The sequence below is a fragment of the Copadichromis virginalis genome, linkage group LG5 (genome assembly GCF_057382275.1).
Source record: "Copadichromis virginalis isolate Kocher_CV1m ecotype Utaka linkage group LG5, C_Virginalis_male_GT1.1, whole genome shotgun sequence".
NCBI lineage: Eukaryota > Metazoa > Chordata > Actinopteri > Cichliformes > Cichlidae > Copadichromis > Copadichromis virginalis.
Genome location: NC_140622.1, coordinates 9,045,837 through 9,190,015, shown reverse-complemented (window position 1 = coordinate 9,190,015; position 144,179 = coordinate 9,045,837). Strand labels below are relative to the sequence as shown.

Genomic DNA, 144,179 nt, shown 5'->3' with positions numbered 1-144,179 from the left:
ACTTTGGAGTTCACTGCTGGGACGTCTGGCAGTTCTTTCATCCACAGTGCAGGCTGTGTGGCTCGGCGCTCTACCCGATGCCCTCTCTGTCCTCTCTCCTCTGCTCACGCTCGTGTCTCCGCTCCTGAACAGGTAAGGGATCTGTCAAAGTTATTATGCCACTCAGCAGTGTGCGATCTTTGTGCTGTTCCCTGTGTATCCCGCCTGCACGTTGACTAAATCCTCTGCCTTTCCTTTACCGTGCGTTTGCGCAGTTACCGTGTAACGGTAGGTGAGGAGAAGGTGTGCTTTGCTATATCCTCTTTAAATATTTTTTGTAAGGAAAGTTAACAGTTAACAGTGTGTTCCGTGGATCTCTGCGCATTCCAGTGCGGGTGCAGCTCACTGTTAAAATGAGAGCGGTTTCAGCAGAACGCCGTGTGAAGGAGGCAGGTTCCCCGCTCCTCGTGGGCACCAAGATGCTCACGAGCAGTGGATGCATGCATGCAGGATTGGTGGCAGAGACAGAAGCAAAACGCGCTTTGCAAATTCCAACTATTTAGATCACCAGGTTCGAGCGCAAAATGCACCTGCCAGCGAGGTGTCAGACTGGAAACCGGGGCTTTCTCCGAGAAATACCGCTTTTCTCACTGAAAGCGACTGAATAGAGCCCAACTGTAGTAGCGGAAGTAATGCTTGAAAATGAGTTTTTTTTGCAAACAACTTGTTAATGAATGCTCCCAAAGCCTACACTTACCGTGAAATAATGGTGCGCACCTACAGTCAGTATGCGCTCCTCCTGCAGTTCCCTCAGTTTGGAAGAGCTGTAACCAAAATTTACCTCACCTCTGTCTTTAGACGTCTAAAGCCATTAATGCTGGCATTTGTGCTGTCATACAAGGATGTAGGAAACCCCCCCTCCCCAAGAAAAAAACAAACACACACACTCATACGCACACTTATTCACCCCTCTCCTCCCCAGGAAGGGCACTAAAGCATAATAAAAATGCCATTAGCCATTTTCATTCAGATGCAGCCCTCCCAAATTGTATTCAGTGATCACACTCCTCTGTCACTTAGTCCAGTGAAAATGATGATTAATAAGCCACTTTGCAGCTTAATTTCTTAGCACTGACTTAATAAACCTGCCACGTTCATGTAGCCCTACCGATTACTCTCAGGAGGGTCATCAGGAGAATACATATGGCCCCTTCATGTACTCATCACCACATAATGACAGAGGCAGGCACGGTTTGGCCACCAGGCTGCCCTCATCCAAAACACTGAGGCGACACTGCAGTACATAAAAAAACAAAATTATTTTGCCCTGAGTACAGAGGTGTAGTCTGCATGAAATACAACTGTCTAGATGCACGCTCCATCATCCAGGTAAGAAAATCCCAAAAAGTCTATTCTGTTCATCATCGGTCTCGACTGAAGAAGTCACTTTGATTAGTGACGAAATGTTTCTCCCACTGAAAAGGCTACGTCCAGCTGAACAGAATCAACTTTTTGGGAACTGGACATAAAGTTCAGTACTGCAAAAATATAAATGTATGCAATTTAGGGTCTAGGCAGCTCGAGGTATGTTTTTCTGTTGTTGTGGGAAATCCAAACATGATAATGAATCTTTTAACCTCCCATTAATTTACTCAAAAGGCATGAACACAGTAATAAATAATGTGAAAATACCGGTTTTAATAATGCGATTTTACATGAAGACTGATTAGAGATCGTTGCACACTGCACTTAAGTGGAGGAGAAAGGAAAGGCAAGTATCTTGTACACACTGTGGCGCTTCCTCACATTTCAAAGTATAAACCTTGTTTTTGGGGGGTTATCACCTCGTGTTGTCTGGGCTCTCTGGGTTTTTGCTCAACAGCAGCAGTATGAAGAGGTAGGCAGTGCTGGCTGAAGGCTAATCTTCACAGGGGTGATAGAGATAACAGTGATGTATGGAGCGGATGAGGTGGTTTAACACCCAGAGCTGACTGTTGTCTAGCAGGGTCAGGTCTGTGATACTGGAATACTGCTTCAGCTCCTCTCGTGCCTGGGATTTGGCAGTCTTAATAGCTGCAGGTGGATGCAAGCAGAGGCCGCTTCGGTATTCAGAGCCTGCAGATGCCTTGATGAATGCTATGTTGCTGCTCAGGCATCTGTCAGTCGCTTCTGTTCTCCAAGTCAACTGCTTCCTTGGCCACAAGCCAGACAGGCAGCCAGTGCATACTGTGACATGGTTATGTTGCGTTTTACTGTTGAATTTCGCACTTAAAGGTAATGGCTTATTGCTAAAGGAGAAGCTACACTCTCAAACAACCACAACTCGACTGTTTTTTGAGTGTGAAGTAACTATGTGACCACCTTGTAAATATAAAATTTATGATCTTGCTTGTATAGTAAATGCTTCCCCATACGGTAAAAAAATATATTTTAAAATACATTTTGAAATATATTTCAAAATATACAAAAAATGGCCAAAAAATATATGTGCTAAAATACATTTTAAAATATATTTATATATTTAAAATGTATTTTAGCACATATATTTTTTGGCCATTTTTTGTATATTTTGAAATGTATTTCAAAATGTATTTTAAAATATATTTTGAAATATGTTTATGTATTTTGAAATGTTTTTTAGCACATATATTTTTTGGCCATTTTTTGTATATTTTGAAATATATTAATAAAATATATTTCAAAATACAATTTAAATTTATTTAAAATCATTCAAAAAAATATAAATTTAACCCTTCATATATTTCTAAGAAAACACATTCACATGTAACATCTGAAAGAAATCTTTATTTGATGTTTAAAACATACATATAGCATATCAATCAAGCAAGGAATATTCATTTTATAAGTTTATTCTCATTACATACTCAAACATTCTAAAAGAAACACACACACATATACATATATGTGTGTGTGTGTGTATATATATATATATATATATATATATATACACACACACACACATATGTGTGTGTATGTGTATATGTGTGTGTGATTGTATGAACATAAGTCAGCATACTTAAAATGTAATTTCTTTTCCTTTTCCAGCAGTCTCAGTTCCCCCAGCTTTCACGGCAATCCTCAAAGCCCTTCTGGACACGCTGGGAAACCCCTTCCTTACCGCCACTGTAACAAACAAAAGTCACAGTTCTATTACTTTTATCAGAGTTAAAATAAAAATGTGATTTATGTTAGCTGGCTTCATTTAGCAAACAGATATTTCTGTTTATATAGATACAGATATTAATACAGATATATTTTACGCATAATTTTACCTCTTTTTTTTCCTAGATGGGAAGTCTATCCAGTTCACATTACAGTAATGCTAACACCCCTTTTGGTCGTCTCTCCTTACCTTCCAGCATTCATAAATCTGTTGACCTTCTTTGTCTGAGACCAACCACTACAATGCATCATCACCTATTTGTATTGGTAACTTACTTTACAACCTATTTTAATGGTTGCAAAGTAAGTTACTTGTGCTGTATGCAATTTTAGATACACAGAAAGTCTTCACTTACTATATATGGCTGTCATAGTGTCCTTATCAAGGGCAGTTCTTCACTCTGCGCCGATGTCCGTTTTGCTCTGTCCTCCTATAAAAAGCATGAACATTTGAGTGTTTGACTAGTTTTAGATTTCCAAAAATTTGATATTTGTACAACTAAACATTTGAACTACAATATATGCTATTGAGCGATACTTTTATGGGTAATTTTTGGTAAAGAAACTGGTGACAGAGTTGTAGGCTTTTTAAAGTACTATTAGCTAACCATTTGAACTGACTTTCAAAGCTGATTACCTTTTAAATTGCTGTGGATCAAAACCTCCAGTGGGAAGGCGGCCATTAGAAGAACACGCACCATTGAACCTGAAAATAACAAAAACAAACAAAAAACAGAACAATATATAAGAGTCCGGTAGGGTAATAAATCTCTTCTGAAGCAATATAGTTCATTTTGGGTGAAAAACAAAACATTCCTCTAAAATATATATACTGACATCAGCAATCAACATCATGATTGTAATTATTTCCTTTTTAGTACATCTACTGCTGTTTGCATGTGTCAAGCACTACGACTGTATCTATGCATATAAATTCACCATATATATCCAGCAAAAATGTTTTGTTATAGTCAAAAGGAAAACAAACAAAGGCATTCAATCAGAGGTGAGAAATTAATTGGGAATATGAATTATAGGTGAACTATTCTTTACCTACTAGCAATCAAGCTTCTTTAACCAAGAAGCTTGAAATATTTGAATGTAAAATAAAATAAATAAATAAATAATAATAAAAATAACATGATGTAATTAAAATGCACAACTTACATTAAGGAAATCTGCATTTGTATCCACAGGCTAAAAGTAAAACAGTAAATGTGTTAGTGATAGTACAGGTATTTGTAAAAAAAAAAAAAAAAAAAGAGGCAGTAACTGTGACGCTTCTAGTGGGATGCTAAATGCAGAGATTTATATTTACAGTATAATACTGCATGTACGGGTAACTGTGTTGTGAACTGTAACTGAATATTAGAGAATCTCAGAGAAATTAAATGTATTTATTTTTTGAATTTATCAATCATAAAACCGTCTGTTTTGAAGGCCTGTTACGATAGCGACTTTTTGTTGGTCGGTATATTGCCCCATAAACAATTGCGACAAGTTATGTCATTGTCATTTTAAGACCATTTTATGTCTTTGAATGTATAATCATAATATAACACCATAATAATGCAAGATCTACACACTTTCAATTGACAAACCAACATCTAATTCTTAAAGTATTTAGATCATTGAAATTAGGAATCAAAATATTAGATACCTTAAAAACTTGAATAAATAGTAAATTTTCTAACAAATAGAAAACAATGTTATTTAATGTTATTGTTTTGTTATCATTATATTTTATTTTTGTAAATATAATGGCGGATAAATTACATCATCAACAATTATTGAGGTCATGTACATGTATTGTGTGTTAAGTCGATATATCGATTATTGTGATAGGCCTACTGTTTTGGTATCATAACGAGCTTGTCAAACATGCATGACCACTAAACAATGTCTAAGCAGTAGTATTGGTCTGAATGACAACAAACATAACTAGTGTTTTGGAAAATCTGTTAGAAAACAGTTATTTTAATAATTATGATTAGCATGTGACACAGACACCGCATAAAAAACTACAACAACAAATACTTACTTTAGGAGGATGGGGGAGGGCAGCATGAGGTTGAGACTTTGACATCTGTAAAAAACAAATTCATGTATTACAAACAAGTCACTTAAAAATACATTAATGTGGCAGACTGTTCCCTGTTCAGATGCAGTGTATAAGTACAATCAGGGCTGTCACAACAATGGGGTGGGGCCAAGTGGCTGCAACCCTAGGTACAATGTGCAGGTATATATAATTACATATAATATATGTGAATAAAGCAAGAATCTGTTTAGGTTAGTCACTGTGCTGACTGATGCTTGCTAGGTTTATATGATTGCAAACTGCACAAAAACAACAACAGCAACAACATTAATGACAATGACAAACAAAATTACTTACATTTATGTAAATCTCACATTAGGAAGATCTGCATTCGATTTCATGGGCTGAAATAAATAGGCAGAAACATTACTGCTAAAAAAATAAAAAACAAAAACTCTAAAAAGCCTAAAAATGACTTAAAAAGCAAGGAAATGTGGAACATTGTAATTAGCGAACATTAATAAAGCATAACTGTTCTTTGTTTCTAACCTTGGTAAGTACTCTGTAGCCAGAAGGAGAGGTAGGATTTCTGTGAAAGCCAAATTAAATGTGAATAGGCTTTGATAGTTATTGAGAAGGCAGAATAATAAGAAAAGGCAAAAGTACGTCACAATATAATTAATTAAGTTACATATTTTGATTACCAAATTATGGAAGCGTGGAGCTGCCACCCAGGCAAAAGAAAAATAGAGCTGTATCACGTTATGACGTGAAATGTTTATTGTTCTAACATTATGCTTTTCATGTTTGTATAATATAATATCACGTTATTATAATATACATAATTGTCACGTTCGCACAATATTGTACGGACGTGATAATTATGTACATTTTTCGTACAATGTTGTTCAAACATGTTGTTCAAACATGATAGTATATTGTTAGAACGATAAACTTTTCACGTTATAACGTGATATACTTATATTTCTCTTTTGCCTGGGTGGCAGCTCTACGCTTCCGTTCCAAATACACGAGAATAAAGTAATATTATATGGGAAAAGGCACCTGCTAGCTTGATGATGGAGGCTTCTTAGACTGGCCACCCGCCTTGGCTTCTTGTCGCCACTCCACGAAATAAAGGTCCGTTTCCTCCATGCCGGCTAATTATTCATCCTCATTAAAATCTCGTATATGTTCAGTTGGCAGAATTGAGAATTTTACATCTTCCAACCACTTAATTAACGCGAACATAATCGGCTTGTTTCTTCCCGTCTCCTGTATCCGGCGGTTCCTCTCGCTGTCAGATTTCGCGCCTCAGAGACGTCGTTATTTTTCAAAAAAAAAAAAAAGAAGAAAGAAAGAAACAGTAACAACTACTAAAGAGAGTTTTTGCACGTTCATTGCACATTTGTGGGAATGTTTAAATATTTAATTTTTATTAATTACTTTTCATTATATCTTTATTTTTTAAACCACCGTGGCAATGCGCATGCGCATACACTCCTGCACGCAAAGGGCTTTGGAGTTGACGTAATGTCGCAATGCATTGTGGGAGCGCAGCACCATCTTGGCAGGTCACGAATCAAAACAAGATTGCTACGAACCATTCTGAAACGTAGCTCAAAAGAAAATGACGGTATAGAGACAGATTCTGTCCAGATGCAAAGAGACGGTACTTGATTGTTGAAATGTGGACCCGTATGAAATATAGCCGTGGAGTAGAAACCCTGAAGACCAAACCGCTATTGACTTAGCATGATCTACTCTCATACCTTGTCTGTGGAGTCAGAGCATACACGGCGCACCAATTTCGCAATTATAAATCTCTGGAGGCGCACATCCAATTCACCAAGGACTGGGTACAAGATTTGGCTATTTTTAACCCTCCATGTTGTGAGTACGCCGTCATTCAAGCAAAGGTAAGTCAGCTTGAGTACTGCGAGTAAAATGCGTTTGATTCCCCCCAGCATTCAAATTAGTGCTAGCAAAAATTCATTCGTGAGGGGGAAATTACAGTGAGAACATGTAGAGGCTCTGTTAGAGGGATAACATAGTGAGTTCAGTGCATTGATGTGACATTGTCCTGAAGGATTTAGTTATTCTTTATGGTTAAAGAAATTGCCCTAATTAATTCATATTTATTATAAATAATCCTAATTACACATCTTGCTTCCTTGTTTGTGTCCTGTGTCACTAAAAATACATTCTGTTTTAGTTTTATACATTGATTAATGACCTGCAGAATCTGCTTGTCATATTAGGTGTCCATAGTTGTCACTTAAAGTCGAACTTTATGTTTTCTCCCTCTTGAAAGTGATTACATCCTTGCATTACATACTTTAGGTTCATTTTTTGCTGATAGGTTTCTAAAAAGAAACATGCAGATTTAGAATATAACATGCAGCGTTCTATAGATGGATACATAAAAACACTTTATTTGTTACATTTATGATAAATGGATTTGAAAGTAAATAAAACACATTTGTGTCGGACTTGGCTTATTAAAGTTCTTGTCTTTAAATGAACTTTGTCTGTGTGTGTTTTAGGTCCTGCACTCTTAAAGACTGAATTGCAGCATTGCAGCCACAGGTCATTGTGAGCATCACAGGGAAGGTTGAAGCCGCCCACTGCAGCTGTATGGCTAGAGTCGTGGAGACTTGCAGCCATGTCACTGCTCTTCTGTTTAATGTAGAAGCAACAGTGAGGATCTGTGGCACAAGGACTGTTACAGATGAACCTGCATACTGGGTTTTGCTGGGTAATATGACCAAGATACAGCCAGAGGTTGGCCATAAGATAGACTTCTCCTCTTCAGCTGCCCAAAAAAAAGGTTCTTGATCAAAACATAAACAGACCATTCGTTGTGACAGGTAAAAGAAGCCATCCTCAAAAAAGAAAAGTTCCACCTGCTACTGTGGAGGAGTTGGATCAACTGATGGGACAATATTTTTCCAAGCATAGTTCTGTTCTGAATAACCCATAATGTTTTAATTTAGGGGGCCATGTAAATACTTTGCATTTACTGAATATGTACTTACTAAATACCACTGTTCAAAAGTTGAATAAAGAAACAAAGAAATGTTTGCCTATTTTTAATTAAAAGCACTTTGTTGAACATCACATCAGTTACAATGTAGAAAAAATGTTATGTATAGTTTACAAATGACAAAATGTTCACATAAAATCATGACAGCATTTGTATAATATCACCCACTACTAGCATTCTGTAATTTACTGTCTCTTTTGAAAACTTATCACTACATAAACAGCACAAGACTTAAAAGTATTTAACAAGAGCATTTTTCCCTGGTTTTACTACCACACTGGGGCACATGTTCACCAAAACGCAGCAAACCTTTGCCATCTTATCCAGGAAGGTCACCTTTTTACCCTCACATGGAAGAAGTAATCTGATTGGCATGGTGGTATGTAGCATGTAGTTTGAAGCAGGGATTTCGTAGTGCCCCATGTGTAGTGTTGGAACCCAGTCAGGATTTGTTTCATTCATTTCATAGGCTGGTTTGTTGCAATAATGCCAAATAATTAGCAACTCTATAAATAGAAGGTAGTTCTGCATGTTTGTTCTAAGTTTGTGCTATTGAAAATAAAATTAACAGGCTATAAATAATAATATGAACTTATTTAGAACTTACCTGAATGAAAATACTGGAGCACACCAACAGATATCTGTGGCTGGTAGAGAACTGAATATCAGCTCGTCTCGCAGCTGCTATCCAGGCTAGACGCCTTCTTTTGGTAACATCCAACACATAAGCTCCCTCATGATGTTTCCAGGTGAGGAAACAATGAAAAGAGAGCCTGTTTTCAAGCTTATTCCTTTGTCGGTAGTGCAATCTAACATTACAACCGACCACACAGCAAGCATTTGTTTGGCCTGCTAATATGGCGCCTTGACCAAAAATCCTGGCTACGCCCCATCCCGTAAGATCACGCTCCAGAGCCCTATTAACGTACGGATCTAGAAAGAAGATGCTGCATTTTTAACTCTGAGGGAGATGGAGAATGAGCCTATTTCCAAAACAGTGGAGTGTGTTCCTTTAAGTACTAAATTGTATATATTGTCAAAAACTAAAGTGTACATAGCAGTTTTTGTATCTTGTTTACTGTATCACTGACAGATAATTTCAAAGTCAATGAACGCTACATTATAGTGAGATATTGTGTAATGTGAAATACTGTAAGCAAATGAATAAACAACCTAATTCGTGATAGACCTTTGACTCTGTTTTGTTTGAATCCAACTGTTTTTTGCAGATGTGCATAAAACATGTTACTTTTAGTATTGTTATCATTATCATCATTATTGCACTAAATATATTTTAAATAAAATATACTTTGATATACATTCTACTGTAAGGTTGGAAATGTATTTTCTTCACCCTAAAATATGTTTTGAAATGTATTTTGGTTTGAAAGAAATATATTTTCAATTTCAAAAATATATTTTTTTGGAGCATCACAAATACAAAATATATTTACCATATATTTGAAATATATTTTGGCCAGGAAAAATGTATTTTTTTACCGTATGGGTTCTGCACAGCGCAGGCATTTAAATTCACTCAGGCAAGGGCAGCGGTTATTAAATATAATGATTTTAAAGCTGCCCTCATCAATATTTTTATATCTACTATTTGTAAAATAGCAAAGCGGAATATGAACACTTTTTCTTGTAGAAAAATAATCAGCCAACATTCCATTCCCTACAGCTCTACAGAATGTTGCTAGCATACATTTTAACAGGTCAAATTAACAGTTAGCGAAAGGATTCTCTATATCACTGCTGTTGTTGAGTCATTGTCCTTAAAAATATCTGATAAAACTGCTTCATTAATGAAATGAAAGCGCTTTTTAGCATGTAGGTAGTTGCAGTAGCTGGTGGAGACCAAAATAGAGGTAGAGGAGAGCAATAATAATTGTGAAAGATGCTAATGCTAGCTTGAGCATCTCTATAATGCTAACTGCTCTCTTAGCTCGCAGGTTAATGTCATCAATATCCATGTTAGGAAGTGAAGAAATGTACACATTGCTTTTAGGTTGGCTTCCGTTCATGAAAGAGTATGTTTTTGATACAATTTATGTGTCAGTGTGGCAAATGCATGCTAAATACAATTTAAAACAGTCAATCTAATGTTTACCGCCATGTTCTACTAAACTCCTTACAAGTTTGAAACCAATCACAATTAATAATGATGTAACAAATCATTAATAACAACACTGTATTTTTAATACTATAATATTAAAATGATATATGTGTCCCTCGTGAATATTATGATGTGGTCATAATAATATATTATGACCCCAACAGTCAATGAACAATAATGTTGAAATCTCTAAATTACAAATTTTTTAAAATATGTGGAACTAAATTATAGGTTATCTATATGTCTCCTGACACTCATCAGTAATATAGAAACTATATGCAGCATTATTTATTGATAGTTAAAATTGGAATGTTACCTTAAATATAAATCGGTAGACTCTGCTAATGTATTGATTGTACTCTTTTATGAACAGTGCTATGTGCTAATATGTTGAAAAATCTATATCTTTATGCACATCATGTCTCCCTGAGTTTGTTGTTTGTAGCAACGCTGGTTTGATTTGCGTTACTATAGAAGGGAGGAGTGCACAGACAAATATGGATCATACCTGTGGGGCGTATAAGCCACGAGCTCTGGATTAGAAGTCATTTTTCTTCATTAAAAGTAACCTTTTGGTCAAGATAACAATGCTAATAAAAAGAAAACAAATGCCTGACGCAGTGTTGCTTTTTAATTTGATTGTTGTCAGTTGATTATTGTGATTATTGATTGGCTGGTGTCTATCAGGAGCACATTGTGCTGGTCATGCATCTAATGAATCAATTTCAAGGAATCTACCAGTTTAAAAGCTTAGAATTAAAACGTCAGAAGCAAGCAGTGAATGGGAAAGCCATTTAATAATGCAGAAGGGAAATGAACTGGTTGGTCAGAAGATCAGATAGTTTAAAATTCAGTGTGCTCTTTCTTTCTCTTTTTTACATGGCTAATTTTAGTTCTTGCAGACAGTAAGATGTTCTAAATTTAAAATATGTAATATTCAAGTCCAACTTTTGAGATACTTTGAGGAAGCCTTTTACCCATCCATCTAATTTCTTAACTGCTTAACCAGTTCAGGGACTGAAATAGGCTTAGTGTTTGTGGTCATCAACCACAGCAGTCAGAAGGGATTGAGAGAAGAGGAGGAGGACATGTGGCGGGGGCTGTAGGAGACCAGGTAAGCAGGACAGAGTGATGACCTTCACTCTCTGATAGAAACTGACAGAAGCTTGATGGAGCCTGTGCAGCTGGAATCATGTTGAATTATTCCTGACATGAACCTGCAAGAAGCCTTAAAGCCACTGAGGTGCACTGTGTGTTGTAGCATTAGAATTAATGAAAGAAACCCCACCAACAGCTGTCCAAACAGTCCTGCCTTCAGTTGCTCGATACCAGAGTTTTACTTTCCAACTGTTGAGCCCAGAAGCTGCAGTGCTTGGCTAGCCTGCGCTTTACTGGAGCATCACAGTAAACCGCTCTCACCTTGGTTTGATTTGTTTTGATTTGTAGTTCGCTTTTCTCAGCAGAATTGTTACCTTTGTGTGATCTGCCTTTGTCTAATGCTCCCTGGCAGAAGAAGCATGGCTTATGAATAAATCAGAGACCTCACTTTCACTGCTTTGAAGGATAGCGAGTGAAATTACCATGTACTGTATGGCTGTACTATACAGCACTGGGAGGTACTTTTATCTTTTTCTTTTGCATCCTCTCCCGCTAAAAATAGCCCAAGTGCAGGAAAGTCTATATGGTGCATCTACGAACTTAAATACAATGTCATAAATAATTCCTGCTTCTGTTGTTGATTTCCACGACAATAGCTTTTACAATCAATTATTCATTTAGGCCTGGCTCTGCACTCATCAGTAATTGTATCAGGATTTTGCACACACACTTTAATATCTTGTCTCTTATGGAAAATGGCCATTTTTCGGACATCTCTATGAGTGCTCGCCCATGCAGATTTGAGTTTTACAATGATATCTGAGTCAGAAGATGTACGCCATCCCAGCGTGACCGAGGCAATATAAAAAGAGAACAGCTAAGCGCTCACAAAATAAATGTTATTCACAGTTTAAAGTAACACGTACTCAATATCTGCACAAACACCAGTGAAGTTTGGAAATTTGCAAACAGGCTTCTCAGTCGGACTCTGTGGTGTGGCTGAAAGATGATTGAGGATAATACCACGGAAGGAAGGCGGGAGCCGAGCTCAGTTTCCTCCAACAAATCCTCTGTTGTGCTGGTGTCACGAACGCATTAACGGCAGTGCATGTTTTCAAAAAACAGACTTTGCTTGAAGTCGAGCGAAAGCTGCACTGCGCCGATAGAAAGGCTGTAAGATGAAAGATGAACCCGTCACACAGACAGTTGAATAGCAAACTGCAAACTCTTAAATAGATGATATTCAGGTGGAATATCAGCTCATCATTGAAATGGGAAACCTAAAGCTTGTGGTTTTTTTAGACCACACAAAATTCTTTTCTTTAAATGCATGTTTTCTAAGTGAGGATTTTTGTGAGATTGGCAGCCAGTTGGTCAGATGAAGCATTGACTTGCATAAAGTGCTAGTTTATCCTGACTAAGAACACATTATTGAGCAGTGTATGGATCTTACTATCTGTAATAGGAAACTTCTGTGATAGGAGTCTGTGTTTTATCCCTCGCCTTTACAGCGCTTTCCTCCCAATATATGCAGCTAATAGTTACCCATGCAGAATGTGATTTTAGTCATGTATGCAGAAGCAAACACCTCAAAGCAGCTCGATATTATATTTTACTTTTTTACCCCACGTATGTGAGCACTGAGAAGCCCACTGCATTAAGCAGCGGTGTCACTTCCCTTCACAGTCCACCCTAACTGCAGCCAGGAGCGCTACACTTTTTTTTTAACTCTCAGAAAAGGGGATTTAGCAGAAGTAATTTTCTGTGCCTGCAGGTACCATCTAAACAAATGCACCCCCATAGAGCTAATTAGTGGACTTCAAGGTAATTATGTGTACCTTTTCAAGCACCGAAATGGTATATATGCAGAATGTTCCCGAGCAGCAAAAGCACAGTTGAACTGTGGAGTATCAGGAGACGTCTGTATTCATGCAATACAAAAACAAACAAACAGACAAAGTATAAATTTCCCTCCTTTTTTGCTGTTTTCATAGGTTTTTAAATAAATAAATAATATTTGTCTTCTGGTTGACCCTTGTCACCTAGAAGATTTTGGTGCCTTTTTTTAATAGACTTTGTTCTCCTGGTGTCTGGTGGATTTTTCTCTGTTTCCCACAAAAACATAAATGTTGGTTAAGTGGTTAATCTAAGCAGGCTGTAGGTGTAGATGTGAGATAGATAGAGTTTCAAGTGGACATTGACACAGTTAGCCTGCTTCAACTGTATAAACAAACACCGGTCGAGGCAGATGGCCCCGCCCCTCCCTGAGCCTGATTCTGTCGGAGGTTTCTTCCTGTTAAAAGGGAATTTTTCCTTCCCACTGTTGTGCTTGCTCATAGGGACTCATATGATTGTTGGGTTTTTCTCTGTATGTGTTACTGTAGGGTCTACCTTACAATATAAAGCGCCTTGAGGTGACTGTTGTTGTGATTTGGTGCTGTATAAATAAAATTGAATTAAATTGAATAAAAACACATAAAATAAATGAATGGCTACTTAATTTTTAGGATAATTCCAACGTTTTTTTATAACATTTAATGATATACAAAATTACCACCAGAAGTTCAAGACCTGCTGCTGTGAAGTACAAACCACAAGGGTATAAAGTACATATTATTAGAAGTACAATCTTTTTCCCTTGGAAGTTCCTGTCCCACTGAGAAGCCGCTGTGCCCCTAAAGGTACAATGAGGTACTTTATTATCAGTTGCGTCGGCTGCAGAATCATGCTGGTTAGTGTTTTCCAGTATCCAACTTTGCTGTGCACTTGCAAAAGTGGAGGACAGTCCTCTTGTCCTTGTGCTGTATATATCTAAAGTACAGTACATTGCATCCTGTGTCACTACCTGCTATGTTGCATCCTGTGAACTTCCCATCGCTCCTTCTTATTCACATCAGCTAGGATAAGTTAGCAGAAATGATTTTCCTCCTGGCACCTCCATCCATCAAATCATGTCTGGAGCCTTATCTGATATTGACGAACTATACGTGTGTGTATGTGTGTGATGTTCTATGAATCCATGTGCTTTTTGATGCTTGATGCAACCCCCTTTTTTTTTATTAATATACATGTATTCAGCGCTCAGCCAATGCTTCAATGGATAATGCTGCTTCTGATCAAGTTTGACAATCGCTAAATGATTGTGATCGCTTTTGACAATCAGCTTTTCTTTGTGCACCGCTCGTGATGGAGAGCTATTAATCTAATAAGTAACCATGCGTCGAGGTAGATATGGGTGGCATGCACAGAGTGGCTGCTCTGTGTGCATTTGCGTGCTATTTTTGCAACTGGGTTAATTCATATAACCTTTAGGTAATGCAGTCTTGTGCAGTGGTAACATTACATTAGCGCCAAATATAATGTCAGAACCCCACTCAGCGCAGCTCTACGAGAAGAATGTAATTGAGAGAGCCCACTGGGAGTTTGATGGGAAGATTGAGAATCTCATAATGATATCTATATCTACTGTACAGCAAGCTTTTTCCCCCACAAATGGTCCAGTAATACGCCTTTAAACGCAGTGAATGCAAAGCCTAGCTTCAGAGAGAAGCCAAAACCTCTTTACAGATGTGTTGCACATGCTCTATCACTCCCATGCTTCTCTATCATGCCTGTTTGAGCACGTATGTAAGACCACACGGAGCACTGGGAAAAATGAATGAAAGCAGAGAGAACCTAATGAGAGCTTTCTTGCGATTAAGCAGAATTTCCAACACCCCTCTCTTGTAATCTACAGAGTAGCATAAATGTTGAACCTTGGCAGCCTGCAGCGTGATTAATGCACTGCACACTAAATGGATTTGCAATGAACTGATCATGTGATGAGCCGCTTACACTTTCAATAAACCGGCACCTCGACAGCCGTGTGGCTCTTCCTGGTCTTTTATGGGAGAATTTGCATGTCGAATAGGCACGATGGGCTCATTCACGTGACGTGACCGGGATGAGTCGCACGTCACAAATAGAGGTCTCAGCTTTTAGAACATTTGGTATACACTCCCCCCTCCTCTCCCATCTGCAGCAGGTCACCTGGTCAAAGGCCTGTTTGCTCGCTGTTGGGTGTCTGTCCCGGCAGCCTGGCTGTGTTGATTTTTGTCTCCTGCGGCTCTGTCACTCACCTGGCCCTGTGACCTGCTCCATTTCCCCCCTGAGTTACCCGGGCAGCAGTCCCAGCCCCAGCTTTGCTCTCAGCGTGGCTCCTCAAGACATATTTCCAAGACAACTCATATCCTGTGTGCAGTGAAAAATAGCTTCTGACATCTGTGATTATTCTAAACCTTTAAACTCTTTTTCTGTGACACTTACTGAGGTGTGATAGATTAAGCTTTATCTTCGTGGCCAGCTTGCAACCTCCTTTTTTCTTATTGTTTATGTTTGTGCCCTGAAAAAAGAAAGCCTCCACTAGCAGGAATTCATCAATGCGCTTTATCCTAATAACGGGGCAACATAAAAACTAGGCTGCGAGGTCTAATGGATAAAGTCCGTGGCCATCCTTCAACCCCACCTCTCATTGCGCATTGTGATTTCATAACCCACAGGAATGTTCGTAGACTTTTGTCTCTGAGTAAAATTGTGTTACCTGAAATAGCCACTTTCTCTTAATAGAAAACATGTCCTGAAGATACCGGGGTATAACTGTGTATCTACAGGGCTGACATACCTTTATCAACAAATATAGATCTTCACCAGGCCAAACTGCACCTCGGCTTGTACAGTTTGCGGTTGTATTTAATCCTCAAGTGAATAAGCACCCAAAATGGAAAGATCATAATACCTCTTATAGGTATGCGCTTGCTGGGTTCGACCTGTTTGGCTGTGATTGGATTAAGCGTGAGCTCCCTGCCAGGTGCTGTCGTCGGTGAGGTCGGATGACGGTGCGCTGTGTCTTTGATGAGTGAAGCCGGAGCCCACCGTGGTGGTGGAGGATGGCCTCAAAGTGCAAGGTTCAGGAGAAATGTACCCACTGTGCCGTTTGGGGATAGCGAGGAGATGATTCATTTTCAGCATCACTTCACCCAGGATGATCTCATTACTTTGTGTGAGTGGACATTCCCGGCGATGAGAACTCGGCAGGTCCACAGAGTCTCCACGCTGAGAGGCGTGTCGTATCAGGCGTTGCACAGCACTCTGCTGCTGTTTGGATATTGATTATAAAATGCAATGGGAGGATAAAGTGACCACAGATTTATTCATGTCGCTCCTTCAGATGATTTTGTTCAGACTAAATTGGATACTTTTGATAGCTTTCCTGCTCCAGAATCAAAAAATATATAAGAACTTTGCATCTCTTGTTTTTTTTCCAAGAGCATTTTGGCTGAGATTACTCATAACCAATTTCATAAATATAAAAGAGATGCTATTCACAATCTATTCACTGAGACACACCTGTGCTTGCTCTGGAATTTCAATTGTATTCCAGACAGTGGTGACAGCTGCTTTGTTTTCAGAGAGCTTATTATTTATTACTCAGATTGTTTACATGCATATTTAACAGGTGCTTAATGCGTTATTTTGATCAACAATACAAGATAGAGATGATTGTCGGTTTGACCTCAGCGTTTTTTCCTCCTTCACAGTTATTACAAGAGGAGACAACATATGTTGTTAGTAATTATATAAATTGAAGATTAAATACCAATCAGCAAATTTGGAGCCATCAGTTCTCGAGGCTTTGAACGTAGTAGTTTGAAGTAGCTTATCACACCTTCTCGGTGCACTAATTAAAATGAAGCACAACTTCACGTCTGAGCGGCACAGTGGAGCTCCTCGTACTTTAGTGACAGGCAGTGTAGCACAGATCTCACTGAGCTTTGATCAAGCGTAAGATTAAACACATGTTGCGTAGAAGTTTAATGATAAACACAGACACTGTAGTCTGAAAGGAAATTGCAGTTCGGTGAAGGATGCCGAGTTAGGTGAGGAAAAAGCAGAACTGAAGTATGCTATCATCAGTGTTTCCTGCAGATTTATAGTCTTCTTTTTGTGCGTGTTATTGTGGAGCTCTAATCAGCTGCCTCTGAACCAGTCTTGATATCGTGGATGGACTCCAACTGCAGCAAGTAGTCTTTGTTCTGCTCCGCAGCCTTGTTGAGTACAGCGTAGTGGCACACGAACCAGTTCTGAACCTGTTGTGGGTTCTGGTCACGGTGACTGTCCAGCTCACAAAACAGAACCAGGACTGCTGTTGGCAGCAGCAGGCTAAGACGTTGGAGCCAGCAGACTGAAGCAGCTGAATGATATCAAAGACAACCGCAACAAGCAGACAGCCAGCCAAGCCAGCTGGGACACACAGAAAAGGATGCTGGTTAGTAGCGACTGTTTTTTCAAAATAAGAGCATGGAGACTGTCTATCAGAATATTATTTGTCCATAAAGATGTAGAAATGCTGAAATGAGTCATCAGGGTAGTCCACACTAGTAAAGTCATTGGCCCACACTTCAACATAAGTGTCACAGTGGGGTACGCCAATGTGTTGTGAACAAGACCCAGAAGCAGATGCAGAGAGAGGAGTTGCAGTTTTTTTTTGATGGTTTCATTTTTCAGCTACGGCCATATAATTTTGAATAAACTCCAGACATATTTGTTTAAATAAAAGGCTACATTTTTGTGGTCAAAATTATTATCGCTGTATATCACAGCTACCAAGCGCCAAATAGCAGCACTTAGGACTGCCTCCAGCAACCTTCAGTTCCCAGTCTTATAAACGTCTTCTCCCAACGCATTTCTCACATAGAGATAATGGTGTTTCAGCACCGCCTGTGTGCCTTCACGATATGGGTTTAGGTGCAGTATTGCGTGCAGGACACACATGTTTTGGCAGTGCTCAGAACTCAGCACGGTGGAAAGGGTGGGAAGTCGTTAGAAAAATCAGTAATTAGAGCCATTCATTTTTATAAATAACTTCTAGGTAACAAATTCAATACAAATTCAGCCTACTTCTACAGCCAAGGCGCATTAAGTTAATATTACAGTCTGCACACCACCTGGAATGACTTTTAGCAGAACGCATGTGATAAGTGTGGCCAGCGCTAACAAGATCAAATTTCCTCATTAGTTTTGGTTTTACTGAGAAATCCCAAAGAACAGATGCCAGTCAGCTAAGTGATGAGCCTCATAAGCTGAAACCTGACCACTCTTTTTTCTGCTTCAGGAACAGAAATATCTCTTTCTGGAGTTTTGTGTGCAGCGTTAGTGCACTGGCTTTATTGTGTTTCCTGCTGCTCAGTGGTCATACCGTGAAGCTTTAGTTGCGTTTGAATATTAATTTGCTAATTTAACATTGTTCAGCTTTTGGCTGTTTACCATACGCTCTCCTATTTTTGAATACATTGCATTTCATAGGTTTAATTGTCAGTGTGCACTTACTGTACATTGTGCCTGTTCTTGTATAGTGTTGTTTTGCTTATGTAAAACTCACCGCATACATTCCAGGACTGTAAGCCCTAAAACATTCTTGGGGTCGCTGCAACATCTCTGATCTGGTTCAATAGACTCATCCTGAATTAATGAGAGAGGGTGATTGTAAACCTATCCACTAATTCACAGGATGATTTAATGAAAAATCTCCTCTTCAGTTCATAATCATAATCATCTTCATCAGAAAGCTGGTTCATATTAGTTGTTAGTTAGTTTTACTCCATTGTCTTCTCTCAGAATCGAAATCAATCCAGCTGTTATATGAGACTAAAGACTAATATTGTTTATGTTTGATGTCAAATTGACCCCAGGAATCAAACGTCTGCCATTTAATTTAGATAAATTAGTAAAACAAAATAATATTAGTATTATTATAGTAGCAGATACTTAATATGCAAAAATAGCTAAAGTTGATCAAACATGATAAGTTAAACTAACTTAAATGAAAGAAAATGATAGATAAACTTAAGCTTTTTTAATTAGTAGGGCTGTTTTAAAAAATTAACTTTACATTATTTCATTTAAGTACTTTATTGATTTACATAGCACTTTTCACAGGATAAAAACCACAAAGTGATTCACAACAATATAAAACAGATGAACATAAAACAGCACAATCAAACAGCACAAATCTAGTTAAAAGCTAATTTAAATAAATGAGTCAAATGAGCATTTGAGTTTACAGTGTGTAGACACATACATGCATCTGAAAAAAAGGTTTGTGTAATATAGCACTTTAAATTAAATTGAGTTAGCAAGTGAAAGGTTTGTTTTTGACGTGCATCACTGTGGCATTAGTGCAAAGTTGGAGATTTCTGTGAATGAGAGAAACTCTTAAAACAAACAGTTATGAAAGTGACGGGGTTTTTTGCCTTTGTGACACAGCTTCATATTTTTTAGCATTATATGCCAAGCCTGAGTGATTATTACAATTTGATCTGAGGTCAAGCGAGAATAGGGATTTAAATGACCTTGTAGATTAGACCAGGCAGATGGTGAAGTGAATCAAAATACACCGGGTCAGAACATTTTTTGACCTCAGCCACATGGTGCAGTGTGTACTCTGACGCAGGAATAATGTGTGAAAAGACAGCAAATTTGAATTCATGATAGAAACATGCACTGCACTCAGTAAGAGCGTAATGAAAATGTCACGTTATAAAAACAAGTGTCATCTGTACAAGAGTCTCACATTGAAGACAGCTATGCATCTTTTTATGCATTTAATAAACATCCTTGACACTGAAAACCCCATCTTTACTGCGTGTTATTCCATAACTGCTGTCTCATTTCATAAATTTATTTGCTTGGTGTAGTGCGGTGGGAGCAAACTGAGCAGAGGCAGAAAGTCTCAGTCAGCTCTTGTTGGGGGGGTTGGAGCAGTTGAGTAGCTGAAGGATGCTGACTTTGTCAAAGTTGACCTTAATGCATGTAAGGCTTGATAGGGATGACATGCTCTCTGCTGACATCACCTTTGATGTCTTTAAAGTGGCATGAACTAGAAGGTGAGACTCAGCAGCTGCCATGCTGATTGTGTTTAGGTAAGCCTGTGCTTCCTTAAAGGAACACTTTACTGTGTTGTGTCCTTGGTCTTCTGGTGGTACTATCAAGGTTTATCAGTGAATACCCTCACATGTCATGACAAAAGCACACGTGGACATAGCAGTTATGATGAAAAGATCCACTGGCAAATTCTAATGAACTCTAATGAAAAGTGTTGTTCATAGTTACACCTGCTTCAACGTAAGGCATTAGAATGACACCTTTTAACCACAGGACACATGGTTTAGATAAAATATAAAACGGACAAGATTTAAGATTCATATTGACAGTGTTGGGTGTAATGCGTTACTAAGTAAAGCGTTAATGTAATTAAATTACTTTTCCACTGAAAAAGTAGAGTAACTAAATACTGTTCATTTTTAGGTATTTTAATTACAGTTACTTACAATGTACTTGCGTTACATTGTAAAATAATTAAACTCGCTGAATATCATTATTTAATTTCAATAATTTGTCTTCTAAACGTAGAAGTAAACTCTGCCCGCCAGGTGCACGTCATTTCACGCCAGTTTGCTGCATAGTCGTATTCTAAAGCGGAAGATGTCGGCTGTTTTTTGAAATGGACATATTCCCGTCTCTTCACTTTTCTGAAACAAGCAGAGAAGAACATTACAGTAATATGTAAACTATGTCCTGGGGAGAAGAAACTATCGGCTGCTGTTAATAGCACGAGTAATCTACTGAAGCGCTTGACACGAGAGCATAGACGAACACTTCTGAGTGATTCTTGTTCATCATCCATGGAGAACACCGTGGCAACTCCTGCTAAGCAGGCAAAACGTGATTTTACGTCAGCAGCACAGAAAGCATCTGAAGGTGAGCTTAAAAAATGATTGCAGGCCACATTGTGGAAGAGATGCTACCGCTGCGTACTGTAGAGTCTCCGTCTTTAAAAAAATGTATTTATTATTTAACGAGTTTAATTTCTATTGTTTGTCCATTCAAGCTTTATAGGGATTTTAAAAAGTATTTACTTAAATTACTTATTGAGTAATTAAGTTACTTTTCTGACACAGTAATTAGATAAGCATTTTAAATACAATATTGACTAAGTAATTAGTAATTAGTAATTAATTACTTTTTTAACACTGCATATTGAGTATAAGAAAAATATAAAAAGGACTAAAAACAGTAAAAGCAAAAAAGGAGACAAACATGAACTTTCAAGTTTAATCCCACCAAAGACAAATGTATTTGTTACCTTGACAAAAATTATCTACATATTTTCTCCATATTTTTTTAATATATTTTATATTTTTATATTTTTTTATCTGTAGAATTTTGAAAAACAGGATTTCAGGTTTCCAGGATTCAGCCAAAATTCAAAATATTAAAAAAGTGAGAAAAAATGCAAATATTTTACATGTGCTTAAATAAATGGCCTCTAAAGGTTGCTCAAAGGATTGCAGCTTGCTCCCACAAGCTTGTCTACAACAAATGATTTATTTATAATATTATTGGATTCCTGTTGCTGTGAATGTGATTCTCTACTTACAAAGGTTTGAGGAAGCTTGGAAGTTAAGAGGACAGAAGTAGTTCATGATTATAAAATATTTCCTGATTGACACTGGCTCGTCTTATCAACCTGCAGAGACAGTAAAAGCTGCTTATTATACTGACAGTCGTGTTTGCTCAGCTACGTGTTCTAAATTGGTTCGTATTTGCAGTCTTAAACTTGCAGACTGAGGACAACATATGCTGGTTTCAGTTGAATGCATTTGTATTTAGTCTGGTGAAATCCTTTTCATCTGAGCACTGGAATTGGCAGAGGTTGCAATGCTAATAATGCTACCTGTCATACTGTAGCAAATTGTTTCTTTGTTTTGTGCTTGTGCTGCTCACAGTCTGAAGTTTGTCCAGTGCTAAACCAATAAAGTCACTCAGCAGCGTACATCTGTCATATATGAAACTTCTGTAGAGTACTTTTGCGTATGCATCGATTGTAGGTCATCTTGTTCTTCTAGTTTGGACAAAACAAATTCTGATATATTGATATATTCTGTATTTCCTCAAGAGAGTATATCTGTTAAGGAAATATAGAAAGCACAGATGAGATTGCAGAAGTCCACTTCAGATTTGAATATGCACATGCTGAACTTTATATGCCAGATGGCACGAGATGGGATGATATCAAATGAGAAATTGTTGAACTGGGTAAGCTCTCCCACGATGTGACCACATTTCCGTAAACTGCGATCAGTACAGCATATTGAGATTAAAAATAAATCTACCAAACATGTTAGAAAGCCAAGCCGATGAAGTTGATCATCCCAGTGTTTTCAATGTGCCTCGCTTTAGGCATGCTTCCAGGAGAGACCACAATATAGTTTCACATTATCTCAAAAGTCTCAAATCTTCATTTAGAATTGCTCCGAGGTCCCGTAAATCTGGTAGCTCCTGGTCGTGTAATTTCTAGATACTGATGCTTTCCCCTCACTGTTATCAAATAGACTATTATGGTTCAATTCCAAGAAATTATTCAAAATGTGAAATCAGGAGCAATCAACCAAACATTTGTCGAAGAAAAATGATCATTTGGCTGCTTTGCCGGCTGTAGTAACTGCAGTGTAACATCAACCATACTGATATCATCATTCAAAAACTCTGTTGACTGAATGGGCTGTTAGAGATTTCCCATAGATTTAATACACGGCTGAAAAAAATGAAGTGCACTAGAGCGGCAAGAATGAGACAACCCTCAGGCTGAGGGCCTGACGTCCTTCAATGGGCCCACCCTGGACCCTGACTGGCATTTGCCGTAAAATATCAGAATTGGCAAGACCACCACTGGCTGTCTTGTGCTTTTCACAGATTAGAGCAGTTTCACTCTGAGCACATGTGACAGATGTAAAAGGTTTTGGAGAAACTGTGGAAGGCTGCACAAACCTCTACATCTAGACAACAGCACCCTGACTGCCATTAGTTATCAGGATGAAATCCTTGAACCCAGTGTCAGACCCTACTCTGATGCTGTGGGTCCTGGGTTCTTCCTGGTGCATGACGATGCCCAGCCTCGTATGACGATGCAGGCAGCTTGATGAAGGAAGGATGAAGGACTTGATATCACTGACTGGCCCCCACACTCACCTCACCAATCCAATAGAACTCCTCTAGGACATTATGTTTCAGTGTATCCGATGCCACCATGTTGCACCTCAGACTGTACAGGAGCTTAGCGATGACCTGATCCAGATCTGGGAGGAAATTCCCCAGGACACCATGCAGGACACCATCCATTGTCTCATTAGGAGCATAGCCCAGTGTTGTCAGGCATGAATACAATCAGGGGGGACCACTGTGTGTCATTTTGAGTTGCTGTACTGAAATTTCACTGAAATGGACTAGCCTGCTGCACCATTTTTCACTTAGATTCTTGGAGTATAATTTCCATCAAACAATGATGCATTCTTTTGTTCCTAACGTATTACCCATGCATGATTTTTCACATTGAAATTTGAAGTGTTGGTTTAAGTTTTTGGAGCAGTGTATTGTAGTTCGAGGTCTTCTCATACATGTTAACCACACTTCACCAGAAAGCTGCACAGCAGAATTTAGAGCTTTCTTGGCAAATGTGCAATGCTGTAAATTTATCAATATAACTTAACTTCTTATGGATAGTTTGGGGTTTAAAGTTGCTATAAGTTAGGTTGTGTTTATACATCTTCATGCAAGTTACCATACAAATGTGGCTCTAGACACAGTACAATCCCATGTTTTGTTTTATTCTGAGTATTTCAGTCCAAGGTTTTTCCTTTTGCTCAGTTTTTCATTTTAATCATGGTGGTGTGACCAACCAGCATGGAAAGTGCAACAAAAAAGCTGAAACAAACATGCCAGCAGAACAACAACATATAGTGAAAGTGAGAGCGGCTGCATCTCCATCTGTAGTATCAATTTAGCCTTTTCCAATAAACTTGTGATGGACTAGAATAACACCTGTAGCCAGAAACAGAGACTATCTACAACATCAAAATAGTTGAAATATCTAAGAATTAGCAAACACAGAGAACCCAAAATATCATGGTTGAAACCTAGACTAAATATCTTTAGTTTTCATTGACAGATAGTGGAGATAGTACTGTGAATATCATGTAACCATTAGTTTTACTCCTTCCATTTGTGTGTGTGTAAAAAAAAAACCCCAAAACAATCAATAACCAAAAGACTCTTCTTTTTACACCAGAGAAGAAAGAGTTTAGAGGGATTTTCCAGAAAAAAACAATCTGGTGATTGTGATGTGATATTAAAATGGACATGGACACATGAGGTTCAGTATGTTTTTCCTTAAAAACCCATCAGGAGACATTACTGGAATACTTCCTGACCACCTACCATTTGGTTCACATTTAAGACCGCATGACTATAGTGTATTCTCCGTGTGTCGGAATAAAGAACTGGTATAATTCAGAGTGTTTTTCTCTCCTTGCTATGTGATGTGATTGGTGTTTGGTGGTCTTAATTCCGCTCATACTTCCAATATAATTTTATGCTTTTAGGCAACATCTCCTGTTCTTATCGTGTTGTTTTGTTTTTGTTTTCTCTGTAAAACAATTAAAGCCTTCCAAAAACAGCAGAATGTTTTAGATCAAAATGATCTCTTATTGGCTGAGATGTCGTGATGCTGAATTCCAGTCCAGTTGGCCAGGCAGACCGCCTGTAACCCTTTCTGTTGTGATCTAGGCTTAGACGGCACCCAGACGTCTCCCCCTCCTGAGCTCTGGGCACAAACAGACGGCGAGTTTGAGCCGTGATAGCAGAAGCAACTTTGAGTGGTAGCCTATCAGGGAGAGGCTGACTGCAGGAGCTGGATGGGATTTGAAGACCTGGCCCTCCATTAATCATATTCAAATCAGCATCCCACTGAATGCCTCCCCTAAGCCTCTCACTTCTCACTCAAGCTTATCTTAATATGGACAGATGAAGCCACAGCCTTGTTTGTCATTTTTATGGTCATTGTAATCATACTTCCATCACTCATTACTGCTGATGTCAAAATTCTCGATGGCCTGAAGACGTGTCGTCAGTTTGTTTACAAGCAGTTCATCAAACTTAACAGGCAGCAACGTGACTTTTAAATGTGGGACTATAATTGTTGTTTCTTATTCTGAGTCGTTTGTACTGTCAAATTATCTAAATTAATAAAAAGAAATGAGAGGCTTTAGTTTACTAACAAGTCCAAGTGAAGCTTTGCTGTTAGGTTTTCCTCACACGCTGATCTGGATGCAGTGCCGTAGATCTATCTCAAATGTACAGCTGGCCAAAGGACTCTTATTTCTGGTGAGAGCTTAGTGAGATCTATGCATGTTTAGAAAGATAAGAATTTCATTATACTCTCAAGGACCATAAATGTTGAATGGGAATTTGTCTCCAACGGTTTGTCTCTGTCTGCATCTCAATGATATTCAGGACAACACAGAGATTTAAAAGAGGTGTTTTCCTCCTGCGTCCGTTCCAACAATTGTTCTGAATGAAAAATAATATTCAGAACACCACTGCAGATCATATTCAACCTTCACTGCTTTGAAGAACAAATCCTGTACAGACAGATAGCTCTAACAAAGCAACTTTGTTTGCATGCATGTAATCTATAGTCTTAATGGAGCGTGACGAAGTCAAGTCTGAACCCATTAGCGGCTATAATCCGCCACTGTTCGCTGATAAATCTGTCTGTTGTTAGTTCACAGAATCGTCTGCACTTTTATTTATTTATTTATTTTGGATAATGTACAATAAGATGCATTATATCCTTTTATTGTGCATGAATATGATGCAGTCGTATTGCTTCATACTCAATTATGTTCGTATGCAAGCAATAATATAATTAGTTTTTTCTTTCCCTCTGTGTATCATTGTCATTTGGTTAAGCTGTTTATGTTTGTTGCAGAAATTCTAATTGGTATAATATTCCCATTTTCATGCAATGCTTCATGCCGTAATTACTGACAGAACACGTGAACTCTTTCTCACCTTGCATGCTCGAAGAGCGGTCTGTAAACCGTCTTCTGACACTGTGCTTTTGCAATTTCACTCCCGCCTTTTGATGTTATTGTTACAAGTCAGACTGTGTGTTAAAAGTAGATTACTCTGCAGAATTTGGCAATGCGCTAAATGTCCACCGGGCAAATTTGATGAATTCGGAGACCTTTAATGAGTAGGCCCTTGGATTGTGGCTATTTCACCACTCTTTAAGCCGCACCAAGCAACTCCACCCTCCCATGTTTCTTAAGCAGCCTGGACAAACAGCAAAAGGGAATAAAATGCAAATTTCAGGAAGCTGAAATCCTGTAAGATGTTGTCAGAAAACTGCACACGGCACACTTATTTTCTCAGGCTGCTCTGCGATGCCTTACAGCAAAGAGAAGCAAAAGATGTTAATGAGTCCATGCAGCTTTCTCTGGACAAAGTGTTACTCCAGAACACGGGTGCTGCTAGCGTGCAGTGTTGTTTCTATGGCAGGTTTTCACTTACTTTCTTTGGGGGAAGAATCCATGTGCTTGCCCTCTGTGAACAAGATAAAGCTGTGCGTGAGTTGCTCTACCACGTATAGCCATTCTATATCTTTTTCAGCACCTTGGCCTTCCTCTCCTTCCACCGTCTACCTTGCTCTGATTGACAAAGCAGAATGTTGAAGGATTTGTCAGGTGACACATTTTTGTGAAAGAAAATTGTGGGTTTCCAGTGAAAACAATCTGAATGAAGGAGATCCTCAGTTAAACACTAACTCCAGGATTGCCATTACACAACTAGGAGCAGAATGGAGGACGAGTAACTTACCAGTAAACACAAACAGTCCCCTCCTGCAAGCAACATAGAAAAAAAGTCTAAAAATACAGTACAGTGTAGCATTTTAAAATGAAGGATTTTTTTCCACATGCTTTTAACCACACATTAAATATCAATATTTACGGAAACCTGGGTTAAAAAACGTAAAAATTTTTTGCAGGGTTGGAAACATAAGATTATTATTCCAACTCTCTGGTCATCTGTCACAGCAGGCATAAGATTGGAATTTGTCACAGATGTTGAAGATATTAGGTGAAGATCTGTGCATTTCAAGTGCATATTCAAAAGGGCTCTTCAAAAGTATTTTTAATTAGACAGGGCCTATCCTTGCACATGATTTCTTCTCTGGTATCATTCAAACCTAATTCCAAGTCTTACTATAATCATTGGTCCTACAGTTATGTGATGTAGCTTTGGGGCAGATCTAAAACCTGAAGAACACTTGCAGAGGACGGTGACTCAATGGGAAATAAATAAAACATGTTTGAACAAGGTTGGTGGTTTGAACCCCAGCTCCTTCAGTCTGCATGCTGAGATGTCCCTTAACAAGAAACACCAACATCTGTGATATAGTGTTGACATGTCATCCCCTTTTAAGTTAATATAGCAAACAGATGCTTTTACAGAGCGATCCATTAATTATGGAGCAAATATTTGACACAAACCCAAACTTCCACTCAGTTGTGTTTTTGGTTTCAGCTAACTCTGCAACAAGGTAAAGTAGGGCTGCTCAATTAATCGAATTTTAATCATGATTACGATCTGGGCTTTCAACGATCATTAAAAATGACTGAGCCGATTATTAGCCCCTCCCTAATTTATCCGCGACACCTTAAAGGCCGGTCCGTGAAAATATTGTCGGGCATAAACCGGTCCGTGGCGCAAAAAAGGTTGGAGACCGCTGATTAAGAGGACCCGAGGGAAGCTCGGAAAGCTAAGCAGAAGTTATTTGGAGAGTGACTGCCGTTGGTTGAAAAGAGAGTTTAAAAAAAAACTTCAGTGGTGTTGCACACTATTTTATATTATTTTTTTAAAGTCATTGTTAACCCTTTAAAGCCGGTCAGAGCAGCACGCTCCGTTTTGGGTAACTATTTTTAAATCCCTGTAGAACCTGAACCGTGTAAGCTAGCGCAATAATTTGTTTTGCATATGAAACCAGAGGAGTTGTACTTACATCTGATGCCATCAGCTTGTCCTCGGTCACGGTTTCGTTCCACATATAGCTTTGCAAAAATTGCATAAAAAGCGCTTGCAGGAACAAAAACATAATATTCCAGAAACAGGCTTTGCCGTTCCTATCAGCTGTTCGTAACACTTCCCACAGTGAAATGATGCACCTGCTGTTTTCTTTGCAAATTTGCATCATAGGATTGTTTTTTGTTTTTCCTGCAATATATAAAAATTGCTGTATCTCCAAAATAAAACTATGAAGACACTCAAAATAAATTTCCTGTTGTTGTAAACTATTTTTTGCAACTTTATTGTATTTAAAGTTTTGAGGGATAAACCTCTTAAATTTCTCCAAGTAGAAATATATGTAAAAACAAAACAAAAACGATTTTCAATTTTTTTTGTAGTTTATTGCACTTTTTTGCAATTAATGTAGTTACTATGGACTTAATGCATACATATTAGTAAAATATGGGCTATAACAGTTGTATAGCAACTTGAAATGCTCCCACAAATGGCACTACAGCATGTATAAAAAATAATATAAGCTCTGGTGGACTTGGTTCTATAGTAGGTCTTAAAGGGTTAAATAAATATCGTCAAATAATCGTGATCTCAATTTCAGTGAAAATAATCGTGATTATCATTTTTGCCATAATTGAGCAGCCCTAAGGTAAAGTGGAGGAAAACAAGCAGAACTGCATATCCAGTCACTACAGTTTAAATAGGACTGTTATTTCATTTGTTTGGTGATGGATTATTCACACAGTGGAACTGTTGTCAGTGAATCTGGGATCAGAAGTGGGATTGTAAAGTGGCTTGCATGGTGTTTTTGACTACTACTACTAATAATACTTTTGGCTTCTTATTTAAATCTTATTTAATCTATACATCTGTTTAAAACTTTTTACCTTCATTATGCTACTGATGTTTTAGACGAGACCTAGATTTTGCTTGCATTTTATTACCTATGACTAAATCAGCAAAATAAGAAAGCCTGCCTCACTGATCGCCCCAGATCACTGTCAAACAGCGACCAATTCATATAACACCTCTGTGTTGTTTTGCCAGACACACAATGCAGAGCAGCTGTGTCACTTTAGGACATCTACTAGGTGATGGGTCTAACACTGCAGGGTGGGTAACCTTTTCAAAAGGCTACAGGGTACATAACCTTTTGAAACATTTAAACATTCATGTGGTGGCCATTAACTGTGATGCATGTTAAATACTCCTGGGCTGAGAGAGGGTATCTGAGACTATTTGTAGCCGCTGGACAGCCTTTAATAATTAATTTTCAGAATAGCCCCAGAAATCCCTCAATGCATATTCAGTTTGAAATGAGAAACCTCTGAACACAAATCTAATTTACTCCATAAGTTCACAATCCTGCACAACAAATTAAGCTTTGATTTGAAGTGCAACAAAGAGTAAACCAAATATCTTGAACTGTGATTGTGGTATTGATTAGTATTGCGTGGATATTGTGAGTTTTAAATCTCGAAGGTTCTGTCATAAAACCGCGTAGTCAGTTATTTGGTGTACAAATTACGGATCAGCTCAAAGGAGCTGTTACCTTGGCTTTCATCTTACGTGACAACTTAAAGATGTCAAGGGTTACAAGGTCGCTTTTTAAACAAGCTGGCTCAGAGAAAAGGTTACTGACAATCCAGTGCTATCAAATCAAATTACAGGTCTGGACTAGCAATGGACTTATAAACAATCTGTGTCTCTTTTTAAAAACACTCACACGCTGTGTTGAAAGAACAGGATAATTGCCAGGGGAGGCTATATCCACTGATTGCTCAAAAAAAGGTTTCTTTGTTTTTTTCATCTCTGTATATCTTCTTTAACATATTGTCTAAAATTATGTTATATATATATACATATATACATATATATATATACATATATACATATATATATACATATATATATATATATACATATATACATATATACATATACATATATACATATATACATATATACATATATACATATATATATATATATATATATACATATATATATATACATATACATATACATATATACATATATACATATATATATACATATATATATATATATATACATATATACATATATACATATATATATACATATATACATATATACATATACATATATACATATATACATATATATATATACATATACATATATATATACATATATATATACATATACATATATATATACATATACATATACATATATATACATATACATATATATATATACATATACATATATACATATACATATATATATATATACATATACATATACATATACACATATATATATATACATATATATACATATACATATATATATATATATATATATATATATATATATATATATATATATATATATATATATATATATATATATATATATATATATATATATATATATCTACAGAAAGCTTGTTTTTCAAGTGAAGACAGACCTAGCCAGTGCACTCCATATAGCTTTTTTTTCAGGGTAGTAAAGTTTTGAAGTCCTCCAGTGAGATTAGTGTTCAATGCTGAAAGCACTATTAAAGAAGAAAAATAGTCCCTAAACAGTATTTCCTTTTTTTTAATTGTAGACTTTGTATATCTGTGATTTCACCTCATAAACTGCATACTCTATTTTATTAAAAAACAAACAAAAAAATGACAGCTTGAAAGCATAACAAAATTCTTGGTGCACATCATAACGTGATCAAACAAGTACAAGCCTAAGACAATAAAAGTAAAAAAAACATTGGTCTGCAGTATGTTAAATTAGCTTGCACAGGGACAATTTGTGTTCCCAGATTATCAAATTATATTCAGGATCGATGCCAGTGGGAGAATTTTAATTTTTTTCATATTTGTGCTGATGTGCTAATGAGGCAAATATGACAAGAAAAAAATAAAATAATACCACACAGACCATTTCTCTGTGGTACGAGTCGCCTCACATGATAAAAAAAACCCAACAACAACAGATCTCTGTGGAGAGTTTTTATACAACAAAGGTTTCAACTAAAGAGATTGGAATGTGGATTTTATCAGTCCGAATTAATTAAAATTATGAAGACTCCACCATAAGCGGGTTGTAGTTTTTCATGATTGCCACTGCTTAAATATGAGAGATTTCAATTCTTTGCAATACTTTCATATTATTTAATTTTCTTTAAACTTCTTTAAGTTTAAAAGAGATCATAAGTTAAAAAGTGAATAAAACAAGTCTCTATCCTGAGGTAAAACCAAGAAAATAATTGCTTCTGAGCTCTACTGAGTAATCCCAGGTTGTTCCTAACTTAATTGGTGTAAAAAGATTTTCAAAATGTAAACAAATGCAGTCTAAAAACAATTATGCCCAATGCCCAGCTAATGGTAACTCACGATATAAGGAGATTATACCAGAGTGGTGTAATACAAAGCAAGCTCAACACTTCCTTTCTTTGCATTAGTTTGCTCAACAAAACTCAAATCCCGTCAAAAATCACAGGTCTCTGTTCAGCCTGACTTTCTACTTCAGGCACGCCCACATAAAACAGGGCTTTTTTCATGTCTTATATGACTCTTCCCACCAAAATATACCCTACGTGTACAACACAGCTGTTATAAGTAAGACGATAGAACATTGTTAATCTTGGGATTATGCACACAGAGCAGTAAAATAAACATTTCAATTCAAGTAAAACATTTTTAACCTTGAGTGCATTCTTGGTGCTGCTGTTTATTTCTAAGGTGACAGCTGCATATTACAGTTCTGAATCTCTAAATTCCATATATTTAAACATTAAAAGTTACTGTCATGACAGGGAAGACATAGAAGGTTACTTAGTCACTTTGGCCGATCAAAACTTTTACTGATTGAATAAGTATTCTTAGTATTTGTATGCTATGTATCTGTGTATGTATGTATTCTATGTGTTATGTGTTCTCGTAGCTGCAATTCCAGAATGCAAAAGAGACTTAGCCGCACATTAGAAACAACTATAAAAACATTCATACATTTTTCACCAAATAAATACATGAACTAATTAACATACACATTCTAGCGAGAATGCAATGCACAGTTTGTGCTGGTGTAATTTCATGGTCCAGCTTCATTACTTATATAAGTACAGAACAGCTTAACAAGCTGCACTCATAAAACATACAGTTTTCGCCCAGCAGAGAATCTCTGTTGCAATTAAAACATGCTGCAGAAAAAAGTTTTACCTATGATGTCATCATGTTGCCTGGCAACGGCTCACGTTGTATAATGGCGTTTCATAATTCTTATTTCACAACAACATCTAAGTTTTGTATACCAACCGCAGTTATGCATGGCATAATACGATGGTGTCAGGTTGCCTAGCAGCCAACTAGCAACAGATACTATCTTCTTCCTAAATGGCCTGTTTTTAGCATTTATGGACCTATAACACCTTATCAAAGCATCATGCTGTTTTAGTTTCATTAAAATAAAATCTCATTTATATCCACAAAAGCTGAAATATACATAATATGTTATAATGTTGTCATGTTCCCCAGCAGCCACCTAGCAATGGGCTAAAATGGCCCATTTTTTAAAGCATTTATGCACCTACAAAACCATGTAGAAGCATCAAATCATTTTCATTTCATGGCCGACAGCATGACAAAATCAAGCAATACTGTACTGTGGGCGTGATCTAGTATAAATAAGCTACAAGGTCATAATTGCTAGATTAAATCAGGTATCACAGTCTTACGTATTCTCTCAATTATAATAGGGATTGATAAACAGCTTGACCTTTTCTTTGTAATTATCTGCTCTTGATTTTGATCTTCTTGAGAATGCAGTGCACCCACATGGTTTCTTGTAGTATATTAAAAAACCAGCAGACTCATGGCCAAAGATGCATTACTGCTGAATCACAGTTTTTTTTTTTTAATACAAAAGTTAAAACTTTGTCATATTAGACAACTGCTGCATGTAGCTGTTTTATATATAACAGCAAAAGAAAAAAAAAAGGGGGGGGGGGGGGGGATAAAGAACCAGGTAGAAATTATGATTTAAAGCTGTTTTACTTGTTCAGCCTTGGTCCCATGATCATGGATGGTTGTAGGCTGGATCATTTGTTTCACCATATGTGAATGACATTAACTGTGATTCTGTGCTCCTTCACTGCTCTTAGCTGTCAGAATACACTGCTATCTCTCTTTCTTCCCTGTCACCCACTATGTGTGCAGAGTGCCTGGCTTCCAGGGCTAACAACTTTCCTGGTGGAATCCCTGCTTCTGTTTTAAGATAAGATAAGATAACCTTTATTAGTCCCACACGTGGGAAATTTGTTTTGTCACAGCAGGAAGTGGACAGTGCAAAAGTTATGACGCAAAAATTAGAATACAATAAGAATAAATACAGTACACAGCTGTACAGAATAGAATAAAATAATATACTATATACAGTAGAATAAAATAGAATAAAAATATACAATAAGATAAAAATAGAATACGAATGCTATATACAACTGAGTAAAAATACAACGATGCCAGAAAAGATTATTGCACTTAGTATTATTGCACATGTGTGGATGTGTGTGTTTGTTCAGTTAAAGTCTTTGTTGTGGAGTCTGACAGCAGTGGGGAGGAAAGACCTGTGAAATCTCTCCGTCCCACACCGTGGGTGCCGCAGTCTCCCACTGCTCAGTGCTGTCACAGTCTGCTGCATGGGGTGGGAGACGTTGTCCAACAGGGATGACAGCTTAGCCGCCATTCTCCTGTCACTCACCACCTCCACTGGGTCCAGAGGGCATCCTAGAACAGAGCTGGCCCTTTGGATCACCCTGTTCAGTCTCTTCCTGTCCCCAGCAGAGATGCTGCCGCCCCAGCAGACCACACCATAAAAGATAGCAGAAGCCACCACAGAGTCATAGAAGGTCTTCAGGAGTGGGCCCTCCACCCCAAACGACCTGAGTCTCCGCAGCAGGTACAGCCTGCTCTGCCCTTTCCTGTAGAGGGCGTCTGAGTTATGAGTCCAGTCCAGTCTGTTGTTCAGCTGAACACCAAGGTACCTGTAGCTGTCCACAGCCTCAATGTCCATACCTTGGATGTTCAGTGGTTGCAGTGGAGAATGCTTGTGCCTGCGGAAGTCTACCACCAGCTCCTTGGTTTTACTGACATTATTCTATTATTTGTTATAACGACACACCAGCAATCATTTATGCATTTACATGCCTGCTGACGTCAACAAAAAATTGTAATATGGTAGCAGTATCGGTAACCCTGGTTACAAACAGAAACAGCGCTAATGTCACTGTGCGCTGATGTCACTGTGCTCACTTCATATTAAATAACAAACATGTTTTTATTGTCATATTACCTCTCAGCATCGCTGGTGTGCTACAAAGAGAGAGAGAGCATTTAGCAATAAAGTGCTGGGAGTAACACTGTTGTGAGGCAGCAGTGTGAATCAACCTTTTTTCACTTCTTTCCTGACACCATGCGACATGCATTTGATTGACTTTCCTTTTTAACCAGAAAATACTTTGGTTCTTGTTCTGCATCACGGCTGTTCCATTCCACTAAGTCCTGCCACCAAACTAATTGGGCTTGGTGTGAAACCTCAAATTGTTCAACAGGCTTTGACAGGCGAGAGAAAACAGTGACTGCTACAGTTGCATGTGCTTTAATAAAAAACCTGTGTGGAGTGTCAAAAAGAATGGGGGGGGAAAAAGACTCTTTGCTGCTCTGTTTTAGACAAGCAGGAAATGACAGGTTTAAGTGTTTTCTTCTTCCAAACGTTTTCTTTCTTCTTTGACAACTGCAAGGTCACTGACTGTACCGTTTTAGCTTACAGGCTAACAATAGGTAGGTACCATATTACACCTGCTGTTTACACTCCAAAGATATATTAGCATCATTCAATACTGTATTTTTGCACTCATTTGATAACCGCTTGATCTATTCCTTGTTGCTGCTCTGCTTGGCTGTATACAACAGACTCCTTCAACCTGTTCACTGTCTTCATATTGTGGATCATATCTCGTTTTCTCTGCCGTGCAATTGATCTTAGACTGTGAAAGGGAAACCTGCCAGCTTTACATAATTGGATTTCAAAAGATTGCTTCTCTCTTTGAGACTTACATCAATCTCTGTACCTATTAGAAGGAATGAAGTAAATCTTATTGTCATTTCAATTGTCTTTTATTGAAGGTATGCATCAGAGGTATGTATTGTATATGTCATGCTCTCTAAGATTACAGCCTCTTCCTAAAGTGAGCAACCGAGATTGTGTGTAGCACAGAGGCAGCATCTCCTGTCTAATTTCTGCAGCTGCAGTCTTAAATATGTTAAATTAGAATATTGCTTGCTATATAACTAGGGTGGATGCTTTACATTCATTTTGAGAATAATCCGAGAACAGTAAATGTGTGAGGACACGAACAGCACGCGCACAAAACAATGCCTAGCAGCTCTAAGCCTCTCTCCCTTTTGCAGTAGTTTCGCTTCACTTTCCATCACAGCAGAGTGTTGCGATCATTCCTAGTTTCTGTGCGGTTGATAAGACCCCGCTCAGTTCATTGCTGTTTGTCACAGGCTGCAAACACCATGTGCGGTGGACAAAGGCTTTGCATACTAATTTCAGCCTGTTTAAATGTTTCAAGCAGCAGCAGTAGCAGCAGCAGCCAGGTGTGGTCATGTCCTGGAGAGACTTTTAACAAGCTATCCCCCCAGTCACTCCGCTTGCTGCTGCTCCCTATTATCAAATGCTAAATGTTTGTCCTCACGCGGAGATGAAGCGCAGCATTTAATTGGCTACTATGATCGATCAGGACAGCTTGTATTAAAGCGCATGAGCGGGGGGTTGGCAGAGCGCTTGTGATCTGCTCCTGTCAGGATTGAGCACCAAATTGCCAGGGAGGTGTTTTTGTGAGGAGGGAGGGGGAAAGAAAAGTTTTGCACATTTAATTGAAATTACAGTTTATCACAGCTTGGATCCTGTTTTGGTCCCCCCTCACTTTTAGTTAGTTATTGTGTTCACTGAGGTATTTGCTGAGACCTCGAAACAACGGGAGATTACCAAGCTAACATTTGGAGGCAAAAACCAAAAGTGAAGAGTCATTGTTCTCAAACTGTGGCTATTAATCTCATACTGCAGAGGGAAATAAAGTGGGTTAAAAATAAGTGGCCAGTCTATAAACTATTACGATTGTTTGCATTGGACAGTCATGATGGTACTGTTGCCTTTGGCTTCACCATTTCCACTGGCCTCGCTCCTGTCAGCGTCTTTGTAACTTTGTCACCAAGATTTCAGTGATTACCTCCTACTCCAGTGTTACTGACAGAAAGGATCCAGCTGCCTGTGTACTAGGAAATAAACATAAGCAATCCTATTTTAATTTACTCTAATATTGAACAAAGGGAAGGAAAAAGGTTTTGGTTTTCCTGTTTGGTATAGAGTCTACTTTTGCCATTGGAAATACTGCATCATACTACTTCACTGAGATGGTAAGGTATCCAATTAGTGCTTGTTTGTTTGCTGTTTGTTTGGATTTGCACACCAAAGGGTCAAATTGCTCTGTGAAATTTTACTTCTGCCATCTCAGAGAGTAATTATCTACTGAATTATAGGTCTTGTGAGATATAAGCAAATTAAGTCATTATCAGAACCTCTGAAATTAAAAATCTACTTTGCTAGCAATACATTTAATATGCAGGTGACTATATCATGAGCCAGAGCTGTCTAAATATGATGAATGAACTGTGTTAATCATATAAAGGAAAACACTGGCCATCAGGTACTTTCACCCATCCTGTATGAGCCACATAGAGCCATCATCCATGGAGGTAGAGCAGGTCACCTACTAATCGATCCCCGTCCACTCCAGTGTGCATGCTAAATATCCTTGGGCAAGATACTAACCTCAAGTCTCTGCATCCATCGAAGTATGAATGTTTGTGAATGTTTGATAGAAAGCACTTACATAGGAAAGAACAGAAAAAGTGTTTGTATGAATGGGTGTGAATGGGTGAATGAGGCAAGATGTGTAAAAAGTGCTTTGAGTGTTCAGTTAGAGTAGAAAAGTACTATAAAAGAACCGGTCGATTTACCATCGTCCTGTGGGTCCAGCACCTGCAGGAGGAGCCACTGAGTTCCAGCACTGAATTGCAGGTAAAGACGCAGGCCTTGACCGCTGCCAAAACTTTGTTTGAAAAGTCTGAAAGACACTGGCTAGACATAGTCAGGTTCATCTTCACGGCCTCACGGTGACAGGTGAAGAGCAAGGATGATTGTACTTGCAGCTCATATGAGGAGGGTGCTTCCTTGTGCCTTCATGTTGTGGAATGGGTGCTGGCTATTGTTTATCCTTCTATGGCAAACAGAGTATCTAACCTCTGAGCCCTCAGCTCCTACTCAAGGACTTCAGCACTACAAGCAAGGTCCTTTCAGGTGGTGCAGGTGGTGACCGGGGTAAGAACTTTGTGAACACTGGTGCAGAGAATGCCACATGTGTGGATGGATAAAAGTTCTTAAGAAACGTAAAGCATCTTTGCAGGTGCTGATGCTAATGAATGTGGGACTTAAAATACCCCCAATCCCATATAGACCCAGGAGCCATGGATTCAACATGATGTTAAAAACATTACTGTGACACTGTGGTTCATTCTAAAGGGTTTGTATCACAACATTTCTGCAGATTTGTCAGCTGCACAGTCGGAGGTGTTCAGATGGATTAGCATGTGGTGACTACGGAGGCCACTGAACTCATTGTCATGTTCACGAAATCAGTTTGAGAAAACTTTTGCTTTGTGACATGGTGAACCATCATGCTGGAATCATCTGGCTTCTCTCCCTTGACCTTTCTCATCAGCAAAATCTGTTCCCTAGAACTGACGCACACACTGATGAATTGCTTGTTTTTTCACAATTCTGAGGAAACTGAAAATCCCAGGACATATGCATTTCCTGAAATACACAGACCAGCCTGTCTCGTCAGTTATGCCACTGAGAAAGTCACCATTTAGATATTGACAAGAAAATAAACTGAAGCTCCCGATTTTATGCATCATACCGCTGCTACGTGATTGGCCAATTGAATTATTTTTGTATCTACTTGATGGTGCACCGCCAAACAAGTATCCAATGGATACTTATGAGCTGCCGCTAAGATTTGACAGAGTCATGATGAAACTTAAACAGACTTGTGCGCTCATTGTCAGTGATATCCTGGCTTATGCTGGAGTGATGCAGAGGTTTCTGCTCATATGCCTCACTCTCTTAGCTGCTCTTGTAAGGAGAAACTGTGATGATTTGTAATCTTGACAACAAATCACTCACAGCAGGGGGTTTACAGTGTTTGCACATTACATGTCTGAAGTCTAGGTATTTTTTGTTCCATTTGATTTATTTGCCCGCATGAGAACAATGCTATTTGACTTTACATGGCACTAAATCTCACATGCCATGCTCCAGGTGATCTGCTAGGAGGTTCATTAAGAATACAGACAGAATCAGGCCAACTACTTTGCAGCCAGTGACCAAAAAAAGTCTTCAGGCAGAAGGAATCCTACTGGACTAATAATGATGTTTGATGTTTATTCATGCGTACTACCAACAAGTGTGCAGTGGAAAATATTTTGGGCATCCTACTTTTAAATTTTCTTTGAATTATGGATTAAAAAACTACCAAGGAAGTCAGTCTATGATATAAGCAGTTTGCCCCATGTGATTATTCTCTTATAAATGATCTGCTGTAAAATAAAGAAAATAAGACAAAGTTGGAAAGCAAACTTTATCCCTCTGTGAGAAGACTTGCAGGGTCGGCCCATGACTCCAAGCAGTGAGAGGTGTTGCTTTCAGAGGAAACTAGCTTACAATCACATGTACTAAAACTCATCTCCTCAAAATAGATTTAACTGCTCTCTACAATTGACTTTGCTCTGGTTCAGGTTATGTCTGCTGAAGTCTATCTGTCCACTTGCAAGGTTCATTTTTGTTCCCACAGCTGGAGTTCCTGCTGTGTTGTTGGAAACCCTGCATGCGCTCAAGCTTTGGCTTGTGAGCTCAGCAGCCCTCTGCCTCTCAGAACATTTGCCTCTGAAATGCAAAATAGCCTTTGTGGTATTTTGAAGAAGTTTGTAGTGCACTTTAAATTACCTTTTTGGAATGTTTTTCAAATGATTTTTGAGTTATTTTGTGCACAATTCGTACTACTTTGGATATCTTTGCCAATCTTAATAGCGAATATTCAGGGTTAAATGGAGCACAGTGTTAAATAGAAAACTCAGGTTGTATTGGTATCAGCTACTTCCTTCATGCTTCACAGTTACTTGATCATTCACCAGCTAATTGGCAATCAGGTGACTAGGAACATGCAAGTGTGTTCGTGTAACTATCTAATTGTGACAAGTATGAGGTTTTTGAGAGCTTCTTCAAAGAGCAGAGTTTTCTGCTTTTCCTCACTAAGGAGACATCAATTGGAAGACTTGAACTTCAGCTATAGAAGCTATAGAACTCAATTAATAAGCTATTTGACTTTGTTGATCCATCATAGCAGAATAGAGTCCCATCCGTCCATCCATACTCTTCCGCTTATCCCAGTTGTCATAGGGCAAGAGGCAGGGTACATCCTGGACAGGTCACCAGTCTGTCGCAGGACTGACACACAGAGACAGATAGCCATTCACACTCACTTTCACACCTTTGGGCAATGAATCACAAATCGACCTGACCCCACCAACTTGCATGTATCTGGACTGTGGGGAAAGCCAGAGTACCTGGAGACAACCCACGCAAACATGGGCAGAACATGCAAACTCCGCACAGAAAAGCCAGATGGTGAACCCAGCAATACTATGAATTTTGACAGGATGCCCGCGAGTTCAGACACTAGTGGTGGTGAAGATGAATATGGAGGGCTCTGAGAGACCAGGCTGAGGTGGAGCTACAGAGTTAGATAGAAGATAATTACACATAAAAGAGGCTGATTGGCTCACAGAAGAAACAACTTCGCCAGAGTCATGACGACAGGCTTGAGTTTGGCTGGGTTAGATAATATTCTAAATATAATTTTCTTACCATAGAAAAAAACAGAGGTTATTTTGAAACACTAAATCATTTATCAAACAATATTCTAAAAGTGGGTAACAATAGTAATAATAATGTATTTCCTCTTACTGGAATGATTACAACACTGGTTCCGCTTCTGCAGCACAGAAAGAAATTCAACAATAATCATATAATTGCCTTTATTAATTTCAGGTGGAATAACGTTCTCTGTTATGTTAATGGTTGTTGTGAAAATTTTCAAAGTACTTGTTTTTCTCTATTGCTGTAGTTACTACAGGTACCATAGATGCAGTAGGTGCTAGATAGTGGTGGTAGCAATTGTACATGCACTGTATATTTTTTGTAAAAGTCCATTGACCAAAAGGTTGTACACAAATGTTGTCAAACTCAACTAGGAAATGCATCAAACGTATCTACCAGCTCAGACACAGACATCTGGATCAGTACACAGAATTCAAAGTGAAAAAGTCAACGTGTTTGTCTTCTTTGGTGACTGCAGTCAGTGCAGCTCCCTCCACACAAAGCTCACATAGGTTAATGTCATCTTGGTTAAGCTAATTTAGCCATAGCTTTTAACAGGAGCATGTAATGTTTGTGGGGCACCATCATAACTGTGTCTATCAAAAGACATGAGTGCATGTGTTAGAATGCTGGGTGTTTGGGATGTGATATGCCTTTTATGTCAAAAGTTATGGAAATTCTTTAAATCTGGTCCATACTTCAGTTTTATACCCCCAGTGTCTCTTTAGGTGCAATGAAACAATAAAACTTGAAACAGGGGGGCGGATACTTTTACTTTCTGCTACATAGTCTAGGATTTTTTCTTACATACTTAGACCTCAGAGGATTGTAGAAGCCTCCCACCAAAACAAACCCAACACAGCTGTTATCTGAAACAACTGTAGTTTATACATCAACAAACAAGATTAATACTCCTGTTGCTAGGGGGAAATAGAAATCCAGACTGCATATTTTATTTACTTCCACTTTGACACAGAGGGGGACTTGGCTGGGTGATGTTCAGCTGCTCATTCAGTGTTGCTTTGAAGCCACTCAATGCCTCGGAGAAGTGTGTGGCCTGCGTGACCTGACATCGCCCTGTGTGTTGCACTGGCTGTAAAAGCAGAAGACAGCACCGAAACACTGGAACTCACATGTTTCACTGTGCCAGCCAAAAGAGTCTGAATCCCCACACCCACCCCACTCAGTAGGGTTGAGTCCAAGTGGACTCACAGTCAAACAGGTCTGTAGAGGAGAAGGATTCAAAATCATGGTATTGAACTTGCCTGAGCATCGTTAAATCATGTGGATGAAATCACTTTTTAGCCTCGTTTAGAGCAGGGGTCACCGACCTTTTTTCTTCTGTGAGCTACTTTTACACAGCAAAGTATCAGACCTACTCATGCTTAACAAAATATTACTTGTATAGCCATTTTCAAGAGCGCATATAGTGTATAAGAAGTTTCATTCACAAGTATCTGACCGTTGTATATGTTGTACTTCAAAATGGTGGAAATGATCATGAACATATAGAGATCATGCACAAAGAAATTAAGGCAAGTTTGGCAAGTTTATTTGTATAGCACAATTCAACAACAAGGTGATTCAAAGTGCTTTACAGAGACAGAAACAAGAACAAATAAAAAGCATGATTTAAAATTGATTAAAACAAGCAAATAAACTAACTAACTAATTAACAAACAAACAAACAAACAAACAACAGTATATAAAATCAAAACAGATAAAATCAGAACAGTAGATAAAATCAGTAGTTAAATGTAAGTTTTGAAATTTAAGCTTAAAGTGTGGATTTGGTGCTTTATTCAAATGCAGCTGAGAACAGGTGAGTCTTCAACCTGGATTTAAATAAATTAAATAGCATAGATATGCTGTACTCCTGAAGAACACCTCAAAAAATGTGTAAAAGTCAGATAATCCAAACTAATTCAACAGCATGTGATCCAGCATATCTGAAGGACTTGAACTTCTCTAAATTCACAGTTTGTCAAAGAAATAAAGAACAAAAGATGCACATTTCTGAGCTCATAAATTCACCGTCTTTTTATAGCGTGCATGAGTTGCACAGTTTCTGTCAGTGAGAAGACTGGCACTGCATAGATTCAACCAGAGAGCTGTATGCAGCCACTGAGGTTCACTCTGATGGAGTCATTTAAATGTTCATCTGTCAGTCTGTTTCTGTGCTTTAATTTATAACATTCATGTCAAAAAAGGCAGATTCACACAGATATGTCGACCCAAACAAAGCCGCTACTTTTAGACCAGCCTGATGAAGAATTGTATAGTTGTCTGGGTCTCCAGAAATGTTGGGAATGTTGCTCAGATTTAAGCTGGACATCATTTTGGAGATTTATTATCTCCATCTCCGTCTCCACAGGATCAACACTGCAAAGCTCAGCCATCTGTCCTGACAACTCACTGATGTCAACATCTAGGAAGGGGTTAACAATGCTGTCACAGAGGGCTCCGGTTTCTCAAAGTCACAGAATCAGTCTGACAACTTCTGTCCCAGCTTGGACAGCAGGTCACAGACCCTGTGTCCGTTAAACACCTTTTCTGCCCCTGAATGGGACTGTAGCATCTTTGCAACTTAGGTGCAGCGCTGAAAGTCTTTTATTTTGTGTCTGCTGGATATAAAATGAGAGCTTAGTTGTGAACGCCTTCAGAACACTGTTCATTTCACACACTGTTTTGTCTCTACCCTGCAACTGCTGGTTAATTTTTTTCAATCACATCCACTAGGAAAGTCAGATCCAAGAGCCACTCAGCATCACTTAGTATTGTGGTATCCTCTCCTCTCATTTCCATGATCTCACACAGCAAGGAAAAAAAGCATTCCAGTATCTTACCTCTGCTCAGCCACCCAAGGAAATATCCATATTCTGCAGAATATTCCTCTGGGAAAAGCCTGAAGCCCCAGTGTTGCTTGGCCTTTGCATGAATGGAGTTAATGATTTTAACAGCAGGTGTCACAACATGATCAAACCCCATGACTTTTGCACAAATAGCCTGCTGATAGATGATGCAGTGATAGTTCAAAAATTTTGGAAAGTCTGGGTCGACTTTGCAATGTGCAAATAATCCCGAGTGATGTCCTGTCATGGCTGGTGCTCCATCAGCTTTAACAGAAACCAGTTTTTCAATGGGAATCTTTTTTTCCCAACAAGTACCACTCCACTGCATTGTAAATGTCAACTCCCTTGGTGGCGGTTTTCAGTGGCAGTAATGTCAAAAACTCCTCTTTTGTAGAAAATTCATCGAACACCATGCATGTGAAAACAGCTAGCTGTGCTGTATCACTGTAGTCCACAATCTCATCACACTGAAGTGAATACCAGGAACATCTGTTCAGGTCCAAATCCAGCTGTCTGTCTGCATCCGCTGACAGTGCGCAAACCTTTCGTGCTACAGTGTTTGAGACAAGCTGGACATTAACTATGGCAGAAAGAATCTTTATGCTCCCGGAACAATGATTCTGCCACAGCAGTCATTGCTTTTTTAATGATCCCACCATCAGTGAAGAGTTTTTTGTGCTTGCAGGATGTGCGCCACTTTAAATGATGCCTCGGTTGATGCGCTAGCCTTCTTCATCTGTTAAGTGATTGTTGTTTTTGAAGGATAGTTTTCAGCTCTTTTACCTTTTCTTTGCAGAGGTTGCTTCCCGCAGGAAAGTCCTGGGAAAAGTTACTGTGGTGAAATGCAACTCCACATTGCATTTTTTTCCCAAGAGCAAGGTTCGCGCCATAGATCAAACATACTTGTTGTTCACATTTGTGAAAAAAAAGTCAGTTTCTCACTCCTCATTGAAATAATACTTTTTTTGCCTCTCACTTGCATGACCTATGCTGCTTTCATTGTTGCCTTGTCTGCCTGCTAATTCTGCATGGCATCTAATCTCAATGACTCCGTCTTCCCCGCTCCAGTTGCAGACAGCAGCCCCGCTGAAGCCCTACAGCAGAGGTATTGAAAAGAAGACCTTAGAGCCTTTTTAGTTCACTTAGTTTGTCACTTTGGGTCAAACTATCTAAATACTGGATAGATTACTAACCTCCTGAAAGTAAAACTCTGGGGTCTTTTGAAGGAACAGCAACTAGCCACTGGTACAGATACACAGATGAAACCTGGGTCAAAATCAAAGCAAAAGAAGTGGAAGCCTTCACCTCTTCAACTCAGTGGTTAGAAACATAAAGTTTACCAGGGAAGATACAACGGATAATAGTTTGCAGTTTCTGGACTGTGTTGTGCACATTGAGGAGAAATCCACACATGCTGACCAGTACATACTCTTTGACTACCACCACCTCTGGAACACAAACTTGGAGTAATCAGGACCCTGCAACACCGAGTGGAAAATGTTCCCTATAAGCCAGAAAGGAAAGGAAAGGAACACACACATGTAAAGAAAGCGCTTAAAACATGTGGTTATTCCAACTAGGGTTTCATAAAATCAAGATGCACAGTAAACAAGGTCAGACACCAACTTGGAGAAACAGAGTGACAAACGGGACAACAGTGTCATCCCTTGTGTAGCAGGTTTATTAGAGAAACTCACGAGAGTTTTCTCCAAACATGACATCCCAGTTCACTTGAGACCCAGCCACACTCTCAGAAAAAAAACTGGTTCATCCCAAGGACAAAACTCCCAAACACAAGATAAACAACATAGTGTATGCTGTGCAGTGCAGCGAGGAGTGCTCAGATGGAGAAACCAAACAGCCACTCCATAAATGCATGGCACAACCTGGAAGAGCCACCACGACAGGACAAGACTCCATCTGTCCATCTGCATCTGAGGGATAAAAGTCACTCTCATATTTTGGACTGAGAAGACAGATGGTTTGAAAGAGGAGTGAAAGAGCCCGTCTATGTTCACTGTGAACAAACATCTTTGAACAGAGGGGATGGCTTACAACACCAACTGTCTGCCACCTGCAATGCAGGTTTGCATCTCAACCCCCACTCACAGCTTGCATCAAATGATATCAGTAGATCACATGATAGGGTGTAGCAAGGTCTCCCAATGGTTTCACCCAAAACCACTGCTGACAATGACCCACACCTTTTTTCACACCTTGGCTCAGTGATGAGGCACATGATCAATAGCAGGTCAGCAGCCCTCTTAAGGAACAACTCCCACTAAAATACTTAAATACCTGGGACTCTGAACCATTTGGTTTTAGAACTGAAGAAGCTTCTTGGATGAGAGTTGAAACGTCTTCAAGAAACTTGAAGAAACTCAGTTACTTTCTTTCCAAGCTCCTCAGATGATCTCCTGAAGACTAATATTTGAACAACCTGAAGCCGGAGCTTCTAGCTCTCAGGGATTGCTTGCACATATGCTGACCCCATTATTAGAAACTCTGATCACATGTAATATAAGCACCAACCATAATAATAGTCTATTTATTCTTGGAAAATAAGCTATGCTTTAACTTAATTTAACTTCACTCCTGGGTTTTGACACATTTTATGGTCTATTGATTGATACTGATTGAACTGACTTCTGCACCTCACTATTTAAGGACAGAATAGGAGAGGTCCTCGTGGTTGGCAGGATTATAGCATATTTAATTTTCATGCCAGAGGCTGCATTTTCTGCTTTCCCACAGGATTGCAATTAAATTTCACTTCTTCTTTTTAAATCTCAGTTTTTCGAAAAAATTTAGCCATGCAGTTGTTAATAAAAGCACAAATATTCAAAAATATTGTCATCCAAGGTGAGCCAGGGTTTATAATGTCATTAAGGGCCTGTACTTCCATTCAGTGAAGAATGTGGGGTGATGCACTTGAAATTGTCAGGAAAAGCTGTGACATTTTTTTTTGGTATTGCTTTTTCAGAACATTGCCTATTTAAAAGTTAAATAGCTAGTTTATTGTTTTAAAAAGGATGATTACACTGTATTTCTTTTTTCTTCTCTTTGTTATGACTGCTTGTCTGGCTGTTATTATTTTTGCACCATTAACTGATATCAAAACTAATGACACATTTGTAGAAAATCCTGAATTCATTATCATTAATTGAGGTAAGAAGATTAGCCCAAAACGAGAGGCTCAGTGGATGATAAACGAGTTGAAACCTCTCAACAAAGTGCCACTTGCAGTCAGAAGTGGCCTAAGTTGTTAATGATCACCAGTAGCAATTTTCCCATCAATTATAATGACAAGATAATGTAAAAGGTATCTCCACAGGAAGCCTCTCTCTTTTTGGTGGTAAAGCACTGATGGAGACGTGAAAATGAGCCTTGTGGACTGCTGACTGCAGCAACACAGTTTCGCTGCATGTGCCAGACTGTGCCACTGCAATTAAGTGCTGAGCTTGTGTAATGGAGCAGCAACATGAAGAATACATGGAGGTCACCAGAGTGAAAGGTTCACCAGTCACAGCTGTCATGGCTCTGATCTTCAAGACTTTGAGAAAAACTTGTCTTAAATGATGGTTTTCAGTCACGGGCTTTTCTCAAATTCTGAGGAAATCACAGCACCAAAACTATCCGCCTTCTCTTCTGAAAAAGTCTATACTGATTCCTGACACCAGTGGAACAACCCACCAGAAGATCATCTTTCATGGAGCAAACACGGTCTGATGTGCGTGGAAAGATATAATATCTATAGTATATTTGCAATATGCAAAGTATTTACTGTAGAACCTAATATTAACCTGTCAAATGACACAAGCACGAGACATGCTGTTTAAACGAGACAGAAAGAGAATGAAGACAGTAAAACGTACCCACTGTGACATGACCCAGTGGTTTATAACTCCACATTTCAAAACCTCAGTGTCAACATTTTATCTTCCTACCGTGTTGGTTTTTCTAGTTCTAGAAGTTGAAGGATTTCTTATTAATTACAGAAACCTGACAGTGTGACTCGAATTATTCATCCCTTATCAAACTTTCCCGAGGTGGTTGCTCTATCATATGCCACCCTTGAGTGTCTGGTCAAAGAGGAGGTCTTACTGCTGTGTCTTTCAGTTTTCATCAGTTAAAGTCGAGAGTGAGGATCCCTTTTACCCTGCTGCAGTGCGTTGTCCACACGGCCAAGCCAACTTTATTTATAAAGCACTTTAAAAACAGCTAGCACTGACCAAAGTGCTGAACATAAAGTAAGAAAAAATATTAATATAAATACTAAAAATAAAAATGCAATAACAGTAAACAATATTGAACACCAACATCAAAAGACAATAAAATCCAAATAAAATCAACATTTCTATACCGGGTTAAAAGCCAGACTGAAAAAGTGGTTTTCCAGACCAGATTTAAAAATATCGACAGAAAATGGCCCAAATAGTTTTTCTTTACTTTTAAGGAGTGACTTCTTATCCTTCACCTTGAAGCTATCCAGACTGGAATACTTGGTGACACACTCATGTTGACGATATCATCTTTGACAGAGGTCTTTCAGTATCGTGGATTCTTTTCATTCATTTCATGTGTCCTCCCCCTCACATTACAAAGGACACACATTGGACAGAGTTTTTACCTGATTTTATTTGTTCCAAAGACATTCTTCTTTCTGATCATGGTTCAATTCTTGGTAACTTGTCCCATTATCTGACTCTATCTGCCATTACCCATGTGGTTAGCTCTTGGATTTTAAGTTCCTTTACTGCTGTGAAATTCCCAATCCTTTTAATTTAGTCTCATGCTCTTATAACAATGTTGGTCTCTCAACAACTATTTTTAATATTTCTTGTCTTTCCAATGTATACGATGTCCCGTTAAAATGAGATTAATTCTTTCAAACTCTCTGCTGGGATAAATGATGCTGTTAAAAAATTGAGTGTTTGTAGAGATCAGCTCATTTATATGCTCAACTCAAAGTAAATTTTAGTTTTAGTTTTTTAGTTTCTTTTGACACTTTAGTTGAAGATGTGAAGTCTACCTAAACTGATTTTAAAGAGCAGAGGTAGTCCTACGGTGTTTTTCAACACTACTAGTAAAATGCTGTCCCAATTTTTAAAATGAAGATTCAAATTTTCTCTCTTAGAAATAATATTTTACTTTCAACATTATATGTTTAAATTAGCTGAGCCAATGAATGTGCACTCTTGCTTCCTTGACATATCTTTCAGTCACTGGTCCTGTTGTACTGCCTGTAATCAGTTTGCTGATTGGTTTAAAGGAAAAAAAAGGCAGAACAGACACAGAAATTGGCTCGCAACCAGCTGATAATGATAGACATGGATTACAATGACAGGGATTACATTAAAGCCTGTTAAGTAATTTTGTATACTTTTTGGGGGTGTTTATGTTAATAAAGACAGCAGTTTGAATTAACAAAGGCTCTACAAATCCTTTTTTGCCAGTACATTTTACCACTTTTTTATGGATTATGGACACAGTCATTTAGCAGAGTTCAAGGGAATAACACTGGAAAGTGGCTCTTACACACAAAAAACATTGCCTTGTAATATCCATTCACAATAGCCCAGAGACCCAGGAGCTGCACTGTTATTTAGCCATAGCCTCATGTATAATGGATGATGAAATGTCTTGCATGAATTCAGCGACCTTTGCTCTTATTATGGCCGGATGACAATCACAGCGTAACATCACCGTATGCTCTCATGTGAGGCTCAGATAACTGCTTTTCTTCTTTCACCATTTCTTCCTTTTTTCTTTTTTTCAACAGCCACAGGAGATTTTTCAAGGAGAGTGACCTTGTTTTGCCAGACAGCTCATGCTTGGTCAAGAACCAGTGCTCTTGTAGATCTTTGAGGCCCACTGGGACATTGTATGTCCATGCTGCAGAATAACGGCTGCAGGACTCTCTGCAGCCGTTATTCTCCTGTTTGTCTGACATTAAGACTTGGATGGCTCTTAACTTTCTACATCTAAATGAAAGTAAAACTGAAGTCATTGTGTTTGGGCTTCCTAAAGACCCCGACCTTTCCTTTGATTTTATGGGACCCCTAACTTCCGAATGTACTTCCTCCATTAAGAGCCTCGGTGTTACTTTTGACAGTGCTTTTAAATTTGATAAACAAATCAGCTCCGTAGTCAAGGGATCTTTTTATCATCTACGGATTTTAGCTAAAGTCAAGTCCTACCTGTCCAGGAACGATCTAGAAAGGGTGGTCCATGCTTTTATTACTTCACGGCTGGACTACTGTAACTCCCTTTATGCTGGTTTAGATCGTTCCTGCCTGCATCGCCTTCAACTGGTGCAGAACGCTGCTGCTCACATGCTAACCGGCTCCAAAAAGAGAGACCACATCACTCCGGTCCTCTGCTCTCTCCACTGGCTCCCAGTTGCTTTTAGGATTGATTTTAAAAATTTACTGTTGGTTTTTAAGGTTCTTAACGGTACTGCACCTCCTTACCTGGCAGAGCTTCTTAGCATTTACCGCCCCAGGAGATCTTTGAGGAGGAGATCTTTGAGGTCAGCAGACCTGATGCTTTTAGATGTTCCCAGGTACAGACTAAAGACTAGGGGAGAGAGGGCTTTTGCTGTGGCTGCACCCAGACTGTGGAACAGTTTACCTCCTCACATCAGATTCTCCACAAGCCTTGGAACTTTTAAAACTGCTCTTAAAACTCACCTCTTCTCATTGGCTTTTAGCAAGGTTTAACTTATTGTTTTAATTTATTGTTTTATCAGTGAGGTGTTTTATGTACTTGTGTTTTATTGTATTTTATATTTGTATTTTATTGTACAGCACTTTGGTCAGCCTCGGTTGTTTTTAAATGTGCTTTATAAATAAACTTGACTTGACTTGACTTGACATGCTGGCGTAAATAAATGTGAATTTACTCACCCTCTCTGCCTACAGAAATGGCAGTGTTAGTAGGCTTGGCACCAGGAAATTGAGTCAGGTTAAGGCTTCAGTCGGTGTGTTACTCAATTAATCTGTCAGGCGACTTGTCACTTTCGCACAAAATTATGTACATATAGTTGTTCTCTGAAATATACTGATGTTGTCCACTAGCTTCATGAGGTCATTGCATTTATGTTTTGTTTTTTTCATAAATGCGTCACATATGGAACTCGCACAATAAATCTAAATTATTTTTGATTTACAGGTAAGACTCGGATGAACAAATGAAATGTTCTATTCTTAAAAACTGCTAGATAGGATGACATTTTGACCTGATAATTTTCCAGCTGAGCTCAAAACCACGTCTACTTAAACATGTAATTTTGTGGTTTAGAGTCAAGCCCATGAATCAGAATGATTCACCAGTTAAAAATGCAATGATTTAAAGATCGAACGTGTCTCTTTTGTCTTGTAAACAGCCTGTATTTGTATAGCACTTTACTTAGTCCGTAAGGATCCCAAAGCGCTTTACATTACATTCAGTCATCCACCCATTCACACACACACACACGATGGCAGATACATTGTAGCCACAGCCGCCCTGGGGCGCACTGACAGAGGCTGCTGGACACTGGCGCCACCGGGCCCTCTGACCACCACCAGTAGGCAACGGGTGAAGTGTCTTGCCCAAGGACTGTCGGAGCCGGGGCTTGAACCGGCAACCTTCCGATTACAAGATGAACCGCCAACTCCTGAGCCATGATTGCCCATGATCTGTTGCTGATATTTTCACTATTAATTTTTAAATGTAGTTTTATTTTATATCACTCAGGTAACCTTTGATCTTTAATCATCTAGAGCCTTGACGACGTTTTCAAAGCTCACTTACCCATTCAAATTAAATTTAATCAGTAGCAGGAAGACCGTGTAACTGATATGAGCCTGGTTCTGCCGGAGGTTTCTTCCTGTTAAAAGGGAGTTTTTCCTTCCCACTGTCGCCAAAGTGCTTGCTCATAGGGGGTCATATGATTGTTGGGTTTTTCTCTGTATCTATGAAGCGCCTTGAGGCGACTTTTGTTGTGATTTGGCGCTATATAAATAAAATTGAATTGAATTGAATTGAATTGAATTGAATTGAATAATTCTAGTACCAACCTTCAATATCTGAAAATGATAAAATGGCCAAATAGTACAAATAAGATGTGTGCTTTTCTTGAAATGTGCAGTTCAAGTGATGAACTAAGTCGTCTAAAATGATTAAAAAGTCATTTAAAGTAATTATTGGAAACACTCTAGTTCTACGTTACTTACAGGTAAAAGGGATCATTTTAGCATTTAACCAATAATATTCAAAAGTGAAGGAAAGCAAAATGAAGGATTTGTTCAATCTCTTTAAGAAATGTGACTGTGGTGGGTATGATTTGCTGATTCGTGGTCTCTAAGGGAACTGACTGAATTTATTTGCCATGAATTTTTGCATATTCCTCACATGGTGAATTTTTAAAAGTCTTGGGATCCCTAAATTTCTGATCGAGTAAAAATATTAATGTGTCCAATACTTTGTTTAATCACAAATACCTGAAAAAAGAAATACAGTCACAGCAGATCCAGCAGTAGCATGTGTTTGGCTCTAATTAGCACTTGTTAACACTGAAAAAAGCCTTACTGTTTGTGGCTTGTTAATTTTGAAACGTGACAATTAGAAAACCAGCTGTGACTTTTTCTTATACCTACTTGTTCTTTGTTCGTTCTTCTTTGATCTCCGTAAAAGAGCCAAAGTTGACCCTGTTGGCTATATACAACACTATATAGAACACACTTATTTTTCTATTGAGAAACAGGCATCGAGAAGCAAACAAATATGAAATACAATGGTGAACATGGCAGTTGTTACACCTGCTTAATATCAGCATATTAGTGATGCTATTTTGTGCTTGTTAGAGACCAGGATGTTAGCACTGTTTGTGCTTATAGAGAACTTGTGTCAAAGTGACATTTTAGCAAGTGAACGGTGAACTACAAGCCCCATCACTTGTGCCAGAAAGCTTGTAATACATGCTCACTGTCAGCCTAAAATGCAATTCAGTATTCCCCCAAAGTTAAAGTTGGAAATGTCAGTGTGTTTCCTGGAGTATCAGTAAGTTCTTTGGCAAACACAACTAGTTAGAATTCTGTGTGTGTTGCTTAGGTGCCAGTAAAAGAAAAAAGATGTAGAATGAAAAATGACCTTCTTTTTTGTCACATTGCCGTGTTCTTGTTGAGCTTCTTTATTGCAACACTGAAGTTTTTAGAATGACTTTGTAGCTGTTTGTGAAAATAACCGTAAACGTGGAAGCAGAAACTGAAGAATAGAATTTTTTTGGTCTTTAAAACTGTGAAAAGTTCATTCAAAGCTGCAGAAGATTTCCAGAGCCAGTGTTCACACTAGAATCTGCTTCTTTGTGCTGAAGGTCTAACCTGCATAACTGCGTAATTTTCATGAACACGTTGCCAGTTTTTCTTCTGCTCTTGTCTTTGCTGCGTCATTCTTTGCATCAGTGTTTTTTTTAATAAGGCAGAGACTCACCTTTCTCAGTGCTCGGCACACATATATCCCTTGTTTGTGTGACAGGTAGTTAGCTTGTTAGTGTCTGACGAAGGATCCAGGTGGCTCGGTAACCAAATATAGACCAATCACCCAGTATAAGGACACACTGATGCAACCTTCTGCACAAATTCATGCTCATAGTGTACACACCCATCAAGTTTCTTTGTCCTAGTTTTTATGTATCCACTGTCTCTAATTTGAACACAGATGTCTGACTGTACAGCTCTCATCCTAGGTGTAGAGGATTGTTTCATTATCCTCAGAGTGTCAGGGCATTCTTTCCTCAGTCGTACAGCCTAAATGGAGCCCGAGACCTAGCGGTAATGGGTGACTTGTCTCCTGGGTTGATATTCTCAGGCCCAGGCTCGGGGAGAGACAAATTAATTGAAACCACTGGGGTGCATGAGAGGGCAAGCGTAAAGGAGGCTGTAGGGGATACTGCTGTTTCAACCAGGGACAGGTATAGCCATTTGAGGGGTTATAATCTGGAAAAAGGCAACACCATATCTCAAATTTCAAACCCCGAGTTTGAAATAAACACCTGAACTCCTTTAAAAACCAACACCTAGCTCCTTGTGAATTACACACACACACACACAAAAGAAAAAAACAAACGCGAAAGTTGGTGAACCACTGCTTTCATGTGGTCGAAAACCTTAGCACAGGTAGGAAACTGTCCTCCAATCATCTTTAATCTCTTGAACCTCTTGGAATTTGTGCTCAGTTGTGCTCTTTCACCAAATTTACATTGAGTTACAAGTAACTCCAGCTTGCAACAAAAGAGGGAGTCCACACAAGTATATTAATCATTAACCGTTTTATTGACGAGAGATGAAAGCAGAAAAGTCTATGTATCAGTGGTGCTTGCTTGGATGTGTGAATAAAGAGTCCATCAGCCAAGGAGCCTGCCTGTCATGTAGAGGAGAGAAGAGAGCAAGAAAACGTGGCCAGGCCATCTCTTTATACACTCTAAGCCACAATCACAATCAGCCAGCTGGCTGGGCTTCTTCAACTCCACCCAGAGTTACATGACCTACAAAGGTTGTCTTTGTAGGGTCATCACAACTGAAGCTATTTCTCCTCAAAAATTCAGATTTCCTCAGAGTCCTTCATGCCCTGTCCTTTTCTCTCACGTAAAGAACAACAAAAGTTTGGATGGTATGTTGATTTAGTAGCCCTTTAGCTACTCATATTTATGCAGCTAGAACAGCATTCGCTTGTCCTTCCTTTTTGGAAGCGACTCAGCCAAAGAGGGCAAATGGCTGTTGCTCGGCAACATGGGCATTGTGCGCATTGACTAGTGATTTAAGATTGCACAACCCGGTCCTTTATTGATATTTATTTTTGGTTTTAGGTAATTGTCTGTAACATAAAAGCATATAATACTGTACTGAAATACAAAATCTAGTTTAACCACCCTTAATTCAGAAGGGAAAAAACGAATGTGCACAAATTTCTGGCATGCTATTTTTGACTGAGTGTCATTTTATGTGTCTTTATATGTCTACTGCTTATGTGTGTGTCATGCAGCCATACTGTTATACTTAAAAGAAAGGTTGCAACGTTACCAGATCTCTAAATAATTATGGATGTAGCTAAATAAATAATTGCACTTTGTTTATGAAACAACTGGAAAGGGTGTGAATTTCAAAAAACAAGCAGTGATTTTAATTACGACTTAATTCAATTATTATATAATTAACACTGTCAAAACTCGGGCTTCGAACAGCATTTGCAGCTGTACTGAACACTAATGCTATCAGCAAATTCATAACCAAAAAATGACATTGGGTCTGTTGTCTCGTTAATTTAAGTGTCTATTTCGTTGGTCAACAATGGATGCTACGGCTCTGTGATCTTAATGAACTACAACTTAAAATTACATTTTTAAACATGCTGTAAATTAAAAGTCTAAGCATTTTACTTGTTTTATTTTTGCTTAAGATGACAACTGAAAAAGTCCAACAAAAAGCTCGTCTCCAGCTCTCACACTGTCCGTTCACTCTTATGCTGCTTTTATTGAATTATCACATGATTACATGTCATCCTCAACTCATTTAGTATTATTTCAGTTCACCTGTCTCTCACCTGGTCCATCTCAGGTGTGTGTGTGTGCGTGTGCGTGTGTGTGTGTGTGTGTGTGTGTGTGTGTGTGTGTGTGTGTGTGTGTGTGAGGAGGCGCACTCACAGTGAGAGCAGTAAAAGGAGATGCTAGCATGGGTGTAGCATTGCAGTCGCTTCCTCACAGTCAAAAACGCAGCTTATTCATTTAATACCAGTGTTGGATCTGATTTCTGATATTTGAAGCCAAGGCATCGGTATAGAGTTGCAATTGGAAAAAGTTGGATGGGTGCATTTCTTTATGGTTCAGTCAACTATCCATCATGCTGAGCTCACACTAATCTTAAACACCAGCTGCCCAGTGCCTATTCTAGTAAAGCCTGTTCAAACAAAATGTTTGAAAAGAAGAAAAAAAAAGAGAAAGGCAATATCACTTCTTTTAATTCTAAAGTAGAAATTGTAGGCAGAAATTGATTTAATGGTTGATTTAAGATAATTATATCTGGCACAATGACGTGGACTCTGTTCTTGTTGATGTGAACAACAAAAGCTAGACAGATTATCTTAGAAGCATACTTGCTTTTCCCACCGACTGATTGAAGAAAGAAGAACCGTTGTTGATCTCACAATAACCATATTTTATCTGTTGGTTTAGAGACAGGAAGGCTTTTGCCCATGCTTTGTATCAGAATTACACATATTCCTCAAATGGTTGCATTTGAGCACTTACTAAATATCTCCCCCTTTTGCTTACTCTTTAACACAGACAATGGAATAATTCTCCAAAGTCTGACATTTTTCTTTGAACATATTCTCAGGTGAAATTGCTTTTTTTTTTTTGAAACTGAACTGTGTGCAAAGATTGTTTTGCTCTCAGCGAGGTGATTCCTGATTTTTGCAGGGCGTGACCCTTTAGCAGTAGAAGTCTCAAACCATTTGCATTCTGAAATTGAAATGTCTCAGCTTTCAAGCAGGTGCAATAGTGTTCTCTTTGACTATTTGTACAGCCACTTTGTGTGCAGGCCAGTGTTGTTAGATTTTCAATTTACGTATTTCTGCTGGCTGCCTTTGACCAGGGTAGGTGAAGTTTGACAGGTTTTTTTCATTAGTTTAAAATAACTTGTATGTCATTCATTTCAACACTGTTACCAGCCTTATTCTGGATTTTACTGTTTTATTATTGATAGATACTTTATTGACCATCCATTCTCTTTCACTTATCCTTATCAGGGTTCTTGGGGTTCTTGAGCCTATCACAGCTATCATAGGGCGAGAGGCACGGTACATCCTGTATAGGCCACCAGTTTGTCGCATGGCTAGCACAATGTAGCCCATTAATTCATTTGCCAAAGAGATCAATGTCACGGTTGGATGTAATCCATCTTAACTTCTCACCATGAATCTAAGAAAGAAAGTTTTGTTTACACAACATTATAAACTGATTTACATGAAGAGGATGGTTTTTAAAGATTAAGTTTAGTTTACTTGTGAAAATGTGTAGTACTCGCCCATGAAGACAGTCCTCATCATTTGTGGATCTGGACCAGCTTTTTTCACAGTTGGAAAACCTTGATGATGTCATCACTAAAATAAAGCAACATGACCTCTGACATCTTTTGAAAAGGAGGTATCATGGATAATGTATGCTCATGTGCCTTTGGTTTGTACAAGGGCTTAAAGGCTAGATGTGGGCCCCTGGTGCATCAGTCAGCTTTCTCAGGTCATCTGAAGTCATACAAGCCTAAAGACTGGTTGGCAGCTACCTGGCGGGCAACCAAAGAAATCACAAGCAGATTTCAGTGTAGCACTCTCTTTGGAACTGATTTCAACAAACAACGTTTAGCAACCAGACCAGAAATACACATTTTTTCTAGGTAACGGAGGTTGCCAAGGGGTTGCCATCAGTCTTTAGGCATATGTGGCTTTGGCCTAATGTAGGCAGGTGCACAAGCTAAATCATTCATTCTCTTACGTCAAAACAAGAGACTGTATTAAAAGATATTCTTGTTTTCCCCGTAGATGTAAACAAACTTCTTTATGAAACCAGGGAGTTGCTCTCTGCTGCTGCCATTAAAGAATGCTGGTCTAAGGCATTTCTTAACTTTAGTTTTCAGACCATGTCCATCTTTATATACAGTTATTTGAAATATTGTTTTCTCATTTAAAGTCATTTCAACTAAACTACATTTATGAAATGTAAGTGAATAGATTAAAGTTACAGTTAGCTCGCTGAGTCTCTCACTTCTAAGCCCTATTAGTTGACAGCATTGTTTCAGTTTTATAAATAAAACATTGTTTGTGCTACGACCCTACAGTTGTCAGAACTGAAACTCTTTAATATTCTTTTATGCAAAACAATGAACCAGAATAAGACCCCCAGCTAGTCAAATTAGTTTTTTGTGGACACCCCACTTCACATAAACTAGTTCAGTCAGTTTAGTTCAGAGATTTCCATTTCTTCTTGGAAATGGTGTCATGTTGTTTTCTGCTGTTAGTTGCTTGTACCTTCAGCGTAACTCAACTCATTTCTTCATTTTTTAAAATGTTTTTCAAAGAAAAGAACACACAGCAGACTCAGTCTTCAGATTAGTGAATGTGAAAAGTGTTTTTCTTTCAATATATTGTTTAAATTAAGTTTTAGCTTTTGTGGCCAGGATGATTCATACACAATGGAGAAATGTGTGTGTGTTTGTGTGCTAAACAGAAGGACTGCTATCAGCTGATGTTGACTATCTGTTAGACCCTAAATCCACTGGTCTTTGTTGTGTTAAGAAGCTTTGAAGGCCTCATCATCCTTACAAATTAAAACTTAGACTTGAGCCTTTGCACAGGTTGTAGGGAGTAATCTTTCCTTCTGAAACTCTCGCTTTCTCTCATAACAACTTATTAGATGTGGTGCGATTTAATCTAAGCACTGGTGCAAACATATGAAATGCACATGAAAGAACCAGACACCAGTTAAAGAACACCAGACGTAAAACCCAGCATGATCTATATGCTAGCTCAAAGTGGGGGCGTGCAGATCCCTCCTGCAGGCTCTCACAGAGACTGACTCTACAAATCTCCTGAGAAGTGAGAGCAGACTTTTCTCTTTATCAAGCTTCTTCCAACAAGCCGCCACTGGAACCATTGAAGAGATTCAACCGTGGAAGCAACAAAATGGCATGAATTTTTTATGTAGTAACCGTATTGTGGGGGGGTCTTCATATTTTCTGCTGCAGTACCCAGCTGTGAGGCTCCTAGCTCGAGCAAGCTCCTTGTAGGCTCACTCCCATGATGTCAGGAAGGGTGATCAGACAGCCATGAACTTCATTTCTTTCATGACAATACTCAGTCAAAGCCCTGTCAAGAACAGCAGTTGCTGCTTGCACCCCACCTATACTAATTTTTTTTTCTTTTTTTCTGTATGACCTACTGGAGAAAGGATGATAAAATCCCTCTCCATTGTCTGAAATACCACCACTATCTCCCACATTATTTAGGTGACTGACAGCTGCAATTGCCCAGCCAGTGTCGACAGAAGCCTGAGTAGCTGTGATGATACTGTATGGCATGATGATGTGGGTGTTACAGCATCAGCAATTTATGATTGAGGCTCTTATTTTTTCTACAGCAAAATTTGTTTTGGTGTCACACACAGAGCTGCCATCGCTCACACTGAGAACTGTAATTTTCAGTGGACAGTTTTTCTTCCCAAGGCTGCCTCAGCTTTTCTTTCATGGGTGAAATATTCCAAGGTGCTCGCTGAAACGCTTTCATTTAGATTTCTGTGTGCCTAACTGAGGAAATACAGATGATTTTGGTTTTGGCGACATTGTTATTCCATTTTCTTCTGATTACCTGACTTCTTAAGTGCTGTAATTCAGGCTTACAAGGTAATTGTCAGAGTAAGAAGAATATTTACATAGACATCCTTGGATTTTTAAATTCCACATTAGTCAGTCAGAGATGCATTTATGTGTGTGTTTATTAAGACATTGTTAAGTCTCTCTGTATCTATTAGTTTCCAATTAATGTAAAACACAGTAAAGTAACTTTATTGAACTTTTATCCTCGAATAAAGTTTATAATAGACTCATAAAAGAAGTTAGAATGAACACAAGCAGCAAAGCTGCCAAACCAGAACAACAGCGGCCGTGTGGAGGGAAATGTATATTTGGATGACTCTCTAGGTGTTCCTCATTAAGACCGATCCGTTTCAACTTGCATTTAGTGATCTCACTACAATGTTAATAACTAAGTACGACTTTGTTTCGCCAAAAAGTTGTGATTCTGTATAGAATTAAAACAAAAAGTAATGATTTGCAAATCACCATATATTTATTAACAAATGGTACAAAGGACAAGCATAAAATATTGAAACAAATATTGAGTGTTGCCAATAAAACAATTAATAACAAAATAAGAGCACCGCGTAGAGTCTCCCAGAGGTAAAAATGGACAGGGTTTCAATGTTCTTTGAAAGAATATGTGGAAAAGAAATGCTTCACATTATAAAAAGAAACATTTCTCATTATAGAACCGCAAAGAACTTGGGGATTTCATTATCTGTGGCATCTGTGTGTCTTGCATGATCTCTGTATGCAAGAAACAAGGACAAAACCCAGAACTGCACAGCCAGGCACTCAGGTGGCACTGCAATAAAAATAGGCAGGACACTTACATGGAAGTAGCTGCATGGGCTGAAAAACACTTTTTTATTTAAAACTGACCATGCAAAGAACACTACTGCCTGATCTGTGTTTAAATGACTTAATTTATTCATTTTCCAGAACAGGTTACTTAGCATATATTCTAACAGCCTATCTCATGTTAACTGTGCCTACAGATCAAACCAAAACATCTGGCTCACTAAAAAAATGAATAAAAATACAAAAACTGTTACATCACAGTGATAAATGTACTCGTCTTAATTTTTAGTTGTGTTCTGCAATGACAACATCAAAATGAATAAATAAATAAAGCATAAATCTACATCTTGACCAACTGTTCATTGCCACCCCAAAATGCTGGTTTATGTCTTGCATTAATAAGAAAGTCAAAACTTGAATATACGGACCCTTCAGGGTGTTTGATGTTTATGCAGATAATGCAGAGGTCAAGGTTAATATGTAAGATATCTGCAGGGCAAAAGGAAGATATGAGCATGGCAGTGTTACTGCCTTGAATTAGCACTTCTGTGCAGCTCTGTGAAATTCTTGTGGGTGTTTTATTACTTTGAGCGATATTTACTTTGAGTAAAACATTTTATAAAAGATTATACCAACACCATTACTGTTCTGGTTGACAAATAATAGCTTGAGCCAAGAGCAAAATATGTTTACTTCACTGTATTTTTTGTTGCTAAAATGTCTCATTTATCCAAAGACTAATAGACCCTCTGGTGATGACTTTAGCTTGCTTTATCTGTTTCTTTGTGTCACCTGACAAATGAGACTTTCCATTGTATTTTGCATTAAATTGACAACTGAGCCCAACCCACTGGAAAACCTGTACTGGGAACAATCAAATGGAGAGGAAAGGCCTCATGCAATATGGCTGCATATTTAGAAGCCCGAAATTTGAAACCATGAATTATTCATTTGTGGCACTTTAATGAATGGGAAAAGAGTTTCCCTATCATTCATAATCTGTACAGCTGCTGTAATGCGACTCTCTTGCTGCAGGCACTTAGTGGGGTTTCCAGCAGTCCATGTGATACCTACGCATGGGAAGAAGGAACTGAAATAAATGTTCATTGCATGCAGAGATAAAGGAACTGAGTGGTTTTTTTGTTTTGTTTTAATGTATTTTTGGTTTTACAGCAAATATACTGTAAAATACACTTTTTTAATAATTCTAATACTAATGATTTACAACTGAAAACATTAGAAATGCCTCTAGTTTGCGTTTCCAAAATCTGTGCAACATACTGTAGCAGCAGGCCTCAGAGAAACAATCTGAAGCACTATCTGGATGCTCAGGATCAGAGGCATCTTATATACAGTGTATGATTGTTTGAAGGTAATGTTTAAAGCGTCACATACAATAAAAATTACCAGCTGGATGTACGAAGGAACACAGATGCATGCTGACACTATAATGGATAATGACTCATTTTCTGAATTTGTGCTCTCACATACAATCTAAAATATTTTCACTCACTGCATTGGAAAAGTAACCTGATTTGTCCTTGATTTGCTTATTTATTTATGTGTTGGTACCTGTTCCGTTGGATTTGTGGTGATGAAGTCAGAGTCTCTGTATTTCTTGTCTGGATAGCCAGGGTGCCTTGTTATACATGTTAAGTATTCCTCTACTTATTCAAAACAAACCCCTGTTGCTGCTGCCAGAATGATAAAATGCACTCTTCCTTAGAGAATCTATTTTCATCCAGGTCGACCATACGCTGTGTTGCAATAGTGAATGCAAAGTCTCTTTTCAGACTTCCCTATGCATGCTGAATCACTGTTATAGTCAAGGACAGTAAGACAATGATCGTTTTGTCATTATGACTAATTGCAAGAATTCTTTGATTATTTATGAAATGGCATTTGTGATTTCTTGTGTCAGTTGAAAATGTCTATAGACAAACAGTTCTAAATATCTTGCTGGGTGAAAACACATCTGGTTGTGCTGATCACTTTTGAAATATGTGTTCTGTGATGGATTGACAACCCATCTGGAGTGTATATCATTTCATTCACACTTACATAGCCAGGTGTATTAGTATAGGCTCCTCTTCTGCTACCTTACCTAAGCAGTTGTGCTTGAGTCATTTGAGGCTCTTTTATAAATGGTTACCAGGAACAGACTCTAAAGCGTTGAACTGAAGAACTTGAGTTCTGTGGAAAGTCAAGTGTCTCAGAGTGTTGATTAATAAGGGTCCTTCACTTACCCTCTTCAGGTATTGTTTTTTTTAATTTTTTTTATCTATGTTAGCAATGGCATTTTATGGGGAACATGAAGTGCCCTTGCTAATAGCACTCGCAAGTCTCTATGACGGTGTGTGGTTTAACATATCCATATCCTTTTTTCTTTTTTTCTTTTTTGTGCCTGTCCCGTTTGGCTCTTTTGCCATCAGAATTGTTGTCTAAAGGCAAAGAAAGATGCCCAACGGATTTACTTTACCAAATTGACCATCCCAGCCTTGCCGTAATGGTCCATTTGATTCACATTTTATTGTTTATTTTATTTTCAATTGCTGAATACGGGACAGACTTGACTGGGGGAAAGAAGGGGAGAAAGAAAGAGGGAAAGAGAAACAGCTGAGAAGAGGGACGGGGGAGAAGGGCAAAAAACAAAAACCAACAGAATGGGCAGGAAAAAAAAATGCATCTATCGATCACCTGGATCACCTGTTGAGAAAGAAAAAAGAAAACAAGCAGAAGAGAACAAGAGTAATAGAATAAACCACATCACAATGATATATGGGAATATGACAGTAAATACTAAATATTAAACATTATTGTGCAGCACATAAGATCAACAGAACACAGTGTGCTTTGAGGTAGGAGCCAAAAAGGGTGTAGTTTGTGGGTGTGATCACCCGTGTGTACACCTGTGAGCATGGACGCGCTTGTTTTTTTAAAAGGTTCCTTCATGTAATGATCTGCTAGAGGGTGTGGGGGGGGGGGGGGCACAGCCCCGTCCTCCAGGGCATGAAGCAGGTATGGAGGAGATCAAAACTCCAGACATCCAGAGGCCCCCAGAACACAAGAGACCAAGAAAGACCAACAGAGGGGCAGCCGCGCCACTGTCCCGGAAAGAGCTGAGGAGAGTCCCAGATGAGGGGTCACTCAGCAGCCGCAGAGCAGAAGCCAGGGGGGTTGCAGTGACGCGCCCGTGAGCTCCGCTGGCAGCCAGCTGTGCCTGAGTGACCGAGCCCCAGGCCGAGAGGCCGGGGGCACCCCACCTCCGAAGTGGCCCGAGCGAGCCCCAGGCTCCAGGCCCCGATAAGCAGCCGCCAAGGAGTGAGCCGGTGTGTACCTGGATGCCCATCCCCAGACACAAAGAACCACCAACGCACCGATGTCAACGCACACACAGACACAAACATCCATTCCCACCCTCATGCTCTCATATGCACTTACTCCACACTCAACCAACGTGGAGACAGACATAAAGAGACGCTGTACACACGATCACACTCCCCAAGCGTTATCTACGAACCGGGTCTAGGTACCCTTGCCCCTGGAGGGGGGAACTGCACCCAGACCCAGGTGGTGTTACTCTTTTCCCTGCGGTGGGGAGAGGCAGACCGCCCCGACTCCGCAGCAGCAGGGAGGCCCCACACTCCAGACCGCAGTCGGACGGCCAACTCCTCCTCCTAGCCCCCCCGCTCCAGCAGGTCGCAGAGAATGGGGGTGAGAGAAGACTCCAAACCTCCCTCCACCCGCTCATTGTAGTGTTGATGCATGTGTGTTCTAAGGTGCATTTAAAACCCAGGAGGGCATGGAGCTACCTGCCAGAGAGCAGCAGGTAAGCGCATAGTCCCTCCTGATAGCCCTCAATGTCTACGTGTATTTAAAATTGAGAGGCGGGTAACGACGCCAGGGGTGAGGTGTACACCATATCCACCGGGAGCTCCGTAGACTATGGGTACGACCCAACGCAGTATGATGACAAAGCGTGCAGACAGGCCAATCCACCATGTGCATTTCACGTTTTGCCTCTCCCATGCAAGCATGAAATGGACATGCATGCAGAATTTGCATTACCAGCAGGGGGAGATAATATATTTAAAACCAAGAAGTTTAAATAGTGAGCAAGGAAGAAATAAAGTACATTCCAGGGTCCTTGAACCAATTAATACTGGTGCAACTTACTTCAGCTTCTGCAGTAAGTTGACAGGGTCGCAATAAACATGCCCATCAATGCTTCATCAGGCAAGTTGTAATATTTATTTACCAACAGGTACTGAAACTAAGGATATTTACTGTATTTAATTTTTTTATTAGTTTTCTAAAAGAAATGGTAAATGGCCTGCATTTGTATAGCGCTTTTCTAGTCCCTAAGGACCCCAAAGCGCTTCACACTACATTCAGTCATTCACGCTCACATTCACACACTGGCGATGGCAAGCTACATTGTAGCCACAGCTGCCCTGGGGCGCACTGACAGAAGCAAGGCTGCCGGACACTGGCGCCACCGGGCCCTCTGACCACCACCAGTAGGCAAACATGGAGTTAGTATCTTGCCCAAGGATATTTGGCATGCAGCCAGGAGGCAGTCTGGGATCGAACCACTGACCTTCTGATTAGTGGCTGACCTGCTCTGCAACCTGAGCTACAGCCACGCCAATAACTAAATCACAGATCTAGTTTACTTTTAGTTAACTATAATAACCTGTTGGGTTCTTCTTAAACATTAGCCTCTTGTTGTTATTTGGGAACAAGAATTGACCATATTTCAACCAAAGCAAAGCAATCTTGGTTAGCAACCTGCATCTACAAATTCTGCAGATGAAACACACAAACAGATTTATTAGATGCTAAAAAAAAAAAAAGCAAAACCAAAATCTTTCTGTACCACATAGCAAGGCAAATTATTTTTCAGATAATTTTACCCAATATAAGTGAGACATCCAACTTAGATCTCAGTCATAGGCATAGGCATTCCCAGTTATTAACAGTGTTGGTCAAGTTACTTGAAAAAATAATTAGTAACTAATTACTGATTACTTCTCCAAAAAAGTAATCCCGTTATTTACTGATTAATTATTTTTAAAAGTAATTAGTTACTTAGTTAATTTTAAAAAAAACATGATACACATCCTGAATACGTAATAAAGCTACAGACCTTTCAACCCAATTCTATTTTTTATGCATAATGCATCATATTAAAACTGAACCAAATGGAAAGCATCTTTTTTAAAAAAAATTATGAGTTTTAATCTTTTGCACATTAAAATTAAAATTAAATTAAATTACATGCAACAGGCTTTGTCTTGAAGAAATTTGTTTAACATGTAAACCTGCATGTTTGCAAAAAACAAACTTTGTCCAAAAACCTCTCATGTTTAGCTGTTTTTTTGTAAAAAGATAACAATGTTAGCCTTTTCTGCAGCTATGGGGCATATATGGTATCACTCTTGGCTGGAAGCAGTGCTTAAACAATGAAAAAAACACAAACTTTGTCCAAAAACCTCTCATGTTTAACTGTTTTCCACTTTTTCTTTGGTCATTTTAGCCTTTTTGGCCAGGGTGAAGGGAGCACCTGCCATCAAACAAGAAGACAGCCTCATGTAACTACGACGGTGTTTGGTAGTTCACCTTACATGCATTAATGTAATAACGTGGTTAGCCTACAGAACGTAAATTACACACAAACACCATTTAGCTTCTCACACAGAGAAGAACGGCTGCTGCTGCCATCATCATCCTTATCATTTCTGCTACACTGGCAGGGCTAGGGGCCAGGACTCTACTCTTCGGGTTTGTGGGGGATGTTGCTAACTCCGGGTCCGATAACAAGCACCACACCCGCAGTAGATGTGCACGGTGTGAGGTCTCGCAGCAATCTATCAAATACGGTGCATTTCTCGGCTTTTAAAAAAACGCTATGCGTCGCCAGGTGTTTCATCGGATTTGAGGTGTTACCTCCTTTGCACAGTATCACAGTATCACCTTAAAGCACTTGTTGCAGGCTGCTGAGTTTGCATCTTTTGCTGTGAAGTACAGGCAGACTTTTGACCGCTTTGTCTTGGGCATTTTTAATCTGTAGCTCTGCTCTAAAAGAACGTACGTACCTGGGCCCGCCTACTATCCTCAGAAACGTAAAATGATTGGCTAAAATCTAAAGTGTATCACATCTCAGGAAAAAAAAAGTACCGAAATGAAGTACCGAAATGTGCGCTGCTTTTCGATCTGGTTACTACCGTTTAGTCAATGCAATAATATCAAAGGAAACCTTGTGCATATCTTTCAGACTTCATGGGCTTTATCCAAATAGCTGTAGTAGATATCTTGGGATTAAGAAAGGGCTGTGCATCCTTGGTTGTCACACAACTGCTAAAGTGCACAATTTCGAGCATTGTTTTTAGACATTATCAGACAGTTTCAGGTGTGAAACAACTACTTGGATAGATTTACAGTCAGAGAAATGTAGTCAGATTTGTGACCTTGCAGAGAGGCATAAATTTGATGTGTTAATTAAATCATGTTAAGTTTCACCTGAGAAACCTGAGTAATTTTAACACCAGGGAACTGATTAAGCGACTTAATCTTAAACTTAACCCTAAATATCACCTAGGATAAAACTCAGACAGAATACTAGTGTGTTGTTGGGGTGTATTGTGTCTACAGGTTTTTTTTCTTTATAGCTATAGGCACTGGTTTGAATCTGGAAATGAGTCAGAAAGTTTGGAGGGAGAGCGGGATATAGGATTGAACATATCACAGATTTTGGGAGATAGCCACCACTGACTTCTTACTTGGAGACAGGCAGAGAGCAGGAAGAGAAAATTGTTCCTGCTGGGATGAAAGGTGTGGGAGAGCTATACAATTTTTCCCCAGATTTTTGAAACTAACTAGTCTTTCCTGCCTATCACAGAAATAAATTAGCTTGCATAGGTGTCTCAGTTAGCCAGTGCCCTGTGTTGATGTGGATGAATTTTCACTGATGATGAATAAATGTTCTATTTCTGGCCTTGTTTCATTATAGAATGGAATAAAATGTAATAGAATAGACCTTTATTGTCATTGTACATGTACAACAAAATTGTAGGTGCTGGAATAAAATATATAGTAGACAGCAGGAATAAATAGTAAACAGGAGAAATATACCCAAAAATAAGAGAAAGGCACACATTAGAGAACAAAAGAGTTCCAAAGTGCTTGGAATTGGTGCAAAGAAAAGACTTGGTGTGCGTGACTTGCCTGATTGATGGGGATTACTCAGACCATGGGTCAGATTGATGAAGTGTGTGTGTGTGTGTGTGTGGGGGGGGGGGGGGCCTCAGTATTTGCTGACAGTTCGAATGGCCCAGTTGAAGAAGCTGTTTGTTAGTCTGGAGGCGTTGGACCTAAGTGACCTGAGGAGTCGATCAGAGGGCAGCGGGTCAAACAGGTGGTGAGCACAGGGATCATCTGTGATGGCCCTGGTTTTCCTGAGATGAGAGGATCTGGCGATGGCCTCCAGGGGTGGCAGAGGGTAGGGTTTTTGGACAGTGTTAATAACCCTCTGCACAGCCTTCCTGTTCTCAGTTGTGGCCCCTGTGTTACGGCCGAGAGGGCCCGGCTGTGGGTGTGGACTCAAATGCAGACACAGAGGGAGGCAAACGGGCGTGAACACAGTGCTTTATTTACAAGTGTCTAGTGAAATTACACAACAGGAGACTATGAATGCTATGAATTATGAAATGCTATGAACTGTGAACTGTGAGGCCAAACTGTGAACATGAAACTGAGTGCTATGGCTAGGTGCTGGATTTCACGGATGGAAAAAAGGGGCAGCGGCTTGGATGGAGGTACGTAGTCACTATAATGAGAAGAGACAAGTAGTCAGTGGCAGTCCAGTGAATCACAGCTGCAGGATTAGGCTATGGAGGTTAGGGCTTACGCGTTGCAGGTTTAAAGTGTCATGCGAGGAAGGGGTGTCCAGGGGGTTCCGGGTGAGGAGTGTCCAGAGAGGATCCAGAATATGCGTGGAGTGAGGGACTTGGCAGGGAGGCAGGCAGGTGTAGTCTGATGGTGGAGAGGAAGAAACCAGATGACAGAACCAGCGTCCAGGCGGAGATGAGAGTAGTTCGGGAAACGTGACTGCCAGGTGGGTCCTATGACAAAGAAAAACACGGTGAGGGAAAAGCAGTAGTTGAGGGTTCTCACAAGGGGTTCGCAGCCTAGCACTGACATGGGTTAGCAGAAGATCTGGCAGAGGTCTGTTGTGAATGCTGGTCTTATATGCAGGTGACTTGATTGGAACCAGGTGTGGAAGCTGATTGGAGTCTCTGCCTGAAGGTAGAACCCAGCGGAGTGGAAAAACCCCGTGCTCACCCGGACCATGACACCCTGCTTACCAAACACCCAGAGAGTAGGAAACCACTGAGGAACGTTAGAAGGCCAGCAGCAGCTTCTGGTCCAGGTTATTCTCCCTCTGGACAGGGAGGAAGAGCGGCTGCTGCTGGGCCTTCTTTAGGGAGTTTGTGTTATGGTCCAGGTGATATCAGCGGAGATGAGGGTGCCCAGAAATCTGAAGGTCGAGACAGATTCCACCCGTTCTCTATTCATAATGAGTGGGAAGTGGACCTGTCTGTCCCTCAGCTTCAGGTTATTTTCTGAGCACCAGTGCACGCCGTCTTATCTCCATCAGACATGAGCCCAACCACGGTGGTGTCATCTACGTACGGACATTAGAGTGGTTGGGTCTGAGTTTGACTGATTGAGGCCAGTTGGTGAGGATGGCTTTGATCCAGGAGCAGTTGGCAGTGGGGATCAGAAGGTGGTTCAGTTGGTAGTAATGTCTGGGATTATGGTGTTGAAGGCTGAGTCCACAAAGAGCATCCTCACTTAGCTCACTTTGTGAAGGTTAATGGTGTTGGTATCCTCCGTGGACCGATTTGCTCTGTAAGGAAACAGGTAGGGGTCGGGGGAGGGGGGTTGATGGTCTCTAATGCACTCAAAACACTTGATGACTACAGACATGAGGGCTATAGGTCTGTAGTCAATGAGACTGTCTATTCCAGGCTCTTTGGGTATGGGAATGATAGTGGAGGCCTTCAGACAGGTGATAAAGGTGGCATGAGTCAAGGAGAGGTTGAACAGCCTGGTGAGGATCCCTGCAGCAGTATGCTGGGATATAGATGCCATTGGGGCTAGCAGCTCTCCTGGGGTTAACCACTCTCAGTCTCCTCCTGACCACATAGATTTTCGGTTAGGAAAAATCTGGATGGTTTTGGTTGCTGTCACATTCTCTACACAGCAGGACAGACTGTGTGAAGATCTCTAAATCCTGCTGTTCAAAGATGGACCAGTCTGTCAGATCAAACCACCAGCCCTGTAGCTGGGGGATTTGGAGGACCCTAGCCCCATCACCACTTAAAGACTTTCTTGCTTACCATATACTAAAAGAACCTCATGGAAGAAAGGTTAAGTAAACCAACACTCACTGATCCATAATGTAGCCATGGAGATCGTTTTTGTGGTTTGACACATCTGCCATTTCCATATGACTGGATTTTTTACAGTCTAATTGAGGCATCATAAAAGAGGAAAATTACAAAGATGGTGATTCCCACTGGACTAATATAATACGAGAAGTTCTGTGTTTGGCATAAGAAAAGGTTGGTCATTTACCGTCAAACGTTTAATTTAAAAATTAAGAACATTGTAGATTTGTACTGGATTATGATCATATCAATGACAGATACAGCTGTAAGAAAATTATTGGAAGTCCCAGATAATACTATTCCTACTTAAACAGGATTGAGCGGATACATATTTATAGTGTAGACATCTCTGGCATCTTTAAAGAAAAAGATGCAGGTAGGTATAATTTAATCAAAAAACCAATCAAGATATTCCCAATGTATGCTATCCCAGGAAAATTCCATTTTAAATGATGCAAGCAACAACAATTGAGTGCTTATGCAGACAATTTTAGAGCATAAGCTAGTAAGTTTCATTACAGTGAGCTGAGTCTTGAATTTCAATGCATTTCATTTCTTGAAAGGTTTCCACGCTTTTAAACAAGTTCCCAACGGAAGCTGTTTCTCTCTGTGTTTTCCTCAAGTATATCTCTTGTGTAATACCTGTTAGTTCTAAACAAAATCATTCTCAAATTAAAAATGTTTCCAGTTTTTTTACTTAAGGAAAAGACACCTCTGATGCTTGCAGTTTACTGTTCGCAGTGTTTTTCTTTCCCTTTTGGTTGCTCTTCCTCATATTATTATTATTATTATTATTATTATTTAGGCCAGGGCAAGCAAGGCTCTGTCCAGCTCCAGAATCAATCAGTCTTTTTGTGATGGCTCTGCAGGAGTCTTGCTGGAAACCAAATTGCACTGAGTAAATGGCCTCTGTGGTGCCTGTGCAGACATTCAGGTCATTATGATTAGTTCTGCAGTGTCTCGAAGCACGTGTTTGTGATATCTGACTTTTCCTCCTTACAAATGTTATCTCTTGTAGAAATGTATTTTCACATTCAGGAAAGTGGGACCAGTGTTTGTTAATGCAAAACATGTCCTATTTAATGTTACCCTCAATCCTCTGTGTGGGCTGTCATATGTGGAGAAGGGGGCAGCTGCTCAGCACAGTAGCTCTCATTCATACTATGACTACACCTTTGTAATTGTTGTTCCACAAAGGTAGGAGCTAAAATGGGTCACAGCCATTGACACAAGCTTAAAGCTAAATGAGGTGCTACAAAGTATCATAAAGCCTATGGTTGCTACTGCCCACGGAATTTAGTTGATATTTGTGAACCTACAGTCCTGTGAAAAAGAAAGTACAGCCCATGACTCAGTATCTTATAACAACCTTTAATAGCAATAACTTGAAGAAAGCCATTGTTGAGGAATTTTGGCCCACTCTTCCTTGTAGTTTTGCTCCAATTGACAGAGGTTTCCAGGCATTCATTCATTCATGCATCTCTCTGGAGATCCCACTACAGGATTTCATGAGTGCAGACTGGACCAAAATCTTCACCTCTGTTGGTAGTGATGGTGTAAATCTCCTCCATTTGTGCAAACATGCTCTGTTTGGTTTTTGCTTAATATGGTTCTGTGCATTACTACCAAACATCTCCACTTTGGTCGTGCCTGCTCCAGAACTTTTGCATTTTTGTATAGATGCAACTTTGTAATCTAAGCTGTGTTGCCATGTCCTATTTAGAAAGAAGTTTTCTCCTGGCATCTCTTACCAACAAGCCATACTTGTCCAGTCTTTTGTAATTCTACTGCCATGAACATTAACATTTAACTTGCTGACTGAGGACTGTTTTGTTAGATGTAGATCTTGGGGTTTTTTGCAGGTTCCCTGAGAACTTTTTCTAAATTTGCTGGCACGTCCACTTCTTGGGAATTGTGGAAAATGTGGCATTGTGTCAACACATACCGCAGTGCTCCAGACTTGCAAACTGCTAAAACAACTTCTTTTGTAGTAGTGATCACACTTGCCGATGATCAGTAAATGAAGTGCACTTTATTATCAGCAGCATGTGAAAAGTAAGGATTTATCACGGGGATGCATATAAGTCTGCCTGTACAACTCCTAATACACTGTAAACACTGCAATAGTTACATCCTTTTTGCACATGCTCTACAGTAAAATAGCGAATGACAAAGTTCACAGGTTAGAGTCAAATATCAATCATATATATTCCACCTCTGTAATATTCTTTGTCAATATTCTTGATAGCCACCTCTGTTAATTCTTGATATTTATAATTGAGCATTTTTTAATATATTAGTGCTATTTCTTAAATTTGTAAAATCTGTAATAAATTGTATTATTTTAATAGTTTAGTCTGTTACTGTCTTGGATCAACTGTAACCCACATAATTTCCTTAGGGATTAAAAAAGTATTCTGATTCTGTCACCAATTTCTTTTTCACAGTCATGCTTTTATCACAACTTGGTTGGATTACTGTAACTATTTCTATGTGGGTGTTAGCCAGTCCTGCCGGTCTCAGGTTCAGGTGGTGCAAAAATGCTGCAGCCCAACTTTTGACTAGAATATGGAAGAATATTACCGATGTTTTATTGTTATTCAGATTGCTGCCTGTCCATTTTAGGCTTTATTTTTAAATGATTTTGTGTGTTTTTCAGTCCTTAAATAGCCTTGCCCTGTCTTATGTCTTAGAGCTGCTGTACTTGCACTGCACCCCCTTTCCTTGTCGCTCAGATCAGCTAATAAACAGTAATATCTCCCAAATTGTGGAATTCATTGCTATTTTACATTAGCTAGTTCTGTTCATTCCTTTTTTCATTATTTCTTATTTATTTTTCATTATTCATTATTACACAGCAGCTATGGAAACATTAGAGTCAATAAAGATGAATAGACCAAATAATTAATGTGATGATCTGTGAAATAACTATATATGTGACAATAAGACCTAAAGATTAGTACTACTAAAAGCACCAAAAGTACTAATAAAACAAAAATAAAATTCTCTGCAATTTTCGTTTTCATTAAATCTCTAAATGCTTTTCTTTCAACTGGAAAAGCTATACTTAATATGGATATTACTTAATACAAACCCAATTCCATACATGTTGGAATATTTTCCATTTTCCATGATTGCTGTATACTTTTGTTTAACAGTCAAAAAAGTAGTATTTCAGTAATTTCACTGATCAACTTAATTGTGTTTTGTAAAATATACAAAATTTGTACATGACTACTATTAGAGCAAACACAAATGGTCATGTCTAAACGAAAGAAACATATCACATATTATAAACAGTCTGACCTATTAAGCTTTAACTTTACAGTCTTTACATTAAACATAATGAACAAAGAAAAGATCAGAATTATTTTGACATTTCCACCCTCTGAAAACTAAACTAAAAAAACTAAAGCGGCTCACTTGAGCTAGAGAATGAATCACTTATAGAAACAAGGACACTATAGGAATGCATCCAATCTATCAGTATTCACAACTTATTGTACAACAAAGGAACAGTTGCTCTGTTTGATTTTTAAATGCTGATTGAAAAAACACCATGAACGAATATTACATTTGGCCGAAGGAGGAATTGTTGTTTTAGCCATCCTACTGCGAGCAGCAAAATTATTATTTTCATATAATATAATCATAAAAAGAATTTAACATTGTGACAGGATAAAGCGTTTATTCTGATTCCTGCAGATCTATATATCTGAAGGTTTTCCCCTCACATAATTATTTGCAGCACCTCTCCGATGTACATTTTCTTTAGAAACATATCACTTATTAATCTTGTATCACTTTGTGCCTTCAATCTAGGGGATTTTAAAGGAATAGCCTGTTTGGTTGTGCAGATTGTATGGTTGAATTTAAACTCAGTTTGAATTCTCTTGTCATGAAAGTATTATTACAATCACTCAACATTTCCTCTGTTTTTTTTTCTTAGCTGGCCAAAGGACTGATTGTGTCTTACCTGTGAAGGAAAGAGCAAGCAGACTCTACTTCCTGTGAGTATTCAATCAGTGTGAAACATGCTTGTCTTTGGCCTTTGTGATTTATTGCATGCTATAAATGACTGACTGACTATAAATTACTGTTTTTCCAGGTAAAGGAACTGTGGTAGCATAATCTAGCCATATCTGTATGTTCTGTCCTAGCAATTCTCAATTTACTATTTTTTAAGTATTTAAAGTATTACACTTTTTAGGTTTGGAGAAGTAAAAACATGTAGTCTAAAACATGCAGTCAATAAATAAAGACACTTTAATGTTGTTGTTGCTATGCTAGTCAAAAGGGGCTATTTTCTAACTTTACTTCCCTGATGAGCTAGTTTGCAGATTAAATGTGAAGGTAAGTCTATTTAAAATACAATTTCCCCCCAAAAAATATTAGTGTAGTTGTATTTCAGTAAAACAACTTGTTTACCAACATAATCCCCAGAAATTTGTTTGGTAACTAAAATGTATATATCTGGATAATATTAAATTATTAGGATAAGAGGCCACAATAATGACAAATTATATAAAGCAATGTGTAATTGTGATAGAAACATTTCGTTAATAGTAAAGAAACCCAATATAAAGTTGCTTAAATCAGTTTCCCCATCCTCACACCTCATTTTCTTCCTCCATATTTCCCATTATATGTTTTACTCTAATATTGTTGAGTTGTTGTAGCAAGGTGAGATACAAACCATCTGTCAGACATACAGTATTGATAAATGATATTAATTTTAATTCATCCAGTAAAAACAATTTACATTAATTATCACAGCATAAAATGCACACCCAAGCTATGCTTACAGTAGAGCGAAACTGAGATTACACCAGATTACGACATGACTGACATGAAAAAAGTACATATAAAGCAATATTATTTTGAAGTTTTACTATATTTCTCACCCCAATTGCGGGACATGAAAGCTAAAGCCAGTATTAGCGTTGATGTTACAGTGTTACTGAGAAAAGTAACCAATCACAGTATTTTACTAAAAGTAAACACCCCTTTACTTTAAGGTTGTGCATACTCATCACATTGTACCGAAGGTGTTTAACCTACTGTAGATTTACATCTAAATGTACTGACTTTACCTCAATGGATGGCAATTTGATATTGGTAGCATTCCCCCCTTACCACATTAGCTGCAACTAGCTTGCTAACTTTACAGCAGTTTTGGAGCTCTAGCATCTTTCACCTCCTCAGCGGCCTCACGAGCATCATTTAGGAGCTGTACTTAACGTAACCCGGATGTTTCTTAAAAATGTAAAATGGAGCTAGCAGACATTACCTCATTGGGTAATGGCTCAGGTCCTCTAGAGAAAAAAAATCAACTCAGGAAATCATGACTGCTTAAAGGATGGTTCTGTCCTTCTTTGTAAGGTTATCTGAAACCTTCAGCTTCAGAAAACTGGTAGGAACATTTCCAACTACACAACTGATCACAAATTATGGCCTAACCCTGCCGCATGAAAAGCAAAAGTTGACAAAAGACAGCTGAGAATTCTGTATCTTCTTTCCTTGAGCATCTATAAGTATTCACCTCACATCTGAGGTCTTTCTGGTCCTTCCACGCCCTAACTTCATGTACAGTTCTGTTTGCTAAGTCTGTATTGAACTGGCAGGGTGTTAGCTTTCAATATTCTTCTCCTACTCAGTGTTTGTATTATGCACTTGTACAATGAGTGACAGTCTGCCACCTGAGCTGCAGCACTGCTCACGCTCCCTTGTGGCTGATGGGATTTAAGATGGACTGTAATCTGAGATCAGGTGGGTTTGTGGATATTTACAGCTTGGATAAGATAAAACAAAGACTTTGAAGCGACAGCTCTACAGTGAAGGCATATGTTGATATTAGCATTAGCGTACCATATAATTACTGAACAATCAGGAAGTGAGTGAAATCAGGGATGTGTTTTCAGGCTGTTGGTACTTTGTGCTATGATTACGCAGTCTTTACCTGGCTCTGTGTGATGCTGAATGTTGCGTTTATCTTGGTTGTCCTCCCTGCTCCAAAAAAAGAGGAAAAAATGCCTTAATTACCTCTCGCAAGGCTGGCAAAGTTAATTTCTGTAGTCACATATTTAACCAATTACTCAGAGTGTAATGAAGTGGAACGTGGTTCACTGGAGTTCACAGGACATCCCCCACCCCACCTTTTATTCTTAGCTTAGTTTGGCTGTTTCAGAGTGGGAAAGGTAATCTTCACTAAATGTTAAACCAGGCAAAACTTCACTCTGGATACACAGATTTATCCGTGTCAGTACCCATTCCTCATGTAATCATTTTAGCACCGTTATCTCAATATCATGGGCAGTGGGAGGGAGAAAGGTGGGGGAAAGGACATTATCTATGCTGGGTGTTACAGTATTAGGGATTATCCTTGACAGATAGTTTCCCTTCCAGGCACCATTAGCTTGGCCTCATCCCATTTGGTATTTCCAACACCTGCGACCACCATCCACTGGGCACAAGAATTATTACCATTGTATTTTTTCTAGGGTATATAAATTAATCATGGGGATCACAAGCAACTGCTTTAAATTTCTGGACTGTGACCAAGAAACACATCCTCCCTGAGGATGCCAAGGACCTATGCATCATTAAAAGAGACTTGTGCTGTCTGAGACAGGAACAGTGCCCGCTCCCTCACTTATATACCTTATGGGATTGGGGCCTCTGCACTACGCATAAATAGCTACTGTCTATTGCTAAATGTGACCAGAATCCTTGAGCCCGACTTTGAATGGTGAACAAACGAGGGTGTTTGCAAGTGGACAGAATAAAGTTGATCATCCCAAAAGTGAAAGTGGACAACTCGACATAAATTAACATCTGTCAGCGAGCAGAGCAAGTCTACTAATGACTTTAGGCTGCAGGGGCTTGTTAGGCAACCTCTCCTATTGGCTTTAATGGTTTCATATCCTCACAATCCATGAAATACCAACGACTCTAATTCCTAATCTGGTATCTTTATATTGGCAAATGGCCTGTCTTTGACTCACATGCAAAAATGAATGATGGGAGGATTAATATAGATAATGCAGTCCTATCTACAAGTTATACCTCAAAGAGTGCAGCTAGATCTTCTTATACGAGCTTTCAAATCTCTGAAACTCTCTAAGCAAGACCTTTAAAAGGCACGGTAGTAACTGTCAGTGAAAAGCAAAGAAGCAAAAGATCTGCTTTTTCAGTGTTTTCATCCAAGTCTAATTTGACTTGTTCTGAGTTCTGCTCACATGGCACTTAGCAAGTGTGTCTGAACTTTAAAACATATTGATTAGGAATTACTTACAGGTGCTGGTCTATAGCAGCATTGATCACAGATAGGCGTTTTGACAAAATGTCTGGAAAACATTTCACATCGATTGAAAGTGTCTTCTGGGCCAAAATAAAAGCCTCGCATCTAACTGTAATTACCATATGCAGCTTGGTGTCATTCATTTAGAATCTCTTCATCCAGCACCTTAATCAACATATAATTACCTCAGACTCTAAAGTAGGCTGAGAATAGCACAACGCGAGGCAGTTTATTGAAAGAAGGGAACATTTCACACCTCAGAAGCCTAAGTAGGTCAAAAGACTGGCTTCAGTTGTTAGATGGATAAAGTTTCTTCATTGCATTTCTGCACAACAGGAAATGCATCAATCTAGTGAGTCTCATAAGGAAAGACATCAACCACAACTTTTATTGATCAGTCCTTCCGTATTTGATTGAGACTCATGACAAGGCTGTGGGCAGGATGACAAACAAAAAGGCTGAAGGTTAAAAAAGTGGAAACCAAATCAATGATGATGCCTGACAAGACGAAGCTTGGATGAACACTACTGAGCTCTCTCAGAATAAATAATAGAGAGAAGAAAAAATTGACTGCATTTCCTCCCTACACGTCCATTCTCCCTTCTTCTATTCATGATTTGTGGACATTATCTGTTTTAGCGCCGTTTTTTTTTTTTTTTTTGTCTTGATTAACTGCAGCTAGCAATCGTTGATTCAAGTAAGGTTTTCAAATTTATTTATCTCCAAAATTTACAACAACATTGCCAGTCTAACAAACTTCGCCTTACAGTAGTTACCCTAATAAATTTTCTCAAAGCTGTGTAGCAGGGATTTTTGAGTTACACAGAAGACTACTAAAGAAGAAGACTGCAAGAGGCTAAGTTACCCTCGAGGAAACCCTGCAGATAACACTATCATCCATGTGCTCCTCATGAGTGCATGTGGTTTGCACTTGTCTGAGCAGCACTCAGTCAACCTGATCGTCAGTAAAACTAAGGTGAATGTACAAGTTTTAACTGTTCTTGTTCACTGTAGTTAGTGTTGTACGCATACAAACACAGTTTAGCTTTCAGTATGCGTTCCCTCTTTGCCTTTGTGGCATTGTTGTACAACACTGACATTTTGTTTAATCACTGGAAATGTATCAAACACTGGATATTAGATGTAATAATTCTCCAAAACCACATTTAATACCTCGATTGCTGTTTGTTGACACCTCAATATTATATTGTTTAGAGGGAAAGTAAAAAAAGAAAAAGAATTTTTTTTGCCACAGGCTTGATCACTCAGTCATGCATTTTCATTTTACTTGTTGTCTGACAATAATACAGTTCATTTTAATTTGTTTTTTGAAGCAGTTGAAGCTCAGTGGTTGAACTTTCTTATTTGACAGTGGTTTATAAATACAGCTGTAGCAGAAGAACCTTGATTCGAGTGGTTATGGCATTTCCCTTCTATAGGAAAAGATCTGTTTGAAACTAGGAGGGTATAGTGTTTATACTTTACTCAACTCAAGGCGGGAATACATCTCATCTGAGGTAGATTGCATCGTAACAGGAAACTTCAAGTTGCCTGAACTTTAGTCCAAATGTGTTAAAATATGCTCATTTGATATTTGGGGGGGTTCTTAGGATTTTTTTTCTTCTTTTAGTTATTTTTTTTAGAGCATTTAAACATTCCCTTTGCTGCTGAAAAAAACCCCCACTTTTAGTAACTGGTTAAAAATCCTTTGGCAGAGAGTGATAGCTCTAACGTGGAGGAGTCTTGGCAAACCAAGTATTTCACATTGGTTCAAAGAATTGTCTTTATGTTTACCATTAGAGAAAATTACATATACTCTAAAAGATAAACAAGAAATTTTCCAGAAAATTTGGGGGCGCTACATCCAGTATATTGGGAATAAAGATCTATCTGGTTTGCTGTGTGAGACAGGGACAGCCTAGCTATTCCCTGTACAGGACCACAATCATATGCTGCAATCTGAAAATTATTCTTTAAAATCTGTCAGAGGTCTCATGGACTCAAGTGCTTTCATTGAATGTACCTTATGTTTTGTTTATTGTGTAAATTTGTTTGTGTATGTACTTTATATATGTATATATGTAAAACTTTAATAAACATAATGTTGAAAAAAAATCCTTTGGCAGCAACGTCAAACAAGCATTTAAAGCAGCTGCAGAGCAAGACTGCATGTTCAAGAGGAGTTTGGGGCCATTCTTTACTGCAGAGTACAAAATGAGCAAATACTTATACCTGGAAAAAAGAACTCGGCAGGTTTTCTGACTCTTTTTAATTGAGTTTTGTTTTTTACATACAAGTTAAGCTTTTATAAGTTAAACAGTGTGTTAACCGTTAGTCAGTACAATGTAAAACTTTCTTGAAGGCAAAATGTGTGGTAAACATGTACTTAATAAATCTTGGGGGGTCAACACATCCGTATCTCTTATCATATGGCAGGCGGTCTAATAATGTTTGGGGTCAGAGTTCGATTTGGTACATTTTTAGGTACATGTTGTGTAAATGCTGTGTCAGCTTTGTGGATTCTGCTTTGCTTTCCATGAACGGAGAGTCAAATATAGTTAGCAAGTTGAACAGGCAGCCTCCTGACAGTGATCCAAAACATCACGTTTGTTGTTTTAGTCTGACCTGCTGATTTAAATCATTATCAACACAGCCATGTGTAACACACAGCTCATGCAGACAAATACTTTAAGAAGCTCGGTAACCGAGTGTCACAATTTGCATCAGTGGTTGAACTTCATTTCCAAGTCATAACTCAGTCAGATTTAAACACGTACTGTGGTCACACACAGGCTAAGACTCAACATGACCAACTCTTTCCAAGCACATAGTTTGCACAGATGTTCACTCTGAATATTTGATCTATAAATCTGCCAATCTATAAATTTGTTCTATAAATCAGAGAAGAATTCATTCCCCTGTTTTCAGTATTTAAAAGAATATTATGTGTTTGTTTCAAATGTAAGAAAAGTAGCCTATATGCATGACAGCATTGTCCTTACTGTTTTAGTCACATGACCCCAAAGCACTACTTTTTGACTGAAGCACTGAAGCTTTCACGTCTTTTGTCCAAATATAATATAGAATAAAATGAAATAAAAGAAAAAGACTGCGACTTTTAAAACCGTAGAAGCTTCACACATGTACAAAACTCTTTTCAAATATATATAAAGTGTGTAAAACTAAACTAAAGGCAATAATGCAACAAAATAGCATAAACTCATGTACCCTTATAGCAGTTATACTATATCTTTCCTTTTTCTTTCAACACAGGCGCTAATAGCATGTCACAAAGATGTCACGCTCTGTTTACACAGCTTTAAATCATTAGTCTACCCTGTCCACACATTTACATTGCAAGGAAAAACAAGCTGTAAACACAAAACTGGCATATTATTAACATTTAGTTGTTATGTTTAACTTGTAAGCAAACACATGCCTAATTACATATGAAGCAACATTAGCATTCATTACAAGTTCGCTTCATTTGACAAATTCAAGACCACCGTCTCCTGAGGTAAATATTTAGCTAATCAACTCTAAAATGCTTGTGCCCCCGCTATAGCTGCTACCTGAAAACTCCTTCCTCTTGTGTTTGCAAGAAGCCACTAATGAATAAGGTACGTGTGAGCAAAATAGGGAGCTAAATAGGAATAAACTAAAATGCTCCTTGGAGCTGCATAAATCAGCTGATATTTCTGTGTGACTCTTACATATTTGAGCCACTGATCATTTTAAAAACAGGGCAGGTGTTATGTCTAGATACAATATGTTGAACAATAGAGCTACTCAAAAGCAGCATTATGTGTTATTACCTCTTTATTACACATAATCCGACTCGACAGAGTCCCAAACAATTAAAATTTTGCTTATTAATTCTAAGTTAATGTCAAAAGTTTGAAGCTTTTCTCCAATAATATATCTGTTTCCATTCATCAGTGTGATAAACTTACCACACATATTGTACAGTTTGGGGTTTTTTTCTGCTTGACTTTCTCTTGGAGATAGTGTAGCAGTGTGTACACCAAATATCAGCTCCCCCATCGACTGCTAGCTGGCCTTTCGGCATGGGATTTTGGCTCTGCTTATTTGGTTGAATGAATTATTAATGGCTCACCGGTTTTCCACAAGTTCCATCTTTTTATTACTTTTTTCTCTTCCCTAGCAGGCTCGATGTGGACTGCATCTCCTCATCTTCACAGCAACACATTTACCTCCCATCTCTTTCAGAGCCAAACGGAGGAGCGTTTGCCCAGGAAATATTCTGCACTCTCTGGCAACTGAATGGGAAGAAGGAGAATCTTTGACCTTGGAAAATGAAGATGTTGTTGCCATGGGAACTGTTAATCCTTCTGTCACTCAAAGAGTGCCTTGCTGGTGAGATGCCAATTGAAGTCGCGTTTTTATAACACACACCTAATATGAATACAGTGGATCTTGAGCAAGGAAGGGCTTCCCTTTTCTTAATGCGTGTTTATGTTACTATTGCACATCAAACCGAAAGATAGAGACCTCAAAAATCACTCTATTAGTTTTGCTTGTGGGTAAAATCTACCAATTTGATCCAATTTGTTCATTAAAATCAGTGTTTAGTAGGAAATGGTAAAACTTTTGTGCATCAATTTATTGAAATTTTGATAATAGCGCTAAGCCACAATCAGAGTTCATATTTTCCTTTCAGAGCACCTCAGACTCATGATGTGAATCATTGTTAAGACCAACATTTGAAAAGAGACTCGCATCCGGTGTGGGACTCACTGTCTCTTGTCTTTTTATGCCTCGCTGTTTTATTATGCAATTTTCTTGCTTTATGTCCAGCTGCTGCCACTTCCATGAATTGTGGCAGAGCACTGTAAAAATCCATACTAACTCTTTCCTCAACACTCAATTATTCTGTGCCTCTTCCCCAGCAGCACAGGTTCGCAGTGTGCTGAGATGCTCTTTGAGTAAAGCAGATGAGCGTTAGACTTTATTTTCCTAATACCTGCATGAGTTACAGCTAAGGCATTAAAATCTCGCTAAGAGCTCTGAACATGGCAACCTGCGCAGCGTAGAGATTTAGTGTTGACAGTCACATTTGAAGAATATACTGTATGCTCAACTCAAGCCAACCGTTTACAAGGCATCAAGGAATACATTTAAATTTATACAGCATATGGAGTGGGGTCTATTGTATTGTTATTTATGCTTGCATTCCCATTGATTTAGAGCCTCGACTCAAGTCAGCATTTTCACCGAGGCGCATAATGTAGTCTGCAGTCACAGAGCAGAGAATAGAGGGTTATGCACATGTCATTGCACGCTATACTCTACATACATGCAAGTGAATGTGCGCTCACTACGGAGCGCACATTCACTTGCATTCCCAGGAAATCTAATTAAGGTTAATTTGTATGTGTGTGTTCATCTGTGCTGGTGGTCAGTCCAGTTGGCGTGTTCTCAGGGCAGGTCTGTTCGCGAGCACAAACTCAAACCAACCCAATCGTTTCCCAGGTGAAATAGCCCCGCTGTTAAAGGTTCATTAATTTGTTTAATTTAAAGGACACCGCAAACAGGGTAAAAAAATGAAGCACCTCCCTCAGAGGTTGGGGAAACAAGGCCCTTACCAGAGGCAAAGACTCCCACTCTCATTAGGATGATGGTGATGATGGTGTGGGAGGGAGCGCGTTTTGTCCTAGTCAAGGTTAAAGACTGTATTATAAAAGAAAAGCACCTCATCCTTTCAAGTGCACCAGAAGACAAATGGACAATTTTTTCCCCCCCGGAGCAGCGCTGCTGTGCAGCTTGGGCATATGACACACGTGGTCGGTGGAGAGGGAGGGCGAGTGCCACAGTGTGGCCGTGCATCTGCTAAAGAAACGATAGATTTCACGGGACTAATTAGTGCAATATCAGTTGATTACTCCTGTGTATTGATAGTTTGGCTGGAGGAAACCAAAACAACAAGCTTCACGGAGCAGACATGCATGCTCAAACAACATGTATACAGCTTTGCATGCGCTCGTCTAATTAGATTATAAGCAGAATGGGGCACTACTTTGATTACTGCGGCTCTCGTGTAAACATCTTAACCAAGTCATCCTGCTTGGATTAAAGCAAAGATGAAATAAAACATAATTCAGTTAGCCAGCTGGGTTACTTGTCCATCTTTCTAATTATTCTCGACATGTAATTCAGCTTAAACTGGATTCTGTGTTTTGCTTTTCTGTACTTTCATGTATTTGTTGTCTTTTGGCATTTTAATAAAAAATGTTTTCCCATCAATCTGCACTCAACGGCCCCCAAAGACGGAGCAAAAACATGTTTGCAATAATCACAAGCTCAACACTCTTTTATATTTGGACTATTGATTCAATAGTAGAAGCTGCTTTGCCAGAAGTCATAGTTTCAGCTGTGCTTGGGAAATGTTTGCCATCTTTTACAGTGTGTGTGATATCATTAGGAGGAAGCCAGCTAGCCAGTGATTTCCAGGTGGTGTACCAGTTTCTGCCACTTAAACTGAAAAAGATGCTTAAAATTGTTGTTTGACTCTGATTTTTATGATATGCTACTTTGTCAGCTTGAGACCAGAAATGACTAAAATACATTTTGTCGGCTAAATTTTCGGCACTAAACTATTCATCCAATTTTCATGAAATCAGAACAAATTGGAATGTTTCAAGGATCAAATTTCAAATCAAAAGGAAAGGAAATCTGTACAGCTGCGAGGTAAAGTAACATGTTTTTTAAAGCATATGAAAATACGCCTCGATAAATTTTATTTCCTTTCACAGTACACTGTTGAAAGCATTGTGACACATAGAAGTAGCACCAGTGAAATACATATCATATATACCTGTATACACTGAAAACATGTTGACCAATGATATGATTACTAATGATGATGCATTTTGTTTCTTCTTGTTCTTCTTATTATTATTAGTAGTAGTAGTAGTAATGGTAGTAGTAACATTTCAGCCATGTGTTACTCAAATGTATTTATGTGCTGCACAGATTTGCGATCATAACTGTGTATGTGGATGTGTAAGAATGAGGACGGGAGAGGAGGAAGAAAAACTCAGTCAGTTAGCCAAAATGCTTGAGGGTTATCTTTGGTTAATTGCTCTTTCATCATAATGTATTATCTGCCTCGTGACATGTGCACGAGAGCGTTTATTAAATGCAGGATCTGCTCAAGGAGCCATGTTGGCAGCTAATTATAATAGGTGTTAAGTTCACACACAGTTTTCTGAGCAATGAGTGCTTTTTTTTCCCTATTGTACTTTTCTTGTTTTTTTTCTCTCTCTGCAGAGAATACACGCCATGGTCCCGTCTTCACCCAGGAACCTAGCGACAGTATTTTCCCAATGAGCACTGATGATAAGCAGGTGTTTATTAACTGCAAAGCAAAAGGGAACCCACCTCCGCGTTATAGGTGAGTGGTTTGACAGCTTTTTGTTTATCTACAAAGTGAGACTACAGCGTGTGGGATCAAATTTACAGAACCCATTTATATTTTAATGCAGTCGTTCACTACAAGTATTTGTGTTTAGTCGTTGGTCTCCTTGTGCGATGCTTTCTGGAAAAGCAGGAAAGCTACATGTTCTTGGCCAGCATCACTTTTCATTGATGGTGCAAATGCTTCAGTCTTCATCAGTCTGTCTGTGCAGGTGGAAGGTAGATGGAAGAGACATAAACACGGACTCAGATCTAAACTACAGCCTTGTAGAGGGGAACCTGCTGATCAGTAACCCTCATGTCATCAATCACGGGGGAGTGTATCAGTGCATTGCCACCAACACATTCGGGACTGTCGTCAGCAGGGAGGCAAAAGTCCAGTTTGCATGTGAGTTGATTCTTCTTTTTTTTAAATATGCATATACTGTAACAGCAGTGAAAAAAAATCCCACTCTCCCACCCCACTTTGACTCGGTGTGATATTATGTGTGACTCAACGGAATGCAAAACAGTTAGAGTGGGGCTGCGACCGATGATTAATTCCATTTATCTCTATTATAATTTCCCTGGTTAATCATTTGATTTATTTGGTCTTTAAAATGTCAGGAGATGGTGAAAAATCCCAGAACACAATATTTTATTCGTCAGGCCAGATGTCCAAACCCCAGAAGTATTCTGTATTCTGTTCTGGGCAAGAACATGATACTGGACAGAGATAATGGTTGTTTTTGGCTGTTTTTCCTTATTTGAATGGTAAGATATTCAGAAATATTGAAATCTGATCCCAGTTTTTATACTCGTGTTACTCTTAATGCTTTGCTAGTAAATTTGTTAGATGATAGTTGTGATGTCCCTCTAAGTGTTCCATATAAAACATATTTACATCCAGTACAATATTATCAATATAGCATATTGTAAGCTTTGTGGTCATTAAACAGCTATTTCAGACCCACAGAAGCTTCTCTGATGAGAAGTTCATCATGTTTAATCTGCCAACTTCTAAGTATGGCCATAAGCCAACTGTTGTGGTGCACTGCTAACAAGGTGTGTAGCCTCTGCAGGTCCAGCGTGGACGACCAATGAAACGGAGTCAGATTAAAAAAGAATTAGCTGTGAAGTTAACAAATTCAAGTTTTCTGATGTAACTGTTCTGGCCTTTGTTTGCAAAGTTGTTTTTTAATAATTAATCACTGATAAAAACTGTGTGTAAAGAACCAGAGCAGGGCGATATGACCAAAAATATTTATCACGATATACATTTGAAAATTTGCGATAACGATATAATTGACGATATAATTGACACTAGACAAAATACTTTACAACTCCTGAACTTTATTAGTGCAAAAAAACAAAACAAAACATCAATGTATTTTCACTTAAACAAGCAGCTGTTTTTTATGTGCATTAAAGTTATATAAAAATTTAACAGTGCAAATGCAAATTCCTCGCTGACAGTTTAACCAAAAGGCATTTCCAGTGGAAATTGGCCGACGTATCCTCAGCATAACCATGTATAATATCCACAAAACTTAAAAAGAGGTTATACACACACAGTACGGTAATATTATGTTGAAGCACCGTACGTATCACTCCGCGAGGCGCCTGCCTACGATAGCCGTAATGCTCCGATAATCCATCAAGCGGTGGGTTCGTAGCTTAGCAAAGTTGTACTGAAACATTTGACAGATTTTCAAGTGCCGTCTAAATAAAATCGTTTCGAGGTCAGTAAAAACAACCAGAATTCATACATAAGGCACACGGGATTATAAGGGGCACTGTTGATTTTCAGAAAAATCAAAGGATTGATTTTAAGTGTGCTGTATTTTCCAAACAACACGGTAATAACAACGGCCTGCTAGCATGCGCTACCAAAAATAGTGCTTTGTTGTGTATCTGACGGACGAAAGCTAAACCACCACTGAAGTTGCAGCATTTTTACAAACCAATTCTGGTTCATCCGTTTCATTCAACGATCCGCTTTCGCTCTTCTCATTCTGCGTCGCCGCCATGTGCGTATGTAAACAAAGGCACTGCGCATGCGCATTTTACCCATATTCTATCGCGATATTTCATTTTCCTATCGTTGCCCAACATTACACCGGTATTACCGTGAACGGTATGATATAGCCCAGCCCTACAAAGGACCCACGGCAGACCTGACGACACATACATGCTTTTCAGCATTAACTTTTATTTACACACTCGATTGCTGTTCACAGACACACAAGGCTGCAGTTTCCTAGCTCAGCCGAACACTCCAACAACAACACTCAAAACAGGAACCAGTACAGATTTTAAGACGGGACATGATTGCTGATGCCGTGCTGGGAAGGTGCACGCACCTGCACGGCAGCTGCAGTTATGTCCAGACCACACCCCGCCACATTGTGGGGTGTGAACTTCTCTTTGTTGTAGAGGTAAGACATGCCCAAAGAAGTTTAACAAAAGTACTGGATGAAGGCGGCTCATACTCACTAATTAAAACTGTGTTTGGTGACCACGCCACGAGCAGATTTATGGCAACTCTTACCTCTTATATTAGAAACAAATAGTGATGTAGTTGCTACAGGACTGCATAGCTGCTCGAAAACCTTGCTGTTAAAGCCTGTTGGTAATTAACTGAGTTGATTCAACTGCAAAGAGATGCAGACGAGTTGCGCTCATCAGCGCAGACTGACTCTGTTTCACTGCAGTCGGACCGTGATTGTTAGAAGCCAGGCTGCCTTACACCATGCAACCTGTGTCCCCTTGTGATTGAAAGTGATTGTCCAGAGGTTGAGGGTGTTGTAAGCTCAACTTCTGGTTGACCAGTTGGTTGCTGCAGCTACATGCAGAAAAATCACCAGGCAAGCACTGATTTTTGCCATCGTTTTTTTCTGTAGTGTGACTGAGCATAAAAGAAGCAAGCAAAAAATAAACAACTTGGTGGCCTTACTATATTTCCACTGGATAGGGTAAAGTATTGCCAGAAAAAGAGCTGTTTACTTGTTTAGCTACTGAGATTGCCAGTCTTGTTTTTGTCTAACACGTCCTGTTTTGGTCAAACAGTGCATTTCTTGTTTGCCTTCGTTAGTGGTTTTTAAAACCTAATTAATGCACAGCATCAATTTTTTCTGTTGTTTTTTAAACCTGGAAAAAAAAATCACTTGTCAAAAGTAAATGCAACAAAAAAACAAAAAGTAGTGTTACACGGATGACAGCAGTTACAGTAAGTGTGTTACCGCTGCACACTAGTCTGCAGCTCTGATGCAATGCATGAAGGAATGAAGCCTGCACGTCTTGATTTGGAAGGACTTTTAATCAGTTGATTTCTGGTTTGACAACCGCTGATATTTGCTTGCTCCCCTCCCGGGATTTGATGGTATTTCTCTGACGCTGGAATTGATATGTCTCCCCACTGCTTATTGTCTCACGCAGCACAGCAGCATTTAATTAAAGGTGAAAGTAATCTCTAACGCGCGATTGGAGAGGAGCATTTTGGTGTACCCTCTGCCTGGTCTCTAGCGCATGCCGTGATATGAACAGGGGGCTGTTGGGTTTGACTTGTGAGCGATATGAACAAACTGGGAAATGTTGTGCAGGATTAAAACGCCCTTCCCTCGGATGTCGCCCGCACGTAAAATTAAAGTTATTACAGCTGTCAGACCCTGAAAAGTTATTGATGTGTTTTGCGCTCAACAGTTCTGCAGAACTTCAGCAGCAAGACGAGGAACACGGTGTCGGTGAGAGAGGGTCAGGCCGTGGTTCTGCTCTGCGGACCCCCGCCCCATTACGGAGGTACAGCGCACCTTCCTGACTCTTTGTCTGCTGTGCTTTCACACTCCTGCTTGCCTCAGCAATCTTTATTGTTCCCTTACTCTGCTGCTTATTATCTCGCTGTAACACTGCAGCGTCTTCTTTGTTTTTATGTCTTCCCACTTTCTCTTTCTGCAGCTCTTCCCTCAGAACCGTGACATACTGTTTTCCACTCACTTCTCCTTATCTGTCAGACAGGGAACTTTTTATGATCAGCCGCAGCTCTACCTGCCCAGACCCATGCCTTCATCTATAGTTCATAGCCTCATACTTCTTAACCTTGAGCTCACTTTTCTTGCCCATATGATCTGTGACCATGCTGTCATCTATAAAGTCTCCAGTGCTCCACTTCCCCGACTGTCATTTTTTTTCCTTTTTTTCCGGGATGTGGGCAGGTTATCTGTTGGGTAATAAAGGCTGCCGGTGGCTGGTGCGGCCGCGGGAGCGTTTATCCCGTGGCACAGCAGTGAGTCGGCTCATGTGTCTGTGTGCTACTGATTAGCAGACCCTCAAAGTGGTCCACACTCCTGCAGCCATTCGATGCCCACCAGCACAATTTCACGCCAGCATACCAGCCTTTCTCCGCTCTCTGTTTCCAACTGAATCCTGCTGCCACGTGGGAATCCACACTTTAGCAATTTGCCCTCCAGCATTCCCTCCCTTCCCGTTTAAAAAAAAAAACAACAAAAAAAACCTCAATTTCTTTATTTTTCCTCTTAAATGAAGCATAGTGAAACATTTGATGGGATTTGTACGATGTGATAACGCCACAGTAGCTGGAGGTGTTTTTAAAATGGAACAAAAAAGTGTTTTTTCCCCTCCACCTTTAGATAATGTTAAATACTTCTTTAATACTTGTTGATGCACCACTTGAGGAATACACTGATGCACCTTATTAAAAAAGGAGACATTTGAAGCTTTTCAGAGCAATCAATAGGTAAGTGGCCTAAAAGGAGCTGCTCTGTGAGTTAAACTCTGTCAGAGGACATGAGATTATGTGCCTGCAAGTCCTCTGTTGCTGTGAGACTGCAGCTCTTCAACAGACCCACTCTCTGATAGTCCCTAATCATGAAAGGTCTGTCAGTTACTGCCCTGACTTCCCTTGTAATGATTTTAATTCACAGCTTTCCCTGAAGGAAAGCAGTGGGACTTTTTTTTTCCTTTCTTTTTTTCCCCCCATCTGCCCAGTCAAAAGGGCTGCCTGCAGAATGTCATGTGTCTGATACGGGCGGGCTGCACTAATAGCAAAGTTCATTCAGCATTCCCTGCAGACGCTTCTCACTCTTCTTAGCTCTCTTTCGCTTTTCTTTGCGCTTTGCACTCATACATTGGCCTGTTTATCAGTCCTTTCTTTGTTTGTTTTTTATTTGTTTCAGAAGTGTAAAATAATTTTTAATAAAGTTAGAGACTAATAACCATAAGTGTTGTTGCCATATTCCACATGCTCAACAGATAAGGCAGGAACAATGACGCCATCCAAAATAACCCAAAACTCTGAGTTCAAATCAAAAAATGAAAAAATGAATAAAATATGATCCTCCAGTGTTTTTATAACACATAACATAGAACTCTAACCAACTCTGTACATTTTTGATAGCTAGAGGCTTGACCAATATCGCCAAAAAAAAAGTCCCAGTGCTGGGTTCAACTTTTATCAAACCTGCATTCTTCTGCTGGAGTCCCCTGTGATGACAGCCTCGCTGAGCAACTCAATGATCCGAGTCAAAACAGAGAGGCTATTCTTTTGCTGTATGTGTCAGCGCAACCTTAGCCCATCTCTCAGTGCTTCCCATGTTACCTAACCTTTCCGCAGCACCCAGTCCCATGTCGCTTCAAGCCTAGTGAAGGCACAAAGCTTTAGAAAATAACACACAAATGTAAACTTTCAGTTAAAAAGCAGAAAAATAGTCAGGTGGGCGCTGGAGTCAGCTGCAGATTTGTTGTTTGGGGGAGCGACTCAAAATAAATGCCCAAATTTATGATAATAAAGGAAGAAAAATGGCTCAATTATTTATTAAATTTAATTAAAAATGTCCAAAAAGGTCCTATTTTTTTCTCAAAAAGAACATTCTTGATGACTTATTGTTGTTGGAGTTGAATTCACCATGTATACTATAAAAATGCTCAACCATAAGTTTGTGCGTCAACATCCGAGCAGAAGGTCAGCTGATCTTAACTTGGCTTAACTAAAAACACGTTCAACTCTTTTGTGCTTTGAAGTCATCTTGTATTGTTCAACAGATAAATAAAATATATTTCTCATTTCCTGATAAACTACATAGAGTGAACGTGTCGGTCCACACCTTTTAATAATTAATTATTATTGTCCTTAAAAGTGGTCAATCCCATGATGACTCAATAAGTGCAGAACTCCAAATCTCCTCTGGCATTAATATCAGCACCAAAGCTTTGTAGCGTGGGTGTCCATGGCCGAGCAGCTCCCATACTGTAAGTGTAATGTGTGGGTGGGCCTGTACTTTTGTCCTTAAATTATCTTTGTATGTGTTAGGCATTAATGGTCTTGCTGTTCTGGGAATTTTGTAAATGTGACTGGAAAGTTTATTTCTTTTGTGCCTCACTATCTGCATTTCATGTCCTGTTCCCATTATTCCAGAGATCAAATATTCATGGGTTTTCAATGGACAACGCAGCTTCCTGCAGCAGGATGCTCGTCGTTTCATTTCTCAGAAGACGGGAAATTTGTACATAGCCAAAGTTGAAGCATCGGATGCGGGGAACTACACATGCGCAGTGAGAAACATGATGACCAACTCAACAGTGTTCAGCTCTCCAACCCCAGTGGTGGTACGGAGGGACGGTGAGCATCACCATCACCAGTCTGCCTTGTGGTTATCAGTCTATGAGATAAATCACTTGAGTGAACTAGTTGTCACCTGCGCCACAGCTCTTGCCCTTCTTTTGTGTTTTAAATGATATGATTTTCCATTTATTCCTTGTGCAGTGGTGATGGGCGAATACGAGCCAAAGATCGAGGTTCAGTTTCCTGACACCCTTCATGTCTCCAAAGGATCGTCAGTGAAACTGGAATGCTTTGCCTTAGGAAAGTAAGTGGCACAACACAGTCCACTGGAGTATTTGCAGAGCAGCGTCCTCAATTACTATCAAACACGGCAGCAGCAATCTTTCCGGTCATGGTGGAGCAGGAGAATGTGGCCTGCGTGACCTCTTTGTGTTTGACCTCCGCAGCCCTGTGCCTTCCATCTCATGGAGAAGAGCTGATGGAAATCCACTCCCTGGCAAGATTAAAATCAACCACTCCAGCGGGGTTCTGGAAATTCCATATTTTCGCCCAGAGGATGCTGGCGTGTACGAGTGTGTAGCCGAAAACAGCAGAGGACGAAATGTTGCCAGAGGGCAACTTATATTCCACAGTAAGAAAGAACATTTTGCTTCGTGCTTATCGGAGTCTACTAATAACCCTTTTTTTCTTTTTCAGTAATATTTAGACCTTTAGTCAGAGCTATAATTATTGGAAAACAGCCCTTTATTCAAGCATTATTTTTTCTAATATTTGTTCTAATGGAAGGATAATAAGCATGATAATTTGAAGTTATGTGTCCTTATTGTTGGAGTGTAAATGCAGTGCAATAAATATTTTCAAATTAGAAAATATGATTTCCAGTATCTCAGGACAAATTTACCATCTCTGAATCAGAGAGAGGAGTCAGTGTCTCGCCTGCTCCTGTCTGCCATGTGTGCAGATAAGAAAGTAGGAAAGATGGATATCAGTGTCTGAACTAGATTCAGGATCCTTTGTTTTATGCAGACCTTGTGTACATGCAGCGTGGATTCTGAGGTGTCTGGTTATGACATCAGTAGTGCTAAAGATTAAGCCGTGAATGGCTGTTGACACAAAGCAGCAGTAACGCCGGGCAGGTTTGTTTATGCAACACATTTCACATGAATGCAATTCAAGGTGCTTCACAGTGAATTCAAAAGGAGATGGAGATGGCATTGAAACAGTGTCACATTAAAACATAAAAAGAACAAATTCAATGGAGTTTTTTTTTAATTTAAAAGAAATCTGAGGGTCAAAAGTAGAACTAACTAGAGCTTAAAGTTAAGTGTAAAGAAGGAAGTTTTTAACCAGTACTTAAAAGTAGTAGTGAGCAAGAGCTTCTTAAAGTTAGTAACTAAATACTGCACATCTGACGCTGAAAGTATGACTTGAAGCTCAGACAAGCCCTGCATGAACAGCTGGTTCACGCCTATGATGCCAAATACTGGTATTACCTGTCTCAGAGATACACAAGGTTATGGCAACAGCACAAAGAAGTTTCCATCCCATTACAAATGTAAATGAATTATATTTAAACATGCTGCTAAAGAGCCATTTTTAATGTGCTGGGTTAATGTAGTAAATACAGATATCGTAAACTAAACCACAATCTTTTCTGAAAACCAATGTGCAATTTAGTGCCTAACCCTTACTAAGTAGTGTTAGTACTAAATCCCAACCAGACTGAGAGACACAAATCAAATTAAACTAAGCAGTGATCAGTTCATAATTATCAAATCTTCAAGTATATTATAAAAACACACGCTTGCTGTAGGTATACCTATTCTGGTATCGGTTAGAATAGTATTGTTTTATATTTATATAAATCAATCAATAAAATCATTATTTTGGACTTATGGGCAACAAGTGTTAATGCGAATAGCAAAACAGATGAGCGTGAAATCAAAGAAAGATCATATTCACATGCTAAATAATGTTGACCATTTCCCAGTCGACCTACAAAGGAACCAAATTCTTATTAATTTCCTATCCCTATGTAGCTCATCTTATATATCTAATTGGATTATACAGTCTAATGTATACAATCATTCACACAGTTATTATGAATCTCTTTGGGTGCTTTTTGAAGTTCATCTCTTTCTGGGTTTTTCAGATTGGTTACATTAATGATTCCACTGATTGGCCATGTTGTACGTAACTTGAAACTCTTTACTGTGGGTTCGCAAAGAGAATCAGTGCCATACACTATATAATATAAGAAAGATTAGGTCCTATATGACAGAGAGAGCTGCTCTCTTCGTACAGAGGTGTCATCTTTCACCGATTATGCTGTAATGGCAGAGCTGTCAGTAGGCACAGTAAAACCTCTGCAAATGGTCCAAACCTGTGGCAGCATGTCAAGTCTACAATCACCCAAAGACAGCTTAGGTAATACTACCTTTTCTTTTACTTGCCACTCCTTATCTGTTGCCAGCAGTAACATGTCAAGTCACTAATGAAGTCAAGTCACTAATTCCTGCCTAGGAGAGACCAGAAAAGACCAGAAGTGTGAACTCTGGTCTAGTATGCCTTCTCCTTCACTACAATCACGTGAATGACTTAGAATGAGTAATCAAACGGGATTTTGTCTTCCCAAAAACGTTGTTTGGCAGTAGTTCTTCATTTAAAATAATCTCTTTCTCTCTTACTCTTAATTCCTGAGTTTCACTGGGAAATTACCATATTTGTCACATCGGGATTGATTTTTGTAGAGCGACACTTTTACGAATATATGCAATTAATTTTTGAATTCATAGGATATATTCATAACCATTTGTCTTTCTGCAGGTGCTGAACATCTACAGTGGGTCCAGACACTGAAAGATGCCCATATGGCCATCGATGCTAACCTGCAGTGGGAATGTAAAGCCATTGGCAAACCTATGCCTACGTACAGATGGTTGAAGAATGGTCAGTCACTAAAAGCAGAGGTAAGATGTGTGATTGAGTACGAGTACTGCATGTTTCAAAATCATTAAAAAGGATAATTGACATTTTCTTTCAATTTTTTTTATTGTTCAGGAGAGGATCCATTTGGAAGCTGGCAGACTGACCATACCCAAGATTAGTCTGTCAGACTCTGGGATGTATCAGTGTGTGGCAGAGAATGAGCATGGATCTGTGTATGCCAGTGCTGAGCTCAAGGTTGTAGGTAAGCAGTCGTGTTTGCCCTGTTTCATTTACAATGGACTGAACAAGAGGCAAGGCAAAGATATGCTGTCTGTACATCTTGCTGTCACTGGAATTAAAATGCTCCCTATTTGAAAGTGAATAAATAAGTAGAAACCAGCTAAACTAGCACCTCACTGAGCCTTGCACATTCATTTCCATAATTATTTCCTACAATGAGCCAGCTCTGGTGGTGACATATAATTTCCGTAATTGCTGGTGATGCTCTTGACATTTTGGCTGATGCACAGCTGTTGCACCTTGACAAAGCGAGACACTGCATCAACACGGGTCTCTTCCTCAGCCTCGCCGCCTGACTTCACCCGGCGCCCCGTGAAGAAGTCCACGGTGATCCAGAGGGGGGGTGAGGTGGTGTTAGAGTGTCGCCCCCACGCTTCTCCCAGGGCCACAATCTCCTGGTGGAGAGAGGGGGGGATGCACCTGAAGGACAGTGAGAGGTAGGGTATTATAAGCACCGCTGCACAACCCACTGAAGGCATTAATTTCCAGTACCGATTGTTATTTATGCCTTGGCTCAAGGGGACTTTGGAATCAGTGTTGCATAAAACTTCCTCATTGGTCAAAGAATGTGTTTTTTTTTAGATAGACACCTTATTCCCTCGGATATGGATGTTGGTTTTCTGCTGACACTGCTGCCGTTTGCTGCCTGTACCAAGGAGGCCATGACACCGAGCCTTATCAGTTTTGCAATGCACAGGAAGGAGAGCACTGTATGATTTAGCTGTTTGAAACTTCAAAGCGTCCGGTGTCGCCGCAGTTTTACAGATCTTCAAAGCCGGGGAAAAAAAGTAGAACAGAGATCCTGTTGGGACTTTTTCCATGTGAAAGCCAAAGAGAAAAACAATCTGACTCCATCTTTCAGTGAAACGCCACCTCAGGCGACATGATTGAAGGTCTGAGGCGACACCTGTGAGCTAAAAGAACCCGTTTTCTGTTGCACCCAGCCTCAGCAGAAGCTAATCCACACAGGATGAACCAAGCAAGAGTTCAAGCACAGTATGAGGTCTGCTTTCATTAAACGCTGGGTGTCAAAGAAAGGGACATGAAAGGTCATGTAGTGATGGCTAGATAACTGGTAGACAGGCTACAATAAGGGCAGACAAATTATTTCCCAGGAAACTTCACAGCAGTTTAACAGTTGTCAACAATCACTGAAAATCACTTTCCTTACACACTTTTGAGCTGCGCCTAAGTGCAGCGCCCACTGTTGACAATATGATGTTATCTTAATCACATAATATTGGAGTATTTTGGATCCTTCTGTTTTTTTGATGGGAATAAAAAGCAGCATTGGCACATTGGTTTATCCGTCTTTGAGCCATTGTTCAGCATACCCATACATCATCCGACTTGAAATTGAAAGCATGTCTTTTCTGTAAAACACCGTCCAAAAGGCTTGTCAGTCTCACACTGTATAATTACTTAATGGCTTCAATTTTGTGTTAGTGCCTTGCCTCCTAAAGCCACCACAGCTTCAGTGGCTTACAACACCTTAACATCAATTGAGGCTTTGAAATAACAAAAGGTTTGGCAGTAAGTTGAATTTTTAATTGTATTCTAAACGTGGAGCTCTGAGGTCATAAATTTGGTAATAATGCATTAAAATTGGCCATCAAAGGAACAGAAGCTTTCCTGTATTGATGTCACAATGAGGCTGCATTACCAACTGTTAGTCAGCCTTTTTATTAAAGGGAAAATGTTTATAGTGCTGTTACCTTTATAAAAAAGAAATATGATATTTGAAAATTGAAGTAAGTTGGCAGTTTAACCAAATAGAATAATGTATGGAGAAATAGTATGATTTAACATTTATCCTTTATAAATATGAATAAATTAATATATAATAGGGCTGCCACGATTAGTCGACTAGTCACGATTACGTCGACTATCAAAATCGTCGACGACTGATTTAACAGTCATGCGTCGTTTGAAGCTTTGTAAGATCCCAAAAGATGCAGGGATAAGTAGCAGGATTTAAGAGTGTAATAACGGACTGAAACAGAAGATGGCAGCACTGCACGTACAAGGATGCCAGCTGCCGTTAAACCCCGAAGAAGAAGAAGCAGTGTCCCAGAATTCATAGCGCGGCCTAGCGCAGTTGTCAATAATGGCGGCAGCTAGTTAGTTTTAATGTTACTCTTATTATTCTTTCTGGGTCACAAAATAAACGTTTAACATATAATGTAGCTGTGTAAACCTCAAATATCTGCTCAGTTTATCAAGACACCACATATTTGCAAAAGCGCTCCGACGTTTTCGGAGACGTCTGTTACCCACTAGCTCGATAGCTAGCCGGGGGCAAGGCTCACTAGAGCCGGTGAGAACACCGGACTCCCAGCAAATCATTTTCAAACCTTTCGCTACTCAGGTTAAACATGATATATAAGTCAATTAGATAACTTAAAAATGTTATTGTTTGGCTTTTTTTAGTATTTTATTTGTTCCTGGGTAAATCGGTTTGGCTGAGATTAAAGTTATAGTTTTACACAGTTGAATAAACATCAAGCAGACAACTGATTATCAGAAGTGTGAGATGCTCAAGAATATACTCCGGTGTCCCGTTATATTATAGATAGCAAGGAGTTTATTAAACTTCACTTAAACAACCTGCAGATTTCATTAAAATTTAATAAACTATCATCTTGCCTTTATTTTTAGTTAGCACATACCTGAAACACTTAAAGCTGTAAGCTAATGATAGTTATATAAGAGCAGATGCATGTTGGTGCAATAAGCTGTACGTTTTATGTCCAATGGATGCATGATCTGATTAGTCGACTAATCGCAAAAATAATCGGTGACTGGTCGACTATCAAAATAATCGTTTGTGGCAGCCCTAATATATAATAAATCTCAGTAGCCAGCTTCTAGTATCATGGTCCTATGTGTTGTGGTAATTTTTGCAATTCTTTGTAAATTTATTTGAGTTTGGGTTCCTGTTTAGCTTTTACTGTTATTCTCGCATTTGAACTTTTTGATTATTGTTGGTTCGAGTTTTGAACCCTGATTTGATCTCATTGTCATTCTAGCAGTCTGACTACTTTTCATGCTTGTTTAGTTTGTTTAGATTGTCTTACAGGTCGATATACATCGGATTTTGTTCTGTATTTTTTTACTATTACAGGTGTTATTAAAGAATAGAATAGAATAGAATAGAATAGAATTCAACTTTATTGTCATTGCACATGCACAGGTACAGGGCAACGAAATGCAGTTTGCATCCATCCAGAAGTGCTTTAGTGATATAGATATATTACAATATATATTAGCAATAATATAGATATGTGAGTATATTACAGAAATGGGTCTATTATGGTATGTTATAATGTACACGGTATGAAGTATGTTGTGAATATTCTATAACTATAAGTATGTACAGGCTGTAGTGAGTACAAGCTATGTACAGGATATGAACAGGATATAAATATGAAAAACTATACAGAATATGAAATAAATAACTTTACAGAATCTGGGATATACAGCTATACAGAAATGGGAACTATGCAAGTTGTAAACAGTTGTAGGATTAAAGATTATCGAATGTACAGAATGATTATTTACACAGAGCTATACAGTAGTGCAGTTAAGATAAGTGAGGGTGTAGATAGTTTCTACAGAGGCTATATAAAGTGCTAGTGGTTGTGAGTGGTGGTTCAGTCCATGTTATTATTGTGTTTGAGGGTACAGTTGTCCATTGTGGGTGTGTGTATGTTCAGTCCATGAGTTTAACGTGGGTCAGATGTCAGGAGGCAGAGTTCAGGAGTCTGACAGCTGTGGGGAAGAAGCTGTTCCGGTACCTGGTGGTCTTAGTCCGGAGGCTCCTGTGGCGCCTCCCAGAGGGCAGGAGGGTGAAGAGTCCATGTGATGGGTGACTGGGGTCTTTGATGATTTTCCCAGCCCTTTTCAGACACCGCTTCCTGTAGATGTCTTTTATGGCAGGAAGTGGTGCTCCGGCGATGCGCTGGGCAGTTTTCACGACCCTCTGCAACGCCTTCCGGTCCGAGGCAGAGCAGTTCCCGTACCAGACTGTTATACAGTTGGTCAGGATGCTCTCGATGGTGCAACGATAGAAGTTCACCAGGATGTCTGAGGACAGGTGGTTCTTCCTCAGAGTCCTCAAGAAGAAGAGGCGCTGGTGAGCCTTCTTGACCAGCTTGGAGCAGTTGGTCGTCCAGGTGAGATCCTCGGAGATGTGGACTCCCAGGAACTTGAAGCTGCTCACACGCTCCACAGCCGTCCCCTTAATGTGGATGGGTGGATGTGGGTCAGCATTCCTCCTGTAGTCCACGATGAGCTCCTTGGTCTTCTCGGTGTTAAGCAGCAGGTTGTTTCTGTCGCACCACTCAGCCAGACGATCCACCTCCTCCCTGTAGGCGGCCTCATCGTTGTCACTGATGAGGCCAATCACCGTGGTGTCATCTGCAAACTTAATGATGGTGTTGGAACCATCAGCAGGTCTGCAGTCGTGGGTGAAGAGGGAGTAGAGGAAAGGGCTCATCACACAGCCTTGTGGTACACCGGTGTTCATTGTGATGGTAGATGAGCAGCGGTTATCCAGCCGGACATGTTGGGGGCGGTTGGTCAGGAAGTCCAGTAACCATTTGCAGATGAGGGAACTGATACCCAGGTCTGTCAGTTTCCTGATGACTTGTGAGGGGTGGATTGTATTGAATGCTGAACTGAAGTCTATAAACAGCATTCTGGCGTAGGTGTTGTTGTTGTCCAGGTGTGAGAGGACAGAGTGCATTGCGATGGAGACTGCATCCTCTGTGCTCCTGTTCCGGCGGTATGCGAATTGGTGGGGGTCCAGGGTGGGGGGGAGACAGGATTTGAAGTGTCCTAGGACCAGTCGCTCTAAGCACTTAGTGATGATGGGGGTGAGTGCTACTGGGCGGTAATCATTGAGGCAAGATGGGTTGGAGTTTTTGGGTATCGGGACGATGGAGGTGGATTTGAAGCAGGCCGGTACCACAGCGTGGGCCAAGGACAGATTGAATATGTCTGTGAGCACTCCTGCAAGCTCCCCAGAACACGCTCTGAGAACACGCCCGGGGATGCCATCAGGGCCTGCAGCCTTGTGGACATTGATCCTGCTCAGCACCGCTCCTACATCGGTGGGGGAGAGAGTCATAGGTTGGTGGTCTGGCGTCATGTCTGCTTTGGTTGTGGTTGTGGGGTTCCCTCGCTCAAAACGAGCATAAAAGTTGTTGAGCTCGTTGAGGAAGGAGACATCAGAGGATGCGGGGGAGGGTTTGGTGGTCCTGTAGTCTGTGATGGTCTGGAGTCCTTGCCACATGCGTCGGGGGTTGGAGTTGGAGAAGTGTTCTTCTACCTTCTTTTTGTAATGGTGTTTGGCTTTTTTGATGCCCTTCTTTAGATTAGCCCTGGCTGTACTGTAGGCGTGTGCATCTCCTGACCTAAAGGCAGTGTTGCGGGCCTTCAGGAGGAGACGAACATCCCGGTTCATCCAAGGCTTCTGGTTGGGGTGCATGGTGATCCGTTTCTGGGTGGTGACACTGTCTGTGGTTTTGGAGATGTAATCCAGTACAGATGAGGCGTACTGGTCCAGGTCTGTGTGGGTGAACATATTCCAGTCTGTGTTTTTAAATCTGTCCTGGAGCACTGCGTCTGTCCCCTCTGGCCACACTTTAATTGTCCTCACAGCAGGTTTCACACGTTGGATGAGTGGTGAATACCGAGGTGTGAGGAACAGGGAGAGATGGTCCGATTGTCCAATGTGGGGGAGGGGTGTGGCTTTGTAGGCTCCAGCCAGGTCTAAAGTCTTGTCTCCTCTGGTGTGGCAGGAGACATGTTGGTGGAATCTGGGGAGGACTGTCTTTAAGTTGGTGTGGTTGAAGTCGCCAGCAACAATAAAAGCAGCCTCGGGGTGTTTATTCTGGTGTTTGTTAATGGCTGCAGAAAGTTCTTTCATGGCCAAGCTAGCATTAGCGTCGGGGGGTATATACACGGCAGTGAGTATGATCGAAGTGAATTCTCTGGGGAGATAATAAGGTCTGCATTTGACCATTAAAAACTCCGCATTAGGTGAGCAGTGACTCTCAGTAGTAGTGGAGTTCATGCACCAAGCATTGTTAATATAAATGCACAAACCTCCACCTCTGGTCTTGCCGGAGTCATCTGCTAGCCTGTCGGCTCGGTGTGTGTGGCGTCCTGCTAACTCGATAGCATTGTCCGGGCAGCTGTTGTTCAGCCATGTTTCGGTGAAAAACATGACATTTGAGTCCATAATCCGTCTGTTGTTAGTGATGGAGAGCCGTATCTCATCCATTTTGTTTGCCAGAGAACGGACATTGGCGAGAAAAATACTGGGTAAAGGCAGCCGGTGTGGTGTTAAAGGAGACCTGTTATCCTTTTCCTTACTTTCTGTCATCTTTATACTTTTACAGTGAAAGATGCTCATATTAAAACAGGCCTAAAATATTAAATAATGAGGTTATCGTATGTGTAATTCCAACAGACCAATGAGTGCTCTGCCCCCAAGCTGTGCTCGTTACTCTCTGTGATGTCAATCATATATATTAGAAATATTTCTGAGAAGGTCATGTAGGGCACACAGCTCCGTCTGTGAGCACAGAGCACCCACCTGTAGTTCAAACCTTTTGCTTGTGAAAAACAGCCAATCAGAAGACATTTGGTTTATATGCGGGTGGAATGGAGCTAAAACAATTTTCTTCATAACAGCTGATACCATGAGGGGCTTCACCACGATCCCTTATAATATATATTATGGATGGTTTTACAAAGTGTGGCACCATCTCTGAAAGACCAGCTATGATTAAAAGGGATGCAGCATAATTTGCCTTCAGTTGCTGAAAAGGTTTTACAGCAGTAGCGCTCATAGTGTAATAAGACTTTTTATTCACCCTGTAGTTTACAGTTTTGGTCATGTAAAAATAAAGATGTTGAGTTTTAATCAGCATGGTGATAGGTACAAGGGCACTTGTTGTATTTCAAAAGTGTGAGACGTGTCTGTGATTCATGCAGCTCGAGATTGTTCTTTTTCCCAGAGGGGGGGGGAACATGGTCCCTGGCTTAAAACTAGAGCCTACATTTTCCCTCTCCCCTTTTAAATCAAGGACTTTTAGAATTTTCAGAGAATTCTGACTGCTCTGCCTGCTTTTTCACTAGAAATGACATATGTGCTACAAATGAAAGCTTCACAGGTGGAGGGCTTTCTCGAAAGGTCATTTCCTTTTTTATTATTGTCCTTGTTATTGCTAACGTCACTCATGCACACGGCATCACAAAAAGCGGTCTCTTCATCTGTGGAAATTTTAATTGGTGGGTTGTAAGCTAACCCCAAAGACCCCACCTACAGGCACAAGACTGTAGGATTCCCATTTATACATGCTTCAAAATATTCTTCCTTAGTTAGTGGGCTCATGCTTTTTAATACTAAATAACCTTACATCAACAACTTAACAACTCACCACCGCAAATTTAATACTTCTCGGGATCAACTTTAAGATGGCTTTAACCATTAAAAAACAATTTGAAATGCTCTTTGTTGAGGCCTTTCACAGTCTTAACCCAATGCACATGTTTATTGTTGAACTGATTTTTGTGGCAGTAGAAGTCTCACTTGGTTTCTCTCAGTTTAATAACTGTGAAATTTGGTAATCGATTGAATTGATTGAGGAAAATGTAGCATAAATTTCTTACATTTGGCTTCATTGGAAAACTGAAAATTGTAAATTTATTGCCTTTAATAGGTTCAGTAGCAGTATTCATGGCACACTGTACGTCAGCTTTCTTTACAGAATGAAACTGCCTACGATGAACCTTACAGGTTTGAAAGGAATTCATTTAGATAAGTTCTCTCCATGAAAACAGTATTTTATACTTAAACTAGCTGCCAGTAGATTTGAAGAAAAAAAAAGTATGGACACAGTTCACTCATTTTAATGTTTACATTTTAATTAGAAAATAAAATAAGAAATTAAAAACATGCAAGTTATACATTCCTATGGTTATAAATAGAAAATGAAAATGCAATTAACTTACTTGACTGGAAACCTTCCTCAAGGTCCTCAATGTGATTATTTGTACTTTCGAAGTTCAAAATGTAGATCCCAAAAAAGACACATACTGGTGCATTTTCTTCTAGCGCATTTCGTCAGTCTGATCTAACTTTTCACGCAGTGTTCAGTGAAATATAAAAAAAGATATTAAATCTACTCTTTTATTTTTCTCATTTCACTATTTCCTTCTTAATACAACAGGAAAAGCATTCAATACGTTGTGTATGTATCTGTCTTGTGTTGCCTTTGGAAAGTCCTGGGTTCAAATTCTCCTAGGATCTTTGTCCACTCCTATGATACTACTACTGCTAACACTACTACAAATAATAATAATATAGAAAAGAAATGAATGGGTGCCCTTGGAACCAGCTTTGCACCTTTTTTTAATGGTCCATTTTTGTACTGTTTAAGGTACAAACGTTGTCACCTCAGGTTATAGACTGGTCTCTGTAAGGTACAAACCACAAGCCAATACTTACAAGTAACTCCTGTCAAGGGCATAACAGCAGTTCTTCAGTGACAAGCTGTTGCAGCCCTGAAGGCACAAAAACAGTGTATCTTAGAAGAGCTGTCCATTCTCCTTGGATTATTAGTATTCCAAGAAACCAGCAATGGATTGTTAATACATTTCCTTTATATTATACCACATCAAAAACAAAGTGCGAGATATTTGAAAGTCAAAGTACACTGGTTTGAGTATCCAATTGTCTGTTTCTATCAAGAAGAACATTCTAGATGCTAAAAAGTAAATCTGACCGAAGTGCTGTTTATTTCACAGAGCGACTATATTTTTAGATTTCATTTTCATGTCGATTATCACATGCTTCCTCTTTCTTTCCCCCCTGCTCCCGCTCCAATCATTATGTACAACCACATTTCCATAGGCTTTCCTTAGCTCTGCAGACGTGCCTCAACATGCGACCAGTGGGATTGATTATTTATCATATTTTCCATCGGCCAGTCTTGAGGAAAGGGAGAAAAATTACCCAGGCAGCACATTTGAACAAGAATAGAAATTCACAGCTTGGAACGCAGTTTGTCTACAAAGTAGATAGTTCTTTACGTTTCTATTTGTTTTTGCAGCTCATTGCTCCTCGGGTCATGTTCTCAGTGTGCCTCCATCACTCAGTGTTTGATATTTTTGTCAATAAATCAGCGCAAAGCACCCTGTGTCAGACATGCTCCCTGGGTCTTAGCTTGGCCCGAGCAAATACATATTTATTCTTGGAAGCCAATATGAAATTGTTTGATTTTTTTGAGCTGGCTGCTCACAGCATTTCTGTTTGATTTACTGAATCCAAAGGTCACAACAGGAGAGCATTATCTGCCTCATTTATGCGTGTGTTTCTGTGATTTCCGACTTCTCTGTTATCAACCGAGGTGGCAAAATAAAATTCCAGGGCGTAACGTAAAGTAGTATAAGCAAAGTTGTATATTAATGTCAGTCTGAACAACCTGAAAATATTTATTTTTTCATCCACTCATTTTATCGTTAAAGGTTGATTTTCTTATTGAAATGTTTCTGAGCCTTTCCCCCACGAGTGAGCAGAGAAGATCGAGCAGATAAAAATGTTTATATACTCAGCTGAATCATCTTCAGCTATTACGCACTCTTGAAGCAATTAGCGCAATGAGCTTATTTGGCCTCGATTTCCCCTTTCAGGCAAAATACAGGTTATCCTACCTTGTCAGCTCTTGGGAAGAAATACCTGCAGACTCTAAAATTCATCATGCCGATATAATCTTTTTTTTTGGTCAGGCCACTTGTAACACTAGCCCATGAATCACTCAAACATAAAAAAGACATCCTACTCATAGACTGACCGGTGTTGTGTCTGCACATGACAGATAACTTAGCCATGAGATAGTTTTAAATAACAGTATATTTAGGCACTTAGTCACTGGCAGGCTGTTGCAAACACATCATTTGCTCCTTGAGTCTGACAGGCATAATACTGTGTTTCTCACCAAAAAGGTGATTCCCAAAGAGCTATTGGCCAGAATGTTGGTTACAAGTAACGGCGTTACTAACAGCGTTACTTATTTCAGTAACGAGTAATCTAACTAATTACTATTCCTATCGTTGCAACGCCGTTACCGTTACTAACAAGAAAATGCGGTGCTGTCACGTTACTTTTTTTCAACTAACAGACGGTTGAAGCTGTGTTCAGATTACGGTATCTTATATCAGTCGCAGGGAAGTAGCTGTAAGTAGGGATGAGTACCGGTAATGGCACTGGTTCTGACATAAACGGTAGTAACCAGAACGAAAAGTAGCGCACATTTCAGTGCTTTGGTTCATACACTTTGGATTCTAGCCAATCATTTTACCTTTCCAAGGATAGTAGGCGGGCCCAGGTACGTACGTTCTTTTAGAGCAGAGCTACAGATGAAAAATGCCCAAGGCGAAGCGCTCCATGCGCACAGCAGAAAAGGGTCATTACCATGTAAATGTGTGGTTAATTCTTCAAAAATGTATTTTTTTAAAAATAATTTTTTAGGCATCTTAATAAAATTAATTTATTTCTGCTCTTAAATACCTAAAAAGTTCAACTGGCATGGTGTCCAATTGTGTGCCAAAATTGGACATTTTTGTACAACGTCTGGATATTCATGTATTGACAGTGCTGTAATTTTTCACTGTTTCACTTTACAAACATAAATCTTTGCACAGTTGATGTTTATATGTTGGTTACTAAATTTCTGTAATGAAATGTGAACTGAGGCATATGCTAAAAAAAAAAACTAGGCGAGGATAAAATCTACTTACTTTTTCTGTGTTTCTGTGTTCTCAGTAACTTTGACACAGTAATATCTGCTTCAATATTTACACCTCTGATGAAATTTCACAAGTGTTAGCTTTATTTTGATACCAAGATTGTAAGCACAGAGTTTGTAATTGCAGAGAAATAATCAATAAAATTTGGGCATTGCATTTTCGAGCAGGAAACTAAGAAACCCCTTTGGGGCTTAAGAGGTTAAGGTGATACTGTGCAAAAGAGGTAACACCTCAAATCTGATGAAACACCTGGCGACGCATAGTGTTTTTTTAAAAGCCGAGAAATGCACCGTATTTGATAGCTCGCTGCAAGACCTCACACCGAGCACATCTACTGCCGGCGTGGTAAATCTCCATTAGTGAGTTAGCACGGATCGCCCCGTGCGGGGGGCTGGACGGTTCTTATCATTTTGCAGAAAAAAGGAGACTGCTAAAAATAAAAACATAAGAGGTTTTTGGACAAAGTTTGTGCTCTCCATTCTTTAAGCACCGGTTTGAGCACTGTTTCAAAAGTACGTAGTTTGGCACCGGTATCGGACAAAACCTAAACGATACCCATCCCTAGCTGTAAGTAATCTGGGCGCTAGAGCTTTAAGCAGCTGCGCTCGCTCCGGCGGACGGCAATCACGATCACTTTTTGGCACAACACCTGGAGCTAAGGGGGCAAAACAATGGCATGAGTGCTGCTGTTTGATTGAGGAAGAATAAAGTAGTCACGGTAAGCCAATCACATGACCACTTCAAGATGACAAAGCAACAAGGTGATATATACCAGTTTTTAAATTGTGTTGATAGGCCACGTAAAACCATGATGTAGATGATAAACAATATATATGCGGCATTTTTTCCTCAATAGTTTTGTCTCGTCTAACATCTAAGGACAGTGCAGCGAGCACTCTCTGCTTATGAGCAAAAAATTTAAAAAATACAAAACAAAAAAAACGCTCTTTCCTGTTGGTGGAAAAATGCACCATGTCGACCAATCAAAAATGATATGGCAACATGACATTTGGTTGTTTAGGAAGAGGGGCAAGTTTTAGAAGTGACGGCGAGAGAGAGAGAGCGAGAGAGACAGCAGAAAAAGAGAGAGAGAGCGAGTATGTACATATTGAATGCAGAACACCTGATTGTTATATAAATAGTTTGAAATGGTTATAAAAATAGAGGGTAAAAGGTAAATAGCCGCAAATAACTTTGTTGTTTGCAAAATTTGTGCATATGATTTTAAAATTGACCATTTATATTTGCATTTAAAGTTATGAAATATGATTCAATAAACATGTTTGTGGTTGTCAAAAATGATAACGTTTTCTACTCGGATTTTATGTTTTTGTCTGATTTTAGATCAATTGTGTTAATACAGTATGTCAAAATGAAAACATAACTGTAAATTCAGACACGTGTGGTTGTGCTGAAAAGGATGATACCAAACAAGGCAAAGTAAATAGTTTTTAAAGGTGAAATGTGGAGAAAACATCAAAAGTGGTTAAAAATGGCCAATTATACCCTGGAGCCCAGAGGGTTAAACGTTTTTTTAAAGTAATGAAATAGTTGCTTTTCAAGTAATTAATTACTTTTAGAATCTTGTAACTCAGTTACTAACTCAGTTACTTTTTTGAAGAAGTAACTAGTAACTGTAATTAATTACTTTTTCAAAGTAACTTGTAAAGATTTGTGGAAACTGGACAAGAGAAAGAACAAGATGTGGCAAGTGAATAGTATCTATAGTATCCTGACACAGGATCTGAGAGATGCATTTGGCTCTTCACCTATATATGTTTGCTGAAGCCTCATGAGAAACGTTCTCAGTGGCTGTCAAGAAGCCATTTTTAAGCAACAGAAATGGGGAAAAAAGGCTGAGGTTCATCAAAATTAGCAGTAACAGGTCTTGTGGAGGGAGGAATCCAAATTTGAAATTGTTGTATGTGTATGTATACTTTATTGATCCACATGGGGAAAGTCCTCTCTGCATTTAACCCATTCACTCAGTGAAGCAGTGGGCAGCCACCAATCCAGCACCCGGGGAGCAGTGTGTAGGGACGGTACCTTGCTCAGGGGTACCTCAGGGTAGCCGTTCAGTGGATTCAAACCCCGACCTTCTGATCATGGGGGCACCACTCTACCTTCTGCCCTATCCCTGCCCTGTTGGTTCAAACAGAGGAAGCCAGAAGAGAGACAGAGAACAGTGAGTGCCTACAGCCATGTGTACAACATGGTGGAGGCTCTGTCATGGATTGGAGCCATATTTCAGCCAGCGGTGTTGGACACCTTGTCTTGAATAGTCCTTGAATATTTCTTGATCTTGAAAACTTTAATTGGCAATGATCCCAAACACACTGCCAATGCAGTAAAAACACAAAAAGTCCAGAGCCCTGTCCTGGACATTACTGAAGCAGTGTGGGACAGAAAATGGGACAAAAAGAGGTCTAAAAAACTTTGAATGTTCTTCAAGAAACCCAGAGAGCTATTCCAGAAGACTATTTAAGGAATAGTCTTGCCTAAGAGAGTTCAGCTTGTGTGAAATAATAAAAGGTCTCATACCAAATATTGACTTTGAGCCTTATGAGAATTGAACAAACTCTTTTTGCCTTATATATTGTATTTCAGTGTACTATGCCTACACTTATGCCAATAATTCATGCATCTAGTTCCAATTTTCCTGGTGAAATAAAAATAAAATGGGGATCAGTTCAAGGCACCTGCACAGTACTACATATGATTTTATATGACATATTAAATATATATATATCTGTTTTTCTTTTTTTTAAATGTAATAATTCCCCAATCACAGTCCCCAAAAGAAGCCCCACCTTTATTGACCACAGAGAGCTCCTGTATCAAAGGAAAATGTAGTTCACAAAAGTAAGTCACCAGCTGTTTCGCTCTTACAACAAGGCCATCATTCCTCTGTGTAGCTGTTGTTTTACTCATGTTTTTGTCTCGCTCTCTAATCAGACTGCCAGCCTAATGCTTTTTTCAAGGTGTGATTCTTGTATATCACCATATTATTGCATTTCAGAAATGGCTTATAGCATGTTGATATAATCGCCGCATGTTGTAGAGCGATAAGGCTGCAGGTAAAGATCCCTCTCTACAGCGCTGCTCCCCTCGCCCTATCACTGTCCCGCCCGGCCCCGGTGGCCTGTTGTGTGTCCAATTAATATGTGCATTTAAGCTATTGTGCTGTCAATACTGTGCTGACCCTACAGCAAATCTGTTCTGCTTCAGCTAAGATAATTGTTATCTTTTGAAGCGTGCAAATAGATTTTTGGAATAGATTCTAAAGCCTTCATTCAAAAAGAATTAAATGGAGAAAGATAAAAGAGAGAAAGTTCAAATGGTTTGAGAAATGAAATCTTATCACAGCCAGAGCTGGTCCCTTTGATTCCTGACATCATTGTTCATTCAGTTAATTACTAAAGAAGTCATAAAGAAGTGGGTTATTTCAGTTTTGTCTCTCTCTCCTCAGACGGACCATCATGGAGGATGGAACTCTTCGTATCACCAATATCTCCAAATCGGATGGAGGCAGGTACACATGTGTGGCCAGAAACCGTTTTGGTACTTCCAGCAGCACAGGGACACTGGTGGTAAAAGGTATTCTTTTCCATTTTTTCTTTTTTTAGTGTACCTTCTAAGCCGAGGGTTTAAACTTTTGTTAGAGGGAAAAAAAATAGTAGCTCAAGCATGAAATGGATAATGAAATATATAGCCGTTTTATGTTCCTGCCGCTCTGACAGACATATAAGTCATCCGAGGTTTTGTCAGCTCTGAGTTATTGTTCATGTAGCAGAGTGGGGCAAACCACTGACGTCTATAGCTGTGAGTGAAGAATATTTTCATTTAATTTAAAAAGAGCTCCTGTAGCATTTTCAGATTTGGGGTTGTTAAATGATGATTATTATGGAGAACGAGAGTGAAAAAGTCATTTTATTTCTTTCTAGTTGACACTGTGATTGCAGCGTCTTTAATTATTCATTACTGAGTTATGGGCAGCTTTTGCTTTTTAAGTGAAGTTATTTAAGGTCGCTTAATTACACTGCTAGACCAAAATCTGTCTCGTGATTCTGGGCAAAATAAGCTTCATTACCTTATTCATTTGGCTGATAGCGACACCGTGCTGCATATAGTAACAAGTCAATGTGTTTTTCTCCCCAAGAGCCCACAAAGATCATAGTTCCACCCTTGAGCTTGGATGCCAGCGTGGGACAGAGCATCGTGTTGCCCTGTGAGGTGTCTAGTGATTCGTCCCTGAGCCCCATCTTCAAGTGGTTTTTCAACGGCAAAGCTATCGACTTCAACAGACAGGAGCACTTTGAGATGATTGGAGGGGTATGTATACATATGATGGTTAGCTTTTTGATGAAAATACACCACGTCTGTATCTGTCACAAACATGGTGGATCCAGTAAAATCCAAATCAATTTCAAACATACAGTGGAAGGAATAATTATTTGATCCCTGAATTTGTAAGTTTTCTGACTTTTGAAGATAGGAACAGTCTCTCATTTTAATGAAGAGAGGCAGAGTACCAGACATACATCCAGAGAAAGCACAGTCCATAAAAGCTATAAACTGATTTGCATTCATTGAATGAAATAAGCTAGTCATTATTCTGTTTTCCACAGAGTGGCTGTGTGCCCATGTGGCACAGTTAATCCCATATATTTCTGATCCCAAGTTGTTATGTATATAAAGCACACCTGTACACAGAGTCAGTTTCATCATCATCACGGGCAAGACCAAAGAGCAGTGCGAGGACGTCAGGGACAAGATTATAGACCTGCACCTCACTGGCTTCATTATTCAGCCTCAGAGGTTTCCATCTGAAAAAAACAAAACAAAAAAAAATGGAACAAATGGAAATATAAAAATGGCAACATGTGGTTTTAGGAGGACCTACATGTGTCAAAATATCCCCATCACTGCCCACACAGGCCCCACATCTTGACACACGTTATTGCAGTGAGTCAGGAAACGCTATTGTCCTGTTTTCCAGCACAGACATGCATCAACTCATCATAACAGCAGCAGCTTAATAGCTGTTGCTCCCTTGGCTACTTCTGTATAGGTTACAGCTATCAAATGACAGAGTACTGCATGATGCAGTGTGTTGCCATTTAACTTTTTAAAAATATATATTATTTACCCATAAAAATGTCAGCTAATGGATGTATTTCATGATCATACTGCACAATTATATCAGGTACATGCCTGAAACTCTGTAAATTGTTGTTCCGCAACAATTAGACAAACATGATTGAATATGTAAATATGTAGATAATCTTCCATTCAAATTTTAAGCCAGCAAATTGAAGTTGGTTCAGAAGAAATGGTAGCTGGCTGACCGGCTGACAAAAACACATACATTTGCTTCTAAAACTCACTAAATATATTGGGTTAATAAAATAATATGTAGCGATTAGTGAGCTCAGGCAATCTGTATGATAAACTCAGTTAACCTCTTCATACCTATAGCGTTATAGTCAATGAATAAATTCAAATATAGTATTTTGTCTGTAATTGTTAAGCTTTTGTGGTCCTGGAATTTAAAAAAAAGGTTTTGAATTCCCTTCAGTGTTTGTGCTAAACTAGGCTAAATGGTCCCAGCCTGTCTCTGAGAGAAGTGAGTGGTATCACTCTTTTCTCTGGATTCTATGCTAATTAAGCGCATTTCTCACCCTGTCAAATTATTCCTTAAGGTTGTATACACTGAACTGGTCCTGTGAGAACATGAAGGCACCAGGGGAACTGGTATTTGTAGGCTAGCTCCATTTTAAACCCACGTGAAAGCTGTGTACATTCAATTCAGACGCCAACAGATATTACTGTGAGTCGTGATGAGGGAGCCTATAAGGATGAGACTCTAGCCCAGAGGAGATCTTAGTGCAAATCAATCAATTTGAGCCTTCACAAAGGAGCCAAAATTTTTGTGAATGCAAGATTTATGCTTTGTCAGGTTGATCATAGCAGGGCCACTGAAGCTGCCGTAAAACACTAACATTTCACAGTGAGCGTAATGACAACAGATGTTTGACTTTCCTTTAAAAATATTCAAACAAACAAAGAGTCTCTGTGTTTCTCTGGGAAAAAACAAAACAAAATACGAGTGTGTGTGTGTGTGTGTGTGTGTGTGTGTGTGTGTGTGTGTGTGTGTGTGTGTGAGAGAGAGAGAGAGAACAAGCAGCAACAAATTGAAAAAAGCATCTCTGAAAATTATTCTTGGAGCCACTCAGCCGAGTTGTAAGGTTAAAGTGTAAATACAACAAATACTGAAAACACTGAAAACAAGTCAATTTTGTGTAGCCTTTCTTACAACGTAAAACCAAATTAATTTCTTTTGCCTCTTTTTTTTGTGGTTGATTATTCCAAGCTCCTTTTGTGGAGGATTTGCAGCACATGGCTGAGAATGAAACTGAATGTGCTCCTGAGGATTTCCTATACGTCTTTTCTTTTTTCACTTTGACTTTGCTGCTTTTGGTGGAGGTTTTTTCTTCTCCGAGACTTTCAGTCGCATATGTCTCTGTCATCAGGGATTTGCGGGTGACCTGATGGTGAGGAACATTCAGCTAAAGCATTCTGGGAAGTATGTGTGTATGGTACACACTGAAATCGACACAGTTTCTGCAGCAGCAGACTTAATTGTCAGAGGTATGCTTTTTCCTCCTTACACTGCTTGTCATTTTGTAGTACTCTGCATGTCTGTGTTTCTTAAGATGATGATAAGAGCTGTATCACCGACAGTGTAAAGAGGGAGACTTGTTGCATGTTTCATTACTTGCTGATATAATTTCCAACAGAAGTTTTAAATCAGGCGATAAAGCAGAAAACTCCTCTACATTTGACATTGAGCATTTCAGTGTTAGCAGCATTTTCACTGCTGGTAAATAAGCTTTACTCTGTAAAGACATGTTAGATCCCTTTTCTGATTTCAGAAGGAAAATATTGATGATTTTCAGCACTGAAAGTTGTTCTTTTAATACGACACGGCCGCCTGTATTGGCGCGGTTGGCTTGTTGCAGGCAATGCAGACTCAGGTTGCTCATAGTGCCGTTGACTGATCGATTTGACTGGCAGACGAGAGCCGGTTCAAATTCAGCCAGGAGAATGATGCTGCCAAACGAAAGGAGCCCGTCTAGACATAAAGACAGGGCTTTGTAAGCCATCCCCCCGATGGTGTTACACTCAAATTTGTCCCAGTGGCTTTAGTGGAAATATGCCAAAAGAAGGCATTTCTACACATGAAAAGATGCAAAGCAACAGTGTTCTGCATATAAGATCTTTTGTGAAAAAAACATTCTGTGATTAGTGAGTATAATTTGGATTTAACTGGTGGCACAGTGATGTTTTTTTTTCTTTTCTTTTCTGCGTATTCTGCTTTCGTCTAACAACACAACGACATGGAGGTTAGGTCAACTTGTGAATGTAATTGCCCGTACCGTCTTGCTTGGACAGACTTGTTGGATGTTGGCTAAGTGGTTAAAAAAAAACAGATGGGTAATTAAGCATATGTGTCAGTTAAATTAGTCCTGTTAAACAGATACTCCTGACACGTGTTACCCAGTTTCCAACTTTCAGGCTGATGACTGCAAAGTCTTTGAGAAAATAAAAGAAGTTAAACTCATTGCCTCTTATATCACAGTTAACTTGAAGGAAAGAGTAAGTTGCCACAAAAGCTTCAAGGGTAACTAGAAAAACAGTCTTCATGCAAGAAAACATTTTATAAAGTATGTTTTTAACTGATTTCATGCCATAAATGTTACTCTGGGGGAGAGCATTTTTGATGTTTAAACTCAAGGATTATAGATATCCTACATACCCGTCTCTTTGGTTGATGTGCCAGTAGTTTAAGTAGAGACAAAATATGTCTGTGACCCAGGCACAATAGGCTTTATTCAACAACGTAGAGTTCAGGGTGCTTGCTTCTACACAACCTTCAGAGGTGTCCGAAGCTCCAAACACTTCCTTTGTCTCTTTTTATTCCATTTTTATTATGTGTTAGCATAGCTTATGCATATGTTATGCGCCTTATAGGCTTTGCCAGGGAGAACTGTGAGATGAGAGACAGACTGTGTCAAGCTTGCTCATATTTATTCTCGAGCTTCAGTTGAGTTTAAATCTGTCAAAACCTTAAACCAAGTGTGCAGACTCAAGTTCCATTTGAATTTGCAAATATCTTCACAGACACTCCATCACAACCATGACTTATTACACAAAGGAAATACATGATAAAAGTGCAAAGGTTAGACTAGGCGTAGAAAGAATGGTCTGGGATAATCTGAGACGTTCAGATTAACAATGCAGGTAATAAAGAGTCTGCCACCAATATAGATTATGCAGGTTTTCCATATTGTGTTTTTATATGCATAATCCAAAACCAGTGTTGTCGATGCTCAATCATCTTCCTACAGAAGTAGTTAGTCGCATTGAGAGCACAGCGCTACTTTTGCAGATTTGCAGGGCTTAGCAGGAAATCCCATGTTGCTGCGTTCCCTGATTTTAGTGAGAAACCAACTGAAAAATCTGCCTTTTTCCCAAATCCTTGGTAATTAATGTTGTCTTTTGTTATTATTACTTCACTTACTTTCACTTAGCAAAAAACACTGAACCTCCCTCAGACAGAAAATCCCTATTGAGCAAAATAAGCTCATTCTACTACACAAAACTTGTAAAATGAAATCTTTACTGAAAAACTCATCCAAGGGTCTCGGCCATGCAACATATCTTCATAGAGATAAAAACGTATCATAATGTAAGTAGGTACACCTACTTACAGTGGGCTAGACAACATATAATGTTATGCACAATTTTACCTCTGTTTTTTCTGGACCTTAGTCTTAACATGGATACATTATCTAGTCCTAGTTTATAAGTATGTAAAGACAAGGTTACTTAAACCTATTGTACAGCTAATCTGTGAAACCCAGTGATAAAGAATAAAGGCATTTTTGAAATGTATCTACGTATTAAAGCTAAACAAACCTCCTAAAAGAAAAATATTCAGCGACCTGTTTCTCTTTCTTTTGTTGTTTTTCTTGCTGGTGTGAGGCATACATGTCTCCAGAAACTAAATAGGTCAGATTTCATGATGAGCTCACTCACTGTTTTCTTGTTGTACTTGTTTTTTTTAACAATTAAAGCATTAAAAACACCCCAGTCTCTGATAAAAGAAGTGTAACCTGCGTTCCCACTGATCTGTGATATTCGGTGTAATAATTATGGTGGTGTCACAGCCTGTTATATCTCCTGTTAGCTAGGTTATGAATAACACCTGCAGTGGAGTCTCAAAGCTGACGTGAGCTCATTTGTTTAGGCTGCTGCCGTACAGTGAGGCTGATGCAGGTGTCTCTTCTTGTTGCAGGACCTCCTGGGCCCCCCGAGGGCCTGGTTGTGACTGACATTACTGACACTACTGTGCAACTGTCTTGGGGCTCTGGACCTGACAACCACAGCCCTGTTACTAAGTACATGATGCAGGCCAGGACCCCCTTCTCTATAGGCTGGCAGACTATGAGGACAGGTACAAATGCACCACCACCGTCAGGCAGTTATATTTTTATTGAATGTGTTTTTTATCATTCAACGTTCAAAATTCAGTGTTCTTTATGGTGATTATAAATGAACATAATTAAGGCAATGCATGATATAAATACAAAATACAATATTTAAAAACAATTTTTTTGATGTATTAAAAGTTTGTGCATATAAACCATTTATGACACATTTCACATGTATGACATGTAACAGAGGAAAGCTGAAATGCTTCGCAGCTTTTTCAGTGAATGAAGCTGTTTAGTGAGTTGTGAATAGCTCCACAATAAACAAGAAGTCTTGATGTAGAAATGCAAAAAATTCTTTTTACTCACAGAATTTTATAGTTACATATTTCCTGGTATTTTTCTCCACGCAGTATCATTTGCACATAAGTAGCATCGCCCTTTCACTGATCTATAAAAGTGACATATCCTGATATTTAGTTGGTTTCAAAATTAACCACCTTTCCATTGTAACTTTATTGTCCAAAAATAAAACACAGGCTGCACTTCTGTGTCCCCCTCAGAACCACCGGGAGGGGAGCTATTGTTCACTGTACTTTGAAATGTATTTTTTCTAATCAAAATGCACGTGTACTGAGGGCTGATTTACCATCATTAAGTAAATAAATATCAGGTATTCACAGGAATTTCTTGCCACTTTTGGCAATACAGCCTAAAAATCCTTAGTCCCGCAACAGCTTATTAATTGTGGTTATCTAGTTGTGTTACTGTTTAAAATAGCATTGCAAGATGCTGATGCACCTGTGCGATCGACAATAATTATGATGCTTGTAGAGATGCTGACGAGCTGTAATTAAACTGTAAACGTCATAGTTTCATTCCATGCATTTCATTGGTATATGAACTACTTATACTTGCTGGGAACCAAATGTGAATGTGACACATGAAACATAAAAACACAAAACACATGTCAATTCTAAATTCTTTAATCCTAGTTCCTGATTCTGTGCCTGGACAGATGATGCATGCCACAGTGAAAGAGTTGAACCCCTGGGTGGATTATGAATTCAGGGTGGTGGCAATCAACAGTGTTGGTGTTGGAGAACCCAGCACGCCATCAAAACAGATTCGAACCAAAGCAGCAGGTACCCTCTCGATTTGTTGTTTCTCTTCATAACAAATTAATCAGTCCCACTTGGAAAATGTAATTTAACTGTTTGATTAGTTCCACTTTTTGTCCGTGCTACCTGTGATGTTTCAAATCTGTTCTATGTTTTCATGCCACTACTTTGATTACTCAGTCGCACGCGGGAAGAGTGGAAATTGAGTTACACTTTTAAAATGCTTTTTAAAGTATCAGCACTAAGCTCTTGTGCACTCTGGAGCATGTGTTGGGTTTAATTAGTGGTTGCATCAAGAGAAGCATCTCCCGCTCGCACATGCCACGAGACACGGCCGTGAGCGAGTCTTTTTTTGACTGGTTAGCTGAGTAATTCTATCCCGCTGGTTGAATCACAAGGGAACAAGTTTCCCGTTGAGCCTCACGCACAGGGCTGACATATGGCACTCGGCTAATAACGGCGGCACACACGCGTGGTAATGCCACTGTCAACAAAAACCTAATTCCTCTCCTGTGTGATTAACCCATTTTGTGTAAACAGAAGCTCCACATAGTGCCTGTGATCCCCTTATTTGAACTACTTCTTGCACCTGTGTCAGACATAACAGTCAGAACTGAGGGATGAGCAAGTTTCCTTTTGTGTCTGTTTAGTTCCCCAGGTTGCGCCGATTAACGTGAGTGGTGGCGGAGGAGCTCGAGGAGAACTTGTTATTATGTGGGAGGTAAGAGGATCATGGGCATTTCTGAGTGGGCATTCATTGTGACAGAGTATTCTTCTTTTGATGAGAATGGAATCCTGGCAGGTTACTGCGTCTGCAGCAGTCTGGCTTCAGTGGAATGGCTTTTAATTAAAAGGCAGAGCTTTTCTGATTTGCTGCCTGCTGACTCCCCCTGTTGTGTAAATCAACAAGGAGATACAGAGCCAGTGCAAATTACACGTGTGTAAATCCAGAATTAGGTGACAGCTTTACATTTTTTGGATGTGGGTCAAAGCACGGAGAGGTGCTGGATCCGTTGATTTGCTCAAAACTTTGTTAGACATAAAACACTGTTACTGCTTTACTCTTTTACAGCTGCCTAATTTAATTTCTGCTCACAGTTGTTTGGGTCAAAGGCGTAACTTTTCTGTCCCCATCTCAGCCAGTTCCAGAGGAACAGCAGAGCGGAGAGGACTTTGGCTATGTTGTAGCTTTCCGCCCACTTGGCAGCAGCACCTGGATCCAGACAGTGCTGGCATCACCTGACGCATCCAGATATATTTACAGAAACGACAGCATCGCACCCCTATCCCTGTTTGAGGTGACAGTGGGAGTCTACAACAATATGGGAGAGGGGCCGTTCAGCCGCGTTCTTAGAGTGTTTTCTGCAGAGGAAGGTGAGCGTCTTCACGTCCTGCAAATATAAATACTTATCCTTTCGCTTTTAGCTGCAAATAGGGCTTTCACGACAACAGTGTATTGATGATAACTGTATGATAACAATGTAAAATACGCATTTTGTGTCAATTACTGTATTTTTCGGACCATAAGGCACACCGGATTATAGGGCGCACTGTTGATGAACGGGTCTGTTTTCATACATAAGGCAAATTATGCGAAACAAAACAGTCAAATATGTTAAACTTTATTCAACTCATTCACAATAACTCAGCATCATTCGGTTGTAACACAAAAAATACAGAACAATACACTCACTTTTTCAGTTCATTCCACAAATCCATCAAATTCTTCATCTTCACAGCTGCTCTTGTTCCCGTGTTCTACTGCGTGACTGATAGAGTTGGAAATCTGCTTCGTAAACATGTGTCTTAACAGCTGACATTTTGGGGTCCTTATACACACACAATACGGTAATATTATGCTGAAGCACAGTACGAATTACTCTGTGAGGCTCCTGACTATGGTAGCCATAATGCTCCGACAATCCATCAAGTGGTGCGGCTTCGTAGCTTACCAAAGTCGTACTAAAACATTTTTTGACAGATTTTTGAGCGCCGTGTACCACAGAAAATCGGTTTGAGGTCAGTAAGCACAACCAGAATTCATACATAAGGCGCACCGTCGATTTTTGAGAAAATTAAAGGATTTTAAATGCGCCTTGTAGTCCGAAAAATACGGTACACACAAAAGGCAATATCATAAACAACTGTGTCGTTGTCTTTAGTTTTTTGCTTTTGTGCATTTATGATTATAGACTCCATTAACTTGTACTTTGAGTTTACCAAAAAATGGGATGAGATATGGTATCAAGGTTTTTCGAGGAACAAGACAAACTGGTGCAAAGGTTAGGAGAGTTGTAAGTTCAAGTGTGTGTCGTTAGTGTGAGGACATGCTCTTGTCTAGTCTAGTCCAGGATCATTGCAACAGAGGGACAGAAAAGAAGAAGAAAAAAAAAAGAGTCTGCCCGGAGTCACAGATGATGGAGTAGTACAGAAATAAGTCTCAGAGCAGGTAGCTCAGCAGGCAGCAGTTGTTGTTCTGTAGTTAACAGGTAAAAATCAAGTGACGCTCATGTTTTATGTAGCTTAGAGAATTACACCTGTGTTTAGATTTCCCAAAAGATTTGACAAAAATATATTTTTTATTGTGTAGAAGTAAAAACATGTGCATTAATAACCAATGTTCCCTCTAATTTTTCATGTGTCTGAGCGAACACACAAACTCCCTGAGCGGTCCCTTGGACCACTGTGAGCAACAGCAGACGTGTGCACTGTGGTCACGCCAGCATCGAATCCATCCAAGTTACATGGTTTATTAAAATAATCAAATTACAGCATTTACATTTATGTCGGACTACTTTTAATTAACTGCTTTAGCCCACTTACAATGAAAATGTAAAAAAAAATCTTGTTCATGACCTGTGTAGCATGTTAACACTATTGGAAGTAAAAATAACTTGAACTCCAATTTTGAAAACACAACTTTCTTTCTTTCTTTCTTTTTATATAAAGCTGTGAATTGTATTTTGAGTATGAGTCTGTGGTCTGTGAGAGAGTCTGTAACTCTCTGTCTGCAAAATACAGAATATAATGACCAATGTTGGGCAATTAATTATATAGTTACTTCTTCAAAAAAGTTACTGAGTTTTGCAAACAACAAAGTTTTTTGCAGCTGTTTACCTAAAAATGCAGCCAAGGTGTTTTTTTAAATAAACATTTCAAACTATTTACAGAACAATCAGCTGTTCTGCATCAAATCTGATGCCACACAGATTATTTGTGCCACTCCAAAAATAATTTCTGTCCACGATGAGATAAAGGAGAACAACAGCCATTGACTACACTACACACTAACTACACAAGATTTGCGCTAAATGTCGCAAATCTCTCACATCTCAAAACACCGCCGTCACTCCTAAAACTTCCCCCACGTTTCTTAACAACTAAATGCCATGTTGCCATATCATTTTTTGATTGGTCGACATGGTACATTTTTCCACCAATAGGAAAGGTTGGGGGTTTTGGTTTTGTCTTTGCTCACAGGTGGAGAGAGCTTTCGAGCGTTTTCCTTATAAAACGCAGTTTTTACCGTTTCTTCCTGCAGTAAATATAAACAACGATAGTATTCAGGAAAAAAACAAACATTGCAAATATTTTTATCATAACTCTGGTTTTATGTGGCCGATCAACACAATTTAAAAACTGGTGTAAAGTCCACACTTTTCCGTCAATTGTTCCGTCTGTCCTGCTCACATCTCCAATGGTTGTACACGTTGTCATTAACGTGGCTTCACTCCACATCAGCCACGCCGCTTTGCTAGCTAAAACGCCAGTGTCGGCACATAAGGACGCTGTCGTAGCCTGTCAACGACGTCGATTAGCTGCGTATATACGAATGTGAATCGCATCATTGGCTGGACTACGGGATAAGGTGGCATCGTTCTAATCCCATACTGGAGCAGCCAGTCACTTACTGACTAACACTGCAAAACAGAGTTGTTAACGTATTTATTTTAATTTCAATTCAGGTTAGATTTTTTTTGTGCGCAACGCAGATTTTCTGTGCGCAGAGACCGTGCCAGCAGTGCGCAAATGCACACGCGCCGCAGCTTAGAGGGAACATTGTTGATAACAATCCATCCTTTACAGAACCCTCTGAAGCACCTTCGAGAGCGTGGGCCCGTGCGGTGTCAGCCTCTGAGATCGAGGTGTTCTGGGAACCAGTTCCTCCGAGGTCCAACAGTGAGAAGATCGTTGCATATGAGGTAGGAAAACAAAGAAAAGTGAAACATTCAAACAAAGACACAAAATTAATCCCAGATGGCTGACAGCACAATAACCTGATCTCATCTGAATATAACCACCAATGGTGACGCTGTCGAAATATTCTGGCATTAAAACACTGTGTGTGCCGGAGTCACAGAGGTCTGTTGACAGCTGTTACAGTCTCTAAGAGAACTCTGCACCCAAGGCTGTCTCAGAGCTGCTATTAAGAAAAAAGGGAGAGAAAATAAATAAGAGAATGTGTGAACATCATACATCACTATCCTGTACAACAAACACTCTCCTGGGATTTAGCTGTGGTAAACCTAGATAAAAATAACACTGTCTCCGAAACCCCAGATATTTTACATGGCAGTGTATACCCAGGTGGCCTAACCTCTGCAGAGATGCTTTGAGGTCGCTGCCAATGTTTGCTACACACATTGTCATAAGACAGAGGTTTCCATGTTTGGAAACAAGACAGAGGTATTTAACTCAGCTTAGAATATTCATGTTTAACACGGGAAAATCCAATGAAATATTCAGCTTCCTAAGAGTAGAAATGTTTTAAAATATTCAACTTATTATAATTTGAAGCCTATGCAAGTACAAATTTACTGCTCAGTTATAAAATTTATATGATCCTGCTGGTTTTATTGATCATGTGCAAATTATATAATCCAAAAAACCACAAAGACAACAGAAAAAACACTATCCATCCATTTTCTACCGTTTACCTTGGTCCAGGCAGCGGGGTAAGCAGTCTTAGCAGAGATACCCAGCCTCCTTTTGGACGGACACTGAGGCAATTGCAAAGGAGCTGACATATGTAATTTCTGTAGCATGTCCTGGGTTTGCCCTCGAGCGTCCTCCCAGTAGGACATGCCCAAACCACCTCACTTAGGAGGCACCTATAAGGCATCCTAAACAGAGCTCATTTCCATCCCTTGTAACCACTTTCCTTCTTTCAGTCACTACCCAGAGTACCTAGCCATAGGTGAGGATAGGATCTTGGATCAGCATTGCTTTCATAAACTACTTTACCTTTGTCCAAGAAGTTGATTCTGTTCATCTGGACGTAGCGTTTTGTGGGAGAAACGTTTTGTCACTCATCCAAGTGACTTCTTCAGTCTCAGCTGACTGCAGGTTTCCCCAATGTTATGAACAGGCTTTTAAACCCCAAAACACACTGCACCAAAAAACTGGTCCACCCCAAAGATCGGGTCCCCCGACACAAACAGAGTAACATAGTGTACGATGTTAAGTGCCAGGAGGATTGCCAGGATTTATACATCGGGGAAACCAAACAACCTCCTATTTACGTGAAAAGCGAAAGACCATCTCTGAATCGAGGAAGGGGCTAAGGGTACGTCTTTCACCATCTTACAATGCTGTGATTGCAGCCATTCCCCAACTCTCTGTGAATGGTACTCATGGCCATTGATCAGTGGTCTTTGATCAGTGGGTTTTGGTCAGTGGTTGTTGATCAATGGTCATTAGAATTTGCATAATTAAGATTAAGGAACTGACCTCCCAGCCCATTGTTCCTTCAGTGGGCTGGTTTCAGTCATTATGTAAATGTACCAGTTATAAGATTGGGGAAAACTGCAGTCAGCTGAGACTGAAGAAGTCACTTGGATGAATGACGAAACGTTTCTCCCACAAAACGCTACGTCCAGATGAACAGAATCAACTTTTGGAGATTTACTTTCCTGGATGATTGAGAATGCATCAAGACAATACTTTACCTGTGATACCAATATACCAAAATACTCAAATTCCTCTACTTCGGACAGAAGCTCCATCCTAAGCCAGAATGCAAGCTGGAGGAAAATAAAAAAGAACAATGTTAAACTATCTAACTGTAAAATCTACATTTTTTGGCATTGCTTTTGTCAGCTGGCTTGGCCAGTTTGATCTGAAAAACCGAACAGCAGCCTGTGGGTAGATATTTATATTTAAGCCTTGCAATGACAAACCATTCCTAAAGACGTCTACTGGGATTTTGTGACATATATTCTAATTAATCTAATTTAGGGCTTAAATTGCCTCTCAAAAGCTGTTTTAGAGGATCATTTGAATTTTAAAGGCTTGACACAACTCCAGCAAGCATACGGTTTAGGGATGCTACAGCATCACACCCGTCGGTGCTGTTTTTCTTTAGTGCTTGCAGAATATACAGTAAATACAGCTTCTTATAATTTGGATCATCACACAGTGGAATTTCCTTTAAGGAACTGAATTATTTTATGTTTGTGTTGTTATTTACTTTCAGAACTATATAAAAGGTTACAACTGAAATCTGCTCAGTTGGAACTCATGGATTGGTTGAAGTAACAGGTCAGGTCAGAAATCTTCTGATTAGACTGAGAAAAACAGCAGCTGATGGTGGAAAAATATGTGCATGCATTTGACTGAAAACTACATGCACTTTTCCCACCTGCATTTCTAGGGTTTGACTTCATGTGGACGATAAAGTTTCTTTTGTTTTCAAGTGCTTACCTAAACTCTGTACATTTGGGTACAAACCCCTCTGGAGTCTAATTTTGGCTGTGCTACAACAGCGTTCCAGAGGAAGATTTATGGTTTAAATTATTATGGCTTTGGAGTGGCAGTGGGTTGTTCTGCTTATTTCAGGTTACTGGGAATTAAAGTGGGATTGCACCAGGGGCCTATTAATGTCATAGTGGCATTACTGTTATTATACTGATACATCCCATTGCCTTGTTACTGGTTGGTGCTGGTCAGACCATGGGCTGCCACGGCCTTTCAATGCTCAGGGCAACAACACTTACACACATTGCAATTGCAATCTTTTTTGGACTTGACACATTATTATCACTCACACTCAGTTGCCAGTGTATTAGGAGCACTGTGCTAAAGCTAATGTGGTCTAAAACAACAGTTGTAGTTGCTAGAAATTACCCCTGGATAAAGGTCATAATATTCAGGTGCTCTTATAATTCAGTGAGGGGCTTCGTGTAATCTGTTTAAAGTTTGTGGTGCTGCTTAAATCAGTTATGTTACACCTAAAAGATACTTCTGTTTAAATTCTGTTTACCATCCTGTTTAAATCAGTGAGGCTGGACTAAATAAGAGAAACACCTATGAATAAATTTTTTGTATCAAGAAGTCTTGTGACCCCATGGTATATATGTTAATTACCCAATTTGACAACAGGAGGAGGAGACACAAACCCAGACTCAGGGCGCAAGATAAATGGTAGGGTTTGTGTCAGGAAGGGCAACCAGTGTAAAAACTGTGCCATCTGAAGTAAGTGAGCAGCCAAAAGTATATCAAAAGGTCTCTGAAATATTTTTTTACAAAGTAACATTTACATTAAATAGTATAGATTGCATTATGTTTAGCTAGGTGGAGCTAATAAATTAGCTGTTGTGTGCTAACTAGATTCACTCTTTATTAGCTGTGTTTTGTTCTTTACCACCAACATGTAATTCATTCTATTGCATGCTGGACTACTGTTACATGTTAGTGAGTATTTGTGTCTGCCGTCTGGTGTGAACACGTTTGGTGGTGGTGTGGTTAAACCAGTAAGTAAAGTGGGTAAAACGACAAGAATAAGCTGTAAAGAGGTGAGGAGATATGCAAAATGATAACAACTATTTGTTAGCTGATCACATACAAGTCATTATGTGAACCTAACAAAATGTTTATCTAACAAAAATTAGAAATTAGAGCCACTATCTTTAAATCAGCAGTGCAGATGCACAGACAGAGATCTGCTTGGTGCGTGTGTCTTCAGCCTCCCTGTCTGCGGTGTTATTACAGGAACCGCGTCTCCAGGCTTTGAAAGCATCATCCAGTGTGGCTGAGTCTAGCAGCTGTGTTGCTACATAGGAGGCCTTTCATCTGTGTTTTTTCAGTATTTTTTACACTTCAAGTCAAATGTTTTCCATTACATGTCACTGTTACGTGTCCCAAGAGACTGAATGCAAGCTGTAGCTTGTTCTCTGCTAATGTGCTGGTTTTATAATGTGTAGACACTATGTGAATCCTACACCTGCTGGGTAGCATCAGAGCTCCTTTACTTCTATATTATTGTAAACTCCAGGGCAATTATGCACTTCCTTAACTAAGCACTGTGAATATAAATTTGAATTGGGTGCATATAAAGAAAAGTCACATCATTGCTCTTTGAAAATCAGGCAGTAACTAAATGATGGTAGTCTTTTATTCACAGGCTTTAAATAAAGTGTCTTTATTGCAAGTACCATAGTGACATTAAGTGAAGCATCTACTTTTCCAGAGTCCCAGAAAATAGTTGGATTGGCCTAAAAACTTTTTACCTGTTGTCCTCTGGAGGAATTCCAGAAATAACCTCCATCTGAAGTTGCTCTTTAATCTCCCAGAAGAGGATACCCGTTCCTCCCACAGCAAGTTCCTCTTTACAGCCAAAGAGGGAAGAGGGGGAGTGAAGCTGGAGAGCTTTGCACATTCATATTATCCTGTTCGTACACGGTGCCAAAATGCAGCACTTTCCTCAGAGTTATTTTATCAAAGGTTTGTACTGATGGGGAACTAAGGAGTCAGGTTAATAAGGAGAAACCCCAATAGAAGTGAACTAAAAACTAGTGTTTTTATGGCCAAGTCTTGAAGCGGAACAACCAGCTGCCAGTCTGTCACACATAAAGAGCCCTCCATGTATGTTAGGTGACAAATACTACTTATGTTAGCAGTGTCTTTGATTTCAGTGAAGTGCCATCTTATATGTCTGCTTAGAGGATGACAACTACACTTCAAGTCAGTCTTTTTGCTAAAGAAAAGTGGTTTCTATGTGCCCCTTTAAAGAAATACTTAGAAACCATTAAAATAAGATGAGGAAGATGAAAATGTACCTCTAAATTTGTATGCCAAAAATTCAGAACAATCACTTCTTACCTAACTGCACTTCTATACAACACCATTTTGTACTTGAGGTCAGTCCCAAGCAACATTTTCTTCTTATGCCTTTCTGATTGGAACAGCAGTTTGAAAGGTATGAGAGCAGAAATGTGACTGACTGAGAGGCTAATGAGTCATCATCACACCCTTCAATTTGTCTTCCATTCCACCCAAACTTTTGTCCAGCCCTGCTTCAGCTGCATGAACCAAAATAGCAGGAGCACTTGGTCACGCCTTCACTGTCTAAGTGCACAAGTCCAAATTACAGCTCTAGATGTTAAATGCCTAAAATAAAAAAATAAAAAACTCAGCAAACTCCATGATTGCCAATCAAAAGTTGAAAAATGCCAAAACATGCTTTTAATAATGATAGTCATCATCATTAAAACTATGATGGCATACAAAAGGTAAATAAAAGTAAATACATGAAATGGCAAATGGCAAAATCCCATAAAGCTGCTTCAGCTAAAGGGCTCTGTGTATGCTGAATCCCCGTCATATTGTCGTGTCTACACTTTAATATTAGATCTTTAAGTTCATTAGCACCTGCTCCTTCCTACTGTGAAAGGTCAACATGCCAACTGTGATAAGGGGCTATTGATCATCACAGAACCTATCAAATCAAATCAAATCACTTTTATTGTCACATCACATGTGCAGGTACATTGGTACAGCACATGCGAGTGAAATTCTTGTGTGCGAGCTTCACAAGCAACAGAGTTGTGCAAAATACAATAACATAAACAGGCAAAATATACGAATGGCTAAATCTGAAACTAATAAATATATGTACAATATATAATAGTATATGCAAAAAAAAAAAAAAAATTCTGGATGTGTATACTAAGTGTTTTTCTACGTGTGTGTGTGTGTGTGTGTGTGTGTGTGTGTGTGTGTGTGTGTGTGTGTGTGTATACACATATTTTACAAATTAAATAGAGTCAACAATAAATAAAATATATAAAAATATACAGAGTTGAGATATGTGCAAAACGGTGGCATTACTGTACAGTATGGAGTGCATAATGTTGAAGTTCCAGTAGTGGAGGTGAGGTGTCTGTGACATGTTCAGCAGTCTGATGGCCTGATGGAAAAAGCTGTCTCTCAGTCTGCTGGTACGGGACCGGATGCTGCAGAACCTCCTTCCTGATGGAAGTAGTCTGAACAGTTTATGGCTGGGGTGACTGGAGTCCTTGATGATCCTCCCCGCTTTCCTCAGGCAGCGCTTCCTGTAGATGTCTTGGAGGGAGGGAAGCTCACCTCCAATTATCCGTTCAGAGCACCGCACTACTCGCTGGAGAACTTTGTGGTTGTAGGCGGTGCTGTTGCCATACCAGGTGGTGATGCATCCAGTGAGGATGCTCTCAATGGCACAGTGATAGAAGGTCCTGAGGATGCGGGGGTTCATGCCGAATCTTTTCAGTCTCCTGAGAAAGAAGAGGCACTGTTGCGCCTTCTTCACTGTTTTGTTTATGTGTACTGACCACGTAAGATCCTCAGCCAGATGTACACCAAGGAACCGGAAGCTGCTCACTCTCTCCACAGCAGCGCCGTTGATGGTGATGGGGGTGTGTACTTCTCTGCACCTCCGGAAGTCCACTATCAACTCCTTTGTCTTTGCGACGTTGAGGGTGAGATGGTTGTCTTGACACCAGTGGGTCAGGGCGCTGACCTCCTCCCTGTAAGCCGTCTCATCACCATTGGTGATAAGACCCACCACTGTAGTGTCGTCCACAAACTTCACAATGATGTTGGAGTTGTTAGTGGCTGTACAGTCGTAGGTGTAGAGTGAGTACAGGAGAGGGCTCAGTACACAGCAAATTCAAAAGTGTTAAATTTTTTGGTTTTAATAGTCTCCTTGCAAAAGTAGAGTTAATTTTACTCTAAGCAGAGTCACATTCTTTTAATGTAACTCTGAGGTGTAAAATGATAGTAGTTAAAATCGAGTGTTGAAAATGAGTGTTTCTCTGTCAAATCTGGAGGTGTTACAATGGAAACATTAACTCTTGACCTCTTAACTCTGAACTCCTAGAGGGGCTATGACACCAACAGAGTAAATTCACAGACTCCGCCCCCAGCACGGCTCCAATCGAAGCTGAAGTGAAGCCGTTTCAGAACATTTTGCTCTACATATTTGAGTTGTTTGCCATGCTTGGTAAGTCATTTTTTCAAAGATTGTTTCAATTGTTATTAGCTTTTACTTCTGTGGCTCTTTGGAGTTGAGACAAAGCTGTGTGAAAGGCATTAGCCATGTTGCTCGGTGATAGCATAACATTCTGTTTTAGCTAGCTGAAAGGTATTGTTTGCAGGCAAATACCACAGCCTTGAAAAAAAGCTTGCATGTGAATTTTCAGTCACATTTTTGGTCAAATACACCTAAAACAATGTCTAGAATGTGAAATGTTGGTATAATGGTGCTACTTGATGCCTGAAAACGATCGCCCATAAAAAAAACAAAAACAAGCAAACAGCAGTAGCAGACGTCCTGACTGGGTTCTACGTTAGCATAGATCCCTCCAGAGTTTTGTGCACACGGTTTAGGTAAAAATGAAAAAGGTTGAGGTTTTACATTTAGTTCAGTATTACCTGTTGCCTGTGTCTTTGTCTTTTGGGAAAATACTTTACACAAGTAATGGCTCAAAGAGGATTCCTTTTTTTTTTTTACTGTGCTGCAATTGTTTACTGGATTATTTGTCTCATTATTTAGTGTCAACTAATTTTTATTCGATCTCCGCACAGGATATGCTTGTGAAGATGGAATATGGGGGAGAGCAGAAGTGCGTTGAAGTTCCACAAAGGGATGAATGAAGGACATGCATATTGTATTGAAGAAATAAGTGATGAGAACGCTGTTATTTGCATTTACCATGTCAGACCTTTTGATAAACAAAATTCTAATGAAAGTGAGAACATGTACACTGTTACATCTTTCAGAAAATGTTTTGAAATTGTGGTGCACAGTTCAGAATAAATGTTTTTCAAAAACCATTGCATCTTTTTAGTAAATGTTTATTTCCAAAAGAAATTTCTAGAAGTTCAGAACAGTAAAATCCCCGCTTTTTAGAATGAATTAGAAGATAACTCTTACGTAGTTAAACTAAAATACTCTTTGAGAGTTAATATATAAACTCTTAACACCAAGTGTTAAATTATCAACTCCAGACAGATTTGGTGTTTAACACTAAATCAGAGTTAACGTACCAACTCTCCAAAAAGAGTTAAATTAACAATCTCTGGTGTGGACCGCACATCCTCCTCATATCCTGGGCAGCACGGTGGCACGGTGGTTAGCACTGTTGCCGCACAGCAAGAAGGTCCTGAGTTCAATTCCACCATCAGGCCAGGGTCTTTCTGTGTGGAGTTTGCATGTTCTCCCCGTGTTTGCGTGGGTTCTCTCCGGGTACTCCGGCTTCCTCCCACCGTCCAAAGACATGCAGCTTGTGGGGATAGGTTAATTGATTAATCTAAATTGTCACTAGGTGTGAATGTGCGAGTGAATGTGAGTGTGAATGGTTGTCTGTCCCTATGTGTTAGCCCTGCGACAGACTGGCGACCTGTCCAGGGTGTACCCCGCCTTTCGCCCTATGACAGCTGGGATAGGCTCCAGCGCCCCCCGCGACCCTGAAAAGGATAAGCGGAAGCGAATGGATGGATGGTGTGGACCCATATAGACACTTTAATAGTGTTGAAATCAAATCCGACAGTGTTAATTTGGACATGCTGGATTTGCTGTGTACACACCCCTGTGGAGCACCAGTGTTCAGTGTGATGGGGGATGAGGTGATGCTGCCCAGTCTGACCACTTGGCGTCTGTCAGACAGGAAGCTAAGGATCCAGCTGCAGAGGGAGCTGCTCAGTCCTAGATCCTGCAGTTTCCTGTCCAGCTTTGAGGGAACGATGGTATTGAATGCTGAGCTGTAATCTACAAACGGCATTCTCACATACGTGTCTCTCTTCTCCAGGTGTGACAGGGCAGTATGTAGTGTCAGGGCTAGGGCAGTATGTAGTGTCAGGGCTATGGCATCATCAGTGGACCTGTTGTGGCGGTATGCGAACTGTAGAGGGTCCAGTGAGTCGGGTAGTGCAGAGCAGATGAAGTCCCTGACCAGCTTCTCGAAGCATTTGCTTACAATGGGGGTCAGGGCTACAGGTCGCCAGTCGTTCAATGAGGAGATGGTGGAGGATTTGGGTACAGGGACGACGGTGGCCATTTTGAAGCAGGCTGGGACTACAGACAGAGAGAGGGAAAGGTTGAAGATGTGCGTGAACACTCCAACCAGCTGAGCCGCGCATGACTTGAGGACGCGGCCGGGAATCCCGTCCGGACCAGTAGCTTTGCGTGCGTTCACCTTCCTGAAGCACTTCCGCACATCCTCCTCAGACACAGTGTGCGTACTGACGTCATCTGCGGTGCGCACACTGTCCGGTCTCGTGGTGTTCGCTGTGTCGAATCTAGCGTAGAATACGTTTAGATCCTCACACAGAGAGGCCGTGGTCTGCGGTGTGCTGGTTTTCTAAGAGCTTCATTCGAAACAACAACATTATACTGTAACAACTTTGCCTCTCTGCAAGCACCGGTTCTACTTTGGAAAACCGTCCAACTGTACATAGTTTATGCACATTTCTACTGTCACACAATAATTCCAGCATAAATTTTAAGTAGGTAGGACGGTTTGCAACTTTACCTATCAGAGTATGCTTCTGGCTCATATTCATAAAGATAGGACGGTTTGCCACTTAATTTTACCCGTCGAAGTATGCTTGAAGCTGTCTGTGAAGGTTCTCAGTCATCCAGGTCATTGTAGTCAAAGGAGCTTGCAAAGAAAAGCGTCTAGACTTCTTTAAGTTGCTTGAAGACGTTTCACCTCTCATCCAAGAAGCTTCTTCAGTTCTAAGGTCAAATGTGGGGTGTCCCAGATTTAAACCTAGTGGGAGTATCCCCCCAGACTCAGCAGTCCACCTGCATCTTAAGGATAAAGGACACTCTTTCGAGGATGCCAATGTTCACATTTTGGACAGAGAGGACAGATGGTTTGAAAGAGGAGTGAAAGAAGCCATCTATGTCCACTGTGAGCGACCATCTTTGAACAGAGGCGGTGGTTTACGACACCAAATGTCTGCCATCTATAATCCAGTTTTGAGTTCCCTCCCCAGACGCCTTAACGCCCACTCACATCCTGGGCCATCTGACCTCAGGAATTCACATGATTCCCCGAACAGTTTCCACTTATTTCTGTTTTTAGTTCAGTTTTATGTAAAACATTAAACTTTGCAACAGTGATGAAGGATGAAAATAGTTTGAATCTTAAAACTCCTCTTACTTTTTCAATAAACAGGATAAAGACAGCCATTCGCACATTGCTTTGGGACTCTTGTATTGTGTCTTTCATTCTCTTTTAATATTTTAGTACTGCAATGTCTATAAGGCCAGGTTTCACAATGAACTCACCCGAAACCCTGGCTGATTGGGACCCACACCCAGTTTCACACCTTGGCTCAGGCGATTAGAGGGTCATCAGGGGGTCCTTTTGTCCCTCTGTGGGGGGATACTCCCACCAGGTTTAAATCTGGGACTCCCCACCATTTGACCTTAGAACTGAAGAAGCTTCTCGGATGAGAGGTGAAACGTCTTCAAGTAACTTAAAGAAGTCCAGACGCTTTTGTTTGCAAGCTCCTTTGACTATGCTTGTAGCTCATATTCACGAAGGTAGGACGGTTTGGTGCTTAATTTCATGTTGTGCTCATACGCAGAAACAACAGGTAGGATGTTGTGATAGGATGGATTTCCAGAAAACCCGGCACAGACAACATGCTAATGCTAAGCTAGCCGAGAACCCAGGGTAACGTTAAAATTGAGTGAATGCCGACCTCAGCCCAGCAGCCAGAACCTGAACGTAAGCAGGTAACAAACTGATGAGCAGTCAGGCTGAGCAGTTTGTGCTCGTTTTCTTTTTGCTTTGTGACGTCGGCTTTTTGTTCTACTAAGAGAGCCGTGGTGTAATACTAACAGAGAGATCATATGCGTGTCCTCATCAGGGTGTGTGGGACTGCAGCCATACTGTTTAATGGTAATTTTGAGACAGTGCCTTTCAGGTCATTTTACAGAGTAACATTAAAGTAATGTAACAATTATTTTAACAAATTACTTTCTTTAATTAAGTAACATACTGGATTACTTTTAAGAAAATATTTCTGTGTAATAATTACTTTTTTGGAGTAATCAAAGCACTGTTGGTGTGCACTGAAGTGTAGTGGTTGTGAGGCTCTTGGGATGTACTGCTCCTTCTGAAGCAGCTCGTGGTTGAGAGGAGGATGACGGTCGCTCAGCTTTAGATACTGGGATGTTTATTTGCTTCAAGTTGTGGTCAAGTGCAAGCAAAACCTTTGAAGACATTTGTTTCTTGTTCAATGGGACACAGTCTGTCTCACAGACAAGTCAGCAGTCTGTAAGAGAGATGTATAGGGCAAAGATATATCCAAGCTCCCATCACCTTGACCTGGAAGAGATCTTGTAAATGTGTACCAGCATCAGCTTGACAGAAGGATCAGCACCTCCTATATGCTGACTGTACGCATGAATAAGTAATGGGCATAGTACATTTCTTTGTGTCCAAATAGGCATGATCCCACAGGTCAAATTGCCCGGCGTTGCACCATAAAAAGTTTTACAGTTCATCTTTTATTTGTTAAAGAAAAACAAAACCCACAAATGACAAACCGCACACTTTTACAAAGCTTAAATATACTAATATACAGTTAGTAGAATTACCCATAATGGTAATATATCTGGATATTTTAAACCATAAATTCATCAGGAAGATTTTTGATGATGTAAATAATTATACAAGCAATCTACTTCTGCAACCAGCGGAGTCGACCCCCACAGGCCAATAGAAAGAATGCAGGCACTTCCATATTGGTTTCACTTTTCAGACCCTGAAGCTGCATTAATCTTAAACCTTTATAATATAAAGTATAGGCATTGTATTTTGGCACATTGTTAGATTTTTTTGTTTTTTTTGTTACTGCAAAATCAGTAGAATATTGTGAGGCCATCAATAGAAATGCATTGCATCAGTGTAGTGACACCCCCCACCCCACTCCCAAAAATTTGCGGTGTCACTACTAGTGCTCCAGTGGATGGATGGATGGATATTTCCACACGTATACAATGTGACACTTCTTATGAATTAACTTCATACTAAGATAAGGAAAGATGTACAGCGTCCTAATTTGTAGTTACAGCTCTTTCCTTTTCAAACAGCACCTGTCCTGCTTGGTTATCTAGTATTGGAATGTATAATATAATGTAAAATCAGCAGCACTTACTGTTCATGTTTACCACACACAACCACAATTTGTGTTGCAGGTATGACATATTTCACTGTCACTGTCTCTATTAGACAGCATAAGATTCAGCAAGACAGCTTAAGCCTTCTTCGATCCCTCTTTGAGTGAGTGTTTAGATTCTTTGCAGAGGTGCTATAAGAACTGTGAACTTCTTGTGCTCAGGTATTTCAGAGATTTTTCCCAAGTGTTTGAAAAGACTTCTATAATTAAAATTCAGTCGGAGAAAACACCCTAGATGCATCTGTTATCAGCAACTCCAGGCCCTATTGCTAATCTGCCTCTCCCAAGCAAGATCAAAAAAAAAAAAAAAACGTGTGTGCACTCAGTTAAATAAGTACCTACATTCAGACCATCTGTTTGACATTTCCCTGTCTGGTTTTCCTGTCTTGTGTTTGGGCCATAAACAGTCTCTCAGTGAATACAGATTCTGACAAGGTCTGGTACTGTTCACTCTCACTGCTGCTTGTGATATTGCTGATTGTCTGATACAGTATCATTTGGTAGTGTTGGACTGCTCGGAGACTTACAATAGCTAAGTCGATAAAGTGGAAGCACTAAAGTGATGCTCCTTTAAACCTGATATCTGTATCTTATCCATAGGTCTGTTCCTTTGTACTATATGTCAGCTGGTACTGCTTAAACATACATATGCACTTTGAATCTACAGCATATGCACTCTGAAATGACATTGTGCGGGATGTTTTACTTCATAATCATGATGTGACTATCTTAATGGCCAATCAGGGTGGAAACAGGCTACCTTGACAGTTTAAAAGGAAAAAATGAAAAGGTAGGCACTATGCTCAGAGGTCTGTGGTAACTCATGTCTCTTTGGTCCAGGTTCTCTTCTGGGAGGAAGGATTGGAGCAGAGTGAAGCAGACAGAGTGAGGGTTATCAACTGCACAGCTCTGCTCTCCGGCTTGAAGGGCAGCACACTTTATCTGATCTCAGTCAGAGCCCAGAACAGTGCTGGACTTGGACCCTGCAGCACACCTTTTAATATCACCACCAAGAAACCACGTGAGTCCACACACAAAACTGGGATCTATTTACTTTAACCGCTTTTTTCATGTTGACTCGAGGGTCTTTCTTTTTTAAAAAAAATACGTTTGAGTCTGTTTAATGGAGTTTAGACATGACATACTCGATATGTGCCCAATGATGATAATACTTACACAGTAACAGCTGAGACTGAGGTAATTACTCACACCAATAATATCACTATTATTATCCTTCTAATAGCAGGAATATTAAAACTGAGATCATATTAGGATAGTATTTCAACATGCTGTTAGGGGGCCATATTGAAATAAATATGTTTAAATATAAGCAAGTACTGTATTTATACTTAAACGTCATGCTTTTTACCTGTTCCATGAAACAAAAAAAAAATATTCTGATGAGTGCATCAGATTGATGTCAAATCACAAAGTTTTACAATCATTAATTGTAACATTTACCATCAGAGTTTGCAATATTGTATGGAAAAAATCTTAATAATCATTAAATACACAGTCAGATTTGTGAATATAAATTTAAGGGTTTGTGGTTCATCATAGAAAAACTTTTTCAATACTTTTTAAGATTCAAAAAATATATTACCAACTTCATTGAGACCAGCTGGAGATCTTCCCAATATTATATTATGTCTGATATTTTATATCTGCTTTTTACCATAAGGGGCTTTTGAATACCTCTTTTATAAACCTAAACCCTACAATCAAAATGTATTTAAAGCATTGCATGAATGTAGATGCATTCCTTTCAAGAATTTAAACTTTTATTGTGATTTAAAGTAAATTAAATCACAATAAAAAGTGGTACTTGTTTACTCACTCATACCCATCCAGTCATATTCTCCCAAATAGTTGTGCAGCAAATCCATCTTTTCAGGAAGAAAGCCGTCTATACTGTCACATTTCTATGGTAACACCCCTACAGTTAATTACCAGACTACTGAAGCCTCCAGCTATTCCAGCTATTTCTCACCTCAGGGTAACATTCACACATACACCTACATCACAGCTGCCTCTCTTACACTCTTTGATTTTCTTTTTCACAAGCACCAATTTACAAGTTACTTTTTTCTGATTATAAAGTCAAAAGTTTTGTACCTTTGTCTATTAAACTAAGCTAAAAACCCAAATGAAAGAATTAAGAATTTTGCTAAACTTGTTTCCTGTGTGATAGCTGAGTGAAAACAAAAGAGAGCCGTTAATAAATTAGAAATCACTATAGGCTGTAAGATTGGGTCGATTCTTTCAATAATACAATATCAATGTGTCCACAAGTCCTCCTGTTAGTGTAGTTCATTAAAAGATAACCTGATGAGCAGGCCCCTGTTCGGTGCAGGTTTCTATTCAAACATGTCTTTGAAGACAATAAAAGGCTCAGCTTCAAAGTATCTTCAGGTTCGAGCCTCTTAATTTCAAAAGCCCGTCCTTTCTTATTATCCCTTAAATATAGACAAACATGGAAAATGTTTATCAGTCGTAAAAACTTCATTTGATTATGGAACAACTGAAACTTTAATCTATTACATCCTCCACACTTTATAATGCACTTTTGTACCACACGGAAATTGTACATTTTCTCCATGACTGCTTTTATTAAAAGCACACTCAGAGTGGATCTTTCAGCTCCTTTAAAGTCACACCTGTTAACTTCAAACATGTAACAGTTTGGACACATTGGGCTCTTGACTATCAGCATCTCTTCTATGTTCTTATACTGACTTTTCAGGGATTTGTAAGGCTGTTATCTCATGGCGTATATCAAAGGTGACGCAGGTGACAGAATGGCATCATGTGATGCCCCAGAATGAGACCATGTTGGTAAGAATAGTGTGGAGGACATACTGGTTAAACAAGTGTGTGCTGACAGGAAAGGTGAAAAGCTAACTCTTTGCTAAAAATTGCCTTGGTCAGAGGTGAGAAGTAACAAAGTAAGGTTACTGACAACTTTTTACTTTATCTTTGAACATATTTACACAAACATCTGTACTTTCTACTGCTTACATTTTCTAAAGAGCCTCCTTACTTTAGCTTTAACACATTTAAATAAGGTTCTTATTTCCCAGCTTTGTGCGCCTTCAAACATCGAATCAGTTTGAGCCTAAATAAAAAGAACAATGATACAAAAGATAATCCTGAGGGGAACAATGTTTTTTAATGTGGCAGGTAATTTCAAATGCAACGTTCCTATCAGCTCAACAAATAACAGCAAACACACAAACTGGTTGCATGCAGTCTGCCGCACAGTTTCTGCTAGCTAAAGGTACAGCAGCTATATTTCACAGGGAGAGAAAAGACTGTGCGGTGACTTTACTGAGAGATGAGGAAAGAAAGGAAGAAGAGAGGTTAGATTTAAAGGTAAGGACAACTCAGAGGCATTTGATAAACTGCAGATTTAAAGCTTACATTTAATGTCCTTGTTTATCACATCAGATATTGGATCTGTATGGTGTGAAGTTTTTATTTATTTATTTTGTTGTGAAACGTCTTGAAGAACAATGAGGTTAATACAAACTTTGTGTTATTTAGAGGTTGCATGAAAGCAGGTTCGCTTTCTGTACCGTGGTGAATGTATAATAAAGCTGTGGTGTTCATGGCCACTGTTAGAAAAGTGTAAAAAGAGTGTACATTAATCAGAATTTAATCTGATAATGCCTATATTACTGCAGTGTATTCCACCTTTACACACACTTTCCACTGTCTAGTATAAAAACATTATATGCGGTATACTGTCAGTGTAGAGAACTGAAATCAGCCAAGATAGCTGTGAAATACTGGGCTACATCCTGTTCAATTCAGCTGTGCAAATCCACAAAGACCAGTAAACCTCAGAGCAGCAGTAGCAGGTCAGCTGATCACAGCTGGTATACAAAGAAAATCTACTGGAGCTCTCAATAGAAACGAATTCTTCTTCTTCTTCTCCCCATGCTGAGCCACTACAACTGATATTAGAGTTCCTCTACCTGCCAAATCCCACTTTAACCTCTGACTACATCAATGTTTCTGTTTAGGTGTGAAGGCAACTCGCCACTTCTATTTTTTTTTTTTTTTTTTGGCTGTGGGTCCTTAGATTTATTTCACTATGCTTAGGTGACAGTCAAAATACAGCAGCCACAGGTTTAGGGTTAAACACAACAAATATGATATATGACATATAAATGAGGTGAGCAAAATATTAAAAAAATAAATAAAATGAAACCAAAATAAACCCAATAAAATAAAATAACTGTAAATCTAAGTAACAATAGTAACTATTAACATAATAGATAGGAAAAAGAAATATTTCAAAACTCACAATGCAAAGCCGAACATAGGAAACAAATGAAATTGTACTTTGCACTCTGCACCATTTCTGCCTTCATAAATCAGTAGTTATCACAAATTATGATCCACCTACATTGCATGTAAGATTCTGAAAAGAGCCAATCTGCATAATCAGTATCCTTATACAGATTGCCATCTATATTAGGACACAGGACTGCACATGAGACTGCAAATGATTTCCTACACTGTGTTTATTTCTAATCAAGTAGTTTGATTTCCTGTGGATAGTCAAAGGTCATGCACCTTCATTTTTCTCCGGTTTGCTCTTGAAGGTTGACGACTATATGATGTAAAATGCATAATGGGCTACGTGCAGACTAGCTTAGAGAATACGATCACTGACACGCATTCATTTGTAAATCTTCTGTCTTTGTAATTACATGTCTTGCAGCACCAAGTCACCCTCCAGGGAGTATTGAATGGAAACTGACCAACTCTAAGATCTTTCTAAATTGGGAACATGTCAAAGCGATGGAGAATGAGTCCGAGGTGACAGGATACAAGGTGAGTTTGTCAGAATAACAGCAGAAAGTCCAGAACTGCGGAAACAAATAGAGCCTCAGCAGCTGTCATCTCAATAAATGGCTTTCTCATTGCAGTGGAAAGATAGACCTCAGCACTCCAGTGTTACATTATGGATTGGCCCTGTCTGGCCTTTCAAAATTAAAAGATCTGTTCCAGGTGATAAAATGAAAGGCGTCATGCCACAAAAGGAATGAAGTTTTTCTAAGCAGTAAAACGATGAATCATATTTGATCCACTTTGCATACTTTGTGTGGAAAAGCACACTGTTTGTGATTTATATATATACATACAAGACACACACAAAGGTAGTCCAACTCCTCTACCTCTAGGATAGTACATCATTATGTGCTATTGCTAGTTTTCTTGGCACAGTCTCAAGGAGACAGGCAGTTAGAGCAGGGCCATAGAAGGTCCTTAACCCATCACTATCATTGGTATCTCCTCCTTTTACAAGGGTGGCCTACACAATGACCTCCAAACAATCAGAAACTTTATGAAAGTGGGTTGAGGGCCTGATATCCTCCAGTGGGTCCTCTGCTTACCGTCCTCATGATGATGAGCTCTCTCAGACCTATGCAGCCTTATTGTTGCAAAACGTATTGAGGGCATTGGTTACAGAAGAATTCTAAGCTACTGCAGGTTGCAGTGAGCACTGTCGGGGTATTAATGTGGAAGTAGAAAGAACATCATTTCACCATATAGCAGTCATGACCAGATGCTGCTCGCCTGATTTCAGACAGAGGAGTTTGCATGTGTGGATTGGCTGGGTTATCATAGTCATCCAATGAGCTTGTCATGTCAGTAGCACCTTTGGAAACATTTTTACTTAGAAAACTGGTGACTTGTTCAATACTTATTTTACCCGCCGCACATACATAGTACATAGTCTTTAGCCGGCTCTTTTGCAGACACGACTCGAGTAAAGATTTCACAAAGACAATACTGTCAATATTTCTTGCATATTTTTCTTTTTTTTAACTAAATTTGCAGTTTGGCTCTCTACACTGTGTTTCTTTCGGAGGACTAAATAAAACTTTCTGCTGTGTTTTAATGATGGTGAAGCTACACAAGTAAATGTGCAAAAATGACGTCTGAGGTGCTGTTCTCAAGTCCCTGAATCATCGAGCCAAATCATCCCTGTCATGCCGTGTGGCATTTTGAATTCATTACCTCCTAGAGATAGGATTGTATAACCAAGATGAAGCAACAGTATCGTGCGGCACTCTTGGATTTGAATGTGTTTTTTTACACACTAGTTTGATACGTTGAATGAAGTTACAAATTTTTCTGTTGATGAGTAAAAAAAGTTTAATATCTCACTGTTATGACTAAAGAATTGCATTTTGTCCTCCAGGTTGTGTATCGCCAGAACTGGCATGAGAGGACAACTGTACTGGAAACCAATAAGACCAGTTTGGAACTGCAAATCCCCTCTGGAGAGGACTACCTCATTGAGATCAAAGCTCTGACCGAAGGGGGCGATGGCACCAGCAGCGGTCCCATCCGCATACCAAAGATGTCCAGTAAGTTCCATACACTCCACAGCAGGGGTGCTCACACTTTTTCCGCATGTGAGCTACTTATAAAATGACCAAGTCAAAATGATCTACCCACTACAAAAATCCAAAACATATACTTATTTATAAATATATTGAGGATTCTTTATATCTACAATGTATATACATGCATAACCGCAATATCCAATATTTCACAACACAATTAACTATGTAAATTTTTTGTCATTACCTGAGTTTACTCTGATGACTTGCACTGAATTGAATCAGCCAGGGATGCATAGTCCGGACAGTAGCTGCTGACGGCCAGGTTTAAGAGAAAAAACCGAGAGCTAAAAATTGGAGTTAACTCGCTGACTAGCTTGTCAGTTTTACTACACTTCGCGCCGCTGTTTGCGCATGCGCAGCGACCTAAGCGTCAGAAAAAATCTGCTGTCATCTGACTGGCTTCCCTGTATCAATCAAGTGACGGGATGGATGATAGGCTGGCATCTATTTTTTTAATGCCATGCGATCTACCAATACTACCTTTGCGATCGACTGGTCGATCGCGATCGACGTATTGAGCACCCCTGCTCCACAGCATGCAAATGATTGGAGCTGGAATTAGGCAGAGAAGCAGTGGGATGGGTGCACCGTGTGTAACTAATCCCCTGTGTGACTGATGTTGTTTATCAGCTTTACTGTAGCTTGAACAAGGCTTTCAGAATACACATATAAATTGTAAGTAGACTGTGCTATGCAACCAAGAGGAAGAGACACAAAATGTACACAGATATCTCACCCAAGAACGTTGGGCTTTTTAGCTCTTGGGGCTTTTTTTGTTTTGTTTTTTCAGAGCTACTTACCGTAGCTCAACATTTTGGCAAATATACTGACAATGATGAGTAGTTGATGGTGTGATAGATCTCCATTGATAGGGTAAACAGCACTTTATTTGTGATATTAAACATCTCATTAAGTCTAAAAACTGTTGGCAGCTGTGGTGTGATCACATTGTTAAACAATTCAACTTTATCTGCCAGTTTCTGGAGCGCTGGAGCTGATGTACAATCACAATGTATTATGTAGTCTCAATGAAAATATCAACTAGCAGACTCTGGCACGATTAAGACCCCGGAATGTAATCAGGTAAAGCTGACGTACTGCTTTGATTTCCTGCTTCAGACAGAATAAAGAGTTTAAAAGGCTGAAGCTTAGATCTGTTTAATGGTCAAAATAAATGTGTTAGTGATTATAATCATGTAATCTGTTTTGTTCTAACTAATTTTGCAATTTGGAATATTATCTGCAATTAGCAAAGACATGTAGATCAAACCTCATATCCTCTTTCAGTTTCACATTTCTGTCTTTAGAGTGAGTGGAAACATAAATGTAAGACAAACTGTAGAAAGAGCTATAAAAGCCATCTTTTAAAACACAGCTGTCTCTTAATCAATGCCAACAAGACAAAATATGAAGCATGTTTTCATCTTTTTCAGATGAATCATGAAAACATAAAGCACAGTCGCTGTTTAGGTGTAGCTGATGGGTCACGTCAGTTCAAGATCTGATCATTGGGCTAAATGGTAAATGGTAAATGGCCTGTATTTATATAGCGCTTTACTAGTCCCTAAGGACCCCAAAGCGCTTTACATATCCAGTCATCCACCCATTCACACACTGGTGATGGCAAGCTACATTGTAGCCACAGCCACCCTGGGGCGCACTGACAGAGGCGAGGCTGCCGGACACTGGCGCCACCGGGCCCTCTGACCACCACCAGTAGGCAACGGGTGAAGTGTCTTGCCCAAGGACACAACGACCGAGACTGTCCGAGCCGGGGCTCGAACCGGCAACCTTCCGATTACAAGGCGAACTCCCAACTCTTGAGCCACAATCGCCCCTAAGCATTGGCGTTACCTGGGAAACAGACGAGGAGAAATGTAAACAAGCTGACTTTGCCAGAAATAATTGTGACTTTATTTAACCTTTTATTTATTATATAGTTCAGCAAATGTACACACACACACACTCACACACACACACACATATATATGTTGACCTTTTTACATTTGTAAATGTCTGATTCAACTAAATTGGTGTTCTTTAAATAAAAATCAAATGTTTTCCATGTAAATCTAAAGAGATGGGATAAGGGGGGGAAAACTAAATGTGTTATGAGAGTAGGTAAGTTAGGCAGGTAGAATGAAAATCTGAAATTAAACATCTTGTCTGTCGGGAGTATCTGCAGCTTCTGATCTTCAGTTGTCAGTCACTCTGACTCGTGCCTCTGCTTCTTTCTGTGTAAATCATCAGCAGGAAACCTAATTAAACAACTATTCTGTTATGACAATTTCTCAACTAAAGCAGACTTTGTCTTTGTAAATTTTCCTAAAAACAAAGCGACTCAAAATAAAATTCAAGGTTACAATAGCTCTAAAAACACCCATTGGCATATTTAACATTATATGGATATGGTTTCATGGAATTTAATACGATAAGTGCAAAAACTCTAAATGAAGAGTACAGTTTAAAAGAGGTACAGCAGTGCATAAGTGCAAAGGAAGCTACGAGATAGCCTGTGCCAGGAAAGCTATAGCCATTTAAATTCTAAAGTGAAGAGGTGCTTCATTCATTTTTTTCCCCAGAGAAGCTGGAGAAACACAATATCAGAGTGTTATCTGTGCAGCGTCTACAGAGCTGGAGTCAAACGTTATTTAGCTTAGATCAGCCCAGTGAATACGAGAAATAAAACCAGGTAGCCTTACTGTACAAAGATCAAAAATCCAACCAGTCCCTCTAAAGGTAATGATACACATATTTCATCTCACTCTCAAAAATAAAGCAAATGATTATCGTTACTTTAAAACAGTTAACAAATTATTTTTTTGGCTGAGAAAGATCCTCTTAAGTTATCCTCTTGAGAGGTGTAAAGGAAGGCAACTGAACTTCCTGGTTCATTCCAAGGAGAAAACACCAAACACTGGTTGAACAACACAGCATATGCAGTGAGGAGTGCTCAGACGTAGGAGAAACCAAACAGCCACTCCACAAACACTTGGTACAGCATAGGAGAGCCACCTGAGCAGCATAAGATCCAGCTGTACACCTGCATTTAAAGGAGAAAGAATACTCTTTTGAGGATGCCAGTGTTCACACTGGTGTGGATGTGAACACTAGCAAAGAAGACAGATGGTTTGAGAGAAGTAAAGCAGGTCATCTATGCCCACTATGAATGTCCACTGTTGAACAGAGGTGTTGGTTTATGACACTAGCAATCAGCCACCTATCTTGAGATCCCTTCACAGGTGTTTCAACCTCCATTCATACTTTGCTTCTGGTACCCTCAATAACTCACATAATGATGGGGTGGGGCAAAGTCTCGCTAAGGTTTCACCTGTCGCCCCAGTGACAGGAATGATCCGTGGCTTTTTTTTTTCTTGGCTCATTTAATGACTCATATGATCAATTCCCCTCAGGTCCACTTCAAGGGGGACAGCCCCAGTAGGGGTTTATTACCTTGGACTCTCCACCAGTTGTTCTATAACTCAAAAAGCCTCTTGGATGAGGGGCAAAATGAGGGCCTCTGAATATATAAGGAGAAATGCCATTCACAATCACTTTTAAGTGCTTTTAAGAATGCCTCTCTGTTATATTCTGGACTTCAGCAAATTTTCACCACTCAGATTTCTACATGCATGCACTTTACAACTGCTTTGATGTTTTGCAAAACCTTTGCACCAATTAGACTTTCCAGTATTCTCAGTTTGTCTTAGCTTTACTCTCTGCAAATACCTCTCAAAGCTATGTAAGGAAACTATAATTTATTGATCAGTTTCTGATGTACAAATTGCAAAAAAAACCAATGCAGTATTTTGCCCCAAATCCTTATCTAGCGAACCTCTCAGCTGTGAAAAGGAAACCTGGGCTAAGTGCAGCCACACACACCTAGGGGTGCAACCTGGCCAGTCAACCAGTGAAATTTGCCCCCGTAGTGATGCTGGCGACTGCTGACTGTGATCGATCAGCAGTTTCATGTAAACGTAGCAGAGCTTTTATAATAAGCTTAATCATTTAGATTACACACAACTGTCTATTTTCATTGTTACTAAACCTCAGTCATTCAAAGAACAGACACAGTTTGACATCTTTAAGTCGAAAGATTAAGAGAGATAAACAACATCAGCTTTTTGCATGTTAATATAGATGTTCTGAAATTTTAGGAAACAAAAAACGGCACTTTGAATGATCAGGACACGTTAGAAACACTGTGAACCAAACAACGAATGTGTTACGAAGCTAAACATACATCATAATGTAAGCACTTCTCCTCTACTCAGTGCTGTCATTTTTCCATGTCTAAACTCCAAAACTCAAAAAAGACACAGAAGTTATGTCTTGAATCTCTTTGCTAACATTATACTTTGTGTTCCTTTCTTTATAGGTCTCAACTCAAAAGGATTTGTGTTTCCAGTTTCAATTCATTTTCCCGCCCTCGTGATATTTTCTATGTTCATTTTGTAGCTTCTAATGCCTTTATAATCAGCTCTAGACAAAAGAATGAAAACAGTGTAAGATGGTCTTTTATCTTATTCCATCAGATTTATGGAATAAGCAGCGGAAGTAGAAGTTTTCCAAAGCTGAATGATGAAACCATTCTGACAGGTTGTCAAATGCCCCACAGAATCTGTGGCCGGACCGCTACTCACAGGCAACAGCACAATTACAAAACATTTTCATCTGGCAATTTTCAGGACCACTGCAACCCTCCAGGATGCATGCATTTGATAAACATGGGAAGATGAGTTTCTTATCGTGCACTGAGAATTGAACAGCGCAGGTCCGTGTCCCAGTTTCCCCATTCGACTCTACATTTCCACTTTTTTTTGCCCTAGCTTCTAAGAACAGATAAAAGGCACGAGTGTCACCTTTTTAACATGCAGCTTTAAAACAGTCATTCACATTCCTTTATTTACTTTGTTAAGTGTTGTTTTAAAGCATGCACAAATATAGTAGTGCTATAGGTTTATCCAAAAAGTCAGCTACTGGTACACGGTGTCGGTGTCCACGTCAGTAAGTCAAAGTAACAAGCAACAATGATACAAGTCATTGGTATGTGTGTTTCATTGATCAGCATTTTCAGTGTATCTCCAAATAAAAATGCCTATGCATTTAAATAACTGATGGTAAGGAAATTTAAAGAAAGTACATCAAAATTAACACCAATAGTAACCTTTTTTTTAATAAGATAAGATAAGATAAGATAAGATAACCTTTATTAGTCCCACACGTGGGAAATTTGTTTTGTCACAGCAGGAAGTGGACAGTGCAAAAGTTATGAGGCAAAAATTAGAATACAATAAGAATAAATACAGTACACAACTGTACAGAATAGAATAAAATAAAATACTATATACAGTAGAATAAAATAAAATAAATATACAATAAGATAAAAATAGAATACAAATACAAATACTATATACAACTGAGTAAAAATACAACGATGACAGAAAGGATTATTGCACTTAGTATATAATATACTATTCTATACTGTTATATATTCTTTCAGATTCTTCAGTTAGAATTTCTCCTGCTTGTTTGCTTTAATGGTGCAGGTGTCTCCTCTTTCTGCATGAACCACCCCAAGGTAAACATGTGCACAGCAAACAGCAAACAAGATCTTTTGATTTAGATTCTGATTTACTGATATTGAATTTGACAGTTATTTGGCATGTGCATTTATTTTGTGGGATGGGCAAAAAATGTTTCTACACACATAAGTGAACGATGCCCAGCGTCCTTTTTTCCCCCACTCAGCTGCTGAGTGCATTACCCACAATGCACTTTGAACACCGAACATTCTCTGAGTGATTCTTGTGGGTTATGCTGTCGTAGCCTTGAGTTGCTAGGCGCACGCAGACGAGAGGCAGGCTCCAGAGATCGAGTAGACTCAATTCTTTCTAGCTCGATACCCAGCTTCACTTGAAACTGTTTATAAGATTTAGTACAGCTCGCTCTGGAGCCACAAAAGGCTTTGTGCACCTGTTTTCACATATGTTAAAAAAAAAAAAAAAAAAAAAAAAAAAAATATATATATATATATATATATATATATATATATATATATATATATATATATATGTTCTTGAAATCTACCAGTTTGGATTCTCTAATAAAAGTCATAAAAATCTAGCAGTTTTTTTCGTTTTGTTTTTATTCCCCTGCTTTGGGAAATTAATCACTACACCTGGGCACGTTTGATAAATGTAACAGCTCACTTTTAGAACAACTGCATTTCATCCACTGGCTGTGTTCTAGTTCAAGTTAGGCTTGCTATTGTGCAACAGCGCCTCAGCGGCATTGTTTGCTTACACACCTGAGTGGAACAGAGTCATTGTTACTGTTAATAATTACCAGCTGGGCCTTTTCCCACTATGACAAATG

The 144,179-nt window shown here is 39.4% G+C and overlaps 1 protein-coding gene and 1 long non-coding RNA gene across 2 annotated transcripts; one reads left to right on the top strand and one right to left on the bottom strand.

Moving 5' to 3' along the window:
* Positions 1-2,954: 2,954 nt before the first annotated feature.
* Positions 2,955-6,508, bottom strand: LOC146708894 (uncharacterized). The gene is made up of 8 exons (XR_014920398.1): positions 6,269-6,508; positions 5,753-5,792; positions 5,561-5,607; positions 5,204-5,248; positions 4,330-4,359; positions 3,800-3,868; positions 3,519-3,593; positions 2,955-3,123 (listed from the first exon to the last, which is right to left on the bottom strand). It is a non-coding gene; the product is annotated as an uncharacterized LOC146708894 (long non-coding RNA).
* A 66,427-nt stretch (positions 6,509-72,935) lies between these two features.
* cntn6 (contactin 6) lies at positions 72,936-143,358 on the top strand. Its single transcript, XM_085455758.1, has 23 exons — positions 72,936-72,974; positions 80,495-80,641; positions 83,555-83,678; positions 83,914-84,089; positions 87,383-87,478; positions 90,111-90,314; positions 90,459-90,561; positions 90,704-90,888; positions 93,084-93,226; positions 93,318-93,447; positions 93,769-93,922; positions 107,776-107,903; positions 108,466-108,638; positions 110,840-110,957; positions 113,668-113,826; positions 114,799-114,948; positions 115,575-115,645; positions 116,064-116,298; positions 119,011-119,126; positions 132,217-132,397; positions 136,106-136,218; positions 137,594-137,762; positions 142,180-143,358. Exons 2-23 carry the CDS (start codon positions 80,581-80,583, stop codon positions 142,257-142,259), a joined length of 3,069 nt encoding a protein of 1,022 aa, XP_085311884.1. The 5' UTR covers positions 72,936-72,974; positions 80,495-80,580; the 3' UTR covers positions 142,260-143,358.
* Positions 143,359-144,179: the final 821 nt, after the last annotated feature.

Coding starts and splice junctions, on each gene's coding strand:
- cntn6 (XM_085455758.1), top strand. CDS start 80,581: ATGAAGATGTTGTTGCCATGGGAACTGTTAATCCTTCTGTCACTCAAA. Junction 87,479..90,110: donor ACCCCCGCCCCATTACGGAG/GTACAGCGCACC, acceptor CCATTATTCCAG/AGATCAAATATTCATGGGTT. Junction 93,227..93,317: donor GTCAGTCACTAAAAGCAGAG/GTAAGATGTGTG, acceptor TTTATTGTTCAG/GAGAGGATCCATTTGGAAGC.